Genomic DNA, 140,057 nt, shown 5'->3' with positions numbered 1-140,057 from the left:
CCAAAGACACCATAGAACTCAATAACACAATCAATAACCTAGACTTAATAGACATATATAGAATATTCCATTCATCAACGAGCGGATACACTTTCTTCTCAGCAGCACATGGAACCTCCTCAAAAATAGACCATATGTTTTGCCACAAAGCAGCCCTTAGGAAATGAAAAAAGTAGATATACTGCCTTGTGTTCTATCAGATCATAATGGACTGAGAGTAGAAATCAATGACAAAGTAAAAAAAGGAAATTACTCCAACACTTGAAGACTAAATAATATGCTATTAAATGAAACATGGATAACAAAAAACATCAGGGAGGAGATTAAAAAATTCTTAGAGGTCAATGAGAATGATGATACAACATATCAAAATCTCTGGGACACTATGAAAGCAGTACTAAGAGGAAAATTCATTGCATGGAGCGCATTCCAGAAAAGAATGAAAAGTCAGCAATTAAATGACCTAACATTACAGCTCAAAGCCCTAGAAAAAGAAGAACAGAATAACAGCAAAAGTAGTAGAAGACAGGAAATAATTAAAATCAGAGCTGAAATCAATGAAATTGAAACAAAAGAAACAATTCAAAAAATTGACATAACAAAAAGTTGGTTCTTTGAGAAAGTAAACAAAATAGATAAACCCTTAGCCACACTAACAAAGAGAAGGAGAGAGAAGACTCAAATTACTAAAATACATGATGCAAAAGGAAATATCACAACAGACACCACTGAGATACAGAACATAATGCGAAGCTACTTTGAAAATCTGTATTCCAACAAAATAGAAAGTACCGAAGACATTGACAAATTTCTAGAGACATATGCTCCTCCCAAACTGAACCAGGAGGACATACATGATTTAAACAGATCAATATCAAGCAATGAAATAGAAGAAGCCATTAAAAATCTACCATCCAAGAAAAGCCCAAGACCAGACGGATTCTCAGCCGAGTTCTACAAGACTTTCAAAGAAGAACTCATTCCAATACTTCTCAAAGTATTCCAGGAAATAGAAAAGGAGGGTACCCTACTGAACTCATTCTATGAAGCTAATATCACCCTCATACCCAAACCAGGAAAAGACACATCAAGGAAAGAAAATTTTAGACCAATATCATTGATGAATATAGATGCTCAGATCCTTAATAAAATATTGGCAAACCATATCCAAAAACATATTAAGAAAATTGTGCACCACGATCAAGTGGGGTTCATTCCTGGAATGCAAGGATGGTTTAACGTCCATAAATCAATAAACGTAATCCATCATGTCAATAGACTTAAGGATAAGAATCATATGGTTATTTCCATTGACGCAGAAAAAGCATTCGACAAAATACAACACCCCTTCATGCTCAAAACACTAGAAAAAATAGGGATAGTGGGAACATACCTGAACATTGTAAAGGCTATTTATGCTAAGCCCATGGCCAACATCATTCTTAATGGAGAAAAACTGAAACCATTCCCTTTAAAAATGGGAACAAGACAGGGATGTCCTCTTTCACCTCTTCTATTCAATATTGTCCTCAAAACTCTAGCCAGAGCAATTAGGCAGACTAAAGAAATTAAAGGGATATGAATAGGAAAAGAGGATCTTAAGCTGTCACTATTTGCGGATGACATGATTCTATATTTAGAGGATCCAAAAACCTCCTCCAGAAAACTTCTAGACCTCATCAATAAATTCAGCAAAATAGCAGGCTATAAAATCAACACGCATAAATCTACAGCATTTTAATATGCAAGCGATGAAACGCTGAAAGGGAAATGAGGAAAACAACTCCATTTGCAATAGCCTCAAAAAAAAATAAAATACTTGGGCATCAATCTAACCAAAGAGGTAAAAGATCTCTACAATGAAAACTACAAAACACTGAAGAAAGAAATTAAGGAAGACCTTAGAAGATGGAAAGATCTCCCATGTTCTTGGATAGGCACAATTAATATTGTCAAAATGGCCATACTACCAAAAGTGCTATACAGATTCAATGCAATTCCAATTAAAATCCCAATGACGTACCTCACAGAAATAGAGCAAGCAATCATGAAATTCATCTGGAAGAATAAGAAACCTAGAATAGCTAAAGCAATCCTTAGCAGGAAGAATGAAACAGGGGGTATTGCAATACCAGAACTTCAACTATACTACAAAGCAACAGTAACAAAAACGGCATGGTATTGGCACCAAAATAGACAGGTGGATCAATGGTACAGAATAGAGGACACGGACACAAACCCAAATAAATACAATTTTCTAATACTAGACAAAGGTGCCAAAAATATGCAATGGAGAAAAGATAGCCTCTTCAACAAATGGGGCTGGGAAAACTGGAAATCCATATGCAACAGAATGAAACTAAACCCCTATCTCTCTCCCTGCACAAAACTCAACTCACAATGGATCATGGACCTTGAAATCAGACCAGAGACCCTGCATCTTATAGAAGAAAAAGTAGGTCCAAATCTTCACCTTGTTGGCTTAGGATCAGACTTCCTTAACAGGACTCCCATAGCACAAGAAATAAAAGCAAGAATCAATAACTGGGATAGATTCAAACTAAATGGCTTTCTCTCAGCAAAGGAAACTATCAGCAATGCGAAGAGAAAGCCTACAGAGTGGGAGAATATCTTTGCCTCTCATACTTCAGATAGAGCACTAATTTCCAGAATCTATAAAGAACTCGAAAAACTCTACACCAAGAATACAGATAACCCCATCAGCAAATGGGCTAAGGAAATGAACAGACTTCACAGAAGAAGATGTATAAGCAATCAACAGATATATGAAAAAATGTTCACCATCTTTAGTAATAAGAGAAATGCAAATCAAAACTACCCTAAGATTCCATCTCACCCCAATTAGAATGGTGATTATCAAGAACACAATCAACAATAGGTGTTGGAGAGGATATGGGGAAAAAGGTACACTCATACATTGCTGGTGGGGCTGCAAATTAGTGCAGCCACTCTGGAAAGCAGTGTGGAGATTCCTTAGAAAACTTGGAATGGACCTACCATTTGACCCAGCTATCCCACTCCTCGGCCTATACCCAAAGGACTTAAAATCAGCATACTACAGAGATACCGCCACATCAATGTTCATAGCGGCTCAATTCACAATAGCCCGACTATGGAACCAACCTAGATGTCCTTCAATTGATGAATGGATAAAGAAACTGTGGTATATATATATATATATACAATGGAATATTACTCAGCTATAAAGAATAATAAAATCATGGCATTTGCAGGCAAATGGATGAAATTGGAGAATATCATGTTAAGTGAGATAAGCCAATCTCAAAAATCCAAAAGAGGAATGATCTCACTAATAAGCGGAAGATGACACTTAATGGGGGGTGGGAGGGGGGCAAGAATGGAGGAAGGAGGGACTGTATAGAGGGAAAAGAGAGGTGGGAGGGGTGGGAGGAAGGAAAAAAATACTGGAATGAGTCAAACATCATTACTCTATGTAAATTTATGAATATGCAAATGGTATGCTGTTACTCCACGTACAAACTGAAACAACATGTATCCCATTTGTTTACAATAAAAATAAATTTAAAAACTTTTTTTTATTGTAACCCCTCTAATTTTAGGGACTCTTTACTGCTGTAAGGAAAAAGGGCGATGACCACTTTTGCTGCTTCAAGCTGAGTGAGGGCAATGTGGGGTGGGGCAAGCAGACAAAAGTTCCTTTCTAGGGGTAAAAGTCTTGTTCCATGAAAGAAACAAAAAAACATGAGTACAAAATAAATAGCATCTGGAACATGGCAATGACTATCATGAAGCTGATAGAAATTAATAATGTCTTACCAGGAGGTGGAAGAGCTGAGAGGTTGTTCCCATATAAAGGCCTAACAAAGTCTAACAAGGCTGGAGTTTATAAGGCCTCAATCGTAAATCTTTAACACTGTCGGAGTTATCAGGAATGTAAGCACAACATTTAGTTAAGTTACTTAATGTCACCTGATTTTTGTAAAATATCTTTTTACTGGCATGATCTTTTTGTTAGTAGAGATCCCTTTATTTTTGTTACTTAGGGTTAGAGAATCATACTAGCAAACATTGATTAAGTCTACCTGTACTGGAGGTTAGGATGATCTATAGGCCTTAAACTGACCAAAAACTTATAACTCTAACCGTTTCTCTTGATAGTTATCAGGCATTTTTGTCTAAGAATATTTTTTACTAACTCTAGTTTTACTTAAAATGTCCAGGAATGACTGTGTTTTAGTTTTAACTGTTTTGCTAGATGTTTAAGATCAAGCTGGTCAAATAGACTTTGTTCTTATCTGCTGTTAAGAGTCAGCTGAGTTCCCACAGGGGTCACTCTTGGGGAACTTGAGAGCAGCTTCTTAGCTCCTTTAGTGTCATTCACATGGTAGGGTCTCCTTGAGGAGTGGCTTCCTTTGGAAGTATTAGGGATGTCTCCCTTTCCCAAGGACCCTCCTCTACAGCAGGTGCACTGATTGGCTTTTCATCCTCTAGTGGTCTCATCAGTCTCCCTGATTGGAAGGTTGTGTGGCCCAGAGTTGCAAAGCTCCTTAGAGAAGTTCTCTTGTTCCCTGGGTTCAGGCTGACTCTGAGAGCAAGAACCAAATACTGATTTTTTGGCTCCTTTATTTTAATCTCAATCTTTAAATTTTGATCTTAAACATCGAGCAAGTCAGTTTCACCAGTCATACAGTAAGAGTACTGGGTTTTAACTTTAATGTCTTTGACTTTATAGTTATTTGACTGATTACCTCAAATTAATTTAGAGTGTTCTTGAAGAAGTACCTCTGTAAAACATTAATCAGTCAACAGTTACGGAGTTTACAAGGAAAATACAAAATGGAATTAACAGTAAAAACATATTTAGTTGTGTAATAGCGATCTTAAATTTTGACTGAACTGTATATTATATCTCCTGTTTGAGATTACAGTAATTTACTACAAAAAAAAAAACCCAATCTTTTGAATATAACTTTAAGTGAACTGAAGTCTGACTTATTTTGGAGCCACTGTAATATGTAGTAAGGTGGGAGCAGAACCTTATCTCAGGTAAGGCAGGGCTCTTCATAAATCTCAGGTAAGTGGTCTAGTTCTGAAGCCAATCTTTGTATTTTTTTTAAATATCATTTTATAAAGTTTACATATATTGTTTCCTAAGTCCATAAGAATGTTAGTGAACACAGTATGATATTACACCTAAAACATGAATCAAAGGAAGCTGAGAGAGCTTTTAACTTTCCTTTTGTTTAGTAAAGTGGCAAAATGTTTTTCCTGTTTCATGATATTAACTTTTAAACATGTCAGGCTCTCATTATCTTTTAGAAATACATTTACATTTTTATCCCAGTGCAGAAGGTAACATAAGGTTCAGGTCCAGTTACAGAACACAAAATGATATAAATAAATCCCTAATGAAATTTCTTATTCTGATAAGTTTAAAATTACCATTACAACTTTAGGTTGGAGAACACCAGCTTGATAAAATGTTCTTTTAAGCCTTTTAAAGACTTGTATACCTGGAAGATATGAATACATTTAACATATAAAAAAGAGTAAAGAAAATTTAGACTTTGTAATGTAGTACAATACTCTAAAATAACAGTTGCTGTTTAACCAGAATTGTACAAACCCCCAATTTTTAAGACTAGCTGTTCTAGAGAATAAAACTTAACAGATACAATGTTAAGAGTAAATTGATGTTTTAAGAATTATTAGTCATTTCAGCATATAGACTGAACTTTTGTTTATATCAGTACATTAATATTTGATCTTAGGAAAAACCTTGAATAGTTTTAAACGTTGTGTTACTTATACACATAAACCTTTTAAAATTTGCTCTTAATTAACATTTTTTAATCACTTAATTAGACACTCTTGTTGTTTACTTAGATGTATTAACAGCCTTATTTTAGCACATAGACTTTTTTATCTAGAAACATTTTTATTAAATATATTTTTATATCTGAAACCTTGTAATGTTTTAATGTTGATCCCCTTTTTAACATAAAGTAAATTTAAATCTTTTTTAATTTACCAATTTATGAAAACACCAAAAGTGTTTTAAGTATGTTACCCTGTGAAATTTAAGGAGTTAAGAGTACTTGATGTTATATTTAACAGCATTTTAACTTTTTAGACCAATCAGATGTTGATCCATGATCAACCCCATATATGTTAAATCTAATTTAGTTATTTTTAAAAGCCAAGATAAAAGAGAAGTGTATTGGGCCATATCAGTCATTTCTTTCCTGTTGAAGAAAAACCTAGAAACAATGAATATTAGACATTTTATAAAATTAACATTTTATTTTTGACCATCCAGAAACAAAACTGTTTTAGTAATTTGAAAGCCATATTTTTGTTTACCCATTTTAAAACCTTTTAAATTATGTAAATAAAAAATATTTGGATCAATTTTTTAAATTTTAATTTATGAGCTCACATGTCAATTTTGGTACCAAATATATGTAGACATGACAGTACACTAGTGTATACATACATGACATAAACAGAAGGACAAAGACCTTATAGCTTATTTTTTAAAACCCATTAGATTGAGAGTTAACTGTAAACTGGTCTCTGAATGAAACACAGTATTAAGAAAACTTTATAATTGGATAAAATAGGTCTGATCAGAAATTAACCTAGGCACACCAGATCGAAATTATGAACTCAAAAAGATAGAATTTTAAAGTCTTTTTGGCCTCCATGCTGATGTGGTCCCTCTCATCAGAGATGAAGAGGAATTAAGAGAATATAGACAAGGTTGTGCCCTATCCCTTCCTGAAGGAGTTTCCCAAAGAGACAGCAAGGGAGCTTCCATTGGGAGAGCCCCTCAGGTTGGGGTCCTGTTCTAAACCAGTTTTCCTGGTCTCTTGGATGGCAGCCATCAAAATTTTAGCCTGGCATTTTGGTGGACCAACTCCAATAGTTGGAAGTTCCTACTGGCAGCAGTTTACATTTTAATGTAAGCTTCAGTGAACATGGCTAAAAACCTTTTTAACCATTTTTTTTTAACCAAATTTGACTATCAAACATTTGATCAGGATGTTCAGGTTGCCCAAAGATAATTTGGTGGTCCCCTGAGGTGGCCATCTGACCTCGAAAGTTGGTCATTCTTTCCCACAGAATTTAGAGAAAAGACATCGCAGCGGGTTCCGCAGTCACTGGCCCTCTTCTGGAATTCCTGGAAATTAGTTAACATGCTCTGGAGGGGAGCACATGACTGACGTGAGGGAGACTGACCCAGGCTTACACTTAAGGGCAACAAAAAAACAGAAAAGGACAAAAAAAACACAGAACAGATAAGATACCAAAGACAGGGACAAGTGGCCACTCCAGATTCCAGACCAGAGGGACTGAGCAACGTCTTGCCAGTCCCGGACTCGGGAAGTAATGCTGCGTCCAGCCTTCCTCAGAGTCCCCAGATGCGGATCCGCCAGAAACAGACTTACCGGTCCCCCAGGGGTGCAGAAACAGGTGACTCTCTTGGAGAATTTAGTCCAGTCCTGGGGCTCCACAGACCGTGCAGCCTGGGACTGAGGAACGTCTCTCAGAGACCTTCCCCTGGGAGCAGCGCTGTGGCCTCTCCCCTCCGCAGGAGTTTCCAGGTCAGTGGTGAGCGGTGGTTACCCACCAGGCAGCAAGGCTCTCGCTGGGGCCTCCATATGTTATGGGGCGCAACTTAAGAACAGACCGATCACCACTGAGAAGTCCAAATTTGAGAGTCTTTATTAAGCTGGCCAGCTGACTGTCTCACACAATGCCCCAAAAAATGGCTATTGGGAGAACAGCCCCGACCACAGGGTTGTAGGGGTTCTTATACCAAAAATCACATCAATCATAAATGTCTGTTGCTATGATTCGAAATTACAAACTAACATCATGAGATCATCAACAGAGGGGGAAGTGGGTCAAAATGACCCTTACCTAGGAACAAACTAAAGAATGGTTGCTAACATCCACACAATTACCGTTTACATGGTACATTGGTTAAGAGCAATAGAGGTCAAAGGAGAGCAATTTTTACTACATAGGAGTTGCCATTGTATATTATTAAACATGTCACACCACATAACTGATAATGGGCACAGAGGTGGGGTGTTCCCATGGGAGAAGCTTATTTCCTACATAACATGGAGTCTCAGAGCAGAATGGAGTCTGTTTAGTCATTTTCCTTAGAGTCTGGCCTAGAACATTCTCATGGAGTCAGATCTGTCAGCCCATCACAGGGGTGCCCAGATGCGTGTAGGTCAGCACTCAGCCAACCTGCTCTGCTAGTGCTGGGTGGGAGGGCCGGTTCAGTGTGGCCAGACACGTCCATTTCCACCCCTCCACGCTTCCTCTGTTAAACCAGCACCCGGCAGTTAGGATGGACGGGCTCCTGCAGCTCTGGGGTGGCACAGCGTGCCAGCTCAGGACCCTCAGCTTGCACGTGCTGCAGGACATGGGTCAGAGACCAGGGCCGTGCCTGTCTGGCTTCCAGGACCACACGTGTTAAGTTTAGCACAAGGACTGCAGCTGGGTATCAGTCCAGAAAGTTCCCAGGAGGTTGGAGGCCGAGGAGGGTACCATGCAGGGGGTCTGGCCGCCACGGGTGTCGCCCTCTCCCCTCACGCAGGCACCCATGTCAGCAAACCCTGCTGCCAGAGCCACAGTATTGGAGAGTGCACAGAGTGTGAGTTCGGAACCTTCACGGCCCACCTCAGCGCAGTGCTGGCATGGTGTCCCTGGCACCCAGGCTGGCTCTGACAGGAAGAGTCGTTAGCTTTGTTTTTATCATCGTCACCATCTGGGGGTCTGAGACTGGTTGTCTCCACTCAGCAAAGAATTGAAGAACAGGACGCAGAGGGAACAGGCAGGCAGTGGGTTCACTGCAAGAGCGACAGCAACACAGCCGACTTTTCCGGAGGACAGTACTGACCCGCTCTTCCTAGGCCCTGCCTTCCTCCTCTTCCTCGCCCCTGCTCTCCACGCTCCTCTTATCATTGCCCACTGTCCCCACCCCCGGCCATGCGTCTGTTTCAGTCCTTCCGTTGGGTCCCCTGCCTGCATCCACTAGTACAAAAGTGTCCCTGATTGGGTCCCTGCTGTCATTCAGCTAGGAAGCTGGCCTTACTGGGGACAGTCCGGGTGCTCTTACCGTCTGGACCTGGCCCTGCCTTCCTCCTTGGCCGGCCCTCCCCGGCTGCCCGTGCAGTTCTAAACCCTCCCTCAATCACGAGGACTTGTGCCTCGCTGAAGAATCAATCTGCAAACTATTAGGATGAGCATCCAACAAAATGCCCTCTGCACGATTAATACATGAAAAGTCATCCAAGCTACTACAAGCCAGCAACCAAGTGTTCTTCCAACAATGTACATTTGCATTCACCCCGCCTGCCCAAGTACTGATACCCCTGTGAGCCACAGCCTGCGCACTGAAGTCTGCACAAGAGCAGCGAAACAGCAAGAGAACAGAGCGTCGAGGACGTCAGGGCAGCAAAAGAGAATATGTTATAAAGCCTCACGCCACAAGGACAAGATTGATTAAATGCCATTACGCTGCTTCAGTGTTGAGCTTACTTAGCGTCTGTCTGTCCGTCAGGATCAAAAGATACCTGTGGGGGGCCTACCCCGTGAAGCCACTGCTGTGTTCGTGGGGCCGGGGCTGTCTCAGCAGCCATGGTGGAAGGCAGAGTCGCCGTCCACCCCAGACTGGAGCACTCCAGATGACCCCAGTGGGGGACAGAGATGCAGGGACACTGGGCCCTGCCGCGCTGGGTGGCAGAGACCTGGAGAGGAAGCCTGGGCAGAGCCGGGTCAGCAGGAGCGTGGCTCCTCGTACCAGAGTCTGCTTTTTTATCTGCAGCGTTTGTTAAGTTTTGGTACAAAAAGGTTTTCCTCAGCTTAGTGAAGGAGGAAGAGCGGACACGAAGGTTCCCAGAGAGAGGGAAGAAGCTGAGGCTCCAGGAGAAGCTTCATCCAAGTGTAAGGACGCCTCTACGCAGGAGTGCTCGTAGCTATTTCGCGGCATAGATTTTCCTGCAGACATTTGCCATTCCAGCTCCATGTTTCTCAGTGTACTCTCAGGGTTTCTTTGTCCCGCCCCGCTCGCCTTATTTCTTGTTTGTCTCGTTCTGGACTCGGTGCCTCATTCTGCGACCTACTCTCCTCTTTAGTCGGAAGAGAAAGCAGAAAACGGTCGCAGCAGGCTGAACGTCACAGAGAACATCTCACTAACTCTATAATATTTTTGAGAATAATGTCATTTGCGCCTAATTGGTTTACTAATATTACATCTCCTCTGATAAATGTGCCATTGAAAGGTTTTTCTATTGCTCTTTTCTGGGTGTCGCACCTCCCCATTTTGTAGCAATTAAAGCAGGAACAACACTGTACCGGCTTACAATGGCAGGGGAAGCTGTTCCCGGAACTCAGAATTTATTCTGACGTTTTTGGCTGTTCTATTCTGCCAGCCATCTTAAAAAAAAAAAAAAAAAAAAAAAAAAAAAAAAAAACAAAAAACTGAAGCAAAAATTTGAGTGAGAAATCATCCGGGTTTGGTTTTGCTATCAACATCATCTCAGGATTAGCATGTGCGTCCTTTCACGTTTTTGAATTACCTCTTCGGTAATTGAAACAAGGAATTCCTGAAACAGTATTTCCCTTCAGACATAAAATAATGCATATAAGTAGCAAGGCGGAAGCGGAAAGTAAAAATGGTAATTGATATACTATGAAAAGAGCTGTCATCAAGAGGTTTCAACTATTGTACCCAGGGTAGCTATGGATAGATACTGGGACGACAGCAAGTGGGAATTCTTAGTACAACTGGTTCATTCTAGTTAATGTTTTTTCTCTCATGTCTAATTACTAAAATAGATAACGGTGCAATTCTTGGTAATATTAGCCTTCTTTCAGAGTTTAAACTGGACAATTAAAGTCTCAAAGAGATTTGCTTTTTCTCTTTTTGCCTTTGATGTGATGAATTCATTTGGAGGCTACATCCTCATAGAAAACTGAGTATGGCAAGGATATCAAGTTATCTCTTTTGTTGATTTTCTTTTTATTTCTCTTATAGACTTTTATCTTGAACTAGTCTGGTAATTTAAATTCTGGCCAGTCTATTTTCATCCTTTGTTCTACCTTTTACAATGTTTGTACCCTCATATAAGAGATGAGAATTTCATGAGAACTGTCATATTGATGTTGATAATTTATATTCAGATAATATTTCACTACAGTGTCTCTTTAATATCTCAAAAGGGGCTCTAAAAAACAAAAACTTGAAGCTCATAGTTTTTAGACACTGGAATACTTATTTTATATTTTGAGACAAAGGCAGCATGGCACTAGTGGTTAAATGTGGTTTATTTGTTCCAGGGACTGTAAAATTGACCTCATTTATTTATTAGTCTGGTCATGTAGGAATCATTATGTCATTTTCCTTTTTATGCATGATATACCTACAAGAATGCCTTGCTTTCTTATGGGTGGCTTTTTTGTTTGGGACTGCTTTTGGTGAATGCCGTTTCCCAGTTGAGAGTTTTTAACTTTTCCAACTCCCAACAGTAACTTCTCATGTGGCAACCATTGTATTTAAATAGTTCTGGGAAAACAAAACCACTTTTTGCTGCTTGACTAGTGGTAATGCCCTTGGTTCCTTGCATCCAGGACACTGCCGTGCTGAAGTACTCCGTTAGTTTTAGCTTCATCCCAAGACCAGCACCAGATTGAGAAGGGCTTTAGCTGTGTGAAAAATCCTTGTACGTTTTCACCGTGAGAAGATCATCCCCAAAGCCTGTTTCTACTACATGATGTGGACTGATTCATTTTTTTATATCACAGTATTAACAAACGGATTCATTGTAAATACAAAGAAAATACATTGGTTAATTAGTAGTCTTAGGTCCCTTGGTCTTTTGTGCAAAATCATTTATTGTTACTGCTAGCAATGTTTTCTTTCTTGTTGACCAGTCTGAATGATAGAGCTTTTTGTTACTTTTACAAATGAATTTAAAACAGCCTTTTGGGACAAAGTTCACTAGATATTACCATATAAAATGTAATTGAGCAAATTTTTATCAGACTTTTAAAAATAAAAGAGCCTGGATTCAGAAAAGAAAAGAAAAAAAAAGATACATGTGCTTGCCAGTCCACTAAAAGACATCCAAATGGGAAGCTCAACTAGGGAGGGCAGAGCGTATTTATGATATGCAAGATCCACACAAAGTCCGTGTCCAGAACCTGCAAAGGATGCCCACGTGCCAACCAGAAGAAGGCCCAGAGAGCTGGGCGCAGCTCGCTGGTAGAGCACCTACCCTGCCTGCATGTGGCCCTGCCTGCATGTGGCCCTGGGCGTGACCCCCAACACCGCAAAAACAAAAGAAAACTGCAGCCACCCTGGGCCAGGCCCTGCCTCAAAATAAAAACCAGAAAGGGCTGGGACGTGGCTCAGAGGAGAACAGCTCGGGGCTTGATTGGCAGAACCAAAACCAAAACCAAAACCAACCCACCAACCCGGCTGCCAGCTGCGTCTCTGTGGGCGCCCAGCTGGCAGGCGGGAGTCTGGCTTCACCGCTCCTTGGTCCGGTGTCAGAAGACAGCGAGGGCAGACTCCAGGAAGATCCCGCAGGGTGGCTCCGCCCGACAGAGGCCCACCGTGGCTGACCCTTGGTCTCCCTCTTCCACAGACCAGAAGGTGACCAAGTGCTCCCCAGCGGCGACCGGCGGGGCCACTGCAAGCAGCGCAGCTTCTACTGCCCAGCGACTCCGCGGCCGCCTGGCACGCTCCTCCGGTGCGGCGGGAACGGCGCGTCGCCCGTGGGTCTCCGCCGGCCCCGCGGCTGGCTTGGCTGCGGGTCACTGAAGTCCCCCGGCGTCCGCTTCCCCGCCTGCCCATAGAGATGAAGGCTCCCGCGTTTCCTCCTGGCGGCCGCCTGGAATCCATGCCCCTTCTCTCGTTCACAGGGCAAGCGGTGGTTCCTGGCCGCCCCCCTGCGGCGGAAGGCAGCACTGCAGCGGTGGCCACAGTGGCCGCAGGGTAAGGCCAGCTCCTGAGGCTCAGAGGGCCACGGAGCCACTGAGACCCGGGGGTCAGCGACAGTCACTCCGAGGAGTGACGGAGAGGGGAGCCAGACAGTTCGGGGTGGGGGGCAGTGCCATTCCCTGGGTCAGAGTCCTGAAGCCACCGTCGCAGTGAACACAGACCAGTGACCGGAAACAACAGAACCGTGTTCCTTCACAGTTCTGGAGACCAGAGGTCTGAAATCAAGGGCATCAACAGGGACTTCTCCCTCTGAGGGCCCTAGGGGACCCCTTCCTCACCTTTTCTGGCTTCTGGTTGTGGCTGGCAGCCCTTGACATTCCCTGGCATGCAGACATGTCACTCTGATCCCCGCCTCCCTCTCCACGTGGCCTTCTCAGCCGTGTGTGTGTGTGTGTGTGTGTGTCCAAGTTCCTCCTCTTAGGATAGCAGTCACTGGATTAGGGCTTACCCTAATGCATTTTAACCTCATCTCAGTTTAATTATGTTTGCAGGGTCCCTATTTCCAAATAAGGGGAAATTCTGAGTTTCATGCATGTATGAATAGGAGGGGAACATTTTGGGGATTTATCAATAGTGATAAAGACTTTTACAAAATAACTTGCATTTATGAAGTGTATTGTAGACTTTCAAACACAACTCAGAACATGTTGAACTGTTGGCTCATGCACCTGACAAGTTCAAAGTAAGAACCATCTTCAGGTCTGGTTTGATCAAGGCTGCTGACTTCTTTGGACTCACTTACCTTTCCCCTAATCGAGACTGGCTTCATCTCTGGTCTGAACTCCTTCTTGGTAGAGGGATCATAGATCCTGTCCTTATAGCCAAATATTTTATCCACAAGCAGAAAGAGAAAGGCTTGTCCCCTAAATATCACAGACAAATCCTAAACTCCACTCTCATTACCCCAGTCGGGGCCAGATTGGGACGGCATGGAGGAGCACCCTGTGGCAGAGGGCTGATTTCACCTACCCTGCCCTGTGGGTGTTGGTGAAGATGCGGTGGGCAGAGCCTGGCAGGGAGAAGTGACCACCTGGGTGTCCTTCAGGTGTCCTACAGGCAGAGCTGTTCTTGGGCCAGGTAATGGCACAGCAAACACCGAACAAACCCAGACGCAGGTAAAGCCGGGCCCCAGCTCCAGCTCCACCTTCGGCTCTGGCTCTTAGGCACAGCCAAGCCAGCCTTTTCTGGGAGGGTAAATAATGGAGGCTGTGGGAGCCACACCGTCTCTCTGGTTCCTGCTCAACTCTAGCCCTGTAGCAATAGCAGCCAGAGACAAGAAAACCCAAAGGGCTTGGCTGTGTGCCAATAAAACTTTATTTATAAATGCTGCCAGGTGTGGTGGCACATGACTAATCTCAGCAATCTGGGAGGTTGAGGCAGGAAGATTGCAAGTTTGCCAGGCAACTTAGGCTCTGTCTCAAAGTTGAGCTTAAGAAGGGCTGGAAACGTGGTCAGTGGTACAGAAAGAGAAAGGAAACTTTACTGGTCGTGGGCCAGATTTGGCCGGTGGGCTGTGGTCATAAACCCGGACTCAGTGAGGCGGCAGCATCGGGCCTGGCTGCGGCTTCCCAGCCTGCTTCCGCGGCGAGCTCTGCCTGTGTCTGTGCCCTGGTCAGCTCCACTTTTATGGCAGGTGCCGATGTGAGGGGCCCTGTGCTCCTCGTCTTCCTGAAACACTGCCTGTGCTGCTCTTGGGCTGAGGCACGTCAGGTGGCATCTCAGGATCAGCCCGCCTACTTTCACTCAAACGTGGTTTTGGTTAGATAACAGTTGAACATTTAAACACACACAAGGCAGAAGGGGCCAAACTGAGAAGGAAGAAAAGCCTTTTGAGTTGAGTCACGTTGCTGCGCAGAGGATTTACTCCGCTGACCTTCTGCCACTCGAGCCCTGTGGGTGGAGAGGACCTGGAACCTGGCTTAGGTGGCCTGTCCCTCCTCCTTGTACCTGTGTCTCCACAGCTCGGCCTGTGCTGCGATTCTAGAAGGTGGGAAGCCAGGACTTCTGGGGGCCCTGAGCAGACATCCTCTCCCAACTCCTAGACCCCAGGCTTTGCCCCCTGCTGGCCCAGGACTACTCACAGCCTCCTGTGCCACCCTGGTGAGACCGACCTCTGCCGCTCCAAGGGCCTGAGACCCCACTGAAGCTGAGCGGGGAACATGGACAGCTGGAGATGAGGAGCACCCCCTCCGACAGGGACCACAGCACTCAGCTCTGCCTCGGCTCTCTGCTCTGCCTTTCTCCAGGGACCCCACACTGGCATTGGTTCCTCCTGGTTCCCATGGTGTCTGTGGTCATCATCATCGTGGTCACCTGCTGTGGTACAAAAGGTAAGTTGGAGCAGGGTTGATCCCTGCTCAGTAGCTGGGAGTGGGGCTCTGCTTTCTCCTGCAGAGGCAGCCCGTGAGCGTGGCCTGGAGCCTCCTGTGACAGCTTCTCCCTCAGAGGTCCGTCCGTGTGGCAGGGAGCACACTGCGGGGAGGGGGTGCTCCAGCCAGAGAGCAGGGCCTGGGGAGGGGGCGCCTGTGTTCCAAGCGTCCTGCCGAGTGCGGCCAGGCTCTGTGCTGGGTTGGGGGCGTCCCCACCCCCTCGCAGAACTGGTGGTTCCAGGTCACCTAAATCCATCACCTGTCCCTTTCTTTGTTTCAGGAGAGTCACACGGACCGTGCCGCCCTGTGTCATGTTGGCAGGTGGGCACATCCCCTGGAGTCCCCTGGCGCCCTGGGGTCCTGCCCGGTGCTGAGCACTCAGTCCTTGACGGAAGTGACTTCCTGCAGGCCCCAGAGTGGGTGTGAGCTGCAGGCTTCCCACCGCCAGCTCAGGCTGGCAGAAGCCTGAAATCCGGGGTGTAGACCACGAGTGCAGGCCCAGGCACCAGGGGGCAGCGGGCTTGGTGGCATGCGGCCAGACTGCCAAGCAAGTGGCCACAAGCGGAGGTCCCAGCGCCAGGCACCCACCGTCTGGCTGATCTGGAGGCCACATCAAGGCAAGGGCAGGGCAGGTTCCTTCAGAGGCTAGGTGGGCTGCACCCCTGCCTCCGGCTCCCCGGGTGCCCGGGCTGTGGCAGCTGGGTGCCCAGCCCTACCTCTGTCTTCGCATGGCTCCTCCCTGTCTCTCCGAGTCTCCCCTCCTACGGACACCAGTCATTGAATTGGGTCCCAACCTGCCCCAGGGTGTCCTCATCTTAACTTGATCCCACCTACAAAGACCTATTTCCAAATAAGGTCACAGGCACAGGTACCAGGCATGTCTTTGGGGGCCCCACTGTGTCTTGGGGTCTCCCTGGCAGCCGGCAGCCCAGCTGGGACCTGACCCCAGGCGGTATTCACTTCTGGAGCGGCACGGCCTGGCCTTTCTTCCTCCAGATGTGGTCTGGGCAGACCGGTCACCACTCGGGATGACTGTCCTCGAGTCACCTTGCAGCAGCAAGCCCAGGGAGGCTGTGCTGCCGTGGATGCTGGAGGCCTCTGCAGACTTCAAGCTGGCGCTCCAAGCTTCTGAGGGCCTCTGGCTCCTCCTCCCAGGAAGACCAGTGGCAGTGTTGGCGGGCGTGGTCCCTGTCCTCCAGTGAGGTAGGAACAGCAGGCACAGCGAGAGTTGGGCAGGGCCCGGCCCAGCCTCCCTGCTGACTGAGGTGGCCCAGAGCCTCCCCAAACAGGCAGCAGAGGAGCAGTGAAGGTACCACTTTCCAGAACATTCCAGAAATGTCCACACTTTTCCTTCTTGGTTTTATCTTTTTTCAGCCATCGATCTAAGTTCTTTTCACATGGGATACACGGTTCCCAAGAGTAAATAGAAGATGTCCTCGAGGTTTATTGGACTTGAGAGGGTGGCGTGGAGATGGGCAGGTTCGGAAGTCCAGGAGAGGCAGCGGAGCAGGATGGGCAGCCCTCCTCAGTGGAGAATCACGCTGGCTTCCACGAGGAGGAGGCCCCGTCTTCACAGACTCCTGTAAGACCCTGAGCCGCTGAAACGCCTTGGGGTGCCTCTCGTCAGAGCTGAATTTGTTCCCGCAGGGGATGCAGAGGCTCAACAGCATCGTCTTCCCCGGTACCCGACCCGTCAGAACCTTCATGGGCCCCACAGGGGCTGCGTACATCAGGATGCATCCTCTGTGGGGCCTGTGGAGGTCAGTTCTGCATGCAAACCAGAGCCTGCCCCACAGTTGCTGCCCTGCCCTGCTGGCTGCCCTGGCTGACTGGCGGCCTGTGTGGCGTGGGACGGGTTTGTGGTCCTCAAAGCCTCTTCCCAGAGGCCGAGGCTGGGCAGATCGTCGTCCTTCTGCCCTGTGACGCCCACGTGGCCTGAGATGGGACGTGTGCAGGTGTCACAGTGCGTGTGAGGCAGTCCACAGCAAGGGCCACTCGCCCGCTCTGGGGGCCTCGTGCATGGCGCCTGTCTGACCAGTCGCACAGCAGAACCGGCGCTTCCAGGCCACCCCTGAGGTCTTCCAGCTGAGGAAAAGGCTGGGCGTGAGGTAGGACAGCAGAAAGGACTGGCAGAAAGGAGACCACAGGGAAGGGCAGGAGGCTGGGACTGAGAACCCCCGAGCACCACACCCTTTCCCCCAAGCCCGTTTTTCTCCAGACACAAATTCTTCTTCTTTCTTTTCTTTAATAATTACTTTATTCATTCATTTGGTAACGAATTGAACCCAGTGCCTCACACCTGCCGGGCAGGTACTCGGCCACTGAGTCCCCGCCCAGCCCCACAAATTCTTTTTCTTATCTTCCCCACCCCTTCCCCCCAGCACCGGGCCTTAACACTGAGCCAACCCAGCCCTTTTTACTTCATTTTCAGACAGGGTGGGGCTAAACCGCCCAGGCTGGCCTCAAGCTTCCGACCCCCTGCCTCCACCTCCTGAGTCACTGGGATGACAGGCATGGCCACTGTGCCTCCATTCTGAGGAGGCCACCCTGCAGCAGCTGCTGCAGGCACCAGTGAACATGGCCACACTGCCCCAGCAAGCACCTACCATGTGGCCTAGGGCATACCTAGCGGAGCTTACAAAACAGACACAGAGAAGATTGTACCAGGAGTTCAAGATGGAGATGCAGAAGGAAGCCCACTCCCCTCCCTGGGCCTGCTGGCTCATGTGGCCAGGCCAGGGACGGGGCGGGAAAATGAACAGGCAGTGCGAATAAACTCAGGGACGAAGCCTGGGAAGGTCGTCAGTGTGGGCGATGGATTGTGCGAGACTTGTGGCGGGCTGGCTCCCTGCCCTTTTTGTTAGCACTGGGGATTGAACCCAGAGACGCTTAACCTCTGAACCCCATCCCCAGCCCTTTTTTATATTTTTTTATTTAGAGACGGGGGTCTCCCTGAATTGCTTAGGGCCTCACTAAATTGCTGAGGCTGGTCTCGAACTCGTGATCCTCCCACCTCAGCCTCCAGAGCTACTGGGATAACAGGTGTGCCCTACCATGCCTGGCTCTAGGGAGGCTCTTGAGATCCAGACTCCCAGCAGGGATAGGCATAAGCTGGGCTCCAGAGCTATGTTGCTCTGATCTCTCCAGAGTAGACACCACCCAACAAAGCCCCTGAGGCCTGCTTAGCCTGCGCTGCAGCCAGGGAACCCTGCTCAGGGAACTCTGCAGCTGCCCACCCTGGCGTGCACCCATCCAGTCTGACTGGACAGAGCTCCAATGGACAGTGCTGCCCCCCGTCCTCCCTCCACCAGCCTCAGGCTCTGGTCACTCCAGCTGGCAGCTCGGGGGGCCAATAGTGGCCCCCAGGCCTGCCCTCTTGGTTCCGCAGGCCAGGAAGAAGCGCAAAGAAAGCCAGGCACCGTGGGGACCCTCCGTCCTCTGGACGTTTCCACTGCCCAGTGCGCACAGCATTTTCATTTCCATTTTTCATTTCTTCTCTCCTTTTTTCTTACTGTGCTGATTGGTTCATGGATATACATGCACATTTGTCAATTTTTTTCTCATCTTTGACACTTTTTTACAGTTGTTCTTTCTCTTTGCTTGCTGTTGGAGGGCTCGGGGTTTTTGTTTATTTTGCTGCTGTTTGTTTGTCTTTTCCTCCTCTCTTCTCCCTCTTACAACCATTGCTTGCTGCATCTCTTCTGTATTCTCTGTTCAGATTTGGAACACTGTGAATTCTCTTCCACCTTCCTATCACTTTCTTTCTCTTAATTAAATGTGTTTTTACCAACTTTTAGAACTATTTGGTTCATGGAACTCCTGCCCCACCATCACCTTGTGGCCGTTGTTCGTACCGCGGATGGCGTAGGTGACACCTGCTATTTACTTTAATGCCAGATAGAGATGACAGTTATTTATGGTTTCTGCTGTTGGGAATTGCTGACCCCGCCGTTCCTGTTTTTGTGGTGACAGTGTAGATGTCCCAGTAGGAGCACGGTGTTTATTTTAATGATGTACATTGTTAGCTTCTGCTGTTGTTCTTGGTTGTTCTCCCCTTGCTGTGAGGTGCTGGGGTCAGCGGGGACACCACAGGCTCACAGGGTAGAGACTCTGCTGCTGAGGTAGCCTTACCAAGGGGGAGCACACCTTGCTCCACACAAACTAACCACACTCAAACTTCAGCAGGACTTAATACAAAGATGAGAAAAAACAAAACCCCAAACCAATGGCCAGGCTCCGTGTCGGCAGGCTGGGTGAGGAGGGCCCTCGGGTCCCCCATGGTCATCCACTCCTGCAACAAAACAGATCAACACCAAGCTGTGGGTATCTCACCTACAAGGGGTTGCAATGTAGATCACCCTCCTACCGTCTAGGGTGCCGGGTCCGTGGTCTCTGCTCAGCACAGAATCAGAGAGCAGGACACAGGACGGCAAGCTGGCCACTGGTCTACGGCCAAAGCCCCGAGTCAGACCTCTCCAGGGAGAAGGGCCGGGAGCTGGAGTCCGGTGGGGAGCCTGGCCTGCTCTTTCCATGGTCTGGGACTTGCTCCTCTCCTGTCTCCTCCCTGTCCACCCTCCGCACTACTATCAATCGGTGCCCCTCTGTCCACGCGTCTGTTTTAGGTTTTCTATTGGGTCCCTGCTTAGGGTCACGACTACATAAGTGTCTGTGTGGCCGGGTCCCCCCTGGTGTCCACAGGCACTTTTGTCATCAGGAAGCTGACCTCACCAGGAGCCCTCTTGTGCTCCTTTGGTCTGGCCCTGCCCGACCTCCTTGCTGGCTGTCTTGCCCTGGCTGCCCAGGCCCTTCTATATCTCCCTCAACCCCAACACCCCTTCAGAATACACAGAGTTGTTAAGTGAAAAAGATCAACCACAGAGCATGTACCCCACACCATGCTGTATACAACACAGAGCACGTACCCCACACCATGCTGTATACAACACAGAGCATGTACCCCACACTATGCTGTATACAACACAACTGCCAGACCTACAAAAGGACCCCATTCTTTAGAGACCTACAAGGAAAGTGGAATCCTTAGGCTCTGACACAATATACACTGTATCAAAATACACTAATCATCACCAAAGTACTTGCAGGGAAATTGCACTACAAAACCCTTTTGGAAATATATTGAAAAACTCACAACAACCTGAAACACCAGAACTCTGTGGCAGAAGATGGCTGTGCCTTAAAAGGGCCCACACATAAGAGTGGAAGAGAAATCCATCACAAGAGATGAATAAAACCCAATAGAGGAATATAAGAAATATTAAAAAATAGGTAACATGCCACCTCCTGAAGTTCATAATTCACCAGGAACTAATCCCAAAGATATTGAAGTGGATGAAATATCAGATAAAGAATTTAAAAATTGACTCTAAAAATGATCATTGATTTCTCAGAGAACAAAGAAGAGTAACTGGATGAATTAAGGAATTCAGCACAGGATACAAATGAGAACTTCAATAAAGAGATAGAGATATTGAAAAAGAACCAAACAAATCTTGGAAATGAAAGACTCATAAATCAAATAAAATGTTCAATTGAAAGTCTTTCTAATAGAGGAGACCATGCTGAAGACAGAATTTCAGAGTTGGATGACAAAGTGGACAACCTTAAACATTCAGACAACTTTGAAGACCTGACCAGAATGTACAAGTGCTCTGGGACAACTGTAAGAGACCAGATGAATATCACCGGAGCAGAACAAAGTTGGAAGATGCAAGTTAATGGAGGGATAACCTCTGCAGGGAAATAATAACAAAAATTTCCAAGTTTTGAGAATGAGATGGACACCAGGCTGTGAGAACAGACAAGATCAAAAAAGAACCTTTTGATGACACATTTTAATTACAATGCTTAATAAACAGAACAAGGATAGAATTTTAAAAGCATCAAAGGAAAAAAGTCAGGTCGCATTCAAAGGCAAGTCCATCAGAATTACTTCTGATTTCTCAGCACAAATGCTTGGAATGATGTGTTCCAAGTTCTGAAAGAAAATAACTACTAACCAAAATATTTAAATCCAGCAAACTTAGACTTCAAATTTAGAAAGTTAAAAACCTTCCAAGATGAGCAGGCACTAAAAGAATTCATGACAACTAAGTCAACACTATAGAAAATATTTAAAGAAATGCTACACACAGAAGGAATGAAAAACAAACCCCAGAGCTCACAAATGGACAAATCTCATTTGAAGTGTAGCTCAGTAAATGAGAAATGGAATTAAATGAAACAGTAGAAATAAATCAAAATATCAGGAATTAATAAACATCTCTCTGCAATAACACTGAATGTTATTCAATGATCTCAAATGACAGAATGGATTTAAAAACAAGACCCAACTATATGTTGTTTGCAAGAGACTCACCTTACAGGCAAAGACAACCACAGGCTGGAAGTGAAAGAATAGAAACTGGTAAGCTTGCAAATGGAGCCCCGAAACAAGCAAAAGTAGCTACTCTCAGATCCAACAACACAAACTTGAAGCCAAAATTCATCAAAAGAGACAAAGAACTTCATTTCATACTGGAAAAGGGGACAGTCCAACAAGAGGATATAACAATAGCAAATATTTATACCCCAAATGTTTACAAAATCTAATTACATAAAACAGACACTACTCAAACACTCAAATAGATCCCAGTACAATAATCCTGCTTCATTTTAAAATACCTCTCACCAATAGATAGGTTCATCCAGACATAAACTCAGCAAATATTTTTCAGATCTAAAAAATATTATAAATTGGGCTGGGGAGATAGCTCAGTTGGTAGAGTGCTTGCCTCACAAGCACAAGGCCCTGGGTTCAATCCCCAGCACTGCAAAAAAAATTAAAAAAAATTATAAATCACACGAACTTAACAGACATATATAGAATATTTCATTCAATGAGAGCCAAATTCACTTTCTTCTCAGCTGCTCATGGAACCTTTTCCAAAATAGACCATATTTTCAGTCACAAAATAACTCTTTATCAAATTTTAAAAATCAGTATAATTCCATGCATCTTATCTGAACATAATGAAATCAAATTAGAAATCAACACCAAAGGGGGGAAAACCTACAGAAATTACATGAACACATGGTACTGAAATTATGAAAGATGAATGTGTGATAGAAGAAATCAGGAAATTTAACAATTCTTAGAATCAAACTAGAGTAGTAATACCACATACCAAGACTTCTGGAACACTAAACAATGGTTCTAAGAGGAAAGTTTGCAGCTATGAATGCCTATGTAAAATCAGAAAGATTCCAAATGGATGACCAAATTATGCATCTCAAGATCCTTGAAAAAGAAGACCAAACCAATTCCAAAAACCAGTAGCAGAAAGGAAATAATTAAGATCAGAACTGAAATCAGTGAAATAGAGAATAAAAAACAATATAAAGGGTTGATGAAATGAAGAGTTGGTTCTTTGAAAAGATAAGATAGATAAGCCCCTAGCCAAACTAACTAAAAGAAAAAGAGAACAGACTCAAATCAATGAGATGAAAAAGGAGAAATCACTACAGATGTCACAGAAATCCAAAGGATCATCAGAGACTATTTTAAAAATTTATACTCCAAAAAATTGGAAAATCTAAAAGAAGTGGAAACATTTTTTAGACAATATGACCTGCCAAAATTGAATCAAGAAGACTTGGAAAACCTAAGCAGTCCAATAACTAATAATGAGATAAAAGCAGTAATAAAAAAACCTTTTTGACAAAAACAAAAAGCCCAAGATGTATTCTCAGCTGAATTCTACCAGACCTTTAGAGAACAACAAAGGCCAATGCTCCTCAAATTATTCCATTAAATAAGACGGGATGGAATGCTTCCCAATTTATTCTATGAAGCCAGTATCGCCCTCATGCCAAAGTCAGATAAAAACATATCAAGGAAAGAAAACTACAGACAAATATCCTGATGAAATTAGATGCAAAATTCCTTAATAAAGGATCAACAAATCATATTCATTAACATATTAAGATTACACATCATGACTAAATTGGTTTTATTCCTTGGTTGCAAGGCTGGTTTAATATATGAAAATAAATACATGCAAGTCACCATAAATAAAATTAAGGACAAAAATCATATGATCATCCCAATAGATGCAGAGAAAACCACTGACAAAATTCAGCACCTATTCATGATAAAAACAGTGAGGCAACTGGGAATAGAAGGAATTTGCCTCAACATCATAAAGCCTATATATGTAAAATCCAAAGCCAACATATAGCAAATGGGAATAACTGAAAACATTTCCTTAAAATCCAAAACAAGACAATGCTGTCCACTCTCACCACTCTGATTTAATACAGTGTTAGGAATTTTAGCCAGAGCAAATAAGCAAGAACAGAAAATCAAAGGGATAAAAATAGGAAAGAAGTCATATTATCATGTTTGCAGAAGATATGATCCTTAGAAGATCCAAAAAGTTTTACCAGAAGACTGCTAGAGCTAAAAAACAAATTCAGCAAAGCAACAGGTTGCAAAATTAATAAACAGAAATCAATAACCTTCCTATACACCAGTAATAAATCTGCTGGGAAGAAAATCGGGAAAATAATTCCATTTACAATAGATTTTTAAAAAAACAAGAAATAAATCTAAACAAGAGGAAAAAAACATTACAATGAAAACTACAAAAGAAGATGAAGAAGAAGGAAAGCGTTTCCAAAGTTCATGGTGTAAGACCCCCAAAAAGGAGACCCTAACTCTGTCCCACGGATCGATGGCAACCCCAATCAACCGCAAGAGGCGTCACTTGATGCAAACCACAAGAGGCTTTTATTCCAGCGCGCTGGGACCCAACTCGTGACTCACGCAGGAGCCGAGGAGTCGAGTCCCCAGCAGAAAATCTTACAAGTTTATAAAGGCAGAGACCACACATCGGGAGGGTTCGCACACGGAAGGGAAAAGGGGAACAAAGCCGCCGGGAAATTCCAAAGGGGGTCTGGGTTTGCTGATAACATACAACATGTTTCACAGTGTTTTACAACAGGGCGTAGATTCTGGTCAACAGTTTCTGGTAATCTTATATCCTATATATCTTAACTGTCTGAGCACTATCTTGCTCAATTTACCCTTTTACTCTCTGTTTGGGGCTGTTTCCTGGAACAGCTTTAAGGGCTTTGTTCCCATCACTGGGAGGGAGACCTTAGGGAGTTGAGATAAAACAGCTTAAAAAAAAAATGTCCATTCTTTCATTCCCCCATTTTCTTTTTGGAAAGTTCTAATCATGGAACTTCTGTCTCTATATACTCTTCTCCAAAGCTATTTCCTTGGCGGAGGGACTGGTATTGTTGCCTGAGCATTAGTACCTGTACAGCACTTACTCTCTCCCTGATGAAGGTGACTAGGCGATTTAGGATGCAGGGCCCAAAAGTGAGGAGTAAAAGCAGTATAACAAGGGGACCCATCAGGGTGGACATGAGGGTTGGGACTACCTATCAGCGGGAGGTGCGTCAACAGGAGCAGGAACACGGTGGATGTGGAGCTTGAGGGGGTTGTCCAATTTTTCCACTTTCCACGTTGGGTCTGGTGGTGGTGCAGGCTTGACATGCGAAGCGTGAATCCAGGCGGCGAGGCCATCGACTTTTTCTGCAGTTGGAGTAGTGAGCAGCACTATGTATGTTAATGAGCAGGGGGTGAGTCCCATAAAGGATTTCAAAAGGAGTTAGCTTGAGGGAGCCAGGGGTATTGTGCACCCGAAACAAAGCAAAGGAAAGGAGGACTGTCCAGTCTGTTATGCCAGTCTCTAAGGATAATTTAGTCATGACCTCTTTTAAAGTTCTATTCATTCTTTCTACCTGCCCTGAGCTTTGGGGCCTATAAGCACAATGTAATTTCCAATTAAGCCCCAGGATTTTGGCCCTGACTTACCTGGGCAACAAACGCAGGGCCGTTGTCTGACCTGATTACCTTGGGCACCCTGAACCTCAGGAAGATGTCTTCTAGTATTGTTTTGGCCACCACCTGAGCAGTCTCCTTCTTGGTAGAAAAGGCTTCAACCCATCCTGAAAATGTACCTATGAATACTAATAAGTATCTGTATCCATACCTGGCTGGTTTTACCTCAGTACAGTCCACTTCCCAGTAACTCCCAGGACGGTCTCCTCGGAGCCGTTTGCCGTGAGGTAGCTTGCTGGGCTGGGCATTCGCCATCTGGCAAGACTTGCATTCTTTTACAGTTGTATCTGCAAGCTCCCCGAGCTTCATGATGTAATACGGTGAAGTCTGGACAAGAGTTTTTAAATGTTGGGCCCAGATGAGTTGGCAGATCTGAGCCTTCTTGGCGGAGGCCCGATATCCTAAGCAGGCAAGTTCTTCTAGCAGTAGTCCTGTGCCCCGTTGGCATTCCTCCTCTGTGGCCCTGGCCAGTAGTAAGTCATCTACATACTGCAGAAGTGTTACCTGGGGATGGCTGGCACGGAAGTGGGCTAAATCTTGGTGGAGAGCTTCATCGAAGAGGGTCGGGGAATTCTTGAACCCCTGGGGTAGTCGGGTCCAAGTCAATTGTCCTGTTGTCCCAGAGTCAGGGTCCCTCCACTCGAATGCGAAGATGTTTTGACTGGAATGGTGTAGTCGCAGGCAGAAGAAAGCGTCCTTTAAGTCCAAGATGGTGTACCAAATATGATCTGGGGGAAGAGAGCTCAGCAAGTTGTAAGGGTTAGGTACAGCGGGGTGGATGTCCTGTACTCGCTTGTTTACTTCTCTTAAGTCCTGTACCGGGCGATAGTGTCCTGTGCCAGGCTTTTTAACAGGTAACAAGGGAGTGTTCCATGATGACTGACACTTCACTAGGATACCTTGCTGAAGGAGGCACTGGATATGGGGCCTAATTCCTTCCCGGGCCTCTTTAGTCATAGGGTATTGACGTACAGCCACAGGAGTAGATGTGGCCTTAAGCTCTATAACTATGGGTGGTCTTTCTGTGGCTAGTCCTGTTCCAGCCGTTTCAGCCCACGCCCCTGGATACCTGTTCAACCAGTTATTTATGTGACATATTTTTGCTCCCTGTCTCTCAAAAAGTCTATGTTCATCATCCAGGCGCATAGTCAGGACAGTAGTTATTCTCTTGCTTTGGGTCACCTCTGGGCCATCAGGGGCGAAGGTAATCTGAGCTCCCATTTTGGTTAGGAGGTCTCTCCCAAGTAGAGGTGCAGGGCACTCGGGGATGACTAGAAACGAGTGGGTTACCCGTCCCGTTCCTAAGTCTACTGTTCTTCAGGTAGTCCATGAGTACTGCCGGTGCCCTGTTGCTCCTATGACCCACGATTTCTTGTGGGAGATGGGCCCAGACGGTTCGAGTAGGATCGAGTGTTGAGCCCCGGTATCTACTAAGAACTCAACTGGCTTCCCCTCCACCTCTAGTGTTACCCTAGGCTCGGGGAGGGGTTCCGAGCCCTGGCCCTGCTAATCTTCTTCTTCTTCTAGGGCTAATGCTTTCTTGGAGGGCCCGGTCTTCTTCTTAGGACACTCTCTAGCCCAGTGACCTCTCTCCTTGCAGTAGGCACACTGATCCTTGTCTAATGGAGTGCGGTTGCCCAGGTTGCCTGACCCTTTTTTTAGCCCTGCCTTGTGTTTGTTCCTGGCCTTTCTCACCTACTACTGTGGCCAAAACTCGTGTTAGTTCTTCTCCTGCTTACGATCCCTTTGGTTTTCTCTTTCCTCTCTCTCCTTTTCCTTCCTTTGCTCCTTCTCCTCCTCAGTTTCCCTCTTACGATACACTTTCTCTGCCTCCTTAACTAAATCCTGTAGGGTATCATCTTGTAACCCTTCTATTCTCTGCAACTTTCTCTTAATATCTATTGCTGCCTGTCCTATAAAAGCCATGGCCACGGAAGCCCTTTGCCCCTCAGAGGTAGGGTCAAACAGGGTGTAGCGCCTGAAAGCTTCCATTAAGCGCTCGAGAAATACTGACGGGGGTTCCGTGGCCCCCTGGATAACCTCTCTTACCTTAGCCAAATTAGTGGGGCATCTCGCTGCCCCGCGGAGGCCGGCCACTAGAGTCTGGCAATAGACTGTCAGTCGCTCCCTACCTTCTGCCGTGTTAAAATCCCATTCAGGCCTGGAGAGGGGGAAGGCAATCTCAATGATGTTGGGGAGCTGGGTGGGTCGCCCATCTGCTCCTGGTACATTCTTCCTTGCCTCCAATAAAATCCTCTCCCTCTCCTCAGTAGTGAAAAGGGTCTGCAGTAGCTGCTGGCAATCATCCCATGTGGGCTGATGAGAGAACATTAAAGACTCCACCAGCCCGGTTAAGCGCTGGGGGTCCTCTGAAAAGGGAGGATGATTAGTTTTCCAGTTATACAAGTCTGCGGAGGAGAAAGGCCAGTACTGGAGGGACTGAAGAGGAGCCAGTCCACCATCCGTTGCCACCGGCGGGGGCCCATAAGCCCTTAGGGGAAGGGCAACGGTGGTGTTGGGAGTTATTCTGCGGCAGCACCTGGTACCCCGTGCAGGCCACGTGGTGCCCTGCGTGGGCCCCAGCAGAGACTTGTTAGGGGGAGCAGAGGGGGTGACTGCAGGGGCCGGCGGTTCTTCTGGCTCTTCCTGACCCCCTACGGGGACCGAGGTGGGAGGGTATGGGGGAGGTGAGTCAAGGAGAAGGTGGTCAGCCTGGTTTCGGGATAAATCTTCTTGGGGGGGTCTGAGTGACTGGATTTCCCCCCAGAACTGGGAGACTGGGTGGCTAGGATTTGTGCGGCTGGCTGGGGCTTGGGTTTTGCAACCCAAGGTCGAATCCAGGGGGGTGGATTTTGCACCAGATCCTGCCAGACCACAATGTAGGGCTCCTGATTCGGATGGGCTCTAGGTTCCTTCTCAACTGAGAGGTCGCGACCTCTTCCCTTAACTTCAGCCCAATGGTCTAATGTCAGACTAAGAGGGGTTGTCACAGTCTGTCCCATCGTCAGTTTGTCCGTCGTTAGAAACACAAACAACAAAAATGCTACAGACACGAGGACCCACTTACTCTACCTTGTCCGCCACAAACACGCAACAGAATCAGACGGGCACGATCCTGACAATCTCTGATCCAACAATTGAACCCGATCAGCACTCTTACTGATGGAGACTACCAGGCGTCCCTGGCTCTCCTCCACCCTTGGGGCGTCCCCCAGGGCTGCAACCTGTGGCCCTCCAGGCACATCTACCGACCACTGTTCGGCCACTCTCACGAGTCGCCGAACAGCTTCGAAACTGAAACTGAAAGCGTGCTCACAGGACCAGACCAACTAGCAAAACACAAGACAAAGACAGACAACCTCGGGGTACCCCTTCTTACCTCCAAGGTCGACTCCGCAGATGAGGGGGGCCATCAGATCCCGGACAAGCCCCCAAATGTAAGACACCCAAAAAGGAGACCCTAACTCTGTCCCACGGATCGACGGCAACCCCAGTCAACCGCAGGAGGTGTCACTTGATGCAAACCGCAAGAGGCGTTTATTCCAGCGCGCTGGGACCCAACTCGTGACTCACGCAGGAGTCGAGGAGTCGAGTCCCTAGCAGAAAATCTTACAAGTTTATAAAGGCAGAAACCACACATCGGGAGGGTTCGCACACGGAAGGGAAAAGGGGAACAAAGCCGCCGGGAAATTCCAAAGGGGGTCTAGGTTTGCTGATAACATACAACATGTTTCACAATGTTTTACAACATTGTGGTAACATTGTTGACCAGTAGATTCTGGTCAACAGTTTCTGGTAATCTTATATCCTATATATCTTTACTGTCTGAGCACTATCTTGCTCAATTTACCCTTTTACTCTCTGTTTGGGGCTGTTTCCTGGAACAGCTTTAAGGGCTTTGTTCCCATCACTGGGAGGGAGACCTTAGGGAGTTGAGATAAAACAGACAGCTTAAAAAAATGTCCATTCTTTCAATGGGTAAAGAGAATAATGTTTAAATGCATATTACCAAAAGAAATATACAGTTTTAACACCATCCCTATCAAAATTCCAATGAAATTCTTCACAGAACTAGAAAAAAACAAAAACAAAAACAAAAACAAAAACAAAAAAAAGTACTAAAATTCAGTTGGAAGAATAAAGACCCAGAATAGCCAAAGCAATTCTAAGACAAAAAAGCAATGCTGGGGGTATTACAATACCTGACTTGAAATTATATTAGAGTTACAGTAACAAAAACCACATGGTAATGGCCTAAAAACAGAAACACAGACAAATAAATGGTACAGAATGAAGACACAGAGACAAACCCACACAGATACAGCCACCTAATCCTTGACAAAGGTGCCAAAAACACACACTGAAGAAAAGGCAGCTTTTAACAAATGGTGCTGGGAAAAACTGATTCTACGTATGTAGAAGAATGAAATTAGACCCTTATCTCTCAACTCAAAGTGCATGAAAGACCCCAGGATTAGACCAGAAACGATGCGACTCCTAGAAGGAAACGTGGGTGTCCGGAGCTGGAAGGTCACGCACCCTGCCTTGCCTCAAGGTCACGCGCCTTGGCTCATGGTCATGCCCCCTGCCTCGCCTCATGCTGAGCTAAGATGGCGCCTGCCGGATGCTGGCGGGGCGTGCCTCTACCTGTTTACACACCTGTCAGACTATACCAGGTGCATCAGACTAGATTGCGTGGTGCTTCACGATTGGCCAACTACACTTCCTTATTCGAGTTCTGGCGCGAGACTAGTCTTGCCTTCGTGCGCTTTCCTCTGATTGGTTTTTGTACTTTATATTAACTGTGTTTATTCCTCTAATAAACGAGACTTGATCAGGCTTTTGTCTTGTCTCCATTTCCTGTGTCTCTTGTCTCTCTCAATGCCCGCTCCCCTCTCCAGGTACTCATTGAAGTCCTGCGGGCCGGGACACTTAGGGTCAGCACTCCAGCTTTAGGCACAGACAACAACTTTCTCAACAGGACCCCTAGAGCTCAGGAAATAAACCTAAGAAATGGGATCACATCAAATTAAAAAGCTTCTGCACAGCAAAGGAAACAATTAGGGATGTGAAGAGAGAACCCACAGGATGGAAGATCTTTGCCAGCTACTCTTCTGACAGAGGATTAGTAAAAAGAATATATAAAGAAACCAAAAAACTGTACAACAACCCCCCTCCACAAACAACCAAACTAATGAATGGCAAATCAAAACTACATTGAGATTTCATTTCACTTCAGTCAGAATGACAGTCATCAAGAATACGAACAATAAGATGGCAAGAAGAAGGCACTTTTCATGCTGTTGATGGGACTGTAGATTAGTGCAACCACTGTGGAAATCAGTATGGAGGTTCCTCAAAAGACTAGGTGTGGAAGCTGGGGTTGTGGCTCAGTGGTAGAGCACTTGCCTAGCACATGTGAGGTACTGGGTTCAAATCTCGGCACCACAAAAATATAAACAAATAAAATAAAGGCACTATGTCTATCTACAAGTAAAACTATATTTTAAAAAAAGGACTATGCATGGAAACTTCATACAACCCAGTTATACCACTCCACTTTATTTATCCTAAAGAATCAAAGTCATCATACTACAGTGATATATGCATACCTATACTTACAGAAGTACAATTTACAACAGCCAAACTATGGAACCAGCCTAGATGTCCATCAGTGGATGAATGGATAGAGAAAATGAGGTGTGCATATGGTACCGCCATTTATTGGTGACGAGTTCTGCTTCCTTAGGTGTTGAATTATAACATCAGAGAAACGCCAAGGCAAGCATATATTAAGCAGATTTTATTTAAAAGTAGTAATGCAGACTTCTCACGGGAGGGAGAAGGGGGCCATGCTGATATTGTAGAATCCCAAGAAGTGAGCCCTGCATCTTTTATAGATTAGGGTCTCCTTTGTTCTCTCCCCGCTTACCTCTCCTTCCTGCCTACATGACTAGGCCCAGGAGATGCCAGTGACATAGCAAAAAAAGTGAGAAGCAGATGGCAGGGGGAAGGGCCACAGGGAGAATCCGGGCAGGTAGCAGCCCAGGGGCCATTAATTAGCAATTCCCTGCCTGCAGCTTTTTGGGAGGGGCCATTAGGCAGGTAACCCTGTGACCAAAAGGGCTCTGGAACACTGGCATTCCAATCTCCCAGGGGCGGTCTCCAGCTTCCCAGACTCTGGTGGCCTCCATTCCTCGATTTGACCAGATTCCCTGTTCTACACTAACTGCCCGTCCTCAATTCTGGCTTCATATACACAGGGGAGTTTTATTCAGCTATATGTTAAGTGAAACAAGTCAAACGCAGAAAGTCAGGGTCGTATGTTTTCTCTCGTATATGGAAAGTAAAGAGGAAAAAGGAGAAGTGTGAGAGGGATCTCATGAAAATCAAAGGGAGATCAGTAGAAGAAGGGGACAAGGGACAGGAAGGAGGGGAGAGAAGGGAACACCAGGGAATGATGTCAGCCAAATGATGTCATTCTATTGTGTGAACATACGAATATGCAACAATGAATCCCACCATTTATAATTATAGTGCACTAATAAAACAAAATCCAAGCCACCATAAGCCTTAAACAGGTGATTATTTTTTCTTTATTCTGAGAACAAATTTCTGTGCCACCCTGGGACTTTCTCTGTAAATCATGCTGGTTCTCACATTTACTTTCACATTCCCTGTGCATGCAATTTGAGAAGGAAGTTATCCAAATTTCAGCCTTTCTTTTTGATAGAAAAGTCCTATAGAAAACTCTCCTCTTAGTTTTGCTTCAGAGTGTAGCCTTTGTTCAGTAAGTTGCAGTTTATTCAGTGCTACTGTATGTATAGTTTAAAACTTAGGTCCTTGTTGGAAACATCTAGTGTTTCTAGATGTTTAAAGGTGCACAACACATGGTGAAAGTTGAGGACTAAAGTAATGCCTTTTAAGTATTTTTTGTTACTATATAGGAATGGTTGCCATGTAGGAGAATGGAATTGTTGAATTTGATGTCTTGGAGAATACGTGGAAGATTCACTGGGTGGTGGGTGGGGGAATGAGAAAGTATGCATAGAGAAGCACTCTGTGCCCTTAGATTAGTTCCGATTGTCTAGCCATTGTTATATGTGCATTTTAGTTAGTATTGCTGGGTATTAAAGGATAAGTCCTAATGCCCAAAGTTTGTTAGAAGTAGCAAAATAATCCCTATATAAATATCCTTGTTAGTTTGTAGGAAGAACTGTCTTCTGGGAATGACCCTTGTTAATCCACCTCTTGGAGCTAAGGGTAGTCCTGAATTTAGTCACTGAAATGGTGCTGAGGGAGAAGAGGAAGGGTGAGGGGACGTGCTCTTTGCTAGTAGCTCCATATCTGGAAGGCAGGTTTAGATTATAACCATAGATCTATATGCATTTTGGTAAAGTCCTTGTGTTTATTGTGCACAAAGTTCATACTTTATTTCACAACATCTAAGCTTTCTAGATGTCCTGAGGGTAACAGTGAATCATAAAAAGTAGAGCTAGTCAATTAGCCAATTTGTAAATAACTTATAATTGATAGAAAAGATGCATCTGGGACATGGAATTGCTTTGTCTCTGGGCTATGTGTATCAGGACTTGCTCGTTAGCCTGGCAGCAAAGGGGCACAGGGGCGCACACAGGGAAAGACAGGAGCAAATGCTCAAGGATTGACATTTCCATGTGAGCCACTGGTGTGCATCTTCTGGCTGTACTATAGGAATACTTTAATTCACTGGGAACATGCATTCTTGCTAATACTTTAGTAGAAATCTGGTAACGAAACAAGCTTGGTGTATCCTGTTGCTTTGTCTCATTTTAAATGCATTAAGGGAATGCATTATTTTAGTTGTAACTCTGCAAATATGTCTATCCTAGAGGCCTGTTGCCATTTCTGTCTTAAGTGAAATTTTTGTCCCCAAGAAAGGATAACAGATTGAGTTGGTATAGTGTATTCTTGGTTATCAAAAATACTCATGTAGCTTTGGGATTTTGAATTGGTGAATATTCATGATGTGTGGAAAAGCATGATACACACTACAATCTCAATCACAAAATGGGATATTGTGTATGTATATGCACGACCTGGAGGGACACGTCCAACTAAGCTGCTTGTGACTGGATGACTTTGTTCTTTGCTTGTGTTTTTGTTTTTCCTGTAATGCACACATTAACATTTAAAAAATAAATGCTATTTAAAAAAAAAAAAAGAAAAAAAAAAAAGAAAACTCTCCTCTTTTTAACCTGCTGTTGTGATTGGGACAAATATCCTCCTGAAGCCAGAATTAAGGACAGGTAGTTAGTGTAGAAATAGGGGACCGGGTCAAATCGAGGAAATGAAGCCATGAAGCCATCTGCCTCTGGAAATTGGAGACTGCCCCTGGAAGAATGGAATGTCAAGGATCTCCGGAGCCCATTGATTACCAAATTTACCCGCCTTTATCAAGGACTGCAAGCCAGGAGCTGCTAATTAATGCCCCCTGGGCCCTTGCCCTGCCCATGACTTTTCACTTAATGCAAAACCAGGCCTAGTCACGTAGGCAGGAAGGAGAGATAAGGGGGGAAAGAACTGGAGGACAAAAGAGAATTTAACCTATAAAAGATGTAGGGTGCGCTCACTTCTTGGCACTTTAGGACATCAGCCACGCCCCCTTCTTACTGCCGGGAGAAGTCTATTATTACCTTTAAATAAAACCTGCTTAATCTGCTTGCCTTGGCTGCTTCTCTAGTGTTCAATCTTCAACATTAGAAGGAGCAGAACTCGTCACCGGTAAACGGCGGTATCAGTATCACTCCCTCCTGGTGTCTTCACAGGCAGGAAAACAGCCCTCCTTGGGAATGGCAAGTGCTACTTTAGACATTATTGTTTACATAAACCCCAGCACCGAGACTCAACCGCCATGAGAAATCCATGGCATGGTCATGGGGTGAGACATCAGCCTTAAGTGACTCTGCCTGGCTGCCATTTCCATTTTCATAGTGTATTAGTCAGGATTCTCTAGAGGAACAGAAGCAGCAGGATATATATCACATATGTGATTAAAAGGGGATTTATAGCCGGGCGCACTGGCGCACACCTGTAATCCCAGCAGCTTGGGAGGCGACACAGGAGGATCACAATTTCAAAGCCAGTCTCAGCAAATCAGCAAAGCCCTAAGTAATTTAGCAAGACTCTGTCTCAAAACTTTTTAAACGGGGGGATTTATTAGATTGGTCTCCATGACAGAAACTGAACCGTCCCACCATAGCCATCTGCAACCAGTGGCTGCTCAGTCCAAGAAGCTGAAGCCTCGGAACCCAGAGAGCAACAACGCAGCCCCAGCTTGGGATGAAAACCCTGGAGGCTCCCTGGAGAGTCTGGTCAGTCTGCTTTGGAAGAGTGAAGGAGCTGAGTCTGATGTTCTCTGGCGATTGCAGTAGCAATCAAGAGAAGGGTTGAGCTGTCTGTTCCTGGCTCCCCAGGATCACACCTTTTTGTTCCATTCAGGTTCTCAACCTATCAGACAGTGCTGCCCACATGTAGGGTGGTTCCCCCCCCACCCCCCTTGCTGTCCCACAGGCCAGTCCTTCCTAGTAACGCTCTCAGTGACACATCAACAAGCCTCTAAATCTTAGGCATTCCTTAAATCCAGTTAAGTTGACAATTCAGATTACCATTGCAATAGATAGTCTAAGAATAACCACTAAAAATAAATTAGGTGCAGTGGCCCAGTCAAAGTGGCTCGGAGGCTCAGGTAGGAGGATCACAGGTTCAAAGTCAGCCTCAGTAACTTAGTGAGGACCTGAGCAACTTAATGAGTCTGTCTCAAAAAAGGGCTGAGGATGTAGCTCAGTGATTAAGTGCCCCAGATTCAATCCCTGATACTAATAAATAAGTAAATAAATAAGGTAAACATTAATGGGATGTTTACAAATATGTATAAAAGATCTAATAGTCATCTATAAGTAAGTTAGAACACTGAAACGTTAACTGCTAGACATAAAAGTACTCTTCGCTTCTTAAATTCTAAGACTATAGGTGTATATATATATATAATTTATATAATTGGATCTATTAAATGTCTTTTCATAAACTGTTGGCATATGAAAGAACCATTTAGTCATGAAAGATGACTTTCTTTCTTGAACTTCACTAAAGAACAAGATTACTAAGAGTTAAAATTCTAATTAACCTGGACTTCTCCATACAAGAAACAAAAAGAAATTAAGATGTGTTTCAACAAGATAGCTGTAAGAGAAAGTGTTTTATTTCATTGAGGGAAAGCATAATTTTGTCTAAACTCAAAAATTTTTTAAGGACTGTTTCAAAATGTAGATTGCAGGAAGAAATTAGAGCAGAAGGGAGCCAGTGAGTAGGAGTGAGAAAGTTGCAAAGTTATGAGAATGAGTACTATTTTTTAGTAAAAAACTTTTATAAGAGAGCATTTTCAGATAAGAAAGGATCCTGTATGGCAAAATAAGATTCCAAATTGAAATGACTGAATTGTTCCAAAATGGAAAAGGAAGATAATGGCAAAACCAGAATTTTAAAGTCTCAGAAAGTTTGTGGAGACTGAAGCTTGTATAAGGCCTAACCCCCCACAAGCAGCTGCCTCTTGGAACCACACCTCGGCAATACAGCGCATATCCTGCTTCTCTTTCGGAATGTCAGTTTCCCGCCAGCGCGGCCCCGGACGCAATCACTCTCCACCGCCCTGTCTCAATCCCCTAGCGACAAAGCTTGCCCAATCACCTACCTGCCCCGTCCCATACCCTGGCCTACGAGACTTCTCTCCACTCTATAAGTGTGCACATTCTCTGGATAAAGCGGAACTTCTCTGGTGGACGGACAGTTGGTGTGGCCTCATTCTTTCAGCTTGTGCAAGGAATTTTGAGTGACAAAGTTGATTATAATTAAGAAAAATTAAAGTATTTTCTAAAAATTAATATTTAATGCACTGGTATGAAACGAGATCTAATTTTCTGTTTAAAGTAATTAAGTTTTCTTAAGATATTAAGATACTCCTGGTAAAGTTTACAAAAACTGGCCTAGAAAGCAAAGATTTTGCATTTTACTAATAATTTCTCAGGTTTTCTGCTTTGTTTTTGATTACTTTGGAGAACTAAATTTTGAGTGTTCTATTACATTTTAGCAGATCTTGTCCCACTCAAGAACACCCTGAATCCTTTTTAAAACTCTATAACGTCTTTATGACCTCATTATGTAAAAATAGACGAACACGCACATACACACACACAAAACCCTCAAGCACAACTAAGTATTTAAGGTCTCAGGGATGTTGTTTTCACAGGGGGTTGAAGACCCAACATTTGCTTGCGTATGTCATTTCCAGTCTTTTGGATGTAGAAAGATCGAAGCTGACTTGCATACTTGAGATGTTTCAGGGATGCCTGAGAGAGTTCTTGCCTCCCTGGCTGCAGGGTAAGCAAGCCCTGTGGGATGGGCCAGTGTTGCCCAATCCTGGTTGAGAGATATATAAAGCATACTGTTTTTCTTCTCAAAAAGACATGATAGGTTTGAAGCACACAACTCACAAGATCATGGGCAATTCAGCGTTTATCCCTGAGAACTAACCCCTTAGGTGCATGTTAAGAAACCAGAATTATTTTAAGGCAAAGGATTAAAGTAATTGATTTTTTTCTGCAGTACACCTTGGCCCACGGTAACTTAAAAGAGTGGAGAAACATGACGTTAAAATAAGACCTCAAACTCCAATGAAGCGACTTTTAAATTGACCCTTGAATTTTCAACAACAGGGACAAGATTGAAGAAAGCAAACAAAAAAGCCCAGAGGGACAAACATGGACTTGAGAAAAAGCCCAATCATTTGCCCCAGGGGTGGGCAGTAGGCCCCTGCCCCCTTGGACATACCCAAAGGTGCCGTAAGAAAAAAGGTGGACTAAGGAGGCCTGGAGGTTCTGAAAGAATGGACTTTTTTTAAAGCTGTTTCATCTCAACTCCCTAAGGTCTCCCTCCCAGTAATGGGAACAAAACCCCTAAAGCTGTTCCAAGAAACAGCCCCAAACAGAGTAAAAGAGTAAATTGAGCCAGATAGCTAGATAGTGCTCAAACAGTAGGATTACCAGAAACTATTGACCAGAATCTACGCCCTGTTGTAAAACATTGTGAAACATGTTGTATGTTATCAGACAACTCAGACCCCCTTTGGAATTTCTCGGCAGCTTTGTTCCCTCTTTTTTCTTTTTTTTCCCTTTTTCTCCCTTTCATGTGCGACCCCTGCCAATGTGTGGATTTCTGTCTTTATAAACTTGTGAGATTTTCTGCTGGGGACTCGACTCCTTGACTCCTGCGTGAGTCACGAGCTGGGTCCCAGCGCGCTGGAATAAACACCTCTTGCGATTTGCATCAAGTGACGCCTCCTGCGGTTGATTGGGATTGCGGTCCACCGGAGGGATAGAGTTGGGGTCTCCTTTTTGGGGGTCCTACAGTTCCTCCTGCTTAGAGAGCCCAGGCGTAGAGTAAGAACGCCCACGGGTATCCACACCTGGGTTATGCCCGGCTACAAAGGGAAATCACTAAGGAGATGGCCCTTCCTTCTGAAGGCAAGGGGGGGTCACCTGTTCTAGTTACAGCTGTCCCAGAAGCCTGAAGATGTCCGCGTCTCTTCCAACTGCCTTTGAGCAACTGGACGTGGCCTCAGGTGACTCTAGGTGGAGTAAGGATGCTGGCTTCCTTTAGGACACAGGGCTCAGTTCTCCGGCTTATGTGAACCCCACCCCCTTCTAATCAGACTCGTGTGTGACCGGCACTGCCGGGGCCTCAAGGCCAAACGGCCTACAGAAGCTCTAGCCTGGTCAGGGCTTGACTCGGGGTGCTCCTCCCTTTGAGTAAGGAGGTGAGCTCGACGGGGCCGCTAAGCTCCTGCGGCCGGCGTTGATTTTGATAGGCGTGTGTGTCCCAGCTCTCCCGATCGAAGGCGGTAAGTTTGGTGACTTTCTGCTGCCACCAAAGAACCATCCATCGGTTTGTCTTACGGCTGCGCTGGGCGACGAGGGGCCCGCCTCCCTTGGCACCGGTGTTCGGAGGGACTGACCCAGCACTAACCGCTGCTGCGTAAACGGAGAAACTCTCGGCAGACAGCACAGCCCGCTCCCTACAGCCCTGCAGCTTCCAAAGCCCGGCCGGCCACCCGGGCCAGCGCCCGGCCACCGCAGACCGCCCAGCTGGCTTTCCTCGGGGTCGGCAGCACGTGGGCCCCGCCCGGCGCGCCCGCCCAGGCCGCCCTCCCCGGCCGCAGTCCGCCCGCGCCACCTCGTCCGGGTCCCACGCTGCTGTGGGTTCACGGCGTCCCGCAGCCCGCGGTTCCGCCCGCGCAGCCGCGCAGCCGCGCAGCCGCGCCGCCCACGCCGGCCTCCCGGCATGCCCCGCGCGGGGCGTCGGAGCGCGCGTTGCCTAGCTACGCGGCGGCCGGAAGGCGGCCGGGTGGGCGGGACTTCCGGGGCGGTGGTTGCATCAGATTCTGGGAAGCGTCTGTCGCTGCGGCCGCGGGTCCTGGGTTCCCAGCGATGGCAGGTTCTTCCGGAGAGCAGGGTGAGAGGCGCGCCGCGTGAAGGGGCGCGGAGGGGACTGCGGGCGGCGCGCCAGCGTCCAGCGGGGTTCTGAGGGCAGGGGGCTCGGGGCGGGCAGGAAAATCTGGGGCAGGCTGCGTCCAGCGGGATTCTGAGGGCAGGGGGCTCGGGGCGGGCAGCGTCCAGCGGGGCTCTGAAGGTGGCGGGAGTCTCTGGATGGATAGCGTCCAGCAGGTCTCTGAGGGCAGGGGCCCTGGGGTGGACACCCTCCTGTGGGGCTCTGAGGGCCATGGGGCCAGGGGCGGGCAGCGTTCAGCCGGGCTCTGACGGGGCCTGGAATGGCCAGTGTACCGCCTGGGATCTGAGGGCAGTGGGACCTGGAGTGGACAGTGAATCTCCAAGGTAGGCAGTGACCAGTCCCTGAAGCAGTGGGTGTCTCCAGAGCAGGTAGTGAGTTCCAGGGGCGAGCAGTCTTGAGGCCCAGGTTCCAGGGCATTGGGTCCCCAGGACTGGCACTGGGGGCCTGGGTTTTGAGGAGTGGTCCTCAGAATTCTCTCAGGCTGGAGTAGCAGCCTGACAGCCACCGACCCCCGCCAGTGAAGGCACGCCCTCCCACTCTCAGTTTCCTAGTTGGGATGCAGGAGGTCTCCTTGCACACCCAATTGGGGAGGTAGCCCAGAGTCAGACAGCCTGTTTCTAGTTGGTGCCTCAGCAGACCTCATCCCCTCCTACCCCAGCGGGACTCTGGGGGCGGGCAAAGTCTCAAGGGTTGTTTTGGTTTTCTGCCCAGCAAGGTGGGCGGAAGGGCACCTGAGGTTGGTGCTTAGGGAAATGGGTCAAAGGAAGCCAGAGCTACATGTATACACACATAAAACAGCTTGGAGTTTACCAAGTCTTTCATCTTGGGTTGAGCCAGCAGTCACCATTAGTCTGCCTAGTCAGAGCATTACTGCCCACTTTATTGCCAACCTGGGAGGCTCTCTGAGGAGGCAGCTCTGTCAGCTCCCCCAGGTCACTCATGTCACCAGGGGTAGACCAGAGCCTTGGCAGTCAGATCTCTGAAGAGCAGTGCCTCTTTTCTCACTGTTCCTTCTGAAGGTGCTGGAAGAGACTGTGGCCCAAAATCCTAACTGTCCAGAGCAGACTTTCCAAAGGAAACATTCTTGGCATTGGTTTTATTCTCTCTGCTGGTGAAAAGTAGTTGTGGTTCTGATATCTCCTCTCCCTGACCCAGTGTAGGTCATCCTGTGGTATCCCTTGTTCCTGAGACCTCCACTGGGTTCTAGGCAGGTGGACCTGACCACCCTGGAAACCCAATGATGTGGCGCACCCAGATGACAGGGCTGTCTGTCCTGTGTGCCTGGTAGCAGAGCTGTGCTGCATTCCACTCAACTGGTGTGCCTGGATTCCAGCACCATCTCCACATGCCCCAGAGTTAACAGCCCTTAGAAGTCCACCCAGACTCCTGTAGAACAGCAGCAAGCCTAAACGCTCACCCCTGGAGCCCACTTGGCAAGACTGGAATCCCAGCTCTGTGCCTCCTGACAGCAGCACAGGGTGATGGTGTCCATCTGGGAGGGACTGTGGGTAGTAAGCTCATAGACATAAAGGTCTCAGGACAGTGTCTGACATAATATGTGCCATGTATGTGCAAAGCTAAAACCCACGTCTTCAGTTTAAATGTGTGTGTTTGTGCTAGAATGGGGGTGTTTTGCTATTGTGACTAATAGGCCTGGCCAGCACAATTGTAGAGGAGGAATAGTTTAAGGGCTCATGGTTTCAGAGGTCTGACTCCATAGAGAACTGGCTCCACTCCTTGGGGCTCCAGGTGAGGAAGAACATCATGACAGAAGAGTGTGGCAGAGGGAAGCAGCTCACATGATGATCAGAAAGCAGAGACTTCAGATATAAAACATATACCCCAAAGATATGCCCCCAGTGACCACCAACTCTCGCCACACCCTGCCTGCCTTCAGTTTCCACTCAGTTAATCCCATTGGGACATTAATTCACTGATTGGGTTAAGACTTTATGATCCAATCATTTCTCCCCTAAACCTTCTTGGATTGTTTCATGCATGAGCTTGTGGAGGACACCTCATATGTTCAAACCATATCAGAGGGGTTTTTGTTTGTTTCATGTTTGTTCATTTTTTAGTTGTTTCAGAACTTTAGGCTTCCAGATCTTATGGGATTTGGCTTATTTCTGGAAATTGCTCTGTCAGTGGAGATGAACCCCACATGTCTGGCAGCAGGTAGACTTTCTCAGCCTGAAGCTATAGGGCCCCGGTTCTGACTGGTACTCTGCCTAAGAGCATGGGTCCTTCTTTGAGGAAAGAGGAAATCAAGTGAAGTCATGAAACCCTCACATCACAAACAGACATTCTTCATGTCATGTTTCCCATTTTGGATTGTTTTTTATTCCCAAGTTTGGGGTCATTGAAAGTGACCATTTTCCCAGATTTTTCAAGGAGGCCCCCTTTTCTGGACTCTCTTCCTGAAGTTGATTGAGAACATGGCGTCTCCCTCTTGATCACGTGGGTCCCAGTCTATCCCATAGTCCTGGTGCAAGCCCAGTGCTGAGTGGGGCCTGCAAGGATGGTTCATCCCAGAACCTCTGAGGTGGATGTAACTCATTTCAGGGCCTTTTCCTGCAGACTCAGGACCCCACTTTGGTGGCTTTTCATAGGTCAGACTTAGCTTAAATTTTACACAGACTAGAAAGGTCATCATAATCTTAACCCAGCCAGCACTTCCCAGCATGCATCAGTCTGGCGCTGTCCTAAACACCTGTTTGTCCTCCCTTGCAGCTGTCAGAGCAGCTCTTTGCAGTAGGTGCTGCTGTATTTTCCAGAAGAATGGAACCCTGAGGTCCAGAGAGGTCAAGTGAGGAGTCCCATGTCTTCATAGCTAGCCAGAGGCAGAGCCAGGGTCCCCTGGGCAGGTTGATGGCAGCAGGATATACTGTGTCACCTGGCGCATGCTGTTCTGAGTAACCGGAAGGCTCCAGATCTGAGTGTGTTAAGGTGGGTAAACGGAACTCACATGCTTTTCTGTTTCCCAAAGCAGAGTGAAACGTGCCTATTTATAGGCTACAAATATTCGCTAATCAATGACCTCAGGATTCCATGTTCCCAAGTATGTAGGGTCATAAGAGGCGGGTACTCTTGGTGGGCACCACGCCTTTTCTAGCACTTGTGTGGTACCTTCCTGTGGTCATCCCTCCTTGTCTTGGTGGTGAGGAGGTTGGGTACTCCTAATGGCCAGTCACCTCAGGAAGGAGGGAGGCAGTGGTGCATTCCCTGAGGAAGGATGATGCCTGGGGCCCACCTGTGATGAGTGCCCACGCAGGTGAGAGGTGCGGGCTGAGGCTTTGGATCGGAGTGGGCGGCATTGCCTCCAAGGAGATGGAGCTTGTGCCTGTCCTCCCCAGGACTCATACAGAAGGTCAGTGTTTTCCAGTCCCCTGTTCAGTTCCCAGAGGCGCTGTGGCATGGGGAGCCCCTAGGAATAGGCTGGAGCTGGAGAAAGCAGCTGCGGAAGGCGCCCCAGAGGTTGAGGGGAGCGGTCACAGAAAGGGAGCCGTCTGCAGGGGGTGTTCAGGGTGGAGGGCTGAGAGCACAGGAGGGTTCAGACCCTGCCAGGCTGAGGCTGACCTCCCTGGAGGTGTACTAAGCACAGACCTGTGGTCAGGTCTGCAGTTAGCAGGCCACCCATCTGCTCCTCCAGGCTCCTTAGGGCACTGGAATTTGAGGGCTCTGGGGCCAGCGCAGGAGCCCACCAGAGCTTGTTTCATTGCTGCTTGCTGGGCCCGCCCCCAGAGGTTCTGACTGGCAGGTCTCAGATGGGCCGGAGGGTGTGGCTTCCTTCAAGGAGTCCCAGGTACTGCTGATGCTGCAGAGCATGGGCTGTGGTTCGAAAGGCTGAGAGCCTCAGGGGAGGGGTGGCAGGAACAGATGCACAGAGAGCAACCTGAAGGGCAAGTGGGAGGGAGCTGAGAGGGAGGGGATGCCCCTTTGTACGTCAGGAATGCGCATGTTTGATGTGATTTGGGTTCAGGCCCTGTGCATTGGTGTGTCTTGGTAAGTGCTTTCTAAGGACTCCACTACTGTAGACTGCCATAGTCACCATCCCCGCCCTCAGCTTCTCTGTCCTTTGAGGTGTTTTGTTGCCTGGTGGTAGACGTCCCCTCCCCTGGAGACAGCAGGAGTTTGGGCAAAGGTGTGCGGGTGCCGGGTGGGGGAGGACTGCCTGCTCCCTAGGTTCCCATCTAACCGGGCATCAGACTGAGGGTCTGACTCAGACCCACCACCCCTTGAAAGCTGACCTGTTCTGTTTCCTCCAGACACACCCAAATGCAGCTGCTGTAATTAACCGAACAACCACCTGGTGGAAGCGTCCCTGGCCGACTTACTGGCCTGAGGGGCTTCTCCCTACTGGCCTAGTTCCCCTGTGGCCTGGGCTGCTCCACAGGGCGCATTTAGGAAAGAGGTGTGATCCTGGAAGTGCCTCCGGGAGCTGTCTGGAGTAACTGCCTCGGTAATGATCATCATAATGCAGGAGTGATTACGATAATGACGGCAGCTGGGTGCTGGTGGTATGCCAGGCAGTTTTCAAACATTTTATAAGTGTAATTTCACTTAGTACTCCACAGCTTTATGAGGTGGCTGCTGTTATGAGTGATTTCCACAGGAGGAAGGCAGGTGCCTGCCTGGGGGCTGGGCCTGGCCCCTGCAGCCTCCCCCAGCGCCTCGCTGGCCTGGAGCCCCTTCCTTAGTGCTCTGAAGCCGCCCCAGTTGTGAGGATGCTGTGCACGCTTTTCTCACAAAGTACTGTATGCTGGGTGTATCAGTGTAGGAACTCTGAGCTGTGAAGAAAGAGGGAAATTGAGTCACAGATGGCCATTGTCACTGTTTGGGGGTCCCTGTCGTCGTCATCGTTATCCCCGGGAACGCTGAGTGTGAGAAGGGCCTGCGGATGCCTGCCACGGCGAGGGTGGGCAGGACCCAAGCCCCCTGAGTGCTGTTGCCCCCGCGGTGCTGTCACCTCACTCAGCTCCCTCTGGCCATGGTTGAACCCGTCCTTAGTATCTCACACCGCCGTGTGTGGAGTGTCGCCCCAGGAGAGTAGTTTCTGAGTGGTGGCTGGAGCCCTGGGGGACGCGGCTTCTCCGGTGCTGTCCACAGTTCAGGCAGGTTCTCTGGTGAACTGCTTTGTCATAAGTGCGAACGCTGCTGGTACTGACAGCAGTCTGGAGATCAGGAGTGGGCCCTTGCTCCCGGTGTTGAAGATTGCACACTTGAGAGATGCCAAGGCAAGTGTAGAAAGCAAGTTTCGTTTAAGAGAGGGACAGAGGTAGCAGACCTCTCCAGAGAGAAAGGGCCCAGAGCTGGGTTCCTCGGGGGAGTGGGTGTCTTGCCCTTTCATAAACCCCAGAACCCCCACCTTCTCTTTCTTCTCCTGCATGTGCCTAAGCTGGGGAGCGGGATCCCTAACCAGCCCTCCTTGCTCAACCCCCTATGCCGGCTGCCTGTTTGTTGACGAATGTGACATATCCTGCCCTCATCTATGTGTCCCCTTATAGTGCCACTTAACAGGCTGCTAGGCTGTGGGGGGAAGATCCGGGTGAACTAGAAGTTCCCTGCCAGAACTTTTGCAGTCTCCTGTTTGTTTAGGGTTGGTGGTGCTGAGGACGGCCACAGCAGGGACCGCCTGTAGTTGGGAAGAGGGGTCCTGTCAGTCCCCACCAGGCAGGGCAGTTCCTTCGCTGTACATGGAATTCCCATGTGACTGACCGGGACTTGGAGTAAGGGGCTGCTCCCTAAAGCCCACGTGGGGTCCTGGGGAGAGCAGAAGGACCAGGCCCAGGGCAGGGGACTTGTGGAGCAGGGAGTGCTCGGCCCAGAGGAGGAGCTGGCCCCAGCCAAACTCCAAAGGAAGTGAGGAGCCTGGGGGCATCTGGGGGGGTGTCCCCCAAAGGCAGCATGTGGGGCCATGTGACCAGAGTGAGGCCACTGTGAGGTGAGGCTTTGGGGGGATGGCGATGTGACCCTGTGCTTCTCAGCAGGAAAGGGCTAGGCTTGCTGTGGGGCAGGTGCCTGCCACCGGAGTTGAGGCGAGAGGTGGAGCCATGGTAAGGGCCTGGGGTCTGGGCACGGGCGAAGGTGGCCGTGGTCTGGTGGGTCACCTGTGGCTCTCCAGAAGGAGAGTCTGTAAAGGGCTGTGGCTCAGTGTGGCTGAGAGGAGCACCCCAGCCCTAGGTGCCTGTGGCGGCATGGAGCGGGTAGCTGTCTTGCTGGTGTCAGGTGGGATGTGGCTCTGCAGTGGAGGGAAGCAGGGTGACCTGCAGAACTGGTCATGGCCCCAGCAGGTGTGCTTCTGGGAAACCTGGTGGGCACAACATCCAGATGGAGAGTTCAAGGCCTTTTCACCTGGCTCCCACACCATTCCTGCAGAGGAGCAGCTGGGGCTCTGGGACACCTGCTGAGGGTCTGGGGTAGGGCACTGGCCACGGGAGGACCCGGAGTGAAGACCCAGCTCAGGCCTGGGGTGGTTTCTGCCACCACAGCTTTGGGCTTCGTTTGAGCCCATCCTCATTGGCACCTTGGTGTTCCAGGAAGTTCCATCTGCAGGAATTGGGGGAAGGGCTCCCACAGCAGAACACGTGAGAGTGGCCTGTGGTCACAGTCTCCTCACACGTGTACTGTCTGCTTCAGGAGCGTGGGTTTGGTTCTGGGCAGCACAGCAAGCACGAGGTGGAGGAGCAAGGAGGGACGTGGATGTCTTCCCCCACGGCTGCTCTGCCCTGCATCCTGCCCTGACCCAGGTGACCTCACAGGGTGAGGCAGCTGGGAGGGAGCAGGGAGAGACATGGACATCTTCCCCCACGGCTGCTCTGCCCTGCATCCTGCACTGACCCAGGTGACCTCACAGGGTGAGGCAACTGGGCAGCATGGGGAGAGATGATTGGCATGTGCTCGGCACCTGAGCTGTTGGCCAGGTGCGAGGTGTAAGGGGACGAGCCTAGTCCTCTTCCTGCAGGTCCCTAGGCAAATGAAATGACCAGGAGGAGATGGGTTTGGTATAGTGTTGGGGGCTGTGCCATGCAGACGGCGCCAGGATGGCGCCTGGCAGTCAGCCAGAGGTTGTCAGCAGTGAGGAGGTTAATTGACATAAGCACACGCAGGTGATTTATCGTCCACGCACACAACGCATGCACATGTGTTCTCGAGCACTCCTAATGGTGCCTACTCCGACGTCTAGCCTCTTGCTTAATCTTTGCATGAGAGGCGTGGCCCTGCTCTCCGCCTCCTGGAGGTGATACAAACGGGCAGAAAAAAGCAGAGCAGCAGCTAGCAGCAAGAGGCAGAGAGAAGCCACTAGCAGAAAGGAAGAAGAAGCGGCAAGCAGATAGAAGCAGCTAGCAGAGAGAAGCAGCAGGCAGCGGCGGAAGGCAGATCACAAAGCGGAGAATTGAGAACACACCTCTAGATCACAGATAGGCAGATCGCAGTACGCCGGACGTGTCACTAAGAAGCACCTTAGGTAGACACACCTTTAGTTCACAGGATGCAGATGCACCTTTAAGAAGCAGCAGAAAACTAAGAAGATATAGATATCTCTGAAAGTGGAGTCTCTCTCTCTTAAGCAAAGTCTCTCTCTCTCTCTCCTCTCAAAGCAAGTAAGCCTTATTTTCTCTATCCTCCATGAACAAGCAAGTAAGGAAGCAGCTCAGAGATAGAAGTAGCTCAGTTTCCAGTCCACCACCCATAAGACCTGTGCAGATTGTTGCTGCAGGCAGTGACAAATATCCGCGGATTTGGTACCACAAAGAGCCAGTGACAGTATGGCTTGCCTCATGGGCTGGGACAGGCCCCTGGCCTAGGGGCCTGGCACGACCTCCCTGTTCTGCCTCTGCTTAGGGAGACTGGGTCTGGTGGCAGCTTCTAATCCCCAGCCTGTCACGTTAAAGGTAAATGCAGCCAGACATTTGCTACAGCAATGAGACGTCTTCCCTGGGTGACGAGGATAGCAGGGAGAAGAGCTGAAAGCAGGGACTTGCAGCATGGAGGACGGGGTGGAGGGAAAGCGCAAACGGCCAAGTGGAAACGACAGAGGGCTGGCCCGCGTGCGGGCTGCAGGGCACTGGGTGTGCTGGCCACGGTGCCCTTCTGGCGGTTCCTGCAAGCATGGTGCTTGGTCCTGAGCGGCGGCAGGTGCAGTCCTTTGTAGTCAGTGCTCTAGGGCAGGGCCAGCCTTCTCAGGTGGGCTGGAGTCATCCTGGGGATGTGGCTGCTGGAAACCACAATGGCTCTGGTCATCTCCGTACAGGGGTGTGGAGGACGCAGCCTGTGCCGGGAGCTCGGGGTTCTCACCATGCCTCATCCCCCACCCCTCCTCCTCTTGCAGGGGAGGCACCTGAGGGAAAGGGGTTTGGGTTTTTTTTTTTTTTTTTTTTTTTTTGATTTTCTGTTGTGAGTTTAAAAAATTGAGGTCTGGGGTTGTGGTTCAGTGGTATAGTGCTTGACTGGAACGTGTGAGGCACTGGGTTCAGTCCTCAGCACATAAAAATAAATTAATTAAATAAAGGAATTGTATCCATCTACAACTAAAAAAAAAATTTTTTTTTTGGGTGGTCCTGGGGATTGAACCCAGGGCCTTGTGCATGTGAGGCAACCACTCAACCAACTGAGCTATATCCCCAGCCCTAAAAAATATTTTTAAAAAAATAGAGGGGAGGCGGGCACAGTGGCACACACGGTAATGTCAGCAACTGAGGACTTGAGACAGGAGGATTGCAAGTTTGAGTATAATCGCAGCAACTTAGTGAGACCCTGTCTGAAATATAAAACGTTAAAAGAACTGGGTATGGGCTGGGGAGATAGCTCAGTTCATAGAGGGCTTGCCTGTTAACCACAAGGCCCTGGGTTCAATCCCCAGCATTGAAAGAAAAAAGTAAATAAAATAAATTAAAAAATAATTAGTGGTGGAAAGCACATAACAATGAACCGTCTTGAAGTGCACAGCCCAAGGGCCCTCAGTGCACTGTGCTGCCAGGAGCAGCTTCCACACACCCGCCGCAGCTCCACGGAGGAAACCCTGCCTGTGAAGCAGGCTCCCCGTTCCCTGCTGTCCTGCTCCGTGTGCAACCCTTGTGCATCTGCCTCTTCTGGATGGTTGACATCCAGGAAGGGGTTTTGACACAGGTCTCTTGACTCCTGCCTAGCAGCTCTGAGCATTCTTGTGCCTGCTTGATGTCCTATGTCCTCTGCCTCATGTTGTGTGCCCTCTGCCCACCTGCCTGCCATCATATGTCCTCTGCCTGGTGCCTTCTGCCAGCCTGCCTCGTGTTGCATGCCTTCTGCCTGCCTGACGTCACATGTCCTCTGCCTGATGTCCTGTGCCCTCTGTCTTTGCAGCTGCCGACTACAGGTCCATTCTGAGCATTAGTGACGAGGCAGCCAGGGCACGGGCCCTGGACGAGCACCTCAGCACGCGTAGCTATGTCCAGGGGTACACACTGTCCCAGGCAGATGTGGATGTGTTCAGGCAGCTCTCGGCCCTGCCCGCTGACTCAAGGCTCTTCCACGTGACTCGGTGGTTCAGGCACATAGAAGCGCTCCTGGGTGGCCCTTGTGACAAGGGCAAGGCCTGTGGGCCCCAAGCAAGTGAGTACCAGCTGCTGCCCCTGCCGGTAGGGTCTGTATTCCAAGGCCAGAGTGTTCTCCATCCCCCTGTGGCATGTGGCGCCATGGAACAGTGGACACTCAGTGGGAGGGAGCCCCACCCCAGGTCTTGAGCAGGTGGCCTGGCAGGGCAGGTGCCGTGCTCACTGGGTAATATAGAAGCCACCCTGTGGAGTTAGTTCCTCAAGATTAGGACCTTCTTGTTGCTGGCATGGCAGGGCTGCAGTGACCAGGGGCCACCAGGGAGCATATGGCTTGCTGGGCTGTGTGCTTCTATCCTGGGGAGCCTAGCCTGGCTCTGACTCGACTTGTTTTTTCTTTACTTCCATAAGATTGCAGTGTGTTCTTCTCCCAAGGTAGTATCATTAAATCCTAAAGCTATATGAAGTGGTGCTGAGCTTTTAAGAACCAGAGAGTGCTTTGTGATGAAGTCCGCCATGTGGCTTCAGCTGCATCCTGCCAGTGCTGCTCACGCCCCTGGGTGTGGCTGCTCTTATCTTGGGGGAAGCACTGCTGAGAGTCCTGGGGCTCAGGTTCCTGGGCGGTTGGGGGCTCTCTGGGAAGCTGAGGGTGCTGCCTTCCATAGCGGCCTGAGGCCCTTCAGCACCTGGCTGCCTGTGACTGTGTGCATGCACCCTCCTTCCTGCAGGGCAGGCTGAGCGCTACCTTCTGGTGGCCCCACTGACAGCCTCCTGGGGGTTTCCAAACTTGGGAACATGCCTCCAGTCCTCTGCTAGGTCCCTGTTTTACATGGGGCAGAGGGGTGCCAAGTCACCAAAGGTAGGGGTTTGCCTTGGTTTCCTGGATAATGCTGCTGCTAATACCCTCCCATCACAGGGTGGGAGGGAGTGCTATCTGGGTTGCTGTAGCCTGTGTGCCTGCGTGACACATCTATGTGTCGGGTACCCTTTCCACAGAGCTTTGATCGTGTTAACCCTGCCATGCTCCGTCTTCCAAAGCATGGTCTGGGGAGGATGAGATTGGGAGGGCAGGCCTCGCCAGAACACACTGCCATCCAGCTGGGAAGGAGAGGAGGGCTGTGCTCCCCCAAGACCTTACGGCCTACTGAGCGCAGGCCGCTTACTGCAGTTGCACCCTGCCCAGTAAGACTGCTCCAGGGGGACTTAGGTGAGTGGAGGATGGACTGCAGACAGCACTAATGGGACTGTCCTGCCTTTCCTGTGTCCACTTCCCTGATCACTGAGGCAGCCTTTGAGGCAGAATGGAGCACACATGCCAAGAAAGGATGTGCATTAGCTTGGCCCACCCTTGAGCATCGCATGCCCTGAGCCGGGGTTGCTGAAGGCGAAGGTGGGGACTGGAACTGGGGGCTTCCATTTGCTGTCCAGTGGCTTGGGGCAGGCCCCAGACTCCTGGGATACCAACATCCTCAGCCTTGCCCCTGGGTTGGTAGTAGCTGTAAGAATCAGAACAGCTTCCCTGTCCAGACACTTCTGAAGTCCTGTCCCTGGGTGGGTGTACTCTCTCCTTTGACCCAGCTCCCTGGGAGCTGCCCACCTTTTCTCCTAGCACACTCGTAAGCCAGTACCCCATGGGCCATTCTGTGCCTTAAACACGCCCACATCTGGCTGTCAAGGCACCTTCCCCGGCTTCTCCCCAAGGCTGAGTGCCTCAGCAGCGGGAGGGTCCTCTCAGATTCAGAAAGTCACCCTTGCAACCTGCTTCCTGAAAAGCCAGATGCCAGACCCCTCCTGCCTGCTTCTGCCTCTCTGCTGCTTCTGCCTCCTCCACACCTTGCCAGCCTCCTCTTTCTGGCTCCAGCACAGAGGCCTGTTCAGTCCCAGGGCCTTGAATTTGCTGGATGAGCCCTCACTTGGAGCTGGGCTCCTCTCATTCAGCCCCCTCCTCTCCCAGCTCCCAGGAAGGTCACATGTAGGCTTCACTGAGGAAGGGCACAGGTCTGGTGGCAACTGAGGCCTCCTTAGGAAGATGCAAGTTCAGTGTTGGGCTCTCTTCCAGGAGGGTGACCCTCTACCTCATGGTGGTTCCTCTGGGTGAGCTCCTTGCCAGGCCCGCTGTCAATGCAAGCTTCTGCCCAGGGCTGTGGTGTTTCCTGGTGGCTTCCTGTCCTTTCACCTTCAGTCACCCCAGGTCACATTTCCAAGACTGTTGTCACTGGTGCTGTTAGGATGGGACACTGTTTCTCCAGACAGTACCTGCCTGAGGGTGCTGGATCTGTCTGTGGAGCAAATGGAGACATGTTCACCATCTCAGAGAGAACCTGGACAGGCTGATAACCTCTGGAAGGTGGTAAGGACACTGATGAGGACCACTAGGTTGTGGGGCACTAGTCAGGGGTCCAAGACCCTTGATAAATGGGAGTCCATTAACTTGTGAAAAACAGGCTTTCGTGTAACTACTCCCAGTCTTTCCCTTCTGCAAATCTGAATCTCTTTCTGCCAGATGTCCTTGAAACCTCTCACCAGCTATGAGGCCCTGGCGGCCTGCCGTTGCAGATCTTCGGATCAGCCTTCCACGCCCACACCCCTGGCAGCAACCCTGGTCATCAGAGCAGCTGCGTACCTGGTTTGGGAATTCCTGGGTCTCAGTGAGGATGGAGAGTGGCAGAACCATGAAGTGGCAATTGAGCATCAGATCAGGGAGTGAGAGTTTCCTTCCAGGGCATTTGGTGTATTTAGATGAACTATAAGACTGTGCTTGACCTCAGCGAGCACTTGATATTATCAGAGATGTCCTATGATAGGCATCTGTGACCACCTGTGATTGCATTGGAAGTCACCTAGGAAAGGAGCTCCTGCTTAGCACCATCTCTCTGTGGCCTCCCACCACCTTTCCATGGGGTGGCTCCCTCCCCTACCCTGTTAGCCCGTTGGTTATCAATCCTCTGTCTTGGCTGGCATGGCATTGGCAAGGATAGGGACCTGGAAATGACTGCATTTGACACTTGAGTGTGGCCTGTGCAGGGTCTTGCCTGTGAGCAGATGCACCCACTTCCCATGATGAACCCCCGTGTAGGAGGCTGAGGGAGAACAGAAATGAATCCCCCAGTGCAGCCTAGAAGGGCGGAGGGTGACCTTCCATCTGAGGGTCTTCTCTGTAGCCAGTGGAGGTGAGCAAGAACAAGGTCCCGCCTGGGGACAGGTGCGCACAAGAGGGCTAGCCCAGAGCCTCGCTTTGGGCAGGGCTGAAGAGGATAGCTGACTTCCCCCGAGGGGCTGAGCAGATGCTGCAGAGCAGAGTGCCAGAGCTGGCAGAGCTCTGAGGTCAGCTGCACCGGGCTGAGGTTGTAGGGTGTGAAGGATCGCCTGTGGTCTCTCCTGGCACCTCCCCAGGCCCTCAGACATGCACAGCGAGGACAGCCTCTCACTAGGCAAGAAGGACATCTGCCTTAGTGGGAAGGGCCCCAGGCCCAGGGCACGCGTTGAGGAGAGCTGTGCCACATGGTGGCAGGAGCAGGCAGGAGAACATGGGCTGCCTGGGAGAAAGGGACGGGACTGGACTATGGGGACTGCCTGAGCCAGCAAGGGCCAGCCTGGGGGGCCAGAGTAGGGAGCACAGGGTTGTGTCTGAGGTTGTAACATGCTCAGCAACAGGGTCGTCACTGGCAGCTGGCCACTCACTGCCAGAGCCAGAGATGCAGAGGGGCTGGAGGCCCTTCCCTCCCTCACCTGCCATGGCCACAAGGAGAGGCTTGGAGGTAGGTAGCCTGTGTTCCACAAAGCACCCATAAACTCATTTTGTCCAGGTGAGGGATCCTGGGAGATGGGGACAGCCCAGGTGGCAACAGGTGTAGCCCATGCACAGTCAGGCAGCATGCAGGGTCAGGCAGCCCCATGCCCTGCCTGACCCATAGGCCTTGGACAGTAGCTCATGTGGTGAACAGAAGGTACATATTTGGGGAACAGCAGGATGTATGGCATTCTGGGTTCCTGCTGGGATTTAGGTTGTCACTGGGACTCAGGCAGAATGGGGACAAAACCTGGAAGATTTGTATTACTTAGTGTTGTTTCATTGAAAATCATAGTTTCATGGTTGAAACAAGGTCCTGAGATGTGGGTGACCTGTGTTTTGGGGTGCTGCTGTGTGATCTGTCTGCTGTTCTGCCTCCCAGGTAAAGGCCGGCGAGTGCAGCCTCAGTGGTCCCCTCCAGCTGGGACTGAGCCGTGCAAGCTTCGCCTGTACAACAGCCTCACCCGGAAAAAGGTAAAGAGGGGTCAGATGGTGTGTGTTGGGGGCAGGGCTGGGATGGCCCTGTGCCCTAGTAAAGGGACAACTTTCCTGTTCACGATGTTGGGCTCCAGAGTTCCCTCCGTCCAGGTCCAGATCTTTTGGTACTTCCCGTACTGTGGCCTGTGCAGCCTGGGGGCAGAGCTGTGCTCTGGAACTTAGACGCCTCACACGTGGCTGTGGAAGCCTGCCTGCTGGCTTCTGGGTGTAGACTGCCCTGAGTAGGCAAGTGTTTGAGGTCATTCACTGCCAGGCCAGACGCTGGCGTGCCTTCGGAACCCGCGGTTGCAGCGGGCACCACTTGAACAGAGCAGAAGGGGGTAACTGCTGGGCACTGCTGGGAGCCTGTAGCGTGGAGGAGAAGGCAGGGCTGCTGCTGAACCCACAGGCTCTGCCAGGCTGTGGCTGGAGCGTTCATAAAAGGCTGGATTTTCGATCAGCAAGCATGCTTAGCTGGCAGGGGGCAGGTGCAACCCCACTCACAACCCTGTTATGGAACTCATTGGTCATGACGCCCCCACAAAGCTCCGGAAGTGTTGGGATGGTCAGGCATGACAGACCTTGGCCACACAGGCTGCTTGCTCCAGGGCCTCACTGTTGCTCTTGGCCTCACTGTCCTTTCTGAAGGGGAAAGCAACAGCCCTGTCCTTTGAGACTGCACCAGAACAGGTGGTGGGCTGTGAGCACCCGACTTGGGCAGTGACTGCTTGCTGCCGTTGTTGCACACGCAGCCTTTCCAAAGAGGGGCAGGACCCCAGTGGCAAGGGGCTCCAGCCGCCTCCGTCAGTGGACAGGGGATGCCGTGGATACTTATGGCTCCTACCAGACAGACTACTGTGGCCTTTGTGGTAAAACAAAATAGTGCATGTTAAATCTGCAAAGCCAAGTGAGCAGTATGGTGTGTGTTGCTACTCTGGGTGCTCCTGCGCGGTTTCTTGGATCTCTTGTGACGACACTCCTTCGTTTCTAACAAGGACGTGTTCATACCTCAAGATGGGAAAAAGGTGACCTGGTACTGCTGCGGGCCCACTGTCTATGATGCATCGCACATGGGGCATGCCAGGTAGGGTCCAGCGCTACCACAGGTCCACCCCACTGTGGAAAGGTTAGGGATGACCCAGAGGGGCAGTGTCCCCAGCCCGGTTGTTGTCTTGGACTCCATTCCAACACGCCATCATGTTTTCCTCGTCCCTCCAGCTCTGCAGTCCCCTGTGTGGAGTTTCCATGACACTCAGACCTGAGGCCAAGTTGCCTGTGACCCTGACCTGTTCACAGGTGTGGCTTGAGGAAAGTACGTGGCTGTTGGGGTAGAGGCCACAGAATCCTTTTACTTACACAGGTTAAATTTCCCTTTCTGAAGTGCCTGGAAGCAGAAGCATTTTTTATTTCAGATTTTGAAATATTTGCATTTATGTCATGAGCTATTTTGGGGATAGGACCCAAGTCTAAGCATGAAATTCATTTGTTTCATATACACTTTATACACATAACTTGAAGGTAATTTTATGTAGTATTTTTTGCAGTTTTGTGTGTGAAACAAAGTTTCATGGTGTGGGCTTTCTGCTCGGGACATCATGAGGAGGCACAGAGACTTTGGGTTTGGAGCATTTTGGATTTTCAGTTCAGGGCTGCTCAGCCTGTGCATGTTCCTGTAGTGCCACGCTCACGTACAGCATGTGCTGATGGGAAGCGTGTGTTCGCTGTTCAGGTCCTACATCTCTTTCGACATCCTGAGAAGAGTGTTGAAGGATTACTTCCAGTATGATGTCTTCTACTGCATGAACATCACAGACATTGATGACAAGGTAGGGGAACGTTCCGGATGAATCACATGGATACCACCACAGGAGACAGGACTTCACATCTGTAAATAGCATGGCATAGGTTTCAGCTAGCTCAGGAGTGACTTAGTGAACCTTACTTGAATCCCCTCGATGAATTGACACTATTTATGCTAGTGTGTGGACATTTACATAGGTGTGTAGATGCCACTAGAACCCTGCACCTTCAGGGACCAGGTTGAGTGTGTCTGTGTCATTGGTGCCCTGTGGTGTGTGAGAGCAGCCTGCTGCACACAGATGGGAGTGGGCTCTGAGCACAGCCAGCCTCCCCCTGCAGATCATCAGGAGGGCCCGGCAGAACTTCTTGTTTGAGCAGTATCGGGAGCAGAAACCAGCAGCCACCCAACTCCTGGAGGACGTTCGTGCTGCTCTGAAGGTGAGCCTGCCCCGCTCTGGATGTTGCCCTGCCTCCCGCTCACAGCACTAGGCTCTCTAGGTCACTGCCCCAGGGTGCAGCCTGTCTCCACAGCTTCACAGAGTGTGAAGGCCACTTTGTCAAGGGTTCTGGAGTCTTGGTACACGTGGCCTACGACCTGTGAGAAAGCGAGCAGGACAGATTTGTGGGGACAGGGTAGAGAGAGGTGGCCTTCCTTCTGCTTCTGGGAAAGCTACTGACCACACTTGGTCCTGAGAGGACCTAACAACGTTACTGTCCAGTTTCAGTGTTGAGGTCGTGACCAGTCTGCTACCTTCAGCCCAAATGCAGAAGCTGTGCTGAGCTTAAAATCTGTTATAGTCATAATATGGTGGATTTTCAGAACTATTAAAGAAATTAGCTTTCTCCAGTTTATAATTTCATTCTGCATAGGCATATTATAAGCATATAGTTCTTTGTATTACATAGTATGACAAAAGTAACTCATTTTATTTGCTTTAATAACTACCAGCAATCCCTAGTAATTAGAGTGTAATTACTGGTATTAGAGTGGCATTTTATCTCTGGAAGGAAAAGCATGAGTTGCAGCCTAGCTGTTAGATTGCAGCAGCCTAGAAGTACTGCTCTCCATTTTACATGTGGCAACTGAGACAGAGCTGTTAAGGGTCCCACCCAGTCATGGGTGAGGAGGGCCAGCACCAGGCTGCCTTGGCTGGCAGCTCAGGCCTCTTGGCCCACTGCTTGGGGAAGAGCTAGGGTGTAGACTTGGCAATCACCTTGGGCCAGTAGGAGCACCAGTCTTCTTTGCCCTGAATCAGCTTTATGAGCCCAGGTTTCAGCATCATCTACCAAGTTTGATATGTCCCTTTTTCTGTAGCCATTTTCAGTAAAGTTAAGTGAGACCACGGATCCTGGCAAGAGGCAGATGCTTGAGCGAATGCAGCGCATGGTGGAGCTGGCCACAGAGCCACTTGAGGAAGCTGTGCGCGCCAGCCTCTCTGGAGAAGACATCGCCAGCCGTGTTGAGGTGAGTGCTTTCTGGTTCCCTGCCAGCCCAGTGTGTAAGGTGGTCTGCACTGAACCGATCTGCATCCTAGAGTCAGATGCCTGGACCCATGCCTGGTGGCCTTGCTCTGGGGTGGTCGAGTCTGTCCCTCCCGTCCCACACCCCAGCCCCATCTCTGGGCAGAGCAGGGAGCTGCTGGAGCAGGCCCTGGGACCCACATGAATCCCTCTGTCCTCCTCTGGCAGCCTGCTCCACTGTGCCCAGGGGGAATGCAGGGGAGCGGCCTTCTGTGGGGGTCATCCCATGGTCGTCCAGTGAGCCTCCCGGGGCCAGGGTCCTGTGGGACTGGGCCTTGGCACTGGGCAGGTCTCTGCTGCTGGAAAGACTCTCTCGGCTGGGAGTGAGGGCGCTAGACACGGGGTGCCCCTTCCTCTTGTTCCTGTCCTTCACTTCTCCTTTCTGCCAGCGCCCTCTGCTGGCCCCCATGAGCTCTGGGAAGGAGAAGCAAGCTGCAGCCCTGCCAAGTCGGGCCCCAGTGCAGAGCGCTCCGGCAGGAGACCTCCAGCTCCGACCACAGCGTGGCCAGCCCTCCTGGACATCTGTGCCCTGCCTCAGAGGCCCATGCCGGAGTCGGCGTCTGCTGTCCACTCGCAGTCTGCTTTGTAGTCTTCTGCATCCCGCAGCTCGCGAGGGTGTGCTTGTTCCTGAGCGTTATGGAAGTGGGTCCTATGTGCGTCGCCTCGTGCTTCCACTGAGTCACGTGTCTGAGATGCACCCGCACTGGTCACCATTATTGCTCCAGTGCCATCAGGCTGAGCTGCTTGCCAGGCTTCTGAGGCCTGTGCTCAGGTTTTCTTGTTACCAACAGTGCTGTCTTAAACTTTTGTTTTTAACTTTTATTCTTCTTAGATATACATGACAGTGGAGTGCATTTTGACATATTGTACACACATGGAATATAACTTCCCATTCTTGTGGTTGTGCATTATGTGGAGTTAAACTGGTCGTGTATTATATATGAACATAGGAAAGTGATGTCCAGTTCATTCTACTGTCTTTCCTATCCCTGACCCACCTTCCCTTCATTCCCCTTTGTCTAGTCCAGCAAACTTCTGTCTCCCCTGCACCCTGTCCCACTTATTGTGAATTAGCGTCTACGTATCAGAGAGAACATTCAGCCTTTGGTTTTTTGGAATTGGCTTATTCCACTTAGCACAATAGTCCCCATTTCTTTCCATTTACCAGCAAATACCATAACTTCATTCTTCTTTATGACTGAGTAATATTCCATTGTGTATATGTATCACATTTTCTTTATCCATTCATCTGCCAAAGGGCACCTAGGTTGGTTCCATTGTTTACCCATTATTTAGCTGCTATGAACATTGATGTGGCCACATCACTACAACGTGCTGATTTTTAAGTCCTTAGGTATATGCTGAGGAGTAGGATAACTGGGTCAAATGGTGGTTCCTTTTTTTAAAATATTTTTTTAGTTGTAGATAAACATAATATCTTTGTTTATTTTTATATGATACTGAGGATTGAACCCAGTGCCTCACACATGCAAGGCAAGTGTTCTACCACTGAGCTACAACCCCTGCCCCTGCTGGTTGCATTTGAGGAGGAATCTCCATACTGCTTTCCAGGGTGGTCGCACCAGTTTGCACTCCCACCAGCCTTTTCCCCCACATCCTCACTAACGCTTATCGTTACTTGTGTTTTTGATAATTGCTATTCTGACTGGAGTGAGATAAAATCTCAGTGAATCAGTGTAGTTTTAATTTGCATTTCTCTAATTGCTAGAGATGTTGAACATTTTTTCATATTTGTTTGATCAATCGTATTTCTTCTGTGAAGTCTCTGTTCATTCCTTTGCCCATTTATTGATTGGGTTATTTAGTGTTTTGATATTAAGTTTTTTGAGTTCTTTATATATCCTAGAGATTAATGCTCTGAGATGCAGGTGGCAAAGATTTTCTCCCATTCTGTAGACTCTGTCTTCATGTTCTTGATTGTTTACTTTGCTGAGAAGAAACTTTTTGGTTTCATACTATCCCATTCATTGATTCTGGATTTTTCTTCTTGCACTTTAGAAGTCTGTATTGAGAAAGTTGGTTTCTAAGCTGACATGGTAGAGATTTGGGCCTACTTTTTCTTCTAGAAGGCACAGGGTCTCTAATGCCTAGGTCCTTGATCCACTTTGAGTTGAGTTTCGTGCAGGGTGAGAGATAGGGATCCAATTTCATTTTGCTACATGTGGTTTTCCAGTTTTCTCAGCACCATTTGTTGGAGAGGCTATCTTTTCTCTAACATATGTTTATGGCACCTTTGTCTACTGTGAGATAACTGTACTTGTGTGGGTTTGTCTCTGTGTTTTCTGTTCTGCACCATTGGTCTTCATGTCTGTTTTGGTGCCAATACCATGCCTTTTGTGTTACTATAGCTCTGTAGTATAATTTAAGGTCTGGTATTGGGATGCCTCCTGCTTCACTTTTCTCACTGAGGGTTGCTTTGGCTATTCTGGGCCTCTTATTTTTCCAAACGAATTTTACGACTCCTTTTTCTATTTCTGTGAACAACAACATCAGAATTTTAATCAGAACTGCATTAAATCTGTATAACACTTTTGGTAGTATGGCCATTTTGACAATATTAATTCTGCCTATCCAAGAACATGGGAGATTTTTCCATCTTCTAAGGTCTTAAATTTCTGTTTTTAGTGTTCTGTAGTTTTCAGTGTAGAGGTCTTTCACCTTTTTTGTTAGATTGATTCCCAAGTATTTTATTTTCTTTGAGGCTATTGTGAATGGGGTAGTTGTCCTAATTCTTCTTGCATTGGATTAATCACTGATGTATAGGAACACAGTTGATTCACGGGTATTAATTTTATATCTTGCTACTTTGCTGAATCATTTATGAGCTCTAGAAGTTTTCTGGTGGAGTTTGTTGGGAATCATGTTGTCAGCAAATAGTGACAGCTGAGTTCTTTTCTTATTTGTATTTCTTTAATTTCTTTGGTCTGTCTAAATGCTCTGGCTAGAGTTTCCAGGATGATGTTGAATAGAAGTGGTGAAAGAGGGCACCCTTGTCTTGTTCCAGTTTTTAGAGGGAATGCTTTCAATATTTTTCCATTTAGAATGATGTTGGCCTTGGGTTTAGCATACATGGCTTTTAGGATGTTGAGTTATGTTCCTACTATCCCTAGTTTTTCTAGTGTTTTTAACATGAACGGATGCTGTATTTTGTCAAATGCTTTTTCTGCATCTATTGAGATGATCATATGATTCTTGTCTTTAAGTCTATTGATGTGGTGGATCACGTTTATTGATTTCCAGTTGTCAAACGAGCCTTGCATCCCTTGCACTTGATCATGGTGCACTTTTAAAGATGTTTTGTATGTGATTTTCCAGAATTTTATTGAGAATTTTTGCATCTATGTTCATCAGGGATATTGGTCTGAAGTTTTATTTCCTTGATGTGTCTTTGGTTTTGGTATTAGGGTGATCCTAGCCTCGTTGAATGAGTCTGGAAAGGTTCCCTCCTTTTCTATTTCATGGAGTACTTTGAGGAGTATTGGTGTTAGTTCTTCTTTGAAGGTCTTGTAGAACTCAGCTGAGAATCCGACTGGTCCTGGGTTTTTCTTTCTTGGTAGACTTTTGATGGCATCTTCAATTTCGTTGTTTGAAATTGATCTGTTTAAATTTTATATGTCCTCCTGATTCCATTTGGGTAGATTGTACTTCTTTAGAAATTTGTCAATTTCTTCAAGATTTTCTGTTCTGTTAGAGTATAAATTTTCAAAATAGTTTGATTTTTTCTGTATTTCAATAGTGTCTGATATTTTCTTTTCCACGAATTTTAGTAATTTGAGTTTTCTCAATTTTTTCATTAGCTTGACTAAAGGTTTGTCAATTTTATTTATTTTTTCAAATAACCAACTTTTTGTTTTGTTGATTTTTTGGGGGTTTTAGTTTCAATTTCTTGATTTCAGCTCTGATTTTAATTATTTTCTATTTTCTGCTTTTGGTATTAATGTGTTCTTTTTCTTCAGCTTCGAGATGTAATGGTAGATCGTTTATTTGGTGACGTTTTATTCTTATGATAAATGAGCTCGCGCAGTGAGTCTCCTCTCAGCCCTGCCTTCACAGTGTCTCAGTGTCACTATTCTCACTTACCTCCAAGTATTTTTTTTTTATTTCCTCCCTGATTTCTTCTGCTGTCCATTGGTCATTCAATAGCATGTTATTGTCTGCAGGTGTTAGTGTAGCTTCTATTTTTTATTTTATCATTGAATTCTACTTTCATTCTGTTATGATCTGATAGAATGCAGGGTATTCTATTTTTTTGTATTTGCTAAGAGTTGCTTTGTGGCCTAAGATATGGTCTGTTTTAGAGAAGGATCCATGTGCTGCTGAGAAGAAAGCTCATTGATGGATGAAATATTCTGGGTGGTTGTCAGGGTTCCCAACACTGCCCACACATTCTGGGTTCTCTGAAGGACTCAGGACTTGGCATCTAGCGGTCCTCTCATCTTAGGTTTGTCACAGCGGCATAGCCAGGACCCCTAGCCACGCAGAGGTACAGGGGAGGTGGGGGAGCCTGCCAGATCCCCCGCAGCCTCTGAAGCTCTTGGGCGGAGTGCATAGGCCTCCAGGAACGCCCAGCCACCCAGTGAGCTCTAGGGAGCCCGGGGCTGTAGTCACCGCATAGCCTCTGCCTAGCATGAGCCGCCGTTCTGACTCCTGGAGGCACAGCTGGGGTTCCGTCCCCTAAGCCACAGTGTTGGTGCAGGAGCCGCAGGGACCACTGCAGTAAGAGTAGGTGTTCTGCCACTTGGCGGAGGGGACATTTTAGCTCTGGGTGCTTGCCCAGGGCCACCCCGCAGCAGGTCATCCTCAGGGCAGCAGTCTCAGCTTCTGCTAGCGCCTTCCTGTCTGGTGACGTTTCTCAGCTGGTTCTGAAGAGCTTTTCTCCCCAGCACATCCCTACACTCGTGTCCTGAGGCCCCTTCCTTTGTCAGTGGGTGAGCATCGAGCGGGAACAGCTCTGGCTTGAGCACATTTTCCTCCAGCCTCCCTGAGACATCTCTGCACCTGCTGGAGACCAGCATGGTTCTGGGCGCCCCCGGCTCCTCCCCTGGACCTCGGGTGTTTCTCTGAGTGGTTTGCAGGCCTTCTTTTCCCTGGTACTAACTCTTTGTGGTTTAAAGGGTCGCTGGCTTCTCTCATTGCCTTGGTGTCTGCTTTCTTTCTGTGAGTTGAGCACCTTGATTTTAATACAATTAAATTTCCTCTACTTCACAGTTAACAGCTCTGTGTCAGAAGTATGTCCTACCCTGAGATGTAAAGATGTTCTCCTGTGTTTTCTTCTGGAGGTTCCGAGGTTTTGAGGTTCCCACCAAAGTCTTCCTGCCTCCTAGACTAACCCTAGTGAGTGGCCTGAGCAGGGACGGCCCTCCCCTGCCTGCGGAAAGCTCTCCTTTCCTGGGATGTGTGGCACCATCTTGGTTCCCAGTGGGTCTCCACCTGGGGGCCTCTGGCTCTGTGCCATCAGCCCTGCAGGGGCTCCGTGCTGTGAGGCGGGTCCTGTGGGAATGGCCAGCTGTATGTTGGGTCCCCTCCAGCCTGCCCCTCTGCTCGTCGCTCTCGCCTTCCTTTTCGTGGCTTCTTTCCGTCCTTTTTCTCTGGGTTTATTCTGCTCCTCGTCTCATTTCTTATCCGTCGGCTCATTTTGGTGTAAGGAATCAAGGCCACAGGCTCTCCTCTGTGTGTCATCTTTGCTGCATCCACAAATTTTGACATTATTCACTTATGAACCATTTTAATTTCAACTTTGCCTTTTTTAAAACCCAAGACTGACTCTCTTATTTACTTTTTGTGGTACTGGGGATTGAACCAGTACCAGTCACTGGGGATTGAACCAGTGCTCTGTCACTGAGCCGCATCCCCAGCCCTTTTTGGTTTTCATTTGGACTCAGGGTCTCGCTGTTACTTGGGGCCTTGCTGAGTTGCCAAGGCTGGTTGAACTTGTGCCTGGCCAAGCCCAGGACTGATTTAGAGGTATGCTTTTAATTTCCAGGTACTGGCATTTTCCCCTTGCTACTATTCAGACAGGCTCAGTCACCTGCAGTCTGTGTGGTCTGCCCTGTGCTGGTGCTGAGCAGGGGGTTCGTGCCACAGCCTTAGGTGCTGGAGGGGCTCAGGTTCCCTCTAACCACTGATGTGGGATTCTGCGTGCTGCCCAGCCAGTCCTGCGCTGCTGACATTTTGCGTTATCTTTGCTAATTCCTTTGCCAGCTCAGCCTGTTTGTGTGGTGATCGTTCAAAGTTAGCAGAGAGGAAGTCCTCTGGTGGCAGATTGTCTGTTTCTCTTGTTCTGCCAGTTATTTCTTAACATCCTGTCTTTTTAGAATAGGCTCTGGTTCACATCAAAATTGAGAGACCATCTTCCCTTGCTCCCACTGTCCCATGGCCTCCTCATCACCAGCACCCCAAGTCAATCTTTGTTATAATGGGAGAGCCCGCGTCCACACGTGGTCATTACCTGGGTCCCTAGCTTGTGTTAGGGTCACTCTTGGTGGTATGTGTTCTGTGGGTTTGGACAGATAGGTGATCGCGGATCTGTCTGCACAGTATCGCAGAAGGGCGTTGCTGCCTAGAACCTCTGGGCTCTGCCCAGGCCTCCCTCTCTCCTGATCTCCTGGCCACCACTGACGGTTCATTGTCTCCACAGTCTTGCCTTTCCCAGAGTGTGACAGAGTTGGAATTGTCCAGTGTGTGCTTTCTCAGTGGGGCTTTGGTTGGAGATAAGAAAAAACTAAGTGTCTTTCCTGCGTTTTCTCTCAGTGCAGGACACTGCACCTCTGGTCGCCAAAATGTGCCCCGCCCCCCACAGTCTCGTGACACCAGCTGGACATCCTACGTGAACGCGGTTTTGACATTGTTGACCTGGAGATGGCGTCAGATCCTGTGGGTTGAGGGCTGACCCCAGTTCAGATGCCAAAGTAGTGGGTTGTCACTGTGCTTTGACTAAGCGTCTGAGTCAGTTCCCATGGTCCCCCTCAGGTTCCACTTATGTGCTAGAATGGGTCACAGAACTCAGGCAGCATTTTACGTACGCTTAGTGGTTTATTAATAAAGGAAATTAAGAGGATCCTGAGGAAGAGATGCTGGGGAGGACACACAGAAAGGAGCATGGAGCCTCCCAGCTGTCTCCAGGCCCCTGCCTCCGGGCCCTCCAGGTGTCAGTGATCAAGCTCTCTGGACCTTGTCCTGTGGAGCAGTGGTTGAGCACTCTGGCAGCCCCACCTTCTCCCCTCCCTGGCATTGGGAGCTAGTCTGAGCGCTCCAACCCTGTCCTCACATGGTCAGTTCTCTGGGCAACCAGCCCCATCCTGAGGCCGTCCAGCAGCCACCAGGAGCCAGCAGCCAAGCGCAGACCAGTGTCTCTTGTCTCAACACAGTGTCTTCTTCCACTTGGTACTGTGCACTTAGGTTTCCTCCATGTCTCTGTGGCTCTGAATGGCATCCCATGTTCCTTTGCCCAGAAGCCCCTCATCTGAATGTCATCTGGGCTGCTTCCACGTTTGCAGTTGTGATTAAAGCTGCAGGTTTTTGTTTGAGCATGTTTTCAGCTCCTTCAGGCGAATGCCAGGGAGTGCTTCCTGAATCATGTGGCAGAAGCACAGCTCATTGTGAAAGGAGGGGCCAGGCTGCCTTTCCAAGTGCCAGTCCATCCTGCAGCCCTGCCAGCACTGCCCAGTGCCCCCAATGTCCCACGCCCTTGCCCAAGTTTGATGGAGTCTGCCGTCCAAGACAGCAGTTCCCTCATGACAAACGCCGCCCGGCATCTTTGTGTGTGCCTGCTGTTTTGAGGCCATTTTCAATGGCATTTTAGCATAGCACTGTGCTGAATCGTGTGAACCGCTTGAGTTGTGTGAGGTTCCTGCAGGTAGTCTGACAGACATGGCAGGCTTTACAGCTCACACCCTCGGGCTTCAGTCCCCGTTGGCCACATGGCCTTGGGGTCCAGGGGGCAGCACGGGAGCATGTGGCAGTAGGAGCTGCTCAGTGCATGGTGTCCAGGAAGCAGAGAGCAAGGGCCAGGGCCCCAGGTCTCCTCAAGGGTCCGCAGTGACCTAAGTTCCCCCTCCAGGCTCCACCTCCTGAGGCTCCTCTGCAGGCCACCAGATGGCCAGCACCCAGGCCCTTGGGGGCGTTTCAGATGAGACCACGCTCTTCACCACCCTCCGCGACTTCACCCCTGGTTCTAGAAGCCTCCAGTAGAGGCTCCGGGTTTCCTTGTAGGTAGTCGCCTTGGCTGTCAAGAGTTGCATTTTCCTTCTGACTTTTTGTGTCCCCTTTCCCTAGTGATCACCTCCCTTTGTCCTTTCCTGATCCCTGTGCTTCACCTTGCCTTGCTCCCTCGCTTCCTCCTGACCCCCAGCCCACCCTCTGTAAGTAGTCCACAAGCTGAAATCGCTCCTGGGGTCTTTCCCAGCTCCCTTCATGTTACTGACTTCTGCTGAATCCCAGGCCGGTTGGAGAGCGAACGCTGCATGATTTCCATTAAATTTGCCAAGGTGCACTTGATGTTCAGGGGCGTGTGCATCCTTCTGTGGTGGGTGAGGCATCCATAGGCGTGCCCTGTGTCCCCTGGAAGGCTGGAGTCCTTGCGCTCAGCTGTGCTTACTGATTTTCTGCCTGCTGGATCTGACAGTTTCCTTAGGGTGTGCTGGGGTGTCCAGCTGCCAGAGTGGACTCCTCTGTTTGCCTTCTCAGGTCTCACTTTTGCCCTGGGTGTCTGGACGTGGTTGCCAGGCACAGGCACGTGAAGACCACTAGGTGGAGGAGTCTGCACCTGTTGTCATCGAGTAGCCCTTATTAGTACCCTCTGTCTGGTATTAATAAGCTACTCTTGCTTTCTTTTGGTTGTGATAGCATGGCACATCTTTCTCCACCATTCACCTTTAATCATGTGTTTCTTTAACTTTTATTTATTTATTTATTTATTTATGGTGCTGAGGATCGAACCCAGTGCCTCACACTTGCTAGGCAAGTGCTGTACCACTGAGCCACAACCCCAGACCTAATCATGCACTTTTATATTTAAACTGGATTTCTTGTTGGCAACGTGTATTTGAGTGCTGATATTTGGTTTCTGTTGTTGTGTTTTTGAGCGCTCAGATTGAACCAGGACACTGTTTTCTCAGTCCACTCTGATATCCGTTGTCTTTTAATTGGCACATTTATACAATTGGCATTCAAGGCTGGGGTGTAAGTAGATAGTAGAGTGCCTGCCTAGCCATGCGCAAGGCCCTGGGTTCATCCCCAGCATCCCAAATGAACAAGTACCTATGTGTCTGTGACTGATACATAGCACATGTGTGTAATATATACAGGAGAGACAGACTCCATTTGGCATTCAAGGAGTGTTGATACAGTGGGGTATCAGTATTTTCCATGTTTGTGATTGGTTTTATTTTTTGCTCTTGTTCTTTGTTTCTGTTCTCTTCCGCTCTTTCTCAGCCTTTTGCCGTTTTAATTGAACACTTCCTGTGATTCCCTTTTCTCTCCTTAGCCTACCCAGCTGGTCTTGGCTGTTAGAGCTGGCACCCCGGCAGCTACCTTTCTGCCTAACCCCGCCCAGTCAGGAGCGCCGTTCCCGCCCCTCCCACTGTGGCTGCTTTTCCTTTTGGGAATAGTTGTTAATGTTGTCATTTTGAGCAAAGGATCTGTTAGATCCAGGAAGAAGGAAAAGTGCAGTTGGGGGGGGGGGGGGTTGTTTGCTTGCTTTGTTTTTGTTTGTGGTGCTGGGATCAGCCCCAGGGCCTGGGGCACACTAAGCAGGCTCTGCCTCTGCGCCCCACCCCAGAAGAATGACAGTTTTTATTTAACCTCTACTTCCTCTTGCTTCCATGAGCTCCCTTGTTACACAGATCCAAATTTCCGACCTTCACTGTTTGCTTTTCTCCAAAAAGCTATTCAGCATTTCTTGCACGGTAGGCCCACTGGCAACAGATGCCTGTTTTTTTTTTTTTTTTCTTCATCCGAGGAAGGCTTCGCTTCTGCCTGAGTTCTGAGGGTAACCTCTCAGGTGCAGACTCCTGGTGGGTGGTTCCTGGCCAGGGAGGAGAGGAGCCCTCCACCTTCCTGTGGTGGCACTCTGTCCTCCTGCAGGAAGGCCTTCTTCCTGCCAGCTGCTAGAAGGGCTTTTCTCTTTGACAGTGGCTACCCAGGTGTAGTGCCTTCTGGTTCTCTGGGCCTGTGTCTGGAGTCTGACGGTGACTGGGGACAGGCTTTGCCTCTGTCCCTCTTTCCTCCTCCTGCTCCTTTTACTGAAAGCTCTCCCTTTGTCCCCAATTTCAATCCAATAACAAGGATACAGTTTTGAGAAAAAGGAAAAAGAATTTTTATTGTTTTGCTAGCAGAGGAGAAACACAGGGGACTCCTGTCCAGAGGCTGTGATTCTGCTCATCAGGGAGAACAGAGGGCTTTTAAAGAAGTGATTCGAAGGCTACAAGTCCATGTGTTCTCTGTCAGAGTTGTAATTCACTTGTTAATTTGGGAGATAGTCCTTTCTGGGATCTTCTGGTGCCATCCCCACATCTGGATTACTTTGCTCCTGTTGTGGGTGTTAAAGGATAGATAACTCTGCCTAGGATGGAATAGAAAGGTAATCCTGCTTCCCTGAGATTAGGGAGGAGTAGGGAGAGAGAGAAACATGTCCATTTTAAAGCTCAGTTGCATCTGGGTGGGGTGGCACACTCCTGTAATCCCAGTGGCTCCAGAGGCTGAGGCAGGAGGGTCATGAGTTCAAAGCCAGCCTCAGCAAAAGCCACGTGTTAAGCAGCTCATTGGGACTCTGTCTCTAAATAAAATGCAAAATAGGACTGGGCATGTGGTCGAGTACCCCTGAGTTCAATCCCTGGTACCCGCCTCACCACCCCCCCCAAAAAAAAAAAAAAAACTTAGTCGCAGTGGAGAGCAGCACGGGCTACGTTCTGAGCATAAAGTGGACCGCCGCCAGCTCCCATGGCACCTTCCCTGTGGTCCCACAGTCCTTGATGTTCTGTTCTTTCCATACTTCACTTACTTTGCTTTTCATTTCTGGAAGTCTCTGCCATCAGACCCTCAAGTGCAGGAGTCTTCTCTGCTGTCTGCACTGTGATGAGCCACTGAGCACTTTTTTTGGTACCTGGGCTTGAACCCTGGGGTGCTCCACCACTGAGCCACATCCCAGCCTTTTTTTTTTTTTGAGACAGGGTCTCACCAAGTGGCCCAGTCTGGGTTTAACCTTGCGATCCTCCTGCCTCGGCCTCCGAGTAGCTGGGATTACAGGTGTGTGCCACCACGCCTACTCATTTCTGTGACATTTTCATCTCTAGCATTTTTGTTGTTCTTTCTTAGAACTTCCATCTCTCTGCTGTCCTTAACTATCTGTGAGAAACACACTCACCTGTCCAGATTCAAAGAGTTGCCGAAAGCTTGGTCCTTGTTCCCAGTGCCAATCCAATAATGAGGAATGATTTTAGGAAAAAGGAAAAAAAGATGGTTTATTGCTTTGCTCCTGTTGCAAAGGCTGTGATTCTGCCTATCAGCAGGAATAGCTGGCTTTTATAGAGGTGATTCACAGAAAATGAGATTAGAGAGGAGCGATCAGGAAGGAGAAGATCAGGGAGGAGAAGATGAGGGGAAAAGATGATCAGGGAGGAGAAGTTCAGGGAAAAGAAGATTGAGAAAAAGAAAAAAGCATGTAAGTTTCAAAGCGACAAGGAAAATAGTCGAAGCATCAAGTGAACCCCTGTTACATTTACCCACGTCCATTTCTAGCTTCCATTTCTATGGAAAGAGGGCGACATCACCTCCAAGCTGCTTCCTGCTGAAAGGGGCAAAGTTGGGGGAAGAAACCCAAAGTCCTTGTTCTCTAAGGTGGGGTGTGGACCGTTAAGGCCACTCAGCACCAGAGCAGTCCAGCGGTCCACAGTGGCAGATGGCAGGTGACTGGACAAGGCACACACGGGGCAGGGATCATGCTAAGACAACAGTAAAGACAGCCAACCATCGCTTTTTTGTAAATAATTGGCACAAAGACAATTAGTATTTCAGTCAGTCTCTGAAAACCATGAGGACAGAAACTTATAATTTTATCAGTGAAAAACAGATCATATCATCAGTATAGGAGGTTAGGAAGATTTGTAGGTCGATGAAATCAGACTCAAATTAACTCAGGACAAATAAATCTCCAACTCCTGTGACCATTATTATTAGTCACTCTTACACAGGAACCCTTCCTTCATAGCCTCCAGCTTTGCTTACTTTCGGTAGGGCTGATACCAGTGTACTTCTTAGGTTATGTTAAAAACTATGGGTTTTCCTTTTAAATGACCATGTTGGACTGTGCTCAGGCTGTGCTCTCCTTCCAGGTGTTGAAGACCAACTTGGTCGAAACTGACCTTGTTCCTGTCTACTCTGAAGAGTCAGCAGACATTCCTCAGAGACACTCTTGGGGACATGGGTGAAGCCTCCTGGCTCCTTTACCTTCCCTCTACCAGTGGTGCCACTTGCCAGGATGGGTCGGGGTCTGGCTGACCATGTGTGGCTTCTCTTGGAAGCATCAGGGACATTTCCCTCTCCAATGACCCTCTGCTTTGCAGAATGTGCACTGGTTGGCTTCCTGTTCTCTAGGGTCCTCTGGATCTCCCTGATCAGCAGAGTTGCAGGGCCCAGAGAGAGGTCCTGTCTTCTCCAGGTCCTGGCTGACCTTAGGGGGCAAGGGCCAAAATGCTGGCTGCTTTTTCCTTGGCTCTTTTACTTCCCTGACTTTGGTGTCCAACCTTGGGTTTTAAACACCCAGCAAGCCAGTTTCACCAGTCTTAAAGAGGCAGTAATAGGTTATAACTTCACTATCTATAATTTTACAGATACCCCTTTTATTTAGCTGAGGTTAGTATTAGTATGGGAGGTTTTGTAGGTGATGGCTTATTATTTCATATTAACCCAGGTTTTGTTTTGTTTTTTTAAGAAGTAGTACCTCTGCAAAACACTAACAGGCAACAGTTATAAAGTTTACAAGGAAAATACAAAATGAAATTAACAGTAAAAACAAAAACAATCAGTTTGTGTAATAGTTATGAACGGAGAAAAATGATTTTTATAATCTTGAACCTTTACTTAGTTATTATATCTCCTGTCTGAGATCACAGTAATCCTTACAACAAAATTAATCTTTTGAACCCAACTTTAAATGAGCTTATTTTGGAGCCATTCTGACATGGAGTGAGGTGGGAGCAGAGCCTTATCTAGGTGAGGTGGGCCCTTCACAAATAACACAATACAGTATTGCATCTGAAGCACGAATCAAGGAAAGGCTGAGAGAGCTTTTAACTTTCTTTTTGTGAAAAAAGTGGCAGAATGCTCCCATGTTTCACAATGTCACCTTTAAACAGATCCACTCTCCTTGTCTTCCAAAATCGCCTTTAAATTTTAATTCCAGTGTGAAGAGAAACACAAAAGTGTATGTGTGACTTATTGACAACAGGTCACTTTATCCAGTTATAAGACATGAAATGACATGAATAAATGCCATCCAAATTTGTGATTTTTATACAAATTCAAGATGTTTGCTGCACAGAATTTTAGTTTGGATAACATTAGCTTGGCAAGATGCTTTCCTAAGTGTTACATTTAACTAAGTTGAACTTCTAATGTATAATTCAGAATCAAGAGTATACAGTAACAATAATCACAGTTCTGTGTGGATTAACAAAAATCAAAGGATAGCCTTAATTAAATCTCTTAGCAGTGTTAATCATCAGAAATTGACTTAGTCAAAGCAAATAGATATAAAACAGGTCTTCAAATATCAATGTGGCCCTTCTGTGTCAGATACCTGTATAAAAGAAAGCACTTGTTGGTTATCTTGCAAGTTAGCTTACATAAACTTTCTTTATATGTATTTAATAACTTTATTCATTTATTTTTTTAAAAGCATTTTTATTAGTCATTGATGAATCTTTATTTATTTATTTATTTGTATGTGGTGCTGAGATTCGAACCCAGTTCCTCACACATGCTAGGCAAGTGCTCTACCACTGAGCCACCATCCCAGCCCCTATTCATTTATTTTTATGTAGTGCTGAGGATCAAACCCAGTCTCATATATGCGAAGCAAGCACTTTACCACGGAACTACAGTGTACCCAGCCCTATACTTTCATTTTATAAACTTTCACTTAACACTTAGACGAGGCTTAGACAGATAGTTTTCAAATGCATTACATATGCCTAGTCACATATATTTAGAGTGTTAATTATATTGTTATAACCTAAGTAACAGTTGTTTGTTTAACCAATTACAAAGTAATCCTTTAAGACTTTAAAACAGGTACAAACCCTAATTCCTTTAAAGCTTAGTTTCCCCAATAAAATCTAGCAGATACAATAAAATTATATTGATAAGAGCAGATCAGTATTTCAGACTTTGCTTCATATCAGTACATTAAAGTTCAAGTATTTTGGTTTGGGAATATAGCTTAGCTGGTAGAGTACATCCTTTGTGTGCATAAGGCTTTGGGTTCAATCCCCAGCACCACAAAACATAAAGAAAAAAAAGTTCAAATAACTTTGATTCTACAAATTATTGCCAATTTAATCACAAACAAATTTTTTGAGATTTACCTTCCACAAACCTTCTGCGACTTAAACTTTCACAACTTCTTTACGTCCTTAGATTTGCCCTCTTTCATCTTAGACTTTAACCCGAGAATATTACTTTACCAGACAAAATACTTTCTCATCCAGAAACATTTCTTTTACCTTCCAATTTTCCACACTAAAATACGTTTCCATACCTCTAACTTTCTTTTATCTTTTCTAGTTTTGTAGGTTCATGAACCCTTTCTTAAATTCATATTCTGAAACAGACCTTATGAATGTCATCTGTGCATTTAATTGACACAACACATCTCATCCCAGGAGAGGGTTGTACAGTTCCGCATATACAAATAAACTGTGTCTTAATCTTTTTTCTCCCGGGTCGCATTCAAGGGGTTGGAGCACAGGATATTTCTGAGCCTGACCTGTCTCCGTTATCATTGTCATAGTGCCATCAACTTAAGTGAGTCCCCGCTGTCACTTGTACCCAGAGGCTCCTTTAGGGCCTTTCTCTTATACTAGGCCTATTGATATGTGTGGAGGAGGCCCTTCCATCCTTTTCTTCAGCCTTCCTTGAGATCCTTTGCAGAGGCTGCCTACAAGACACAGGTTGGCCTTAGTTTCTGTGTTTTTCTTTCCTGGGTGAGTTATTTATTCTGCCAGTCTCCCCAGGCATTTAGTTGATGGGATACTATTATAGCAAGAGCTGCTTTGCCCCGGTGATGAATATCACATGACCAAATGGGGTGTCCTGTCAGATCTTCAGAGGGGACACTACTTCTGTCCCCAGGTCATAACCTGACAGTGCTGGATCCTACTGCCACATCCTTTGTGGCCAGCAGCCTCCACAGCCCCACCTCCCTGCCAGGGGCAGAAGGGGCTGGAAGGCAGGGCAGAGGCCAGGTTCTCTTTGGCCATTTTTCTACAGCACGGGCAGCTTTTCTGGGATTTCCCCCCCCAGTTTAGGTCTGGCTTCCTTGGCCCACAGTGAGATGATCTGTGGCTGCCTGGGGCCAGGCTGAGAAACAGTGCTGGGAGTGCCCGAGCTGGGGTTAAAAGGTTGAAATACTTTTACCCTTTCTGGTGCCTGCTGTCCTTGCACACCAGGGCAGTGCCTTTGCACCTTCAACTTAGTTCCTGACTGTTCAGACCCTCATCATGCAACTGCATAAATGCCCGTACACACGGAATCTCTATCATGTAGTTTACCCTGCCAGACCAACTTCAATGTCAAGATTGTACAAAAAGGGAACAGAGAGAGACCACCAGAGGGGAGCCCCAAACCATGGCTGACAGATGGGAACCTTTAAATTGACCAGCCAAGATCTTTCCCAGGAGACTACCTATAGGATCAATGCAGTACTGGCCATGCCTTAAAAGGGGCAGTAACAGATACTAACAAGCCAGACAACCAGAGGGAATTCCTAAGCCACAGGCCAACAAACTGATGAGAACCTAGAACAGATCAGAAGGCAGTACATATCCATAGGTTCTAGTCCCACTTAACCGTGACTCCTATACCACTGGAGCCACAGATATCCCCAGAAAGAGGGGCCAGGTGCGTGGAATCAAGGGTTGGCATGCACAATAGGGGACTTACCAAATGGCCAAGAGTGTCTTGACTTCCCTGAGTTCAGTTTCCTTTTTCTCAAAGTGGGCCAACTGATGGAGCAATTTGTGTGCTTCAGGGAGAGAAGGCAGGAGTTCCCTGAAGCGAAAGGTGTTCGGCAGCTGTTGGGACGGTCCCTCTGTCCCTCCTTTACCCCCAGGAACCGCTCCTCTGGTTCAGCCCGAGGCAGACTAACAGCGTCTCCCAATTTCTCCAGTGGTCGGCTCTCAACAAACTCACCAGCCACCTTGTGTCCTCAGCAGGGAAGTGGGGTCTCTTGGAGGGCCAGACCTGCCCGAGAAGCTGGAGCGCGGGCTGCTCTTGGGTCCCCTCTGGGGTGCCACGTTTGTTGCTGAAAGCTTGGTCCTTGTCCCTGATGCCAAACGAATAATGAGGAACGGTTTTGAGAAAAAGAAAAAAGAAGGTTTCTTGCTTTGCTAGCAAAGGAGAAGCACAGGGACTCCTGTCCAGAGGCTGTGATTCTGCCCACCAGCAGGAGCAGGTGGCTTTTAACGAGGCGATTCAGAGGGAATAAGATCAGAGGAGAGATCAGGGAGAAGATGAGGGAAAAGAAGATTAGCGAGGAGAAGTTCAGGGTAAAGAAGATAGGGTAAAGGAAAGAACATGGAAGTTTCAAAGCTGCAAGGGAGCTAGTCAGAGCATCATGTGACCCTGTTACAGAAGGGTGGGCGGAGAGTCGTGAGGCACAGGAAGTGAGGCTCCCCGAAGGCTCGAAGGCTTCCAAGGTCTGGTGTCGGGGAGCTGAGAGGGTGATGATCACATCGTAGCCCTAGGGCTGGGTCCCTCCCCCAGTTCCTCATTGGCTGAGTGCTGTGGGTGCACAGTCTTCTCATATGTCACCTAGGTTTCACTGTCTCTCATTGGGTGATTTTTAAAAATGCACCACACAAGTATTTCGATGTCTGTCGTTCAGGCCGACCCCTTCCCCCACCTCCTGTGTGTCAAGGGCTGTTTAGGTGCATGGACGTCCACGGGCTGTGGTGCTATTGTGGGAGTTAACTGCTTCCCACTTTCCACTCTGCTCTGTTTCCCTTCCGGATGCTTTTCTTACATCCCCAGTTATTTTACATTTAAGGCTAAAAACGACTCTGGAATCGGACCACTGGACTTCCTGTGTCTCTCAGGTCTGTTCTTGCAGCTAACTGCTTTGTCCCTAGGGAGCCCCTCACATATTAATGCTGGTTGTCACAGCTTCTCCCTCTGACAATTCCAGCATGCCTGCCATGTCTAGTTCAGAAGCTGGCTTGGTCTCTACAGACCATGTTATTTTTCCTTCAGTAGACCTTGTTCTTCTCAATAGCTGGACATGCTTGTGGCGTGTCCAGCTGTGAGGAGGACCAGCTGTGAACAGGCTTCAATTTGTGGCAATCTGGGGTCTGTGACCCGGTCTCCGTGCCCAGGGAGGCAGTGCCCTGCACTGCAGCCCTCAGTGTTCCTCCACGCTCCTCTGCTTATTGACAAAGGAAGGTTGGAGCTGGCTGGAGAGGGGACTTGCCTGCCTCCAGGCAGGTTCTACTCTGGTTGAAGGGGCCTCTAGAGGGTGGCGTCTTGGGCTGTGTTGTGTTGCTGTAACATCAGACGCTGGGTAACTTAGAATGAACAGAGAGCCATTTCTCATAGTTCTGGAGTTCAAGGGCTCTGTATCTGACCAGGGTTCTCTTGCTGCATCTTTCCATGAAAGAAAGCAGAAGGACAGAAGGGGGTGTTGGGCGAGAGAGAGGTTAGACTCACTGCCTTCAGCCCTTTTCTAGTCCACCTGATCCACTCCAGAGAGTGGCCCTGTGACCTAGGCCCTTCGCCCTCAGCCCCACCTCCCAGCACTGCTGCATTTGAGAAACACACTCAGGCCAGAGCAGGGGCTGAGCCGAGCTCGGGCGTGTCTCACTGTGGTCCCTCTCCTTGCCCTCTGCCCAGAGGGTGCTTTCTCCTTGTCCCCTGTGAGAACTTGGTCAAGGTACCAGAGGTAAAACTTACAATAGTGTGGGGTCCCTCTGTCTGGTATCTCCCTGCACCTCCAGTACTTACCATCCACACCTCTGGCTCTGCAGGCTGTGTTGTGTCCTGTCCCTCTTCCAGATCCAAGAAGAGTTTGCTGTCCATAGCTTTTTGCCTGCTGTTAGGATGGAGTAGCGACTTCCAGACTTTGTGCCTATCGAACAAGAAGCCAGAAGACTTCTTCAGGCCTTTATGTGTATAATTCAAGACTGTTTGATTAGGGTTTCAAGCTTAACGTGGTCATGTTGAGGGGGCAGTAAGTCCTTTGTCATGTTGTGGATCCGCTAATCCCTAGCATACCCACGGCTGGACGACTGGCCTTGGGTGGGGGCTCTGCAAGCCCCTGACTTCCCTGACCCCCAGGGCTGCTGCTGGGCAGGGCTCGGCCAGCTGAGGGCCACCTTTGCGCAGCCCCAGAGGTGCCCACGCTGCAGGGCTTCTTCAGACTACCACCACCTTGGGCTGGTCCTGCTGCGCTGGCTTCTGAGTTGGGCAGTCATAGAGGTCCGGTGGCCGCCTCCGTAGCACCTTCTTTCCCTCTGTCTGGCTCCTTGTGAAGAGACGTCTTTCTTGCCTCATGCTGTTTCCCCGAGGTGCTGTAGGAGGCTGCCTGGCGCCTGTCATGGCGGCCCTCTGCTTCTGGCCTGTGACGGCGGCATCTGATCTGAGGAGCTCATGGTGAGGTCCAGCAGCCCCACCGGCTGCCCTCACTCTCTAGGACACCCGCTAGGCGTGAGGCCTGCTCCTCAGCCATCCTGCTGGCCCCCCTGCTGCCTTTCCTCTCTCCTGGTGCCCGTCCATTGGAACGACTCCTTCAGTTCTTCCCTCCCAGTCATGGTTCCCTCCTCAGCTCCTCACCCGCCTGTCGAGTGTTTTCTTTCAGCACTTAATAGACTTCATCTCTAAGAGTGTGCTTTGTTTCTCCTTTTGAATCTGCCTGGCCATTTGGTGGCCTTTGTTGGCCGGCTGCTCCTCATCGCCTCATGACCATGTTTCTCTAAACATTTGACACTCGCTCTTTTCGCTGTCTGTCTGGTGATGCTTGTCTGAAGGCTGGCATGTGTTGATCTCTTATTGGTCATCTCTGGTGGCTTTCCTCATGATTGCTCGGCCTTGGGCATTTAGTGACCTTGACTTGGACTTCGTTCTTGCCTAGTCATGGTTTGGTAGTTCTAGGGCCAGAATGCAGGTGCCTGCCCGAGAGCCGGGGCTCACCTACTCAGGGTCACCCTTGGGGTTCCCAGCCCTGCACTGGAGGCAGGCCCTGGGTCTGCTTTCTGGGCAGTAGACTGACAGTCCCTGCCTTTTCTACTTGTCCACCCATGGTGCCTACTGCGCTGGGGAGGCACACAGGCATCCTGCTATTGGCCCCTTGTGAGCCTGCTAGCCAGGAGCCGTTGCTAGGCAGTGCTTGTGGTGCTGGCCCTAGTGGTCCCCTGAGCCCCTTCCCACCAGTGAGGTGGGCACTGTCCACTCTGTGTTCTCACTCTTGGCCAGGTCACCTTTCTGTGCTTCTCGCTCCACACTGTGTTCTTTGCCTTCAGCTTCCATGATAAACTGCAGATTGTCTGGGCAATCCTTGCCTGTCACTGCTCAAAGTCAAGTTGCTGAGAAACTGGATTCCTCCAGGGTGGACAAGGACCGTGTTTCTCTCTCCTGAGTGCAGGGGGACCTGTGGGTGTGGTCAGAGGGGACGGGGCACACCCAGGGTGCACCATGGCCACCCAGCTGGTTGTGCGAGATTCGCTGTCTCCCCTGGGCTTGATGCCTCTGGAGTTGGGGCACTGATTGGCTCATACTGCCATGCTGGAGGTGCCTGGTGAGACCTGGCACAGCGTGGGTATTCTGTCCCTTCCTGTAGACGTTGCTGGACAAGGCAGAGGACTTGCTTTCTGACTGGTTGGACTCCACGCGTGGCAGTGAGGTGACCGACAATTCCATTTTCTCCCAGCTGCCCAAGTTCTGGGAAGGGGAGTTCCACAAGGACATGAAAGCTCTGAATGTAAGTGTCTCACGCTTGCTCGTAGGCCAGTGGCCTGGGTTCCAGATTCCTGTTTTGGTGAAGTCAGAAGGCCTGTGTGATCCAGTGTCCTCACCTTGCAAGCCAGTGCAGAGTTCCTCCTTTGGCGATTGAGCAGCTGGGTCAGCACTGGGCATGAGCCAGGGGCATGAGTATCTTCCTCATTTGGTTTTTAACCAGAACGTTCACCTTTATTTTCCCCTTGCCCGGAGGATAAATCGCGAACTCTCGTAAAGGTTGGAGACTCCTGTAAGGACAGGCAGGTGTCACTGTGGCTTCTGAGCCTCTGGTGAGGAAAGGCCACGAGGCATCCTGAGGCCTCTTGCCTGCAGGTTTGAGGCAGGAAGGAAGCAGACCTTGCGTCTTCCACCTTTCTTCATCTCACGGTCGTCCCCAAGCAAGGCCTTTTCATCCACTTTATCACAAGGGAACTAAGGGAACTAAATTCTCAGTGACCCAGAGCCAAGCTAGTGAGGCAGGGACACTGGTGACCCAACCAAGTAGTCGGCCCACAGGGAAGCCTCAGAGCCCAGACCCTGCCCGCTTGCCTGTCCCTGGGACTGTGCGGGACTTCCTGTGTGACAGATAGGCGATGTTTTCATAGCGTGTGTTCGTGGGGAGCCAAAGGGTTTGGAAGGGACGTATGAGACTTGTCCTTGTCACCTGCAGGTTCTGCCTCCAGATGTCCTGACCCGGGTTAGCGAGTATGTACCGGAAATTGTGAACTTTGTCCAGAAGATTGTGGACAATGGCTATGGGTGAGCACAAGGGACCTCCCTCAGCCTTCCAGGGCAGCCACCCCCACCCCATGTCTGGGCCTGGAAGCAGGAGAGCCTGTGCCTGGGGTCACTGGGGCACTGCCCTCATGGTGCGTTGCTCTACGTGGAGCTCCCGGCATGCTACTGTCCCAGTAGGTGTTGAACTGTGCAGGCACCACCTGGTGCCATGGGGCAGGAAGCAGAGGGACAGGTGACAGTGGCGTACGGCCTGTCCTGAAGCCCCAGCAGCCTTCTTCCTGCAGCTCCACAGCCCTGGGCCCCTCAGACAGGCCCAGGATCCTGCCCTGGGGCCTCAGGGAAGACTGGGCCCAAGTCTGCTGGGAGGCTTAGCAGTTAAGACCTCAGGTCACTGGGCTTCCACACCACCTGGACACTTGAAGAGTGTGTGTCTTGGCATCTGATCCCAAGGACAGGTGCATGTCACCAGCGTCCCATTCCTTAGCTGTGATTTTAATGCACGCACTGCTTCTCATGCCCTGGTGCGTCCCTCCATCATGTCTGATGCAGGAAACACTTGCCCTATTTCTGAAGTCAGTCTGCTCTAAAGGAACCCCAAGGAAGCTCAGCCAGGACCCAGGAGCCTGGGCAGTGCTCGATGTTCCAGGCGGGCAGCCCTGCCCAGCTAGTGTGGGGCCCTGGACCTGGCTCTGGTGACCACCCTCCCCACCTGGCTGCATATACTGGACAAAGGAGGAGTGAGGCTCCAGCCACACCCGCAGTGGCGGTGGCTCTGAAATGACAGTGCCACCTCCCCACTTAACACAGGTTGCTGTAGGGCACCGTGAGATTGGTCCCAGTAGAAGGCATAGGCGAACCCTTTCATGGAAGACAGGTTATCAGGCCTGGATAGCCTGGAGGCTCTTAGAGAGCCGTGGCAGGGCCCCAGGGGGGTGGCAGGCAGGTGGGGTGAGGTGGTGGCATGCCGTGCAGGGTGGTGTCATCAGTTGAGGCCATGGCACCAGGTGGCGGGTTCCTGTGGCACATACTGCTTAGCAGCAGAGAGGCTGCCCCATGGCAGGCAGGAGCCCCCACTCAGACTGCACAGCTGGCATGGCTTCCCAACAGCCACAGGGAAGGTGGAAACAGCAGAGACTTGGCGCTTATGACTTTGCAGCCCTCTAATTCCAGACTGATGTCCTTTGGCACCTGCTAGATCCCCCATTTCCTCTTCTGTCTTCCAGATATGCTTCAAATGGGTCTGTCTACTTTGACACCCTGAAGTTTGCTTCCAGTGAGAAACACTCCTATGGCAAGCTGGTGCCCGAAGCCGTTGGGGACCAGGCAGCTCTGCAGGAGGGGGAAGGTAAGAAGCAAGCCCGAGTGCATGACTGAAAGGACCCCTTCCTACACGAGCCACGCTTCCGCTGGGTGGCCAAGAAAGTGCTGCTTCCCCCAAAGGGACTTCAGGGCTTGTCCTCACTAGACCACGAAACGCCTTGTTTCTTATAAAGCAAAGAGAGTGGCCACTGCTGTCCTTACAAGTGGCCTGGGGCCTTGATTCTTGGGGCTGCTGTCACCGTGCGTGAGGTTCAAATAGACTGTGGGACTCTAGAATGCGATCAAGTGTCATGAGTCCCTCAATCTCCAGCCACATTTTAAAACAGGGAGCCAGGCTCTCTGAGCCCGGCAGAGCCCATGTGGGACACCTGGATACCCGTGTTCTCCACACTCATTCCATGAGTGAGGCTGAGATGTACCCACGAGGGCCAAGTATTTGCAGGGTATGTGTGGCTCCCACACTGGGCATGTTGCTCACCTACCCCTATTTCTGGGAGTCAGCTTGGCCATAAAAGTTGCTTTTAATCAAGAAATACTAGAATCTAAAACAACACAAAAATGTTGAAAGAAGACAGGCTGAGCCAGTGTAGGGACACTGGCATGTTTGACCCCATGGCATTTAAGGCTCCAGTGTTCACAGGCATAGAAGGAGGGAGGACTCGGACCCACAGTCGCCACACCTATATCTGTGCCCTTCTCAGTAGCAGAGTCAAGCTGGCAAGATGAGCAGGTGGGGAAGATTGGAATATGGTGAGCGGGCACGGCCTGAGAGCATGGCTCCTTATGCGCCCCACGTGGGTGGCAAAGGGAAGTCGGCGTGTGCTCCAGAGTTGCTTTCATGGGGCCTCATTCCCTGAGCACAGCACAATGTGCAGCGTGCAAGGCTCGGACTCTGTGGGATGTGCAAGAGAGAGGCCTGTGTCTGACACCTGGGAGGACAGGACGCTATAGCCAGGTGTGGCGTGCACCTGTGGGTACCTAGCCAGGTGTGTAAGGGGACAAAGCGAGCAGATGAGGAGCTCTGGAAGAGGGCAAGACAGCAACCAGGAGGGGTAAAGATAGACGTGGACTCGGTGGAGAGCCTGGCGAGCCAAATGCTGCTTCTTCACGAAGATAAGCAAAGTAGAAAAGGCTCGTTCCCCTAGGACAGGACAGACCTCTGACTGGCCGGGTCCTAGGAACGGCGAGAGCACAGCCCCACCTCGGATAGGAAGGCCGGCAGGGGGCACACCTGCCCTGTAAGGGCACTTCCTCCTGCTTCCACCTCCTCGCAGAAGGGGAGATGACATGGGCTACGTACCCCTCGCGTGTTAGAGGAAGCGTGCTCTCAGAAGGAACGTGCAGCTGGGCACAGTGGCACACACCTGTAAGCCCATCTCCTCGGGAGCCTGAGGCAGGAGGATCGTTAAGTTGTAAGCCATCCTGGGCAACATAGTGAGACTCTGTCTCAAATAAGGTAAAAAGAACTGGGAATGTGACTCAGAGGTACAAGGCTTGCCCAGCACGTGTGAGGCCCTGGTTCCACCCTCAGCACCGTGGTGACACACGAACGTGGGAAAGCCAGGTTGCCAGAGGCTGGCCACATGACAGGCCGTCCCTGCAGAGAACTCCGAGAGCCTGCGGGGTCAGAGACAGGAGCTGAGACACAGGACAGAGGAATTGTGTGACTTATTTCTCTTAAAGTCTGAAGCAAATTATGAGCTTTGCCAAATAATGACCGTCAGGGGCTTGGACTATGAGAGACATGATTTTTTTTTTTTTTTTGTAATATTTTTCAAAATGTATCTGTTAAAGTAAGTCATTTGACGCAGACATTCACGAATGAGTGTTTGAGGTGACCTCTAATTAAAAACCTATATAAAAGAGGGGGTCGTGGAGCTACATCCAGCTGTGGTTCCGGGTACTGCTGGTGGCAGAACAGCAAGAGATAGACATGAGACCAGCTGGAGTCCATCCTGCAGTGTCTGCTGGGCTTGGAGATGTTTCAGCCCGTCGACACACCCAAACACTGACTGTGATGGTTCCTGGGTTGAAAGCTGTTGGCCATCGTCCTCCATGTCCCTGGTCCTGAGGCTCTGGCTTGGGACATCCTTGACTTGGCTGCCCCTCCTTTGTCTTCTGGGAAGCTCAGGACTGGCACCTCCACAGCTCCCAGAAAGGTAGAGCTGCACTTGCCACCTGGTCAGGGCCCTGGGATGGAGTCTGTGCTTCCTGCTCCAGGGCTTCCCACAGGGGACAGTGTCACTAGGGAAGGATGCAGTGACCCCCCAGACACTTGAGGGCCAGACTGGGTCCTGGTGCCCTTGTGCCTGGAGCAGAGGCCTTTACTCTGCCTCTTACCAGGCCAGGGTGGCCCTTAGTGTGGAGGCTGGTCTGGCCTGTGGACCCCTCGTCCACGGCGCTGCCATCTGTCCTGCCCTCAGGTACATGGAGAGGTACCCCATGGCTGAGGCAGCACCCTGCAGAACACCGCCTGCCCTCCTGCAAGACCCCAAGGACTGTTGGCCCTTGGCTCATGGCCTTCCTGGCTGCTCCTTAGCTTCTTCCCCTCATGTCCCTTGTGAGTCCAGGAAGGAGGACAGCAGCTCAGCTGTGCCTTGTGCCTCCCAGAACCCACAGGCTGACAGCTGTGCAGTCCATTGACCTAGTGATCCCACCTGCATGTACCTGAGTCCCCAAGCTCTGCCCCAGTGAGCTGCACACCAGGTCACTTTCAGCCCAGAGCACCGTGACCTGACCTAGAGGTGTGGAGAGCCAGGGCTGCTAGGAGGTAGGATGAGGTGAGCATCTTAGACTCAAGGGCACCTCTGCAGCCCCAGGGATTGGCTTGACCTGGCATGTGAGCAAGTGTTTGGAGCTCACAGCTGCATTTCCCAAATCCAGCTCGTCAGCACCAGTACCTGTCACAGCAGCCTTGAGGGCGCACTAGAGCAAGCTAGTGAGAAGGGCAGGCTGTGGGCAGCAGAGCAGCTGTGGAGGGAGGTGCTGAGTGAATCACCCTGCCCCACCTCCCCCTCGCCTGCAGGCGACCTGAGCATCTCGGCAGACCGCCTGAGTGAGAAACGTTCTCCCAATGACTTCGCCCTGTGGAAGGCCTCCAAGCCAGGAGAGCCGTCCTGGCCATGCCCCTGGGGGAAGGTGAGCAGGGCTGGGCTGGGAACGGGGCTGGAGGTGGCAGGAAGAGGCATTGCAGTGGGCGGCAGGCATCAGCCACAGCCCTGGTCCCCTGCAGGGCAACTCTGATGGGGGTCAGATACCAGCACCCAGGCGGCCCCTGGGTTCCGATGCCCTGTGGACTCCATCTGAATGTGGCTAGCTCCAGAGGGCAAGGTGGCCTGTGACGGCAGTCCTGCCTGCAGTGCTGTGGGAAGGGGAGTGGTCATCTGCCACTTGGAGTGCTGGGGGATTCTGAAGTGGGTCCCAGGCTTCTGCTGAGCCTTGAGATGGCTCTTGAACTGTCCAGAAGGAGGTACCTCTTCGTGTTTTTGTGTGTGTCTAATTCAACACATGTCCTGGCGAGATTCAGAGGCTTAAGGGTTGTCATATCGGATCAGAAAAGGCCTACGCAGGCAAATCGAGCTGTTGACGTCCCCAGGGTCGTCCCGGATGGCACATCGAGTGCTCCGCCATGGCAGGCACGCTTCTGGGAGCCTCGATGGACATTCACGGAGGAGGGTTTGACCTCCGGTTCCCCCACCACGACAACGAGCTGGCGCAGTCAGAGGTGAGCAAAGCTGGAGAAGCCACCAGCGGGCCTCAGGAAGGGCCTCTCTAGAGGGACTTGACTTTCGCACTGGGGCTTGCAAGGCATTTGACCTGATCACAAGCCTGATTTCCCACACTGACAGCCTGGCCTTTCTGACAGACAAGTTCAGATTCAAACCAGTCCTGTTACCTGTTGGCTGGTGACCCAGCATGGTCCCTCTGAACCTCAGTTGCCCACCTAGGAAAGGCAGCACTTGTTCAGTGGAGGGCGCACACAGTGGGGCAACAGTGCGCCCAGTGTCCAGCTCCCCTGGCAGTTGAGGCCCTGGGATGCCAGCAAGCATCCTTCCCGTCTTCCCACACAGGCCTACTTTGAAAACGACTGCTGGGTCAGGTACTTCCTCCACACAGGCCACCTGACGATCGCAGGCTGCAAGATGTCGAAGTCTCTAAAGAACTTCGTCACCATCAAGGACGCCTTGAAGAAGCACTCGGGTAAGTCTTCAGCACGTGCACCCTCGCTCGGAGGCATGGTCAGGTGGCCACTGGGCCTGAGGACACCCTGTGCTTTCGCTCCCCAGCACGGCAGTTGCGGCTGGCCTTCCTCATGCACTCCTGGAAGGACACGCTGGATTATTCCAGCAATACCATGGAGTCGGCGCTGCAGTATGAGAAGTTCATGAACGTGAGTCCCCAGCTCTTGCTGGGGGTAGGAAGTGGCCACCACCACCTCCACAGGTGCCTGTGGTCCATGTGAGCAACAGCTCCTTCCTGCCCTGGCAGGCCAGGGCACAGCACAGGTGAAGGCAACTCAGGGCCATGGGACGAGGACACACTTCCCCAAAAGATCTAGCAGTCTGGCAGGGTTTGAGAAGGCTGTGTCCCTCCTGTTCATGCAGGATGGCTCTTTCTGACCTGGGCTCCTATAAAGCAAGCATCTCACAGGCTCAAAAAGAGCATGCTGCTGACCCAGAGATCATGCTCGCGCTCTCTTTTGGGCCCAGGGTAAATGCGGGTTTTGCCTGAAGTAAAATCCCCTCGGGACAATTCATCAGAAATGTCTAAATGGGAAAGTTGCCTGAATGCAACTAAACTGACTTTCCTAATTTCAGGAGTTTTTCTTAAATGTGAAAGATATCCTTCGAGCTCCTGTTGACATCACCGGCCAGTTTGAAAAGTGGGAAGATGAAGAAGCAGAACTCAATAAGAAGTAAGGTGGAGCCTTTTCTTCTGTGGGCATGTGCTTGTTCTGTTCAGCCCAGGGTGACACCCTGCGTCCCATCCAGGTGGCCGAGAGGGGGCAGGCTGTCGCCCACCGTGGCCTGTCCAGGTGGTTGAGAGAAGCTGGGCCCTGTTGCCCACCACGACAGGCCCGGGAGACAAGATGTTCCACAGAACATGCAGCATCTGATGGGCCTGCTCTGCTTGTGGGACATTTTGGAGAGTTGTAGATGGTGTCTGACAGTGTTCCTTTTCTTTCATGCTTAGCTTTTATGACAAGAGAAGGGCGGTTCACGAAGCCCTCTGTGACAATGTTGATACCCGCACCGTCATGGAAGAGATGCGGGCCCTGGTCAGTCAGTGCAACCTCTATATGGCGGCCCGAAAGGCTACAAGGCGGAGGCCCAACCGGGCTTTGCTGGAGAGTATCGCTGTGTACCTCACCCACATGCTGAAGGTGCGCCAGGTCCCCCGAAGCACAAGCTCTGTGCCCGCGTGGGCCCCGGTGACAGGCCCCATGTGTGGAAACAGGCCTCTGCCACACAAACCCTCGAGGCCAAGACACCTCCTGGCATCCACACACCAGGGATCGCGGCTGCAGCACTGGGCCTCCCTACCTCCATGCTCTCTGCTCCCACACTGGGGTTGGGGAAGTGAAACCATGTTCCAGACCTCGACTCTGAGCTCATCTTGTGCAGAGCCACTTCTGGGGCAGTGCCGCCAAGGCCAGTGGGCCCTCGGGGAGGCAGGAGTGGTCGGCCAAGCCAGGGCTCCACCTGGATGACAACCCGGCATGGGTTCTGAGCTCTGGGACCTGCTCGTCCACCTTCCCTGGCCATGGAGCCCCACCAGAGAGGGCTGCACACATCAGAACACGCGTGGGCCACTGGCTGCATAAGACATCTCACCTCTTCATCCTGCATGCAGGTCATGTGCCATCTCTTTCTTCTCTAGATCTTTGGGGCCATAGAAGAGGAAAGCTCCCTGGGTTTCCCAGTCGGAGGGCCTAAGAACAACTTAAATGTAAGTAGTGCATTCCTGGCCCACAGGTCCCTGCCTCAGGCCATCCACCCCTCCCCACTGCTGGTTCCTCTGGAAGGCGCCAGGAGTCTCACCCACCTGGCAGCCCTTAGGGTGTACTGAGACAGGCACAGGTCCCTTCCCCACCAACCCTTCCAGTCCTATTTCACATGTGACTTCGCAGCTGCCCCATAGTGTGTGGAAGGGTGGCCTTGGCAGCTGGCTGTTAGCGATGCTTTTGCTGCTCTGCTGTCATGAGCTCCAACCTGGCACACTTGACTGAATGGGTCCTTGATTGCCCATGCCATGTCACACATCCCGTCACCCTGGTATCCACAGGAGTTGGTCACCAGGACCCCGGAGAACACCAGAACCCATGGGTGCTGAGGCCCTGACACTGGTAGTTCTCGTTCGTGCATAAGTCATGGGTCCTCCCACACTGCCTGTCATTGCTCGGGGGTCTTTGAGGCCTAATGCAGTGTAAATGCTCCCTTTATGGTGGCAATACGTGGTGTAAGAGATGATGGGAGAAAGGCCTGCATGTTCAGGGTGGACACACTCATGTCCCTGACCATTGCCATACCTGGTTGGTTGCACCCTTGAATGTGCAGCCTGAGGACTTGAGGACCAACGTGGCTTCACTAAAGGCCACATGTACGGCACAGAACTTACGTTGACTGGAGATTGCTCCACCATCTCCTCTGCCTCACGGGGCTGGGCAGAAACCAAGACCAGACCAACTGCAGCTATGATACTGTGCTCAGGGTTTGTGCACAGTGCCAGCCCCCACTATGGGAGCAGGAGGAAGTCATCCTGCAGAGCCGTCTATGTGCCAGGTCTGAACATGCAAACAAACCCATCCTGGATGCACTCTGCTTGTCTGCAGTTGGCTTCTCCATTTGCAGTCACGTATGAGCCCGCACAGGTGTTAGATTCCTGTGCTCCATAAGGGCTACCATTTCAGATGTCCTTGTACTCTCCCCCGCTGGAGAGTGCTCCTTAATTACGAGGCAAGAATACATATATATACATTTAAGAGTAACTGCTGCTGTTCTAATGAATCCAGGAGCTCAGTACAAAGTAAAAAGGGAAAACCTTTTTAAAATCTGTCTCCTAAAGATAAGCAGTGAGGACAGACCCCCTGCGGATGGAGCTCAGGGCTTCCAGGAGTCACTTCCAGGAAGGGAGATGCTCCTGGAGCTGCAGAGCTGCTTTTTAGAAAGAAAATCTGCTTTGTTTTCATGTGCAAATGATACCAGGATATTTATTTTCTTTGAAATAGGCAAAAGACAGCTCCTAGGCTGTCAGTCTGCCTTTGAACCTACACCAGTGTTTGATCTTTAACTCCACTGTGGCCATGGGAATTCTTTCACATGCTGCTCTGGGCATCCTTCACATGTCCTCATTGGCCCCTTTGAAGTCAGCTCCTTGGAGATAGCCCACCATGAGGAAATGAGCCAATAGGACACGCCTGCCAGGCCAAGCATCCTGCAGCCCACAGCTCACTTCTAAGTCAAGTGTACCAGTTGACTTAAAAGTCCCAAGTGCTGTAGAGGCTGAAGAGGTAGTGCCTGGTCTCCACCTCCTTGGTATTGGCCATGAACCCCACTATGGTTAGTCAAACCACTGGGGACTCGCCAGTCCCAGGCCTCCATGAGACAGGCCCTACAGCCATCCAAGAGCCCCCTGGGCACCCTGCTGGCCCAAAGCTGTGCTGTTTTCAGAGCATGAATAGAGATAAAGGCCCCAAACCACCTGGAAATCCAGAGTCTCAACCGTGGGGAGGCAGCCTCTGTCCAGAGGCGAGACTAGGCCCAGGACATTCAGCTCAGACTGGTGGCTCACAGGCCCAGCCAGCTGATGTACTCGCTATGTTGTGTCTTGGTTCTTGAGCTACCATGTAACCTAGAGGCAGAGACCTTGCTCAGAAGCCCCTTGAGGGCTGGGGAGATAGCTCAGCTGATAGAGTGCTTGCCTCGTAAGCACAAGGCCCTGAGTTCGATCCCCAGTACCGCAAAAAAAAAAAAAAAAAGAAGCCCCTTGAGCTTTGATCCTACTGAACAGACAGGAGGAAGGCATGTGAAGAAGTGGCTGGAGCTTGGACTTGTGCACTGTTTCACCTTGTCTGGCACGGTCCTCCCTCCGGCCTCGCCCTCGGCTCTCCTGTGGTGGTTAATGCTCGTGCAGGTGTTAGAGCGCGTGAACACCTTGGTGGAGGTGGTCAGCTTGAAGCAGGCACGCATGTGACTCATGCACAGCCCAGACCACTTGGAACATAAGGAAGGTCCTCGTTGCTCTGCGTCTGGCCTGCCGTCAGCATGCCGTCAGCACCGAATAGAGCAGCTGCTGAGCACCTCTGGCCAGGAGAGGAAAGGACGCTTGGTGCCCTCTGGCCCATGTCACCTGTGCTGGGTGCTCACAAGTGCTGGTCACCTGCACACCTAGAGCAGACCCCATGTTAGGGAGAAGGGGACACGGCACAGCAGCGCTCACTGCCCAGGCTGTCCCTGCCTTCAGCTCATTTGCTAAGTTGCACACCTACCAAGCGTTCGCTCACAAATGCAGGGCGAGCTGCTGTCTGAACCAAGCCCTTCTTTCACAGCTCGAGGCCACTGTCATGCCCTACCTTCAGGTGTTGTCGGAATTCAGAGAAGGCGTGCGGAAGATCGCCCGGGAGAAGAAAGGTGAGGCTGATGTTCGGGAGCGGGAGCAGCTCTTCTTTGCCGGGCAAGTGCCGCGACTGCTCCCTGCAGCATTGCCAACCCTGCTGCCTCATCCTGTGCGGGCCACCCATGCAGCGGGTGTACAGTGTCCCCGGCTGGCCCCCAGGGACAGCATGAAGGTGTGGAGCCTGGAGAACCGCCCTGGCTGAGAGCCGCTCTCAACTAAAGGCGGCGAGGACTGCTGTGGTCTACCTGCAGGGCCACCTGAGGGCTGGGTTCTGCTCCTGGTGCCTGGGCAGGCGAGCTCCAGGAGCCTTCTGCTGGGCCAGGCGTGCCCAGAGTCACTGTTCCGCCCAGGGCTGGCAGCTGAATGCCTTGAGATTGGGGGTCCCCCAGGAGGGCTTTCTGTCTGTGGTTCATCCTTTGACATTGAGGTGTGTGTTATTTGAGATTTGGAAAGTGCTGAATATCTACGTTTTGGTTTTTTGGCCGGTTCTTAAAAATCGTTAAACCTGGCAATAGTGGTGTCCAGTAGTCCTCCAGCTTCTCATGCTGAAGGTCCTCGAGTCTGTGGCAGCACTGCTAACACCCATTAGGATACTGGGTGGGCCCTAGGCAGCTGCTTTCCCCACACTGTCCCATCTGACCTCACAGTTTTACAGAAAAGGACAGCAGGATCTGGAGGAGTTAGACTGTGCTCTTGCCAGCCACAGCAGGTCGGTGTGAGGTGTCTGAATCGTCGGCCTCCACTGTGCAGAGTCCATCATGATGTCACTGCGGGACAGTGTCAGGCCAAGTGACTGATGGTGGAGTGGCAGGGCCCCCAGGGGAACCTCAGGGAGAGGCCCCCCTTTTTTGTCCTTTGTCTTAGATGTGCATGACAGAGTGCATTTTGGCATATTGTACATACATGGAGTGTAACTTCCCATTCCTGTGGTTGTACGTGTTGTGGAGATTCACTGGTTGTGTATTCGTGTATGAACATAGGAAAGTGATGTCCAGGTCATTTACTGTCTTTCCTGTCCCATCCACACACCCTTCGCTTCATTTCCCTTTGTCTAGTCCAATGAACTTCTGTTCCCCCCCCACATACACACACACATTGTGTTAGCATCCACATATCAGAGATACTATTTGACCTTTGCATTTGGGGGATTGGCTGAATCACTTAGCATGACAGTCTCCAGTTCCATCCATCTACCAGCAAATGGAGAGGCCGCATCTAAGAGGACGAGAGGCCTGGCCCAGGGCCTGACCTGGGCTGGAGAGCAGAGCGAGAGGAAGGACAACTAAAGCCTGCTCAGATTCTCAGCCTGGAGCTCCTTGGGCCAGGTGAAGTGCAGGACACTGCCCAAGGAAGTGGGCTGGGTGACCTGATCCAAGGTGCCTCTCCTGCCCATGGAGGGGCCTCGCCAGACCTGCAGCCAGTGAGCAGGCTGCAATAAGCGCTTGGTGCTTGCTGTCTAACCCTGGTGCCTCTTGGTGAGTTAAAGCTCTTGCACCAAACTGAAAAGCACCGGATGACCTACTGCAGACCTGCACAGAGCCCTTCCAGGTCAGCAGCAGACCCCGTTGGTGTCTCTGGGGTCCTGGTCTTGGGATGATGTGCTTGGAGGCAGCCAGGGCATTTCTGACTGCCTGTCAGGACGTTAGAGGCTGGGGCCCAGGCTTCAGTCCCCAAGGTCACACAGGTAGCATGCATGTGGCACGGCTTCCTGGGCATGCCCCACCCCGGTAGGACCTTAGGCAGGCAGGCCAGCCAGATGGGCTCCAAAGGAAGCCTGGCTAGGCAGCAGCCATAGCAGCCTGGCCTCAGGAGTGGCTTGTTTGCTGATTTTTGCTTTATTTTGTTGGTTGCTTGGTGAGAATGGACAATGAGAGATGTGGGCTGTTCCAAGGTGCGGGATCACCATGCTGTACCCCCCGTGCAGTGCTTCTCCGCCCCAAAGCTCAGGTGGGCTTGACGTCGGTTTACCTGGGCCAGAGACTCCAGGGCTCTCCAGGGCAGTCCCAGGTGCTGGAGGCACGTGCTAGATATGGCTCTGGCCAGACACTGGCAGCAGCAAGCCTGATTCTTGGTTCCAGTCCCTGTGAACAGGCCCAGAAGGAGAGAGTGGGCAACAAGCTCCAGAGTGGGCCATCAGTCAGTGTCTGCCCGGGCCGGGCCAGGCCAGGAGGCAGCAAGCAGGGGAGGCTGGGGCAGGGACTGCAGGGCGGGGCAAGCCCCTGTCACCATGGTCATTCCCTACCACCTCTTTAATATTCACCGAGGAAGTTACCCTCGTGCCGTGCTAGTGCGTAGCCAGGTGCTAGGCATGTCCACGCGCTGTGCAGCCACCTCCTCCTCCCCAGCCTGGACTCTGCCCTGTGAACACTGGCTCCTGCCCCCCACCTCTGCCCTCATCCTACTTTGTCTGAATTTGAGTGCTCGAGGACCTCATCCAAGTGGAGTGCAGTGTGTCCTTCTGTGCCAGTCTTCCTCGCTGAGCATGACGTCTTCAAGGCCTCCACGTTGTAGCAGGCTATGACGTTCCACATGGGGCTTCCCTGCCTTTATCTGTTCCCTGTGGGTGGACCGCCTTTGCCTTTCGCTGCTTCTCCCTAGCCAGTTGTGTTCAGTAAGTTCTTCGTGACATCATCTGCTTTCCATCCCTGTCCCCGTCTCCATGGACAGAAGCCAGCTCTGGTGGGTGCCCTGGGTCTCTGTGGGCACATGCTCCTGGGGCAACACGTAGCACCTGCCAAGGGGTTCAGGATGCTCCCCGCCCAATGGGAGAGGAACAGTTGCCATTCAGGGTGCTGAGAGTGACCCCATCCCCTTGAGCAGGACACTTCTGAAAAGTTGCTGACTGAGACAGCTATGGTGGACCCTGTCCTTCAGGAGCAGGATGAACTCAGGGCCTCTGCAGTCAACAGGACCATGAGCCCTCACGGTGGCACAGGTGTCCCTAGGGGGTGCCCTATGTGGGGACCACGTCCAGGGAAGGCCATGTTCCTTTGCTGGTGCCCTTCTGCCAGAGAGAACTCTGCCTGCTGGTACAGCGTGCCTGTGTCCCCTGCCCTGGGGACACCCCCTGCACAGGCAGCTTTTGCCGAGGAGGAGTCTCACTCGCGCCTTGGTCCTCCTCTAGGTCTGCATTCCTAGTCTCAGACGTAGCAACTGGTTTCACACCTACACTTAGCCAGAGCTGTTTGGTTTCTTTCTGTTTTTGTTCTTGTTTTGGGTCCTGGGGAGTGAACCCAGGGGCACCCTACCACTGAGCCACGTCACACCCCTTTTTATTTATTTTATTTTGAGGAGGATCTCGCTAAATTGCCCAGGTTGGCCTTGAACCTGCAATGCTCCTGCCTCAGCCTCCAAAGTGCTGGTGTTATAGGTGTGCCACCATCCCCAGCTCAGGCTACACTTAGGCAGCAGCAGGGAATTCCAGAAGTCTGGTCTTCTACCCCCGACTTGTGGGTGACAGAGCTGGCGCTCTCCTGGATGCACCCACCCACGGACCATGGCTTGGGCAGCGTGTAGTCTATTGAGGTGGAAAGCGTGTGAGAGGATTAACCCATTTAAAGTGGACAGTGCAGTGGCATTTGAAAAACGGGCAGTGTCACACAACCACTGCCTCTGGTTTCAAATGTCACCGTCTCTCCAAGGCAAGTCCTCCCTTTGAGCAGCTTCCCACTCCACCCACCTGCCCCCACGCATAACATGGGTGGCAGGCCCTGCTCCTCCGCTCTCCAGAGGCCAGGCACAGGGCACAGGTGGACTGCTGGGAGGGAGTGCGTGGTTGGGAGTGGGGAGGCCTCACTGCCTGCTCTAGGGATCCCATCACAGATGGCAGGGTCCTGGCCTGGGGGTGAGGGCGGGCTGCCATCCCATGTCCCTGTCACACCCTGTGTTTCCCCAGTGGTACTTGGCATGGGCTGGAGCGGCAGGCATGGGTCAGGACTGAGGCAGGGAAGGCCATAGCCACTGGGGCCAGCTGAGGCCGTTTCCACTGTGAAATGAAGGACTGGTCTGTAGTGCTGGGCATGGACTGGTGTACTGCAGAGGTTCCTATTTCCAAGTGGAATTCCTTCTCTAGTGTGACGAGATCCCGCGAGCTGGGTGGTACTGTCTGTGCAGGTGGCACTGGTGTTGGCTGCCTGCCTGACCCATGCCATCTTGCTCCCCATTCCTGGCTGTGCCTTGGTGTGCTAACCACAAAGGGACTGGCTCCCTAGCAGGCCCGGCTGCATTCCTTGAGGAAAGGCTAAGCTGGTTGCGGCCTAAACTGTCTGAAGTCAAGTCCTTGGGGACTCTTGCTTTCTAAATGCAGATAGGGTTGGCCACTGACCAGACCTGGAGTGGGCCCGAGTGGCCCCACTATGCTCTCCTCTAAGGACCCAAGCCCCCATCCCAGAGCTTCAGCCTGCCCAGTACTCTCTGACCAGGCACCAGGAAGGGTGAGTTAGCTGGTGTCGATTTTGCCCTTGAGAAACCAGTTTAGAGACTGGGAATGTCCAAACCTGCAGGGACTGTCCACACAGTCCTGGGTCCGCACCCCCTCCATCTGCTATGCTGTGTCCTTCATGGAAGAGGCGCTTCAAAGCCGACGGGTTGTCCTCCTGGCTCCCTCCTGCCTTCTGCTCTTTGGGTTCCCTCCTGCCTTTCACCCCAGCACAACCCAGTGGTCAGGCTGGACTGTGTTGCTGGATAAAGTAGCTCTGGGTCTGCCTAGCCTCTGTCCTGGGCATGTCCACCCAGCTACATCCTGGCTCTCTCAGGGCATTTACAAATATCGGCCTGAACCCACTCCAGCACTAAGGCCCATGAGGGTAGCACAGAGCCCTTTCAAGACTTGAGGGGTACAGGGTACAGGTCCTGAGCAGGCGTGGCAGCAGCCCCAGGCCTGAACTACAGAACATGGTCCCTCTCCCAGGATCCTGAACCAGGAAGTTGGTGGCCAGGAGTTCCCAGACTTCTCCAGCTGTGACCAGGGGTGCTGGGTGCCTTCAGAGACTTGTAGTTATGCAGTAGGAACCTGCATGGGAAAGCAGGCTTGGCCCGGACCTGCCTGCTGCACTGGCACTGGGCACTGGGCGACTGTGCTCCCCTCAGCATCCCCAGACTCCACCCAGCAGACATCAGACAGGCCAGGCTCTGGCCACTGGCCAGCTCTGCACAAGCGTGTGCCCATCCTTTGCTGGTCCCTGAGGCTCACTGTGTGAGGTGGCTACTAGGCCTGTGCTCAGCCTGGGCTCTAGGAGCAGCATCCCGGGCTCACCTGACAGGTGGCTTGATGATCTCTGGGCTTCCCCTACCCACAGAGTCAAGCTGGGGCTCATTCTAGGCACGGGGGAGGGCACATGTTGCCAGCGACCTTGGCTTCCCTATGTGTCTAACAGAACCACTTCTCTCTGCCAACAGTCCCTGAGGTTCTACAGCTCAGCGATGCCCTCCGGGATGACATCCTGCCAGAACTTGGGGTGCGGTTTGAAGATCACGAAGGTGGGTGAGCCCCTCAACCTGTTTGCTAGAGATCCAGCAAGGAGCTAGGGCTAGAGGGGTGGCTGGTGGGAGGGCACTGGGAAGGGACACAGCAGGAGTTCCTGAGGGCTCCTACAGTGTGATGTGTTTCTGAGGAACCCCCAAGTAAAAGGCAGGCACGGTGGCACTCGCCTGTAATCCCAGAAATTCAGGAGGCTGAGACAGGAGGAGTACAAGTCCAAGGCCAGCCTTGGCAACTTAGTGAGGCCCTGTCTTAAAAAACAAAAAGGACTAGGGAGTAGCTCAGTGGTACAGCACCCCTAGGTTCTACCCTCAGTGCCAGAAAGAAAGAGTCCCAAGCGGAACCTCCATGTCCTTCCCAGGTGCCACAGGCGTTCCGGCCCAGCAGGGCAGGCGTCTCCTGGGAGGCTGGTCTCGGTTTGTGATGTGTTCGTTCTCAGCTGGGGCCCACTGCCCCTCGTCCTCTGGCCTCCATGCCTTCCCACACTCGGGGGCAAGCCCAGGTGCTGTGGGTGTCAGCTCGTACCCACCTTGCCTGCTGACAGTGTGAGCCGTCGTCCAGCGTCTGCGCGGGGACCGGCAGGGCGGCCTGCAGGGAAGCCGGGGGCATGCGCAGGTCTCACCAGCCGTCTGCTTTTCAGGACTGCCGACAGTGGTGAAAGTGGTGGACAGAGCTACCTTGCTAAGAGAGAGGGAAGAGAAGAAAAGGGTTAGTAAAGTTGGAACGATCGCGCTTGGTTTTGTTGAAAACAAAAATGGCATTTGGGTTGTTACATAGTTTACTTTTAAGAATTTACATTTATGCTTTTATTTTCAAATATGCCAGTCCTGGGTTGAGGTGTGACCCAGTGGCAGAGAGCTTGCCAACATGCACGAAGCCCCAGGTTCCATCCCCAGCACCAAAGTCAAACAAATCCCTGTCCCTATAAATGTCAGAAAGAAAAGTTAACCCGGTAGGTTACTGCCAGACTACCCAAACCCAGCAGCAGGGCCTCTTCTTAAAAGTAGTCTCCTCAGCTGGAGGAAGCAAGTGCGAGCAGACCCTCAGTGCCCCTCCCAACACACCTCTACCCCAGCGAGACCCCATGATCTGGAGGCCCCATGTTTAGAGACATGGCTCAGTGGGAGAAAGAACAGGACCAACAACACTTCAGAACTGCTGGGCACAGCCTGTGTGGTGCCCTCCAGGAGGCAGGTGGTGGCAGTGGAGGCAGCTGGACTCTCAAGCCACACAGGAAGGAGGAATGACTGAGACAGGAGGCCTCTGGGGGCAGCCTCCATGGAGACCAGCCTCTAGAGCAGGTTTGGGCCAGGCAGCTCCCAGAGGAGACTCCAGGAGGGACTTGGGGAGGAGAGTTGACAGGTTGGACTTTTGACGGAGCTGTGGTCAGGGCCTGGGAATGGAGTTGAGCCTGTGGCCTGAACTGGCACAGCTGTGAGGGCCCTACTCAGGGGCAGGGCCCAAGACTCAAGTATGCACAGGCTGGGTTTGTGGGGCCTGGGAATCCTGGGAGGAGCTGTCCATCTGCCGAGGCGGGTCAGCTGGAGCCGCCTGGGAGACTCCCCACAGACCCGGGTGGAGACCAGGAAGGTGCGCAGGAGCTGGAGCCTGCAGGTCGCCACGTGGACCCAGAGGCCCTTCCCATTTCTGCACGCTTGCTCTCCCCAGCCTGGGTCTCCTCCCCCGGTGGGCTCCCCTCCTCAACTGAGCAAGCCCGAGCTCCTTAGGGGCAGGTACCTGGAGGTGACCAGAAGTTGGCTGTGCCGCTCCTGCCAGTTTGGCAGCCCATCCTCATGCTCGCACATGTGACCCGAAGCCGAGGCGTTTATATAGGCCTCTTCCCTCTGAGGCTGCAACTCCTGACTTCTCCAGGACCGCGTCTCAGGCCAGGGCTCTTACCACAGCGGGCATGGAGCAGGCGCTCCCAGAGCCATCCCGCCAGCACACAGGCACTTCCTGCCTTGAGAGAGCAGGGATTCTGGTCCTGGCCTCCAGGTCCTCCTGAGGCAGGGCCACCGTCCCCCCCAGCACACTGCTGTCCTGGCACATCCGGAGGCCCCTCCTCTTCCCTCCACTCTGTTGGCGTCTTCCCGCCTGTCCTTCACCAGCCCTGCCCTCCCCTGGTGACCTTGCCCAGCCCACAGCTTCACTGCTGTCCGTTGTGCATCTGCCGCAACCCCCGGCTCTGACCCAGAGCCTGCCTGTCACGCTCCTGCCCCTGGCTGCCTGCCTGATAGCTCCATGAAGCCAGGAAGCACCTGAAACCCAGGATGTCCCCAGGATATCAGGGTTCTCAACTCCCCAAACCTGTTCCTCCCTCCTGTGGGCGGCAGGCACCTCCATTCCCACAGCAGCCTGGACCAGAAGCTCCAAGATGGCCTTGGCCTCACCTCACCTGAACCCAGCCTGCAGGTTCCACCACAGACCCAGGCCAGGCCTCCCCATCCCTCCCTGTCCATGCTTCCGCCTGGATGTGCTGCTGGGTTAGGGTGGAATCCTGGATTTCACTCCCTTCCTCCTGTCCCATCTCTTTGGCACCCCCAGTCCTTGACCCGCTGACCTCTGCCTGCCTCTCTCCATGTGCCTTGTGTCCTTGCTCCTCCCCAGGTGCCCATGACCTGTGCAGGGTAGTTCCCAGTCCCTCCTAGGTAGAGCCCCTCTCCAGGCCAGGCTTGTCATTCTGCTTAGTTTCTTTCTATTAAAGCATTTACTCTTGGTTTTGTCTGTTGCCCCTGCCCTCATGTCCAGAGCTGGGCACCCAGAGGGCCACTGAGAGTCTCTGGAGCAAGGGTCAGCCACTGGTGAGCACTGGTGTGCCGCCTAAGCCCAGCCCCCCAACCTCAGCTCGCCTCCCCCTCCCAGGGCTGAGTTGGGCTGGACAGGCATGCAGCCCTAGGCCAGGCCCTGGGAGACCGCAGGGGAGACCAGGACCCTGCCTCACTGGCCCTGCACTGCTCCCCTAGGTTGAAGAAGAGAAGAGGAGGAAGAAGGAGGAGGCTGCCAGGAGAAAACAAGAGCAGGAAGTAAGCATGTTTATTTGTTGGACGGGGGCTCTCCTGGGTGAAAATGCACTTTGACCTGTGCCCTGTGGCTCTCTGCCTCTCTGGGGCTTGGCCAGGCTCCCTGGGGACCCTCCACAGGGAACTCCACTCTACCTCCCCCACATGGTGCCCTGGAGCCTGGGAGGCTGCCCGGGAGGGAGAGCAGCGAGGGCAAGATGCCTGGCCTCCCGGCAGCAGCTGGGGGCAGTTCTTGCAGTCCGGCTGCTGTCAGGACAGTTGACAGCGTTCTGCCCCTCCGTGAGTGTGGCCCCTTCCAGTCCCCTGCCCCAGCTCCCCATGCCTTTCCCAGCCATCTGGGTTTGAGGGGCGTTTTAGGGGCTGGAGGTGGGAGTGGCATCCCGGTGACAGTGTAAAGTCCCTGCTTGCTGTTTGTTGACTGTGACCATGCTGTGTGTTCCAGGCGGCAAAGCTGGCCAGGATGAAGATTCCACCCAGTGAGATGTTCCTGTCAGAAAGTGACAAATACTCCAAGTTTGATGAAAATGTAAGAATTCCTTCTCGTTGAGTTGGGAGACAAGAGTTCTCAGCCATGGGCACGTGGGCTTCCCGTGTGGAGATTTCAAGGGAGGCTGGGGTCCTCCCGCTCCTGCTGAGGTCCAGGGCGTCCCTTGCCGACATCCACCTCCTTCTATGGGAGTCGCGGCCTGGGCCAGGCTGGGATGACTGAACACAGAATCCGGGCATGCAGGGCTTCCGTCTGCCTGCCACTCTGCCCCCACCTCGGGCCTTCCTGCTTGTCTGGGTGCACGTGCTACAGACCTGTGAGCAGGGTGGGCCCTGACAGGGTTAGGGTGCCGGACTCTGCTCACCATCCTCCACACCTCGGCCCCAAAGCCAGTGCTGCTGGGTGGTGACCAAAAGCCATGCAAGAGGAGGAGGCAGGGAGGGGCCCGCGGGCAGCGGAGGAGCCTGCAGCACTGTGCTGTCCTTGCAGGGCCTGCCCACGCACGACGCTGAGGGCCAGGAGCTGAGCAGGGGGCTTGCCAAGAGGCTGAGGAAGCTCTACGAGGCCCAGGAGAAGCTGCACCAGGAGTACCTGCAGAAGGTTCAGAATGGAAGTCTGCAGTGAAGGGGCACAGGCTGCCTTCCCAGCGCCAAGGGACTGAGGACCTCCGCCCAGGGGCAGCGCCCGCGCTCCTGTCCTGTTTACAGTGGTCCTCGGGCCCTGAGCCAAGGATCGTGTTCACGTAGGTGCACGTGGCCAGCGCCCTGAGACCTTACCAATAAACCTTCTGAACAGTGAGGCCCTGCCACCCTCTCTGCCGTTATCCTGCCACTCAGCTCCTGCTGGACCCGGCAGCGCGGCCGCTTGGTCAGCAGGTTGTGACTTAAGCGCTTGGTCAGTGGAGCCAGCGGAGGAATTTCTCCACATGCCAGCAGCCCGGCTAATCCCTGCTGTGTGGGTACATTTGGAGGTATTTGAGTGAAAAAGACCGGCTCAGCCTGGCGGATCCCGCTGGGCCCCAGACAAAGGCCCCTCAGTCTGCCCTGGCTCTGATGAATAGCACGCTGCAGGTTTCCTGGAGCAGTGGCTGCGGCTGGGCCCTTGGCCAGCTGCCCGGGCCTGCCATGGCTGACAGCAGCCCAGGGTCTGCAGGGCCGGCGGGCAAGAGAAGGAGTCCCCACACCTGGGGCGTGCCCTCCCACCCGCCACCCACACGGTGCTCCCTACTGCTGAGAGTGACACCTGCCCTCAGAAGCACCCAGCTGTCCTTGGAGAGGTGTGAGAAGGAGCAGAACCTGCCTGTGCCTGGGAGAGCTGGCATGGGCCAGTTCTTAGGACCAAGGGCCGGCATTGGCATGGGCCAGTTCTTAGGACCAAGGGCCGGCATTGGCATGGGCCAGTTCTCAGGACCAAGGGCAGGCATTGGTAGGGGCCATACACTGGGGCGTGTGGCAGTGCCCATTGGTAGATGCACCCCTGTCCCTATGCTTCTGTGTGTGGGGAGCTGCCCTGAAGGCCCCACAAGGTGCCAAATGCCAAACGTGGCAGTGTGAGACAGCTGATTCCGGGCCTTGGCCCAGAGCAGGAGGCTAGGCTGTGAGCATTGCCCACCATTCTGGGTGCTGCAGTTCCACTTTAAACTTTATTGGTGTTTTATATTTAAAAGACTAACGTCCCCAAGACAGCACTAAGCAGCCTGTCCCAGTTAGCTCCTGCTACATAACTGTCACCCAGAGCCAGGTGACTGAGAACGAGGACTGGGATTCGGCAGGTAGCTCCTGGCAGTCAGGCAGCTGGTCTGAGGGTCACACATGGGCCCTGCGCTGGGGCTGCCTGGCACCTCTCATTGCTGTGGTCTCCCCTGGTGACTTTGGTGGCAGTGTCCAGCGAGAACAGCTGGAGGGTTCTGACCTCAGAGGCCATGGCCTGACTGCCACTTTGCTTCCTAGTGGAGGCCATCTCAAAGACCCACCCACATCCCTGGGGAGGAGCAGAGACAGGTTCTGGAAGAACGTGGGGGAAACAGGAAACCACTGTGGCTATTTCCAAATGTGCTGTCTGCCACTGTGGTTGGTTTGGTCCTGTGGTGAGGCGGAACTTCACAGCAGGGAGCATGTGGTGGAGCAGAGCTGCTCTCCACGCGGAGGTCAGGTGCAGAGGGAGGAGGGGACAGGGATCCCAGTCTCCCCTTCAGGGCCTCACCCCATGACCCTATTTCCTGCCAGTTGGACCCCCTCCCCCAACAGCATCATGGGCTGGCGACCAGACCTTTATACCTGGGCCTTTGGGGGACATTCAGATCCAAACCATGGCAGCCAGAAACCATGAATCAGCTCAGCCTCAGAGATGAGGTCAGCTCCAGCAGAGGAGGCTCTGCCTCTGTTGCACACCCCAGTGACGATGTGCCTGGGCTGCAGAGCAGCCCACTATGATGTGGTCGTTCTGTTGCTAGTAACATTGGCGGTTGTCCAAACTATATACGCTGAGACGATGCAAGCAATACTGATGTCAGCAACCAGGGTTTGAATGTAAGAGAGAAAATACAAATTAAAAAAAACAAGGAGGTTAAGTCCCTGTGCTGTTCCATATGAACTGGACAAAGCAGTACGAACTGACTGACAGTGTAAACAGCAGATCGTTTCCTGACTGTGTAGACAGGAAGGCTGGCGAAGCAAGACAACAGCCCTGGTGGCAGAGAGCACTCGGGGCCCAGCGGGACTCCAAACGCTGCCCACCTGCTACAGAAACCGCCAGTTCAGAAGAACCAGGAGCGCCTGGGCTCTTTGTGCCTGAAGAGGGACACTTGTAAAGACTGGTGGAGTCGTGGCAGAAGGCTCCGGATGAGCCCGCAGCACGCAGCAGCTGTGTCTAGGGAACCACGCTGAGGGGAGCCAACCTCAGGTCATGGGCCGTGTGGTTCCACGTAGGCAGTGTTCTCAGCCTAGCCATGGAGACAGGCGGTGGGGCAGGGCAGCTGCGGAGGGCCGTGGGAGGGCGCCTCAGTGGGACAGGGGTGTGTCGTGGTGGTGGCAGCTCGGCAGCTCTGCCCATGCCATGGCGTGATAGAGCCACCCGCTGCCAGCCTGGGGCCTGGCGCTCAGCCGGCATGCCCTGACCCTGCAGTGTGGCCTCGGGGGAATGGGTTCAGGGCACGCAGGCCCCTTGCGCTCCTCCCGGCTCATCTGGGGCAGTGGGGCAGTGGGGGGTACAAGAGCTGCACCCAGGAGCCTCTGCTTGCCCTCTGAACAGAGCCAGAGGTGCTCGCCGTCCACGCAGGCACCCTTGGCCGCCCTCTCTGCAAGCCTGTTGTGCACGAGTGACTGACTCAGGCATCCTTCCCCTACCTTGGCACTGTCAGGGCCACAAAATGGCCCCAGCTAAAGGGGAGTTCACCCAATGTTGCCAACTGGCAGGAGGGGAGACACCGGTTAGGAAGCTCTTTCTGGTCTTGATGAAGTTATGAGACCCCTGGAGAGAGTTGCAGGGGCTAGATAGTCACACTGTAGCAAAGTGTCTCCCCACAGACAGGTTCTGGGGAGAGAGCACACACCACTTCACAGATGCTGAAGGGCTGGGGTGTAGCTTGCCCAGCATGCACAAGGCCCTGGGTTCCATCCCAGCACCACAAAAAGAAAAGATCACGTGAAGGAGAAACAGGCCTTTCGTGCCCTCAGATGCCTCCAGTGTCCTGCCTTAACAGTGTACCCCACTCTCAGTGGCAGCACCCCCAGGCCAGGTTGTTTGTGGTGCAGCCACTTAGCTGTGGGGCTGCAGAGACTTCATTTCCTCCCCTGTGGGTGCGAACAGTGATGCTGGCCTAGCACCACCACAGGCCCAGGTGACTCGGTACAGTGGGACAGATGCCATCTGCTTTTTGGGTAGGGGGCTGCTGGGGTTGAATCCAGGGCCTTGGGCATGCCAGGCAGTACTCTACCTATGTTCCCAGCCCTGCCATCTGCTTTTCCAGGGGCGGGTCTGCCCTCCAGACCTCAGTCTCAGGGAGCACCTGCAAGGATGAGGGACCAGGAGCAGACCACAGGTCAGGAACTCCTGAGCTCCAGGTGGCAGGACGCAGGAGGCAGAAGGGCTGCTGATGGGCACAGCTAGAGGCCATGCTTGGGGAGGGTGCCCTGGTGTGGTCAGGACTATGGGGATGAAACCCCCAGAGTGCCAAGTAACCTCTCGGCCACCCTGGAGTTCTGATCCCAGGACTCCCCACCCATTGCACTTGAGCATCATCTGGGGACTTTAAACCAAGACCAACCTCTCCAGTCCCCATGTCGGTGTCACCGGTGGGCAGTGAGAATGTGAGCAGCAGGTGGCAGGGACAGAGCTCGTGGGAAGGCTCCCCGGGTACCCACAGTCGGAGGACCGCTGAGATGGAGGGCCAGGGCAGGAGTGTGGCTTCACTCGTGAAGAGCAGGGACCCTCCAAGTGAACGGGCCTGGGCTGAAGGATGCACTGTCGGAGCATCTGCGTGGGCTGTGGGTCACTAGCCAGGATTCTGTCCTCAGAATCCAGTAGGACTGGGGTCTATGTAAGAGCCTTGTTCTGGTATCACCACAGCCTGGAACAGAAGTGAGCAGCCCCCTGAACTCAAGGGTCTCCAGGAAGGAGCAAAAACTTCAGGGAGATATGGCTGCTTCCCATTTTTGGGGTGTTAGATTTGAAAATGGAAAACCTGCTCAGCTGATTCCTGAGGCCTTGGACCAGGGTGAGCGGTTCCTTCAGACACAGGGGTCCAAAATGCCAGGAACACACTGTCCTCTGGGGCCAGAGCAGTGGCCACTGGGTCGGGGGGTGGTCAGCAAGAGGTCTGCCTGCTCCTACAGCACGGGCCCAGGCCTCAGTCGCAGCCGAACAGCTCCGAGCATTCACTATGAATGTCCAGAAGTTTGCAGCCCCACTGGCGGCAAAGGGGCTACTCTGCAGGGGCATGTCCCCAGGGATTGGCCGCTGGCAAAAGGGAAGCACCAGATCCTCCAGTACATGGTACTGAGTTGAAGAAGATCCCCCAGAACTCATGTTCATCCAGGACCTGCAGATGAAATAGGGTCTTCACAATGTAATTAGTTGGGTGAAGATGAGGTCATCCTGGAGTTTGTGTAAGAAGAGGAGGGGCACACAGGCTGCAGGGGAGGAGGCCGGTGACTGGAGGCAGGTAAGAGGTGCAGCCACAAGCCAGGGACAGCTGGAGCCTCGGAGCTGGACGAGGCCTCCCTGCCCAGAGCCTGGGAGAGCACCGCGCGCTGACGGCTCGCGGGCAGCCTCCAGCCTCCAGGACTGTAAGAGAGTGAAGTGCCGTTGCTTTAAGCCACTTGGTTCATGGTGCTTTGCAGCAGTCAAGGAAACAGACACCAGTCTCATATCATCGTTCTCTGTCACGGAGAAATAACTTAGTGCTTTATGTAAATAAATCCACCCAGGATCCAAAGGAGATACAGAAAGTGTAAGTCAAAAGCACCATGAGCTATCCTCACCCCATTAGAATGGCTCTAATCAGAACAAAAAGCGACAGATGTGAGGACGTGGAGAAAGGGCGCCCTGGCACACTGCGGCAGAGGGTCCTGAACACTGAAACAACCCCACGGGGCCAGCTGTCCCGCTCCCCAGTATTCACACAAAGAAACAGATTGGCATGTTGAAGACACACCTGCACCGGCATGCCTACAGCAGCCGGTAAGGAATCAACCGGGCGTCCATCGACTGGTAAATGCAAAAAGAAAACATCATGGAATAGTGCTCAGCTTCAGCGAGAAGGTCCTGCCATCTGCAGTGAAACCAACAGAACCAGAGAACCCAGGCACAGTGACACACGCCGGGCACAGGGTGCTCCGTGCTCTCACACAGAAGCGAAAACGTGGGTCCCAAAGCGGGGGGTGGGGGGGCAGTGGCCACAGAGCCCAGGAAGGGTGCAGGAAGGGTGGCTGGAGAGGGGATGGCGAACGGGCTCAGGGAGCAATTGGGCAGGAGGCGTCACTGTGCCCGTTCCATGGCACAGCGGAGTAACGGGCTGACAGCAACTGAGCACTTGGTGACAGCTGGCAGAGAGGGCTTCATGTGCCCCGCACACAAAAGGGGTGGGGTGCCAGTTACCCCGAGTGATCAGTACAGGTCGTCCCCTGGCCTGGGAATGCCACACTGGACCCCATCAATACGCATGACTACTATCTATTAGAAATAAAAATACACCGGCGGGTGGAAAATCCCAGCAGCTTGGAAGCTGAGGCAGGAGGATTGTAAGTTCAAAACCAACCTCAGCAACTTAGTGAGGCCCTAAGCAATTCAGCAAGACCCTGTCTCTAGATAAAATATAAAAATGGGCTGGGGATGTAGCTCAGTGATTAAGTGCCCCTGGGTTCAATCCCCAAACCAAAAATAAAAAAAAATACACAGCAAAAGTTCAGGGCTAAAATGGAGAACAGATAATGCAGTCACTGAGCAAGCAAGTTGTGACCTAATTCAAGAACAGACTCGGCACTTTTCAGGTCGCAAAGGGCCACCCTGCCTGGGGTCACTCCTATGTCTGCTTGGGGCCCCAGACCCGGCATGCACAGACCTGAGAGAATGCAAGCGTACCCGGCCCTCTGGGCTCCCTGCACATCGTTGCCCACACTTCCCTAGCTGCAGCCTCGCCCAGGTGTCACCTGCCTCCGCCCAGTCCCTGTAACATGATGCTCCTGGGGACCCCTCCCTTGCAGGCTCCCCCACACTATCTCTAGGGACGTGAGCTACCCCGAGCTATCAACAGGCCCCAGAACACAGTGTGCTGCCAGCTGGGCAGGCTCCACACATGCCAAGCCCTACTGGCCGCTACGTAGGTCCTCGGCTATCAGCCCTAACATCCCTTTCCTAGGAAGCCTGCGTGATACTCCTCTTTTCTAGTGGTAGTGGGGACAAGTGAAGGAGGCAGGCAACAATGTCTGATGGAAATAAAGCAGCAGTGGCACTGGCCGTGAGCGAAGCCTCTCAGGGGAGGTGACCATCTACATGACCCAAGTGACGGGAGGGTGCTGATGGGGGAAGGTGTGGGCAGAAAGAACTTTTGCTATTCATAGCCTTCTTTTCAAACCCATGGGCCCCTACCTGGAGGGTGGACAGCTCCAGGCATGGGCAGGTGTATTCCGGATTCAACATCCAGGCCATAGGCAGACCCAAGAGTCAGTCTTTTTAGCCCCTCAGTGTTGTGGGGTTCAGCCCTGGTCTCAGTAAGCGAGCCTCATGGTTGCCGCTCCCAGCTGCAGTGCATGTCCATCCTGAGCACAGGGCCTGAGTGGGTGTCCCCAGGCCTCTACAGGCTGAGCCACTCAGGGGAGGTCTGCTTCCTCTCCTTACTTCACAGGCAGATGGGGTGGTAAGGACAGCAGTGTCAAGCTGGCGGCTCGCTCAGCGCTGTTCCTACCCTCCCGCGTGAGGCAGGTGCAACACTTCAGAGACGCAGGCACTTGCCGAGGGTCACCCAGCTAGAATACATACAGCAGGGATTTGGCCTCAGGTCCTAGGAATCCCTGCCCTTTAGCCCCTGCTACCATCTACACAGCCCAGTGGCAGTGGTGACTACCTCATGCCACCTCATTGTGTGTGGTGGGCTGTATAGTGGCTTCCCAAAGCTACATTCGTCATATGCCCTGGCGCTTGTGACATTTGGCAGTGGGGTCTATGTAGGTGTGAACCTACATCTGATGGAGTCACTAGGGTAGGCCTTGATCAGCCACAGGCATCCTCCTAAAGAGGGGCACAGAGACACTACAGGGGAGGACGTGCAGGTGGAGGTGGGAGTGGGGCATCACAGTCAAGGATGCCTGGAGCCACCATGCCAGGTGCAAGGACGTCCTCTCCCCGTCTTGGCAGGAGCACAGCCCTGCCACACCTTGATCAGCTTCATGACCTCCAGAACCACGAAGCTGACGGGTCTGTTGTTTCAGTCCCCCAGTTTGTGGGACTGGATTGTGGTGGCCAGAGAAAACCAGTAAGGTGTTCTTCAAGTCCATACAAGTGGAAAGGCTTGAGCCACGCTGCCCACCTGACCACATCACAGAAGTGACCCTGGGAAAGACCTACCACCAACACCACCTCCATCAGGTCCCCCAGGGGGTCAGCTGGGGGGCTCCCCCCACCTTGGTGCCTGGCACACCAACCCCAACATCCAGGCAGGGCCAGAACCAATGGAGGTACCTGAAACTATTAAGTGGGGGAATGTGAACTGGAGCAGGCTTTGGTTTTTTTCCTTTGTGGTTTGTGCTTCCTTTCCCTGCTGTCGCCCAGAGCAGAGCATGGTCATTATGGAAAAGCAGCTGAGGCACACAGGAATCTGGACAGCACACATGCCTTGTGCACACACCCAGCTCCAGTATGAGACTGGCCTTGTCTCCCTGGCCCCCACGGGAGTTTGGAGCAACCTGTGCCCTTCACCTCTCTGCCAGGAGTCTTCCGGTGGTTTAAAATTCCACCCCACACCCACCCCATCCCCTGCTGTAACTTATAGAAGTGATAATTTGGAGCGGGGGAGGATTTATTGTGTGTGTGTGTGTGTGTGTGTGTGTGTGTATATAGTTTCAAAAGCAGCACCGCAGAAAGGGAAGTTTTGTTACCAGGGGCTGAACCCAGGGGCACTTAACAACTGGGACACATCCCCAGCCCTTTTTATTTTTTAGGACAGGATCTTCCTAAGTTGCTGAGACTGGCCTCAAACTTCTCATCCTCCTGCTTCGGCCTTCTGAGTCAATGGGATGACAGGCAAACGCCAACGCGCCAGGCAAAAGGGAAGTTTTGAAAAGACACACAAAGTGATAAAGACCCGGGGGCACCGCCGAGCGTGGAAACATACCAGCCCCGGGGTCCCTGGGTGCGGATGCTGCTGCGGCTGAGCTGGGAGCCCGCCTAGAGCTTCATGACCGGGAGGCGCCACGTGCCGAGGGGCGGCTGGAGAACGCGCGGGACTCGCGGCCGCTCGACGTCACACACCTGATTTGCATACGACTCGCGGGCCTAATCACTGCTCGGCGCGGCAGCCCCTCAGCGGCCTCTGATTGGTCGCCGCGCGCGGCGCCGAGGCGTAGTTGACTTGCGCTGCGCTCGCCCAATCGCAGCCTGCTTTGCTCGCGGAGGGCGGAGCCAGGCGGCGCGGCCAACGGGAGGCGGCGTTGTTGGCGGCCACGGCGGCGCAGCCCCGAGCGAGCGAAGGCACGGCTGCTACTGCCGCAGGAGGCGCGAGGTGCGGGCGCGCGGCGCCTGCGGGTAACGGCGGGCGGCGGGGCGGTAGGGGGGTCGGGCGGCGGCCCTGCGGGCGGAGGGTGAAGGGAGGAGGGCGGGCGGCGGCGGCCGGACGGGCGGCGTCCCGCGCTCCTCCCCGCGGCGCCCGCCGCCCCGCCCGGTGAAGGTCAGCCGCGCTTTGTTCGCGCCGCGGCCGCCGCCCGCGCGCACGTGCGGCCCGCGCCCCCCGCCGGCGCCGCGCAGGCCGGGGCGGCGCGGGGCTGGGCTTCCGGGGCCGGGCGGGGCGCGCTCGGGCCGCGCGAGCCGTCGGTGGGCCCGGGACGGGCGGCAGGCGCGGCGGCGCCCCCTCCGCGCCTCCCCGCGGCTCGGCCGGGGCGCTCGGCGTGCGGCGGCTCCCGCGCGGGGTGCGCGCGCTGCCGCGGCGGCCCGAGCGCGCGCGCGGGGCCCGGCCTCCTGCGGCGGCTGTGCTGGGAGCGACCGAGCGCCTGGCCCGGTGACCCCGCCGCGTCGCGGCTTGCGAGACGCACACCGCAGGCCGAGGGTCCCTTACCTGAATCGCTGGGCCAGAGGCGTTCCGGGGCTTGCAGGTTTTCCGGTGGTGGAGTGTTTGCACCGATTTGCCGGAAGAGCTTCGCTAATTTGGAAATCCAGAATCCGACAGTGCTCAAGGGGAAAAAAAGCAAGATTGCGGAGTTTTGGATTTTGGGTCCGTAAAGCTACTCTTGAAAAGTTAATTGTTTACAAAAGGGGGATCAATTTATAGCTGTAGGAGTTACACCTTCCCAAATTTGCATAGGTACTTTTTCGCCTGACTTTTAAGATCTTTTCTCATTGTGTGATTTTATGCACTATTTTAACACATTACTGGTGTTTTAAGTAACTTATTAGGCAGTCTGTTTTTTTCCGCAGACTGAGCAGTATTATTGGTTCAGAATGTCTGCTGTTGTCTGTGCCCATATATCATAGTATCTAAACACCAATTTTTTCATTCTGTTGTATTAGAATCCTGTACTGTTTTTTCAGAAAGAACGTAGAATAGTAATTGGAGGAATTGGTTAAATTCTTTGCAGTAGCTAGTTTGATCATTTTCAGGTTTGGTAAACTTGGTCAAGAGAATTCTAAGAAAGGATGCATATGTTTTACTTATTTTGTTACGTCATTAGCATGTTGTACAGATTGGAGATTTTTTGTGATACTTCGTACATCCATTGTGCATTCATCCTGCACACCCACTGTCCCACTCTTTCCCTCCCCCAGCACCCTTCCGTCTCTCTAAAAGTCTCTCCTAGTTTTTTCTTCCCCACTTCCCCACCTCTGGTGACTCTCTTGGGTTCCATACTTGGTCAGGTTGACTTGTTGGTTCAGGATATGTGGGTTCTGAGATGTTTCCCTCAGACCTACAAGACAGCATGGCTTTGTGATGTGGCCAGTTAGACAGTGAGCATGGAGGATTTCACCTGTGTGAGGTAGTTCATACTCTGTAGAGACTACAGTTGTTCTAGATGGGATTGTTTGCCACTTTATAGGCCGAATTTGTAGGTGAATCTTTAATTTTATTTCCATTAAGCTGGACATGGTGGTATATGCCTGTATCCCCAGCTGTCAGGAGGCTGAGGTGGAAGGATAGCTTGAGCCCACAAGTTTGAGACCTGCCTGGGCAATATAGTGAGACCTTGTTTCAAAAAAAAAAATCCATTAGCTTGTGGGGGGTTTTTAGTAGTCTAGGATTGAGATCTTTCTTCTTTTGTGCAGTGGGTAGTGTAGGACTAGGAGGAGATAACCTCAAATATGAATGTGTAAGCACAATGGAGTTAGAGTTACTTTCAGAGGGGCTTGTTTTCTTTCCTTTGGTTGTGTGCAGTTTAAAACCTGTTTTGATAAGCTTATGTTGTGCTTCCAAAAATTTTGCCAAAGAGTTCCAAGCCAGCGGGCTTGGTAGCACATGCAGCAGGCCTGTAGTCCCAGTGACTCTGGAGGCTGAAGCAGGAGGATGGCAAGTTTGAGGCTGGTCTGGGCAACTCAGACCCTGTCTCAAAAAAAAAAAAAAAAAAAAGAAAGAAAGAAAAAAGTCTGGGGATATAGATCAGTGGTAAAATGCCCCTGGGTTTAGTCCCCAGTACCCCCCCCAAAAAAAAAAAAAAAAAAAGAAAAAGCACAGAATACCCTCCCAGAGGCCTCGAGTTGGTTGCTGCTGGGATCTAGTCACCCCAGTCAGAGCCACGAGCTCCTGAGGAGCCCAGGAGCACTTGCTTTTTGTTGAACATGAAAGTGTTTTCGGTGCCCAGCAGAAAGGCCCATCTCATCCACTCTGGTACCACTGCAGTGATGGGAAGTAGCTGACGTGCAATGGCAGGAAACTGCTCTCTTCCGGTCTTGGCTTACTTTGCTTGGGCCTCTTAATTGTCACAAGTTGGAGCCTCCCTGAGGTCTGTTTTTGGAGGCATATATAGCAGGTGGGAGACCCTCATTTATGGGTAGCTAGTGGAGGGATTTTTGTTTGGCTATTAGGACATTTTTAAAGAGACGTTTGCCGTGGCTTAGATTCGTTCTCGCCTGGCAGTCATTTTCCACCCTGCCCACTTAAGGGGAGATCTTGTTGCTTTTTCTTGGTTTGTAGTTGAATTTTAAATTTTGTGAGTGTTTAGTCAACAGAAGAGCGTTATAGTTTTGTAGTATGGTAACAACAAGATGATATTGTGAATTTTACCTTTCGTCTTGACTGCTCTCTGTGTAGTCTTAAATTCTTCATTTGTGTTTAATGTACTCTGCCACTTATTAAAACAAAATGTGCTTCCACCCCATGTCCAGAGGGAAAAGCCTATTCAAAAATAAGGTGAGATAGCTTCTGTTTAGTAGTAGCAGCAGAAAGATTGACTCTGTACCTTTTGTTCAAGTTTTATAAGAATATACTTAAGTTAGTACTTGTTTACTCAGTTTCTACAAAGTAGCTGTCAGTGGTTTGTATCTACTCGTGTATTTGTTCACTCATAAGTACCAAACACAGTTCTAGGCACTGGGGTTTCCCACTGAATAGCAGTGGGAGACAGACAAGCCAGTTAGGTGGTGGGGGTGCTTTTGAGAAAAAGATGGGAGTGAAGTCTTGGGTGGGTGTTATTCGAAATAGGATGGAGAGGAAAATGGCTTACTGACAAGGTGGCAAGACCTTTTAACTTTCAAACGTCAAACGTCAGATTCTCATGAATTGCCAAAAAGCACGTGGAGGAAGGAGTATAGCAAGGCCCACCACTGCCTCAGTAAAGGTGGGGTGTTTGGTGGTTACTCAGTAGATCTTGTAAGCAGTGTGCCCAAGGCCATGTCTTCATTCTGTGTCCTCAGAAAGTTGCTTAGGACAGGCTGAAGTGTGTGTGGATCCCTGCTGCCCTGTGGAATGCTGGTAATGGGCAGCTGTCACTCAGCAGCAGTGTCTAAATTATTAGACAGCAATTTCCTGGCCTCGCTCATGCCAGATCCTGTGCTGGACCCTGGAACTGCTGCACTGAGAAGGTAGCTGATGTCCCAGCCCTCATGGAGTTTGTTCTTCAGTGGGTGACAAATGTACTGCTTAGTGTTTCTAAACACTATTGATAAAAAGTTTCGTACTTTCCAAAAACAAGTAGTGATCCCTATACCCATCACTTAGCTTCAGGGGTTACCTACTTGCCAGTCTTGGTTTACCCATAACATGTGTCTGGTTGGTTGGTTGACTTTGCAGTCCTGAGGAGTGGACCCAGGGCATCATACGTGCTACGTAGGTGCTCTACCACAGTTACACCCCCAACTTTATTGTTTGTTATTTTGGGACAGTCTTACTTAGTTGCCCAGGTGATCTAGAACTTGTGATGCTCCTGTCTCAGCCTCCTGAGTAGCTGAGATTATAGGCATGTGCCACCTTGCCCAGCTATATTTGAAAAATTTTAAAAATTATTAACTGCCAAATATATGGGTCAAAAGATAAAGGAGGTGTATAATTAGATAATTAAATGCAGGTGAATTTAGTTGGAACATAATTTCAAGAGCACCTGTGTGAGTTAGGATCTGGGCTTTCCCTCCCCACTTTGTAATGATTGGAAGAGTAAAAGTGTTAATGAAGGGCATATTGGTTTGCATTTTCCCATAGTTTGAAAATTTACATAGGTTACCTGGCTGTTTGATTATTTGTTAACTTGCCTACTGACATATTTAACAACTTGGTTAACTTGTGATGTAGGGAGTGGTGATAGAGGGAAGGAGTTGTGGACCAGGGCGGTGAAATGAGACCTGGGCTGCAGGGTTTCCCATAGTGACCAGGCTTGTAGGTAGGTGTTGGGATGACCTATGGGGTGTCCTGATTGTTCCTTGTCATGGATGGTTCCTCTGTCCCTGTGACGTAGTCCTAGGCTACAGTGTGAGCCATGCTCTTGGAGGTTGGACCTGAACCAAGGCTAATCACACTCCCCAGGATCGGCAGGTGGCCCTCCACCCTGAGTTTGCACCACCTCCTGCTCTCAGGTTCATTTAACCACCATCCTTGATTGAGTGTGGATTGCAAGTTGCAAGACACTCTGAAGACGCCTGTGAAAACATGAACTGCGTATAAGTTAACTATAATGAGTAGTTAACTCGCGCAGACATTGGGAACCTTGAATCTGTGATGACAGGTGATAACTATGCAGAGAGTGGTTTTGTAAGCATGGCCACACTTCAAGGCTCATGCTGCTTTCAGAGAGACCCGATGTGAAATTACATTGTTACTCTGGCTGTAGACTAAATATTTTCAGATAAAAATCAATAGTTCAATGTTATATTGTATAGTTTGCTGCAAGTCAAAACTTTTCCCGTGAAAACTTTATTTTTAATTTGGGATCAAAGGAAATTAATTCACAAGTAGACTGTTGCAGTCTGGGGTACAGCTCATTGGTAGAGGCTTGCCTAGCATGCACTGAGCCCTGGGTGCAGTCACACAGGAACGATCAGCGTGGTGTCTTGCATCCGTAAAAGCAGACCCTGGGAGGGAACCTGAACTGCTGCATTCTTTTGAAAATTTATTCTGCCTGCTGTCTCTTCCATAATCCAGCTAGATTTCTTTATTTTTGATTGGCAAACAGTTGTATCTTTAGAGTAGACAACATGATGTTTTGAAATAAGTACACATTGTCCAATGGCTGGATTCTGCTAATTAGCATGAGCATCACCCCCTGGGCCCACCATGTTTTGAGCAGCTGACTGTCAAGTCTGGGGCTTTCCACATGCACATCATGTTTGTGACACAGCCACCCCATTGTAGGTAGGTTTCTTGGTGCCTTCTAAAGATCGGGGGGGCCTTCCTGATAGGGCTTGAGACTGTGACTTCCTGAAACCAACATTAAACCCGACTTTCCAACATTTAAGCAAATGGATCTTTTTGTTTTGTTTCCCCTCAAACCTCCAAATTTGATGGTGCATTGTAATAATGTTAGGGACTACAAACAAAAGTAAATGATTTGTGGTGGTGAAACTTGACTAACTGAACTCCATCTTCTTTATCATGTGTCACCATTCTCTTGTGTCAAGGGAGCAGTGTTTTAAAGTCACCTGACTCGGTGGTTTTATGCCAGACCGGAGGTGAGATAATCCATGTGTGTTGCAGCGATCCAGGGTACAGGTGTGCTGCTTCTAGTTCATGAGTGTGGAACCCAGCTGCAGAGGAAGGCTGGGAGTTGGGAGTTGGAAGCCGGGGAGCGGGTGCAGAGCCACACTGTGCATTGTGCATCGTTTCGGCTTTGTCCTAGGCATCGAGTTTGGGATTGGTTTGTTGGTTTTTAGTCATTCAAAAGTATTTTCTTTTCCATTGTTTAAATTTATTAGTCTGTTTTTCTATTCTCTCTCTTTTTTTTTTTTTTTTTTTTGCAGTGCTGGGGATCGAACCCAGGGCCTTGTGCTTGCAAGGCAAGCACTCTACTGACTGAGCTATCTCCCTAGCCCTGTTTTTCTGTTCTTAACATGGCCCTTCATTGAAGTTGAGGATAGTGTGTCTGCATCAGGTTTTATTTAACTGCCTTTTCATCACATCACCAAGTACAGTGTTAAAGGTGCCTTCACATAGATCAAGTTGGTAGAGTCTGCCAGGCTGGAGGGAGTGTCCTTCCATGGAAGGTGGACCCCTGGCCCATGTCTGCGCTGGGTTGTTTATTCAGTGGACCTCTCGTGCACATGCCCTGGTACTTATGTGAGTGAACAGGGTAGAAAAGGAATATTCTCACTTCCTTTCTAGACACTGAACTTCTTGGGACGTTCTTGGCAGAACAGCAGGAATCTGACCCTGTTTGCCATAGAACCTTTAATTGAGCAGGGAGGGATCAAAGGATCTGGTTTGGAAATCCAGATCCATATCTTGATAACCCTGTGACCTGGGGCTTGGCCTTTGGTCTTTTTCCAGCCTCAGCTTCCTCACTTATAAACTGAGGGTGGTCCCTCCTTAGTAGAGCTTGATGTGAGTGTAGAACATTTGAAGTGCCAGTCCCTTTGCTGGTCTGGGAGTGTTGGAAATGAAGGTGTGGTTTCCTTATGCAGCATTGCCTGGTTGGCATCAGTGGTAGGTACTTCCAGGACAGGCGGCAACTTTTGGTATTTAGTGTAGTTTGGGGAAGGGGCTATCGGATGCACGTTAGGCACTGCACCCAGAGTGTGAGTGGTGCTAGCTTAGCCAGCGTGGTAGCAGCAGGATCCCTTCATACTCTGACCTGGAAACACTACCATAGCAATCCTGCTGTTGCCTTGTAAACTAAATAACTGTGGAAAGCCTGCTACACAAGGATGCTCACAGGGACCATTGTCAGAAGTATATCATAGGACCGGGATTATGCTTGGTGGAGCGCTTGCCTAGCACACGTGAGGCCTGGGTTCCATCCCCAGTACAACAGTGTGTGTGTAGAATCTCATAGAAAAACCTCACCTCAATATGTAACAACTGGTAAATGGTGTGTTCACTCAGAAGCTTGGCATCAAACATTATGAAGTTCTACCTATCTCGCCCTTTGCATGTGTAATGTGAGAAAAAGTGCACTGTCACCTTGGGAGTCTCACAGTCGCAGAAGATCCAGCATGAGCTGGGAACAGTGGTAACGTTGGCAGGGCCAAAGGGCAGGAATCGGGATCCCAGGTGCAGTGAATTTGAACTCTGCAAAAGGCCATAGGGCACTTTAAAGGGTGTTCAAGTCGCATTGAGTGGGACTGGACTTGGTACTGCCATGGTATGGTGTGAGTGTGACCAACCAACCTAGGGCTTGTTGCATTGTTTTTCCTTATTAAGGTACGTAATTTTAAAAAAAATAATATGATACTTCTATAGTATTTTTACACATTTTTTCAAATAATAAAAAGCTAATTTGGGCTGGGGATATAGCTCAGTTGGTAGAGTGCTTGCCTTGCAAGCATAAGGCCCTGGGTTCAATCCCCAGCACCGCAAAAAAAAAAAAAAAAAAAAAAAAAAAACTAATTTAGCCGGATGCAGTGGTGTACACCAGCAGCTTGGGAGGCTGAGGCAGGAGGGTCACGAGTTCAAAGCCAGCCTCAGCAAAAGCGAGGTGCTAAGCAACTCAATGAGACCCTGTCTAAATAAAATACAAAATAGACCTGGGGATGTGACTCAGTGGTCAAGTGCCTCCAAGTTCAATCCCTGATCCCCACCCCTACCCCCTGGAAAAAAAAACCTAATTTAAAAGTGCAGTTGAGTAAAATGCAAAGCAGTTGTATGTTATGGATTCTAATTGGAGCTGTTTTTCATGAATACAGAAGTTTCTTGCTCCTCTCTTTCCAGAAGCATGTGGGTGAGTGTTCCATGTTGCTTGGATCCCTGGGAAGGAGATAGTGGCTGTGTCAGCCAGAGCAGCTCAGGCTTTCAGGGTCCCCTGCATCACACTTGAGGAGCTTTCCTCAGGTTCATTACACATTCAGGGTCCTTTCAAGCAATGCATTTATATATCAACTTGAATGGGTGCAGCTTTGTTAATATCAAGTTCTTCTATTTAAGGAAAGAGCACATTATAACCCATCTTTAATATTCATGGGTAGAAAGTTGCCCACCTAGACATAATCATATTAAACATCCTATGAAAGTGAGACCATTCTGAGTGAGTGTGTGTGGTTTTTGTTTTGCTCATGGTGTTGGGAGTGGAACCCAGGGCCTCCAGCAGGCGAGGCAGTGCATGTTTCCCAGCAGTACATCTTCAGTGTAGAAGGCACAGTTGCAGAACCGGCAGATAACATGAGAACATGACGCTGTGCATTAATTTGAGGGCTAGTGTAGATACCAACAAATGCCTTGAATTGCTCTGAAATGACTGGGCTAGCATTACTCTGTGGTCCTGTTGTTAAGTTAGGCTTGTCTTGTTGAGAAGCTTGGTCTTTTCAGTGCCAGTAAGAGACATTTTGAGTAAAATTTGCATGTAATGAGATACACACTTTTTTCTGGTACTGGGGATTGAACCAGGGGTACTTAACACTGAGCCACATCCCTAGCCCTTTTTAAAATGTGTTGTTTCGAGACAAAGTCTCACCAGTTGCTTAGACTGTCTTTGAACTTGCAGTCCTTTGGCCTCAATCTCCTGAGTCATTGGGATTGCTGGCACGTGCCACTGTACTCAGCTGAAATGCACTATTTTTTGGCAGTGCTGGAGGTTGAACTTGGGGGCTTTCACATGGTAGGCAAGTATCCTACCACTGAACCACATCCCCAGCCCTGCAATGCACATCTTAAGTATACAATTAAATGAGCTTGGGCAAATGGGTGCACCCAAATAACATTGCAAGATCTGAGACATTTTCTTGGCTCCAGAAAGGTTGCTCTTACCCCTTGTAGCACATCTTCATCCCACAGACAGTTTGGAAGAGCGTGTCTCAACAGATGTTTTTGTTTCTGAGTATAATAATTATAACTCTCTTTGATTTGTAGGAACAAGAGCATTCAGATGGCAGATAACAGGTAAGCCCAAATGGACTTTGTTCATTGGAATTTAAAGTACGATTCCTGAGCAGTATCCAGGCTGGGTGTCATTCAATTCTAGTATCAGGTGTGAATGCGGTTTACTGTAGCTGATGGCCCATTTGCTTCTCGTGTCTGAGCAGGTGAAGGAACGCTTCAGATGGCAATGGGCTTTTGGGTACTAAGAAGTCTGCCTGGCAGCAGTTGTTTTGCTCCCTAGGCTTTAACCTCGCCGTCCCCACCCTGGCTGAAATGTAAGTCACTTGATGTGGCTGCCAGTGGTCAAGGGAAAGGTGTTGTAGACTGCTCAGGGTGGGTTTGGGCTCCGTGTTTGTCTTCCTTGGGGAGGTGTGTCTGTGAAGACCCATAGCTCTCTGGGCACCACGTCCCAGGTGGGCAGCCTGCTCTGCTGGGTGCCGTGAACAGCGGCCAGACAGGAAAGGGTTGGTTGGTTGGTTGGTTTGAGGGCTGGGAGCCTGTTTGTAAGGGAAGAGGTAGAAGCGACATTGGAACTGTGGGGGAGAAGGGTTCTGAGTGGTGAGTGTTTCCTTCAGGTAAGTCCTGGGATGACCATGTCCATGGCCTGTTCCCTGTTTCTGTCACTGTGACGTTGCCTAATGTGTTGAATCAAAGGAAAGCCTATTCCTGCATTGTATTGCAACTTTTTTATAGTGATACTTTTTAAACACACTGTTTCAGTTTTTCAGATGGTGTTCCTGCAGATTCTGGGGAAGCTGCTAAGAATGCAGGTAGCACAGGTCAACTGGCAGCTGGTGAAACACAGTTGGAGGGCTCCCCTGCAGGTGGGCAACGATTCTTACTCTGGAATACTTACTATACTAATACCAGTGTGGGGTTCCAGCCTTTGGGAGATTTTAGGAAAGTCAGTACAACATGAATATCCGTACCTGGTTTAGAAGTGGTCATGTGATAGGAAATTCAGACTCTAAACAAGTAAAAAGTAGCACAGCGCCCTCTGCTTACCTGTCTTTGCTTGGGTGGGCTTCAGGTACACATCTGTACTTTGCCTCTTACCCTGCTTGTTTCAAAGCAGATTCCACATGAGGCATAGTATCCAAAAATTTATAGGTGTGATAACTTTCCCCATTAAGAAATCTTACATATTTGGACCCACGCCTTCGCTGTCCGAAAGTAAGTTGTGGATATCCCCTTTTCCCTAAAGTAATCTAATGCAATTCCTAAAATCTGGAATGCACACTTGGAGTCATTGTGCTGTTACCACAACCAGGAAACTCAGTGCCACGATCCAGGGTGCTGTGGCATGTGTATCTCCCTGCTGTCCTGGCCATTGCCCTTATCCCACACCACATCTGGGACCTGCTGGAGGGTCACACGCAGCGCTTGGTTGCATCTCTGTTCCAGCATCACTTCCCTGTGGTCGGCACGCCAGAGTGCTCCCTGGCCCACGCTTATCTCGTGGAACACCCTGTCTGGTTCTCTCCTCCTGATGGTTCAGGGTAGGCATGTTGAGGAGAGCCTCCCAGAGGTGACGTGGCCCAGTTGCCAGGTCAGGAGCCACGTGGTGCCAGCCTGGCCTTTGCTGGGGACCCAAGCTTGACGAGTTGTCGAGGTGAGCCTGTCAGGCTCTGTTGTCATGGCCCTTGGACCTGCGTGCACTCGTCTGTCCTCCTGATCGTCACACCCACTGATGGTCTTGCCGGATTGGAATGACTGGTGGCTGTCAAAGGACTCTTCCTCCTGCCTGCACACCACAGGCTGAAGAGCTCGCTTCCCTGGTGCCATTAACGTCGGCTCAGTGTGCTCTCATTTGCTGCCCTTTCCCTTGGTGTGTAGGTTGTCCTGTCTGGCCGCTTGAAGTTCTTTTGACGTGTCCCTGTGAGTGTTGAAGTGCCTCTGGCCTTGTAGCACAATGTGATGTTCCATTTTACCTTGAGCTTTCCTGCCCCATTCCTGGAATCCGCCATTTATCCAAGGAGCCGGTTCCTTTTAGTGGGGAAAGATAACCTAGAAACCCGGAAACAGGTACTTGGTGTCATTGTTTCTAGTCCCTTTTAGTGGACAGACAGATCTAGTGGAGATGTGTGTGTATATGTGTGTAGTGCTTGACGGATTATGCATGTGCAGTTTTATATATGCAAAATTACAGTAAGTACTCATGCACAATGTTTCATGTTAGTGGTTATATTAAAATTGGTTGGCAGGGGTGGTGGCACATGCCTGTAATCCCAGCAACTTGAGAGGCTGAGGCAGGAGGATTACAAATTTGAGGTCAGCCTCAGCAACTTAGGGAGGCCCTAAGCAACTCAACAAGATCCTGTCTCAAATTAATAAACAAAAGGACTGGGACTGTGGCTCAGTCGCTAAGTGCCCCTGGGTTTGATTCCTGGTAACAACAACAAATAAATAAGTGAATAAATTGAGTGGTTGGTATTTGACTTGCCCACATTCTGTGAGTGCTCCCAAGTGTACACCGCCTTAAGAGATGAATTTCTTTGTTGTGTTAAGAGGGAAATCATTCAACAAACATTGCAGTCTGTGCCATGAACCAGGTGCAAACTGCACTCCATGCTCATAGCTCAGTGAAGCACAGGTTCCACCCTGTGGGTATCTCGTTTGATTTTGGGGAAATGGGCATGTGAATACAAACCGCAGTGTAGGAATGTGGAAATAGTCATGGAGCAGGAAGGCCAGGGCATGTTCTGTGGAGGCTGGTACAAGAGAAGAAGGGCCTGCTCGTGGCACTAGTAGCAGGGCAGAGGGAACTGGCAGGCACAGTGCCCATATCCCCAGTTGAGAGATGGCTTTCCTGAACTAAGGAGTAAGCGAGCACACGTGGATGGGTCCTCTCTGGCTTGTGTTACATCCCTTTCCTTAGCTTATGGACACCACTGTGGGATTTGGGGAGCCTGCCAGGTAACCAAAGAGACTTTCTGAACTTTTCAATTGTGAGGTTCCAACTTAGCTACAGGCAAGAACCAGACACCTCAAGGCATCCCTGGCCACACACTCAGGTGTTAACAAAGGGTATCGTATGCTTCTAAAGTTAAGTTTAGCTAGCCAGGCATGGTGGCACACCTATAATCCCAGCAATTCTAGAGGCTGAGGCAGGAGGATCACAGGTTTGGGGCCAGCCTGCATAACTTAGCAACTCAGTCTTAGAATGAAAACAGGGTGGAGCGCAACTCAGTGGCCGAGCACCTGCCTAACATGTGCAGGGCCCTGGGTTCCATCCTAGCACTGCCAGAAAAAAATTTAACTTTTCAGAATGTGTTTTTAGGAAGTCACTTGCTGTGTTTGGAAATTAGTATCTTTGCAAAACTAAATAGATCTGTGTAGGTGATTTCTACTCTTGGCTATTCTGTATGGATGTGTTTTAAATACTGTGATCTTTTTCTGATTCTTAATAGAAAAGCTCACAGATCAGGTGATGCAGAACCCACAGGTCCTGGCAGCTCTGCAGGAACGACTTGACAATGTTTCTCACACTCCTTCCAGCTACATCGAAACGTAAGTACGCTGCTGGTAAGGTATGACCACTTGAAGCCACAGGATGAAGATGAAGCAGCCCTTTCCACTGCTTCAGAATAGGGATGAGTGCAAACCCAGGCTATGAGAACCAGGCACGGGGTCCTAAAATGAGCTTCCTGCCCTGTGCCTGGGTGCAGGTGGAGTTGTCTGCTGGGAAGTGCATAGTGCCATCCTGTGGCAGTGTAGAGAACTGCATCCTTCTCTGGCAGCGGAATGTGGTCTGGCTTCCCCTCATAAGCCTGTGGCCTGGTTGTGTTGCACAGTGAGAATGAAAAGAGAGCCTACCTGTCTACTTTCTGCAAGGGATGAGCCTCCCATCAGGCCAGGTTTTGACCTTGCAGGGTGTCCCCTCCTGTACATCAGTTCCCCACTTGACTGTAATAATGGGAGGGGACACTGGGGGTTTGCTTTGTCCCTTTAGAGGGTTCTCTGGGGATTACTTTGTGGGTAAGGCTCGTTTTGGTTTGATTTGGGTTTTCCTAGATTGATTGAACCCAGAACCTCATGGGTACTGGTCAAGGTTTTGCAAGGTATTTCTTACAGACTGAATTGGAGAGTCTTGAGAGTGAGTAATGCCTTTCAGCTTTCTGTCTTTGGAAACTGAACAAGCAGGTGGCATTCATTCACTGATAGGAGTTGCAGGCCTGGGGACAAGGTTTGGTGGGCACAGAATTGGTTCCACATCGGCCCACTGTATGAAGATACGAATGTGCTTCCACCAGGGCTGGCTTAACGCTTGAAGACCAGGTTCCAAGAACCAGCGATGAGGCCTGGGAATCTCTTTGTCCTCTTGATTATGGCCAAGGGCTTTTTACTTTAAATAGATGATTGGGGTCAAAAAAAGTTTTTCTTCTAATTTATAGGACTACTCCATACAAATGTTGTTTTTAAAAAAAAAAAAAAAAAAAAGAACAAAATGGAAAGGCAAAAAGCTCTTCTTGGTTAACCGTATTGAAAGAGGAGCTTTCCCATCGGTGAGTTCACAAGACCTGCACGTGACACTAGACAGTTCTGGACAGCGGGACTTACTAGCAGGCCATTTTGAGTCCTGATCAGCTTGTGCTCTTGCCAGAGCTTTGTTTTGTTCGCTTGTTTTTCAGTACTGGCAATTGACCTTAGGCCCTCACACTTGCTAGGCCAAGTGCTCTACCACTATGCTACATTCTCAACCTTCTGGTTTGGTTTGGTTTTGGTGGTACCAGGAGTTGAACTCAGGGACTCTACTACTGAGCCACATCCCAGCCCTTGTTATTTTTTATTTCGAGACACACTGAGGGTCTCCCTGGGTTGTTTAGGACCTCACTAAGTCCTAAGCCTGGCTTTAAACTTGGAATCCTCCTGGGTAGCTGAGATTACAGGTGTGTGCCACCAGTCCTGGTTTGTTTAGTTTTTCACATTTATAAACAGTGGTGTTATCTGTGCACTTCGCAGCATGGATGTGTGGTTATTTCATTAGGGTGCATTCGTGGCGGCATAATTACTGGATGCAAGGAGCATGTCCAGGCTCTCTCCAGCCCTTGAGAGAGAGGAGTCTCAGGCCAGTCTTGCTAAGGAGATGTTCTACCAGATGTCCGTGTTTTGTGTCATCTCCTGAGGTCGAGCCTTCCTTTTGGGCAGCTTGTTCTTCTTTGTGAATTACCCTTCCCCTCCTCCCTGGTCATCTTTTCTTTTGGCCTTTGTGTGCGTTTCTTAATGGCTTTGGGAGCTCTTCGCAGCACGGGGTGGGTTCCATACCCAGCTAGGCTTACTACCTGAGGCTGAGAAGCACGCCCCTGCTTGGCAGGCGTAGGGACGCCTCCTTCCACCCCTCTTCCAGTTTACCCAGAGCAGTCAAGAGGAGAATCAACGCGCTGAAGCAGCTCCAGGTGCGGTGTGCACACATAGAGGCCAAGTTCTACGAGGAGGTGCACGACCTGGAGAGGAAGTACGCAGCCCTGTACCAGCCGCTGTTTGACAAGGTGGGTGGCGCTCGTGGGCAGGCAGCTCTGCGGGGGTGGGCAGCGGGGCTGCTGACGCTCCTGATGGGGTTCTGTCTTCCCACAGAGGAGGGAGTTCATCACTGGCGACGTGGAGCCCACAGACGCAGAGTCGGAGTGGCACAGTGAAAACGAGGAGGAGGACAAGCTTGCTGTAAGGGTTTTGGAGACGAGGAGTGTAGTGTGTTCTGTAAGAAACAGGCCCTGCTTTGATGATGTTCAGTCTTCACTAAGGTTTTCCAGAGAAAAGTGCTGGCTGCAGGTGCTCCTTCACACTCAGGTTGGCCTGGTTGGGTCCCTGTGGCCAGTGGGCATAGCCTTTCCAGGGTCTGTGTGGCACTGTGTTGGAATAAAGGATTGGCCCAACAAGGAGCAGGCCCACCCCAGTGCAGTTCATGGTCCAGAGAAGCAAGGTCTGCAGGGGTGCTGCGTGCTATTTCCTCATCGCCGGAAGACGGTGTCAGGGGAGACCTCGTACACTCCCCTGCAAGTCCAGCTCAGCACGACTGCTTTACTTCTGGAGTGCTGGAGGTGGAACCAGAGCCCAACCTGTTAGAGGAGAGGCATGTCCTGCTCCTGGGCCACGCCCAGCGCACGCCAGCCTGACTCCATGTTTTTGAGACAAGTGTATTTCCCTTGTAACATTACGTTATTTTGAGGTGTGTGTTTTGGTAGCCACATGCGGTTCTGATCTTGTGAAAATGGGCAGAACCTGGCCTGGTTGGAGCTCTGACTGTGGATGACAGTCCATTCCTACAACCCAAGCACATCTGCCTTGGCCAGGGAACAGCCCTGTGAGGCTGTTCTCATGCTAGCCAGCCTTGGGACAGAGCACTCAGAGTTCACTGGCAACCTCCCTGGGTATCCCTGTTCCCTAGGGCCATGTTGTTAAAAGACCCCCGTCTGCACTGCCTGGTGCCCAACTGGTCACCACCCTGATGTTGTCCAGCACTTGCATACCCACATGTGTGCTGGGGGTCCACGTGATGGGCAGGTTCTCCATGCTGAAGGTACTGCTGCAGCAAAGGTGGTTTTTTTTTGTTTTTTGTTTTTTGGGTTTTTTTTACTTCAGCTTCCCTGTACCCATCCCATTTTAAACAGGTCGGTTCAGTCTGCTGGCGTTTGCCGCCTCTGGTTTCCCCCGTGACATCGCGTCATACGGGTGCTTCTGGATATGGTGGCGAGTGGTTTTTTTCCTTCCATGGTGTGGAGACACCAAGTTGGAAGGAAGACATTTCCAATCGAAGTTTATGCAGGACTGGAAGTACGTTCCACTAAACCTTCAAGCCACTTCATTATTTTGTTTTATGGTGACTATTGTGTTTTGCATCTTTATAGGGAGACATGAAAAATAAAGTGGTCATAGCTGAGAAAGCAGCGGCAGGAGAGCCAGATCCCAGAGGCATCCCGGAGTTCTGGTTCACCATCTTCAGAAATGTGGACATGCTCAGCGAGCTGGTGCAGGTGAGCGGCAGCTGCCTGGGGATGCCTGTTGGTCTGCACAGTGCTAGCCACGGTGTCACCTAGTGTCTGGGAAGGTGCTCTGTGGGGGCAAGGCTGGCAGCACAGGCTGAGTCTGACCCTGCGTGGGCCCCTCGGCTCCCAGGTTGAGGCTGTTCACCTGCTCTGAGCTGCAGGAGCTGAGGACAGGAGCCCTAGCGGCAGAGTCCGCCGGCCAGAGGAGTGCTTCGTGTGTCCACATGTCTCCTCCTCAGAGTGGTGTCGAGATGACCTGGTGGCCCTGTGACTGAGTTGCAGAGCAAGTTGCTAGTGTTTTCCGGCCTTTGGAAAGCATCTTACTTACACCTTCCTGTGGTGGAAGAGTCAACAGTGAGAGGGCAGCATTTGCTTTCCCTGAGACAAGTCACAGAATCGAGTCCTGCCGAGCCTTCCTGGCTGACCAGCTGCAGTTACAGAAGTGGCTCGTGCACTGCAGGCTCTGGACAGCTGCAGCTCTGCCGTGGGGTCAGTGCTTCTGCCAGGGCACGGCCACCTTGTGGCCCACACAGGGTTTCATGGTACTTGGTGCTGACCCTCTCCTCCAGCCAGACTTGGGAAAGGTGGAAAGAGCAGCTCATTTCTCACTTCCAGGCAGGGAGGCATCTGAAGTGGAACAGCCTTGGTTTTCCTGATCTGAGCTTCCTTTTTGTATGAAAAGATGGAATTAAAAGAAGACTGAACCCTACTTCTAAGAATGCTACGAGACAGAAGTTTGGAAAGATTGCGTATCTACCAGAGCTGCGTTTTTACCTGGTTGTGTTATGTGTCAGACTCACCTGGGCCCCCTCTGAAACTGCTTGACATCATCAGTGCCTCTCCACTGCCCCCAAATCAGCAAAGCTCTTTAGGTGCTTTTGATCTGTTGATGTTTTGGTCCTCTGGGTGGAACCCAGGACTTCCAGCATGCTAGGCAAGCATTCTGCCACTGAGCTGTACCCCCAGCCCTAAAGGTGCTTTTCAGTAGCTGTTCACGTGACTTTAATGTACTCCAAGGATTAAAATTTCCATTTGCAGCAGGGCACAGTATGATCCCAACCTGGGAGGCTGAGGCAGGAGGATCACAAGTTCCAGTAAGGCCGAGCAATCGTGTGGAACCCTGTCTCGAAATAAAACGAAAAGGGCTTGGGTGCATCTCAGTGATGAAATTACCCGGGTTCAACCCCCATTACCCCCGCCCCCCCAAAAAAAAAACCCAAAGCAAAAAGCACGTCATGGGGCCTGGGGTTGGCCTGTGCTGCTGGGTGAGACACCTCAGAACAAGGCTGAGTAGATGGTGGGGCGTCCTGTGTGTGTGTGGCAGCGCCACGTGGTTTTAGGGACCCAGGGGCACATGCTTCAGTGGCAGGTGTCTGCTGCGTTTTCAAGAGCCACCAACCGCCGTGCTGTGTTTCTCACTTGCTGTGTGCACCTGTTCCTCTTAGTTCACGTGAGATCCAAGGGTGGGTTCCTGTGTACTTCTGTTCTGTACTTGGGATCGCCAGCATCGATTGCTGCAGGTGGAACTGTGCCTGCCGTGTGGGCGTCCTGTGCCCTAGGCCACTCCCAGGGGCCTGGTGACTGAAGGAGTGAAACATGATGCTAGTGTTGTGAATTTGGGGGACAGTAGTGTTGTCAGTTTGGACGATGTGGACACTTGTGTTGCAGTGGAGCTGGCTGCTGTTCCAGGTGGCAGTGTGCAGGGCAGAGCCTGGTGGCCTGGGTTTGGCATTGAAGATGTGGCCACCTTCAAAACTGTGGAGCATTATTTGTTTAAAGACTTATGAGGTATCTTTTTACTGTTGCTGGCTTTTGTTGGTGTTCTGTAACATCACAAGAACTTAAAATTGGGAAGTTGGCAGTTAACCAGAGTCACTTGCTGAATGTTAGTGGAACATGGAGGCCCTGGCCCCGCACAGGCTTCAGGATGGAGAAATTGCTCTTGCTGGCACACCTCTTGACGCTGCAGGTCAGGGCTCACGTTCACTTGTAAGAGTGCACAGTCATGTGAGTTTTAAGTTCTTGCAGGTTGGACTGCAGACACACTTTGCTGTGGATTTAGGGTCTTTACTGCCACAGGTGAGAGAGGGATCGCCAGGGCCAGCAGTGTGGGTTAGTGACACTGGTCCTCTGTGGTGGCAGGTGGCACCTGAGAGCAGGCAGGTACCAGAGGTACTGTCTTGTGGCCGGCATTGACAGTCACCGTTGTGCCAGGCCAGAGAGAGATGGTCCCTGATTCTTGCACATTGTTGTTGCCCTCACTGTTGGAAGCAGATGTGGCTGGCTCCTGGAGGCGGGTCCTGGGGGGTTCCAGAGGGTCAGCATCCTCGGGCGTGCATGTAGGCATGGCATTGCCTGCTAGGCCTTGTTTTTTAAAAACCCGTTGGAATTGTTTTCTCTTTTTCATTAGGAATATGATGAACCAATCTTGAAACACCTGCAGGACATTAAGGTGAAGTTTTCAGACCCTGGCCAGCCTATGGTGAGTACCAGCTGAGCTCTGGTTGCCTGTGGGACCTGGAGTTGGGAGCAGGAAGGCTAGACGCTGTTGCCCATTGCCAGGCAGCTCTGAGAGGGTTGTTCACCAGGGTCAGGCTCATTGCTCACTGAGCACTGGCATTGGAGTCTGACCTTGGCGAGTGGATGTGTTGCGTGGGCCGTGTCCTGCCCTGTGGCATTGTGATACACAGCTCATTGGGGTTCAAGACCAGCCTGGGCCGTGTAGTGAGGCTTCACCTCAAAAGGAAAATGAAGGGTGGGGGTTGCATGCACAGGTGAGAGCACCTGCACGGAGGCCCCGGGTCTGTGGAGAAGCCTGTCAGTGTAGGCTGACCGTGACTGTGGTGCAGCCGGAAGGTATTCTGCTCTGGTGTCACAAAACCTCTCCAAAGTGGCGTGTGCCTGCCAGTGAGGAAGACCGGCTGGACTTAGGCCAGCCTGCCTCCGTCAGCCACCTGGTGCTCCCGGCTGCACTGTTCGTAACCCGCCAGCCTGGCTGTAACTGGTGGGTTCCATTCCAGTGCCACAGCATCTCCAGCGACACATGACTGACTGACCGGTGGCTTTCAGTTTCAGGTCTTGGAGACAGTGTTTAGGAGACGCTGTGGGTTAGGATCTTGGGAGCCGGGGACCCGGCTGGTCTCTCTGGCCTGCTTGCCTTCCGTGACTCCTCCCGTATGGCGTGCAGGCCTCTACGGTTTTGAGGCTCGTGTTTCCTCTTGGCTCTTCTCTCTTGATTTCGGTTCTTCCAGATCCATTTGACGTTTTCCCTTTGGGTCAATTCTCTTCGTCTGACCTGTGCTCTCAGTGGACACCTGCTTGGTGACTGCTGGGTCCCTCTTCCTCCTTTCTTGACATCTTGTCCTCCACCCCACAGGGCTGATAGACTAGAACTTGGTGCAGGCCTGTCCCCTCTGCTGCTCCTCTCGCCTCCCCTATTATAAGCCAGCTGTGCTTTTTAGGGAGCACATGGAAAGCAGAGTCTCCTTCCCAGCCACGTCCGCAGCTCTGCATTTCCCCACGGCCTCTCCTTTTAGAAGTCATGCGTGGGTCAAGAACTAAGGCGTAGGCCACAACCACCTGGCTGGGAAGCGTGTGTGCTCTGGCCACTGGTTTTGCGTGACCTTTCCCAGGCATGCCAGCCCTCCCTGGTCAGCTGCAACTCCCAGTTGAGGCTCCTTCGGTGTGATGAGGTGGAAGGGTGGCCACCAGCTGCTCCTGCCCTCCATGGGAAGCATCTGATTTTTCTGTCCTTTAATGTTGGTGGCAGCTGGGCAGGGCAGCCCACCTTTGGGCCTCTTCTCTCGAGTGGTCGGGCAGTGCCTTCAGTTCACCCCAGCTGTCCCAGAGTTACTCTTGACTAAGCAAAGGCAGCAGGGTGAGAAAAGTAGGAAAATAGGAAGAAATGTGGTGTAGAGGGATGTGACAGAGGGCAGTGAGGGGTGCAGTGCCACCTGTGCAGAGGGCCCGTGGCGGGGACCAGAGGCAGGCCGTGCTGGCAGCGGGGGCGCCTCCTCAGCCAGGACTTGCTGCGCCCTCTCTTGCAGTCCTGGGAGGCACCAGGACCTGGCGCATGCTGGGAAGCCCCTCTCCCACCTGCATCGCCCACCCTATCATGGGGGTGGGGATTTGGTTTCCTCGGGTGCCGCGGTTCCTGCCACTGCTGCCTGCCTTCCCCCAGCCAGTGATTTTGCCGTCACTGCATTGAAGGGGCAGTACTTTGGGCTAGCACTTTGCCAGGACCAGGCTCCATTCTGAGTGATCTGGTGTCAGTGGGGCTTGAGTGACAGTCTGCGTGTCACCGTGTCCAGCCAGATGGTTGCCTCAAGCAGACAGAATTCCTGGAAATGGATTCTTGGGTTTGGGTCAGGGAATGGGCTTTTTACCCAACATCTTGATACTGCTGTGGTTCCTCCTGAGCCTGTGTGTCCCCTAGGAGTCGGCCCAGGGTCCTAGAAGGGCACTGTTTTTCAGCTCTGGCTGGTGGGTGAGTGTGTCCTTTGGCTGGCCTTGGTCTTCCAGACCTTTCTGTGCACACCTCTGCTGGCCTGTTTCCTTCAGGTCTGCGAGTGCTTCACAAGTGGCCTGTGCTGTCCTCCTGCACATGGTGCTCTCCTGCCAGCAGAGCAGCGTGGTGTTGCTGCCCATGTCCTGCACTAGTCTGCACACCAGAGCCCTCTCCCTGGGGGTGGATTTTACATGGTGCTTACTGAGTTTCTGCTTCAGTCTTTTGTGTTAGAGTTCCACTTTGAGCCCAACGACTACTTCACCAACCCAGTCCTGACGAAAACGTACAAGATGAAGTCAGAGCCCGACAAGGCCGACCCCTTTTCCTTCGAAGGTCCCGAAATAGTGGACTGCGATGGGTAAGAAAAGGCCTTCCCAACTTTTCTTCTTGAAACAAAAGCAGGTGGTGGTTTTGGAATTTTATGCAAAAAGATAGTAGGAATGATTTGCAAAGTTTTGTATCTGCCTAAACACCCAGGAAAGATTTAAATGCAATAGTGTTGAGGGTTGGGCGTGTGCGTGCAGATGTGGAGCGGATGGGATAGGAGGCGTGCCTTGTGGTTCTGTGCCATTTGAATGCAGGGGCTTGGATTTTTTAGATCACGACGTTTGAAGTTCTGTTTGGGAAGGCAGGTACAGGGATTGAACCCAGGGTGCTCTGCCACTGAGCTATACCTCCAGCCCTTTTTTTTTTTAATAACTTATTTTGAGACAGAGTCTCACTAGTTTGCTGAGGCCTCAACAACAATTCTCCTGCATTGGCTTCCCTAGCAACTGGGATTTAGAGGCATGCCCTTCAGTTTAGCTCGGCATGGTGGTTCATTCTCCAGTAAAAAAGACAGTGGGAAAAAGAGAAAATGACTATTTGTTAAATGAATAAGTCCGTGCAGATTAGTATTGAACTAGTAATTGCTTTGGAAATTGACAGCGTGTCTGCTCTTTTGCTTAGGTTGATTTCCTCTGTAGACCACCAAGGACAGAATTTAGCTTAGACTTAACTCCTCTTGGTAGATTTGACTGCTTGGGAAATTGTTCTATTCTTGAATTAAAACACTTGCCCCTTATACGTTAGAAGCAGGTATTTGTTGATGGAAATCTCCCCACGTAAGTAATTTGGGGCTTTGTAAAATACCAGTAGGTGTGAGGTGATGAGGAACGGTGGCTGCAAGGCAAGGCCCTCGTGTGATGGCCTGGCCTTCCAAATGTGCTCTTGCATAGGTGACGCAGCTCCCACCAGGGTCACCTGCATGCAGGGAGATGGAGAGGCAGAGGGAGGCACCCCAGGTCCTGTGTTCCTCACTGGTTGTCAGCTGTGATCGTGGTCGCCTGTTGTCTGTCAGCTTAGGGCTCTTAATGCAGGTGTATGAGAGGGTGACTCCACGTGTGCTCCTGGCTCGGGAGCAGCAGAGGACAGTTTCCTGTTGTGCAGACTTGACGAGGCTTTGTCACAGAAAACACTTCCCACTCGATCTGGGACATCTTGGGGAATGAGTGCCATTGTGTTTTCAGAATCTCAGGCTTGGTGGCAGCAGCACGGTCACGTCCCCCAGCCCTGGCCCTGAGCCTGGTGCTGCCTGGGTGCCTTATGTCAGCTCTCTCCCGAATCCTCCCCTGCAGGTGCACCATCGACTGGAAGAAAGGAAGAAACGTCACGGTCAAGACCATCAAGAAGAAGCAGAAGCACAAGGGGCGGGGCACCGTCAGGACCATCACTAAGCAAGTCCCTAATGAGTCATTTTTCAACTTCTTCAACCCTCTGAAAGGTCCGTTGGTTGGCTGTCGGCTCTGCGCCTGTGTGCAGTGGTGTGTGCCGCGGAGCGTCCCCAGCTGTCTCAGCAGGGAGTGGCGGCCATGCCCCAGGTTGTGCTGGTCCCCAGGCGAGCATTCCGGTCAGGGCGCTGGGACAGTGGGGGTAGGAATGCCATCAACAAGGAAAGGACAGGCCTTTTCTCACCTCTGCCTGGCTGGTGGCTGCATCTTGGGGAAGCCAAAAGGAGCACCTGTGCCTCTGCTGCTTCTGGGACGCCCCTGCTCGCTGCTGGTCCCCCCACCTCAGGCAGAAGTGTAGCTTTCCCCTTCTGGCGCCAACTCCTGTGGGCACACGGTGTGTTAGTGTGTGTGGTGCCAGGGCTCCTGCATCAGCACCTGCTTGGCTCGTTTGCTGGAGGGGTTGGTTTTTGGTACTGGGGGTTCTGCCCTGGGGCATTTTACCACTGAGCTACATTCCAGTCCTTTTTGTGCTTTGAGATAGGGTCTCACCGAGTTGCCTGGGCTGGCCTGGGCCTTGCCATCCTCCTGCTTCGACCTCCCAAGTTGCTGAGGCGGCAGGGCGGGGCCCCTGCGCCTGGCTGCACATAGTTCTTCAGGGCACCAGTTAAATCCCTTTGTGGTGTGAATGCACTGTGTGGCCTGTCTGCTTTCCTCCTAGTGACCCCTTAGACTGCCCTGCTTTTCTGAACTTTGGCCTTTTCTGGTGGGGTCTGCAGATGTGTGGGCAGCAGCCCATGACTGGGCAGAGCAGATGGGCCTGAGGCAGCTTCGGAAGTGGGTGAGCTGGTGCAGGTACCCTCAGGCTGCCAAGCACCTGTTCTATGTCCACTGAGCTTTCTCCTCTGGGTTTTAAAACTGGTCGTTAGTGTAATGCAGGTTTGTTTTGCCTTTTCTTTTTCCAGCCTCAGGGGATGGAGAATCACTGGTAAGATTTGTGTGGTCTGAAGTCTTAATTTCCTGAGTGAGTGCTGCCCTTTCTAATCTGTTCCCATTCCCTGGGGCCCTGGGGTTCAGGTGGAGTCCTCACACTGGGGGTGGGAGCAGTGTGTTCTGCACATCAGCTTCAGGCCAGATGCATGTCTGGCAGTCCAGCCCATCCCCCCTGGGGCTCTGATGTCCTTTACTCTGAATCCTGTGGGCTGGGAAGGAGCCACAGGCCCACTTTGAGTGGCTTTTATATGTGGCAGCCATCAATCAGCAGTGCAGAAATTTGGTGTTTGAAGTGCAGTAAACCAAAAGGGAGGGAATTGAGCCCGCGTGCTCATCCCACTGAAATGAGCTAACGGGTTGGTTTTGCCCTCAGGATGAAGATTCCGAGTTCACGTTAGCTTCCGACTTTGAGATTGGACACTTCTTCCGTGAGCGGATAGTGCCCCGGGCTGTGCTCTACTTCACTGGGGAGGCCATCGAGGATGACGACAATGTGTGTGGCTGGGGACGGGTGGGTGGGCTGGGCTGCCTGGGGCACCTGGCCTCTGTGGGTGCGCGTGGAGGGAAGGCCTGCAAGCCTCGGATGTGCACAGCACCCTGACAAGCTGCATGGGCCTTGCTGTTCTCCTGTGTCAGGGAAGCGGATGGGAGAAGGGGACTCGGGAGGAGCTGCAGGGAAAGCAGGTGTCCGAGGCCGTCAACCCCAGTCACCTGTTCAGCCTGCATACTGACGCCCCACAGTGTCCCATGGAAGGCTACTTTCAGGGAGGTCTGATCACCCCAAGTGGTTATTGGCAGTGGACTGATTCTAGCTGGGGCAAAGCATCAGAGACTCAGCTCCCACAGGCAGGCCCTGAGCTTTGCTAGTGAACCATTGGCTATGGCCTCGCACTGTGCCCACGTTGTCCCAGTGGTGATCGAGACCCGGGTCGCTCTGAGTTGTCTTGGTCCCCGGGATGGTTGGCTCTGCAGCTCTGCTCTCTGCCCTGTGCTCAGACTTGCTCCCTCCTGAGGTTTGCTTAGGTTTCGTGTGGTGGGCAGGAGCTCAGCAGGAGCAGGGGCCTGACCTGCTTCTCACCCTCCCTGTGTGCTGAGGCTGCTCTGACCGTGGCAGGATGACAGGCCCATCTCGTGTCAGTTGGAGGTGGCTGACGGGTCAGGGCACGTGAACACCCAGCTCAGTATTGGGTCCCTCAGGCCCAGAGCAGCTGCGGAAGTGCACATCTGGCCCCTAGTGGCTACTTACAGGTCCTGACCAGCACTTTCCCAGTAGAGCTTTCCCTGGACGTGGAGCTGTGCTGCTCTGTCCAGTGTGGCTGAACTGACACAGGTGTCACTGTTTGAGGCCTTGAAATGTGACTTGTGGCCGAGGAGCTAATGTTTATTTAATGGAAGTGTAAGGCCCAGTAGTCCTCCTGGTGGTCATTGGAAAGCTCTCTGCATATCGGGTTTCCCGCCTCTTGAGCACATGCCCGTGGATTTAAAAGGCCCTGCAGGCAGTGTGTGCACTGCTGCTCAGGTTAGGAGCACCAGCTCCTGCCCAGCTCCTTAGGCGAGTCCTTCTTGCCCTTTAGTTGTGTGACCTCTGCCTCAGTGTCCTTCTCTGTAAAAGGAACATGGCAGTGACGCCCCTCGTGTGTCAGACATTTGGGTTTTAGCAGGTGCTGTGTAGGAAGTCTCTTGGGATGTTAGGTGCAGGAGGGAGTAGCAGTGGGTGCTCGGTCGGATGGGCTCCTCAGGGCCCCACCAGAGTATCCACTAGGCTGGTTTCCCGGAGCTGAGGCTGGTACCTGGACCTCAAGGAACAGGTGCATGAAGTTTCTCACATGTGGCTTTCTAAAGTCTAAGGCTTTAAGGGTCTCCCCCACTGCCACTTAGGAAGCAGGAGGAGGAGCGTCACTCTGCAGCCAGATCCTTCAGCTGCTGTGCAGTGCCAGAGGCCTGTGGCTCTGGGCTCATACTGAGAGTGGCCTCGAGGAGGGATATCTGTGCCTGAGAAGCCCAGCACATTCCAGGTGCCCTGCCTCTGCGGCCCACAGTGATAGGTTGCGTTAGCCTTTGCCGCTGTTTTGTGTGGAGCTTGAATCTGAGTCTGACCAGCCATGAGTTGGATGGAGGTCAAATTGACCAAAACCAACTGGCCGGGGCAGAGGTCCTCTTTTAACTCACTATGGAGATTAAACCCCAAGGGCTTATTACGTTGCCATCTGGTAAAGGTCTCTCCTCCCCTTGTGTGAGGTATAAAATGATACCAAACTTCTTGTATCTGACAAGTTACGCTGCAGATTGTTTAGCTCATCACTCTGCAGACATTTTTCCTGCCTGCTCTGCAGCCTGTGGACAGCTGTGGGAGCTGCGCCCAGCATGCCCTTGCTGGTGGCTCCCTGGGGTCCTTGCCTGTCCTTCCCTCTCATTTTGAGTGAATTTCAGTTTCCCACATCCCATGAGAATGCAGAGCTCATAAGCACACGGCCCCTCTGCAAGCTGGTGGTGTGTCCCCGAGCCCACAGCAGCTTCACATCTGCCTCCAGAGCACTGTGCTGCAGCTGGGCGTCTGCTGTCTAGGCTGGACTGGTGGGGGTCTCGTGGAGCTGGTATCTAGGGCAGCGTGACCGTGGTTTTCCTAACCTAAAAAGACTTTCCGTTTTCTCCCTCCAGTTTGAAGAAGGCGAGGAAGGAGAGGAGGAGGTAAGGAACCCGGGCAGGAAGTGAGATCGTGGGCCACACTTCCTTTGACCCAGCAGTTGGCTTGTGAAGGTGTGCTTAGGTTGGCTTAGAGAAGTCCCTTGTTAGGCATCATCCGCCTTTTAGAAGTGTGTTCATTTCAGGGCTGTCTGAGGAGGAGCTGCCCTAATGGGCTTGTGGCTCGGGAGGAGCACGCCCCTCCTGAAGCAGAGGGCTGCTTTTGTGTTTCTGGATAGTGGGCTCTGCGAGAAGTTACGTCCAGCCTTCAGCTAACCTTCTCAGCCGAGTCCCACTCCCTTTCACACAGGAATTGGAAGGTGACGAGGAGGGAGAGGAGGAGGACGACGCCGAGGTTAACCCCAAGGTCAGTCACCGGGGCTCCCTGCGCCTGGGCTGGTGTGCTGTGCCCTGCTTGGAGGCAGTGGTGTGTGCAGTGATGTGTGTAGCTTCCTACCGAGAACTTAAAACATGTCAGGAAAAGACCTGGAAGAGGAACGATTGGGACCCTTGGGGCAGAGCTTAGGGCCAGGTGTTCGGGAGAGCGCCTCCAGGCCTTCCCGCGGCCGCGCCCTCCCTGCGCAGGCTCCATCGCAGCGCAGCCTTCGCCTCCAGGTCCTGCTTCTAGGAGTGACCCTGCCGACCGGCCGTCCACTCGTGTGCGTTCAGGAGAGCTGGAGGAGGGGACCAGGCTGCTGAGGCTGACAGGGGGTGGCGGGAGCACAGGCATCATTGTGACTGCTTGGGCCAAGGATGTTGAGAGGACCTCCCGGGCGCCTTAGAGGTGCCTCAGACGATCCCAAGTAAATGAGAAAGTCCACCAAGGAGAACAGGTCTAGAAGGAAAGCAGTGAGCAGCTCTGGTTGGCCTGGGCCTGTGTCTCGTGTGGCCTTGGCGAGCTGCGCTGGTGCAGGCTGAGCTGCAGCACCTCCGAGCACAGGGTGGGCTGTGGGCTCTGCTGGCACCTGGCGTTTCTGTGGTTGTCCAACCAGCTGTCCTTCCCTGTCTGCTGTTTGCCTGGAGGCATGTGCACTAGAAGCCGAGGGTGTGGGCCACATGGGCAGGTGCGCATGCGCACAGTGGGTCCCTCAGGAGGGTGAGAAGGGCTTTTCAGAAATGAGCCTTACAGGTGCAACTCAGCAAGCCTGGGGTCGCCCCTCCCTTAAAGGTCGCCCTGGGTGGGGGCCCCAGGCTGTGTGCTCAGCGTGTGGAGGTGGGCAAGAGCTGGCGGCCCCCAGGCGTAGTCGACTTTTGGCTGCCCGTGGGTGTGTGGGGGCCCAGGCAGGCGTGTGCCTGTGGGCTGAGTGAGCAGGGTAGGCCTGGCGTGGGTGGAGGAGGGACCTGAGACGCCCGCCAGGTCCACACCCTCGGCCCCTAGCCTGTGTGGTGCTTGCCTCACTCTTGTTTGCAGGCTCTGTTCCTCCACTTCTTTTTTTTTCCCGTGTTGTATGTCCTCCCTTCTGTCCCTTCCCTGCCTATTTCTGAAGAAGCGTCTCCCAGGTGGCCCTAGGTGGTTGGCATAGAGCAAGTCCCGTGCCGACCTCTGCAGCCTTGGATTTGCTGCCCAGGGTGGGTGTGGCTGATGGGCTCTCCACCACATCCCTGAGTTGTCACGCTGTCCTTGGTCACGGTGTCCTGTCTCATGTGCACCTCTCCAGGGTGTCTGCAAGGCCAGGATGGGGGGTGCTGGTGTGGGGGGCTAGGCTCCGGAACCGGGCTCCGCTGCGCTGGAGCTGCTCACGCTCGTGTGCACAGCCCTGTTGTACTGAGAACCGAGGCTGCTCCCTCCTGGGTAACTTTGTGCTTTTCGTTTTCTTTATGCTGACGGTTCCTTTCAATTTTTTCCCATTTAGGTGTAATTTTTCTCTGTTAATCATTCATACGTTCCTAGGTAAGGTGGAATCCGTTCGTACCTAACTCCAAACTGCTGGTCTGTACTTTGGCCTGTGTGGTGCTTGGACTTGGGGGACACAGAAAGTCACCATCCTGGCATACTTGGTGTGCTGTAGGGCACCACCAGGCTTCCCACGGAGAGTGCTTACACAGGGCCCTTGGCTGGACATGGAAGCCAACAGACAAAAGCTAGATCTGGTGTCTTTCTGAGCCAGGATTTCCTACTGCTGTCCAGGAGGGGGACAAATGGAGGCCGGGAGGTCAGCATCTAGCAGAATGGTCCTGATACACTTACTGTCCCCAGCGTACTGTTATGGAGACGGGTCAGATGCTGAACCAGTTGTAGATAGGAGTGAACCACCGTGGGCATTGGGAGCTGCCCACAGCTATGTTTAACCAGGCAGCTCCCTTGGCCACCACGGCAGTGGCAGTGGGGTTGGCAGAGACCCTTGCCACTTACCAGACCCTCCCCAGAGGAAGAAGGAAGGCAGGAGCAGGCAGTGCCAGGAGAAGTGCCATGCAGAGCCCTGCCCGCTGGGGTGGGCAGTCCTGGTGTCCCAGGAGCCTGGTGTCTTGTGAAGGCTTGCCTCAGCACTGGGACCCGGCCCGGCAGTAACCTGAAGCCAGGCCGAGGGCATGTTGTCCATAGGGTTCAGCCTCATCCCCCGAGGGGCCCGTGGCCCGTCCCTGGTGCAGCTGGTGTAATCAGTGTGTTGGTGGCCTGACTGGACTCCCAGAAGCCCAGCTGCAGGAGTCCTGTGGCGGGCAGGGTCTAGTCGGGTGGCTGCCTTTTAGAAGGCCGGCTCCCCGCTGAGCGGTCCTGTTGCGCTGCGGGAGCCAGCTCTGATTAGAGCAGGGACACGCAGGTGCTGGGGGTGTGCAGGCGTGGAGGCCAGGTTCAGTCCCCAGTCCCCAAAACCCGAAAAAGCAGATGGACATGCAGGACCCTCAGGGAGGTGTGTCACGTGCACCCAGAGTTGTTGCTGCCCAGCTGTGGGACTGGGTGCTGTGAGGCCCCACAGCCCAGCAGGGGTGGGTTGCAGGCTTCCTCGTGTCCAGAGGGGAGGCAGCCCCTGGAGGCCAGGGGCCCAGCACCAGCAGGCCCTCTGTTGGCCTCCCTCAGAACAGTCGTCTGCAACCAAGCCCACTTGTGGGGTTTGTGTGTTCTTTGGGGTTCTTTTGGTGCAGGGGATGGGACCCAGGTTTTCACATACTTTTTTTTTTTTTTTTTTTTTTTTTTTTTTAATGGTACCAGGGGATTGAACCCAGGGACACTTCAGCACTGAGCCGCATCCCCAGCTCTTTTTGAGACAGGATCTCACCAAATTACCCAGGCTGACCTCAACTTTGAAATTCTTCTGCCTCAGCCTCTGGGTTGCTGGAAGCACAGGGTGCTCGCCACGCCTGGCCTAAGCAGGCACTCCTAACCACCTGGCTACACTCCCTGCCTTGGTTTTATTTGAGACAAGTAGATGCTCCATTTTGGTTGAAATAGGTGCACCGTAGGCTGAGTGGCCCAGGATGTAGAGACGTGGAGACCCACCCCTGGAGCCCAGTTCTCCCTGCAGATCCTCTTGAATGGCTTCCTTCTCTCTTTTATTTTCGGTGCCTGAGGTAGAGCCCGGGGCCTTCGGCTTGCTGGCAGGAGCGCTGCCCCCAGCCACCCCAGCCCTGGTTTCTGCTTCTAGCCGCTTCCCCCCCGGCAGCACCCATGCCCTGGCTGCAGCTGCACAGAGCACCCGCACCTCCCCAGTCTCAAGGCTGCGGCTCAGACTTGTCCACTGTGTTGGGCCACCTCTGGGCTTAGCCTCCATAGTCAGACTGACAGCACTCAGTTGCATCTTTTTGGCCTGGATGTTTGGCTGGGCTCCTTGGGCAGCCTGCTTGGCAGCTGAGGCTCAGGCAGGGTGGCCTACCCCCTAGAGCTGCCTGTCACTGTGCTGGGCAGAGAATTGGAGGGTGGGTTCCAGTTCAGATCAGGTACTGAGATTCTTCCTTGTGTTTCTACACATCCTTTATATGTACTTTTTACCCTTTGACTTCTCAAAGCGTGAACCTATAACCCCGACTTAGTAGATAGTCTTACCTTTGGTGTTTTTTAGCATTTTGGTTTGGTTTGGGTGGTACTGGGTATTGAGCCCAGAGACGCTTTACTACTAAGCTCTATATCCCAGCCCTCTTTATTTTTTCTTTTAAAACAGGGTTTCTGTAAGTAGCCCAGACTGGCCTTTAACTTGTCATCCTCCTGCCTCAGCCTCCCAAGGGACTGGGATTACAGGCATGACCACCACCACAGACATTCCTTTGAACCATACGGCACAGGCCGCTCTTAGACTCTGAAGGCTTGCCAAATTGCAGTCAGAGTTACAGATGGATAACTTTCCTAGCTCAGAAGTGGTAGCATGAGATCAGCATTCCTTGGGCTGTTGCTCACCTCTACGCTGGATTCCCAGGGTCCTGCTTGTGGCTTGGGGGGTGTGACGAGTGAAGGTGACCTGCCCTCGGAGCGGGAGGTGCTTCCTGGTGCCTGTACAGAGGCAGAGCTTCCCGCCTGCTGAGACCGCTGGGGTGGGCACAGCCCTTACTGGTGACAGCCCCTCACCGTCCGTCGCTGCACTGCAGGCTGCTGGAGCGTGCCTCTTCCCAGCCGGGGAAGAGCAACCCTCTAACAGGGGCCGTCATGCTGAGCCTCATCGCCGGGGCTGCAGCCGCAAGGACTGCTGGATGAGTAGCATGTGCAGGGCCTAAAGCCACTGCTGCTGTACAGGGGCACAGCTGCCCCCTGGCAGCTGAGGCGAACCCTGTGCAGATGATCGATCTGTGGCCCTTGGGAGACCCTCTCGTCTAATCCAGCGTGAGAACAGCACAAATGTGTCTCTAAGACCAAAAGAAGCCAGACTCAGGGGCCACACCTGCTATCTCAGCAACTGGGAGACTGAGGCAGGAAGATGGCACGTTCCAGGCTAGCCTGGGGTACTTAGGTCCTGTCTCAAAAAAGAAGAGGGGTGGGGTGTACTCAGTGGTGGATTGCCCCTGGGTTCAGTCCCCAGCATCAGAGGGAGAAAAAGTCGTCCCGCTGTGACGTCTGGGGAGTCGGCTTCCTGTGACGTCACTCAGGAGTCCCTTTGCAGCAGCCGCTCTTGTCAGCGGTGAGCTCCTGAGTCTTGGTCATGTGGGTTGGAGACACTTGGTGAGGGACATGGCTTTGGTCTCTGCAGTCCTCTCTTCTCTACTTGCAGAAAGAATCCAGCCAGCCGGCAGAGTGCAAGCAGCAGTGAGAGACTGCGCGGGTGGCGCCCATGGACGCTGTCAGGACAGGCCTGGTCCTCTGCAGCACGTGGACAGTGCTCACAACATCTTAACGCGCTTTCAAGTGCATGACTCTTGACTTTTCCTTTTTCCTCCTTATTTTGCTTAACTTGTACGGTGGCAACAGGACGCACTTCCGGAACCCGAGGTTTGGCTCTGGCACCCGTGGCCCTGTGCTTTCCTAGGCCTGCCCTGTGGGCCGCAGACCATGAGGGTGGAGCGGCTGGAGGGCCTGCGGTGCCTCGGGCCTCCTTTGATCCGAGGAACCTCCTTGTTGCCCCCAGCGAGCCTGCTCAGAGCTGCGAGCCCCGGCACCCAGCTCAGTTAGCGTGTTCTGCGTCGTAGTCTCCTGGGGTTGGGTGGGTGTGGCACGCCTCCGAGGTAGGAGCTAGGGCCAGCCTCGTGTTTATTTATTCACTGATGCTCGGAGGACTTGGAGCTCGCACTGTCCCTCGTCCTTAGTTGGTGGCTTGACCGGAGGGCGTGCCAGCAGCAGCACTGCTTCCTGCCACGCTGCTGAGGGCAGGAGCTGGTTCTGGGACACAGGTTCTGGTGCTGCTGCCGGTGCGGGCGGCAGCCAGAGGGCCGGGTTCCTCCTCCCCCGCTCCGGCGTGGACTGGGCAGCAGTGGAAGTCATGTCTTGCTTTTTCAGTAACCCCCCTGCACCCCACCACTCATCCTGTCTTAAAGCCCTGGTGTGGTTGACCAGTCGGCAGCTGGTGTGAGGTTTCCGAGTATGTGGTGGTGCTGGCCTCTGGCAGCCGGGGACAGCCGGTCCACACCGTGACCAGGCGTGTAGAGTGCGCAGCCTTACCTGATCACACGTTTGTACCTGAATACGGTGTTTTCAATTTGTACAGAATAGTTAGAGTATTCTATTAAAGTCGTGAAACACGAAGCCAGGGCTGTGGGTCTTCCTCCGTGGTGTGCGCCCACTGCCCCCTGCTGGCCACAGGGCCCTGCGCTGTGCTGCAGCCTGCCGCCCCGCCCCGCCCCTCCCCGCAGGCCTCTTCTACCGGGAGAAAGGCTTAACAAACGGCTCCTCCTCGCTCTGTGGGTCCAGACTCATCCAGGAGGGAAGCTTCCCTGCGAAGCCCATGTTTGACGCTCTCTCTCCCTGGTGCTCTGCTGATGTCTCCCTAATGAGAGGGGAGGAATTCCAGCCGGCAGCACCTGTGGTGCAGGCTCTTGCTTAGTGGCCTGAGCACGGGAATCCTGGCCCCAACCCAGATGAGGCCACGGCCAAGCGAAGATGGGCTCTTCACATGGCTAGCTGGTTGCTGCCCCTTGCAGCTGCCCCCCAACTTGCTTTTAGTATGCCCCTGGAGAGGGAGAGCCAGGGCGTCCACGGCACCCCCTCGTCGTCCCCCTCCCATGAAGTACTCACTCAGGGTAGCGTGGCCTCATTTGGCCTCCTTTGGGACGGGCCACATCCCAGAAGACAGACCTGCACGCGGACCCTTCTGCTCTGTGGCTGGAGTGCTCTTGGGAAAGGCCTCATGAACTCTGGGTGTTGCCCACACTCCCTGGTGGCCCAGGGTGGTCGAGTCTCACTGGGACAGGTCTTCACTGAACAAAAAATCCATTTCCCCTGAGCACTTGAACTGAGTCTGCTTATGAATACGTTCATGGGTAAATTTCAGGATCAGAAACAATTGCACAAGGTGATGTGCCCGGCTGGTTTTCAGGGAATTGATGGGCATAGTGGCAGTGCTAGGGAGGCAGCCCTGCTGGCCCGCTGTGGGCACTCCACAGGCCTGGCCCCTCCAGCTCCCGAGCGTGCACATCCACTGGCCACACTCGGGCTCTCGGGAGACGCTCAACCTCACAGGCTTGGGGTAGGGAGAAGCTGCCTGAAGCCTTAGACTGGCAGTGGGTCGCAGGGTGTCGGGCAGTGCCGGCCCCGCCGAGGAGACGCTGGTGGGTCTGTGCACGTGAAGATGGGCCCCTGTGGGGGAGCGGGGCAGATTGGAGCAGGAGGGGCCTCCTGCATGGCAGGCCCCAGCAGCAGGCCAGGCAGGTTCTGTGATGTCCTGGTGCCCTGGGTGCTGCTGCAGTGCCATCTCTGATGTGCACCAGGGGGGCAGTGAGGGAACGCCCCATCGTGAACTGCTTGCCTCTGGCCGCCAGTCAGGAAGCCCTCCACAATGGCCTAGAGGTGTGCACGTTTTCTGAGCCCTACAGGGTGCTGCCCCCCTGGGTATGCTGCACAGCTGGGTTTCTGCATTGCACTGTCCATCCAGCCTCAGACAGGGACTCGGGTGCCCCAGTAATTCCAAGAGCTACTCCTTCTATGGGAGGCCCCTGCTGGAGACCCCATGAAGCCGTGTGAGACCGGGTCCCACCCAGTGTGCATGTACTGCCTGCTCCCCAGGGTCACAGAAAGGGACCCAGGTAGTACCAGCCTCTGCTTACTCAGAGACCTGGTGAGTGTAGCACAGTGGTCGCCACAATCCCTCCCAGCAGGTGCAGGATCCTGTTGGAGGTACCCGGGAGGCAGGGCTGCTCAGGACCCCCAGTTCTGCCTATCTGCCCGATGTTTCTCAAGGGCCTCCCTTCCCAGGACGTCAGTCTGCCCCACATTCCCCTAGCTGCCACCCCCTGGAAGCGCTGTCCCTCAGGCCTGGCTCTCCTGGGTCACGGGTGCAAGCAGTGGGGCCCACGGGAATAGCCTGGGAGCACTGAGCAGTGGGGACAGGATGCCCCAGCCAGCAGAGCCACCCGAGGGGCTCCGTGAGAGAAGACCCAGGAGCTGCCTGGAGTGGGGGGTCCTAGGGACTTGGGTGTGACATCTGTCCCTCTGCAGACCTTGTGCACTATAGCCCTGTCCGCACCTGCCGAGTAGGCCAAGGACACGTTGCCGCCGGCTCCCCAGCTCAGTGGGGGTGTGTCTGTGAGGCTGTCCTACCCTGTGGCCCATCTGCTGTATGGGCTGTGGCCTGTTTACCTGGTACAGAGGTCCCGCAGAGGCCTGACCCCTGAACGCCCCTGCTGCTCCTGGTACCCCATGCCCTAAAGGTCCCAGGAGGCCAGGCCCACTGACCTGGCCCTCTACCACCCATTGCTCATCAGAATGGCCAGATTTGGCCCCAGTGGCCCCAGCCCCCTCTTGCCAGGGTCTGAGCTTGCTCTGAGGTGGGAATCGGGGATGAGTGCAATGCCAAGAGGGAACAGCTGGGGGCAGGCCTCGTGGACCCTCAGGCCTCACCCGTCTTGCCCAGACAGCCTGGGTGGTGGTGCTAACCTCGGGCCGCCCTCCCCAACTCGTTAGGCTCAGTCCTCCTGGGCTCGGGGAGTTGAGATACCAGGACAGGGATGGGAGAAAGGCCTCTCCACCTCCTCTAGCCCCAGCATCTGGGGGAGCCCTGAGCCTGGACAGAACACAGTCCCCAGTGCGGGCCATCCTTGATGGCTTGCCGCCAGCCAGGCCGCGCAGCTGCTCTCAGTGTGGACTTCGGCCCTCGCCTGCAGGCCCTAAGGAGCCCCCAGCACCTGCCTGTGGGGTGAGACACCGCCCACCCTGCCTGTAGCACCCTCATGGGGTGTCCCAAGCTGTAGGTTTCACTCTCGGGACAGCCACCAGGAGACCAGCAGACGGGGGCTCTGGGAAGTTGGCACACCATCCCCTGGAGTTGCTGTAGTGTTCTGGCGCACTGAGAGCCACTGTGCTGGAGCCCACCGGCTGCAGGACAGCCTCCTCAGTCACCTGCTGAGACCACGTCACCTTGGTGTGCTCAGCTGAGCCATGGAGCTGTCACCTCTGCCAGTCACCACTGCTTGGCCATGCTGACGTGGCCCTCTGGGGAGGGCGGTGGCCAGATGTAACTTCCATGGCAACCCTGCACAGGTGCCCAGAGCGGGCACTTCCAGGCTCTTCTAGGAGTCGGGTGCTGGCCAGCTTCACTCCTGGACCCCAGCATCTGCCTCCAAAAAGTGGGGAGACTC

General features: G+C 51.4%; 2 protein-coding genes, 1 long non-coding RNA gene and 1 pseudogene across 9 annotated transcripts; 3 read left to right on the top strand and 1 right to left on the bottom strand.

Moving 5' to 3' along the window:
- Positions 1-9,710: 9,710 nt before the first annotated feature.
- On the top strand, positions 9,711-16,601 carry LOC306639646 (transmembrane protein 41B-like; annotated as a pseudogene). The gene is made up of 6 exons: positions 9,711-10,456; positions 11,656-11,672; positions 12,675-12,804; positions 12,952-13,024; positions 15,277-15,360; positions 16,396-16,601. The product of its transcript is annotated as a transmembrane protein 41B-like (transcript).
- A 22,155-nt stretch (positions 16,602-38,756) lies between these two features.
- On the top strand, positions 38,757-97,266 carry CARS1 (cysteinyl-tRNA synthetase 1). 3 transcript variants are annotated; one of them, XM_079104927.1, is made up of 23 exons: positions 38,757-38,854; positions 48,251-48,499; positions 52,611-52,702; positions 53,701-53,789; positions 54,435-54,531; positions 54,845-54,943; positions 55,821-55,970; positions 76,092-76,232; positions 76,920-77,008; positions 78,211-78,332; positions 81,333-81,445; positions 81,903-82,031; positions 82,378-82,507; positions 82,594-82,697; positions 83,125-83,222; positions 83,501-83,690; positions 84,188-84,256; positions 86,856-86,937; positions 92,321-92,401; positions 93,043-93,110; positions 95,366-95,425; positions 95,865-95,948; positions 96,399-97,266. In XM_079104927.1, exons 1-23 carry the CDS (start codon positions 38,830-38,832, stop codon positions 96,531-96,533), a joined length of 2,496 nt encoding a protein of 831 aa, XP_078961053.1. In that variant the 5' UTR covers positions 38,757-38,829; the 3' UTR covers positions 96,534-97,266. The 3 variants fall into 3 exon arrangements, with proteins under 3 accessions (XP_078961053.1, XP_078961055.1, XP_078961054.1); XM_079104929.1 differs by lacking the exon at positions 48,251-48,499 and having other exon boundaries at positions 38,759-38,854; XM_079104928.1 differs by lacking the exons at positions 38,757-38,854; positions 48,251-48,499 and adding an exon at positions 51,754-52,196.
- A 7,752-nt stretch (positions 97,267-105,018) lies between these two features.
- NAP1L4 (nucleosome assembly protein 1 like 4) lies at positions 105,019-137,010 on the top strand. Of its 4 annotated transcripts, XM_079104956.1 has the most exons (16): positions 105,019-105,123; positions 114,031-114,060; positions 114,760-114,863; positions 117,450-117,549; positions 119,387-119,528; positions 119,614-119,700; positions 120,885-121,010; positions 123,433-123,504; positions 125,748-125,887; positions 127,146-127,291; positions 128,201-128,223; positions 128,602-128,721; positions 130,887-130,916; positions 131,221-131,277; positions 132,764-132,801; positions 136,043-137,010. In XM_079104956.1, exons 2-15 carry the CDS (start codon positions 114,047-114,049, stop codon positions 132,767-132,769), a joined length of 1,167 nt encoding a protein of 388 aa, XP_078961082.1. In that variant the 5' UTR covers positions 105,019-105,123; positions 114,031-114,046; the 3' UTR covers positions 132,770-132,801; positions 136,043-137,010. The 4 variants fall into 4 exon arrangements, with proteins under 4 accessions (XP_078961082.1, XP_078961080.1, XP_078961083.1 ...); XM_079104954.1 differs by lacking the exon at positions 132,764-132,801; XM_079104957.1 differs by lacking the exon at positions 132,764-132,801 and having other exon boundaries at positions 105,027-105,146.
- LOC306640627 lies at positions 134,118-135,449 on the bottom strand. The gene is made up of 2 exons (XR_013757838.1): positions 134,740-135,449; positions 134,118-134,670 (listed from the first exon to the last, which is right to left on the bottom strand). It is a non-coding gene; the product is annotated as an uncharacterized lncRNA (long non-coding RNA).
- Positions 137,011-140,057: the final 3,047 nt, after the last annotated feature.

This window comes from Sciurus vulgaris (genome assembly GCF_902686455.1).
Source record: "Sciurus vulgaris genome assembly, chromosome: 11".
Taxonomy (NCBI): Eukaryota; Metazoa; Chordata; class Mammalia; order Rodentia; family Sciuridae; genus Sciurus; species Sciurus vulgaris.
Note: the sequence above shows the minus strand (reverse complement) of the source record. Positions and strands in the feature narration are given on the sequence as shown.

What these genes read in the sequence shown, in the direction of transcription:
- NAP1L4 (XM_079104954.1), top strand. An exon ending in CCTTCCAGCTACATCGAAAC is followed by an intron (nt 117,550 to 119,386) that starts GTAAGTACGCTG and finishes CCCCTCTTCCAG; the next exon opens with TTTACCCAGAGCAGTCAAGA. An exon ending in GAAATAGTGGACTGCGATGG is followed by an intron (nt 125,888 to 127,145) that starts GTAAGAAAAGGC and finishes CCTCCCCTGCAG; the next exon opens with GTGCACCATCGACTGGAAGA.
- CARS1 (XM_079104927.1), top strand. Translation starts at nt 38,830, where the DNA reads ATGGCAGGTTCTTCCGGAGAGCAGG. An exon ending in AGCTCTGCAGGAGGGGGAAG is followed by an intron (nt 78,333 to 81,332) that starts GTAAGAAGCAAG and finishes CCTCGCCTGCAG; the next exon opens with GCGACCTGAGCATCTCGGCA. An exon ending in GCGGTTTGAAGATCACGAAG is followed by an intron (nt 92,402 to 93,042) that starts GTGGGTGAGCCC and finishes TCTGCTTTTCAG; the next exon opens with GACTGCCGACAGTGGTGAAA.